Source organism: Populus alba, chromosome 18 (genome assembly GCF_005239225.2).
Source record: "Populus alba chromosome 18, ASM523922v2, whole genome shotgun sequence".
In the NCBI taxonomy this organism is placed as follows: Eukaryota; Viridiplantae; Streptophyta; class Magnoliopsida; order Malpighiales; family Salicaceae; genus Populus; species Populus alba.
This window is the reverse complement of record NC_133301.1, coordinates 678,518-821,913: the sequence shown is the minus strand read 5'-3', so window position 1 is coordinate 821,913 and position 143,396 is coordinate 678,518. Positions and strand designations below refer to the sequence as shown.

The following is a 143,396-nucleotide window of genomic DNA, read 5'->3' as shown; positions in this document are numbered from 1 at the left end:
ACAACTAGCAACTATGCTGCCGATGTTAGCAAGGTGCAAGACTCCAATGTTCAAGCTCATCATTCGGTGGACCTTGGTCATGTTACTTCAGGCCACCCCCTTATGGTAGAAGCCCAGCTTAGTTTGGGTACTTACTGTTCTGACTCCCTTGATAGTACCTCCTCATTTTCTTGCTCCAATTATGACTTGGCCCATGAGCCAATTCAAGATACATGGCCCCAAACGGATGAACAAAGCCAACCCCTAAAGTTGGGTTATACTATGTATACCAACTCTAGAGATCTTACTCAACAGGACAGCAGTCAAGTGAAATTTCGCTCAAGACGAAGAAAGACAAAACTTTTAACAATTCATGGGACTTTACAGAGACACGCGGATGACATAGAAGAATCTACAGATGACTCAGATGTTCACATGGGGAATAGACGCCATTTTCAAAATGTTGGGGATTCTCATAAACATCTTTGTATAACAGGATCTATGCAATCAGGAGATGAAGAAGTTATTGTGAGTTCAGAAGATCGAGAAGTTCAGGGTATGGTCCAGATTGGGGAAGCTTTGCTTATTGGGGACAATTCCAACCTTTATGCTTTTGAAGGAGATATTCGGAAACAGCTTCAACAAGAGGAGGCTGACTGGAGGGCTGTCCAGTAAGTCCTTTGTTTCCTCTGCTTTGGTTAGGATTTTTTCTATTTTCTTTATGAAGGTTCTCTCTTGGAACTTATGTGGTCTGGGTAGGGCTGGAAAATTGCGGGCTGTGGGTAGGCTTATTGATATTCATAATATTGAAGTGTGCTTCCTTCTAGAAACTAAAATTAAGACTTGCACAGACTCTCTCATTTTTCGTGTTTGGAATAATAGCAATGTTAATTGGGCTTGTAACGAGGCTGAAGGTAGTAGAGGGGGTATGATTGCTCTTTGGGATGATACTAAATTTCAGGTTTCATCTGTTGAATATGGTTACGGGTGGATTGGTCTATACGGTCAGCATATGCAAAGTGGTTTTATCTGTGCTATTGTTGGTGTTTATGCCCCTTGTTCTATGTCAGAAAAAATGGATCTTTGGAAGAACTTGTGTACCCTTAGACATGCCTTCCCTATTCCGTGGTTGATGGTGGGAGATTTTAATGAGACTTTGAATCAGATTGATAGAAGCAGTGGCTATCTTCATATCAAGGGCTCTTCAGCTTTTAGGAATTTTCTGGATTCTTGTCACCTTATTGAGTATCAACTGGCTGGAGGTTACTTCACTTGGTTCAGGAATTGCTTGATGAGCAAACTAGACCGTGCTTTCTCAGATGAATCCTTTCTTCTACAATTCTCAAATGTAATGCTCCATCGATTACCTAGAGAAATGTCAGACCATTGCCCCTTGCTTGTTTCTGATTCCCTCCTAGAGAGCAGTTATCGGCCTTTTAAATTTTTGGACTGTTGGCTTCAATTTCCTAACTTCAAAAATATTATTAGAGGCTTTTGGTTTGACGGGTGTACATCATTCCCAGGTCGTTTCAGATTTATTAAGAAGCTTAGCTTTGTAGCAGCTCAACTTCGGCGATGGAACAAAGATGATTTTGGTGATCAGGAGTACAAGCTTCAGGTTGTGATTTCCCAAATTGATGAACTAGAGAGAAAACAGGAGGTTGATCCTCTATGTCCCTCAGATCACCTCAAGCTTGAATCTCTTATAAAGGATAAATGGACCTACAGTAATAGAGTTGAATGCAAGTGGAGGCAGAGATCTAGACAGTTGTGGTGCAAGCTAGGGGATCGTAATACCAGGTTTTTCCATTTGATAGCTAACTTCAGAAGAGCTAAATCTCATATTATGATGATCAATCATAAGGGGGCTGAACTCCGGTCATTACCAGAAATCAAATCTGCTGCTGTTGATTATTTTTCTAATCTGTATAGAGCTCCAATTGGGAAGAAAGCAGAGATGGGTCCTGTAGGTTTTAAAAGGTTAAATTCAAAGTTGTCTCTTTGGCTAGAGCGAGATGTGACATTGGATGAAATTAAAAGATGTGTGTGGGATTGTGATGGTTCTAAGAGTCCTGGTCCAGACGGTTTTCAATTTTAAATTCTATAAGCTCGCTTGGGATTTTATTGCAGAAGACTTATTGGACCTGATCACTGAATTTTTTAGAACAGGGTCTATGCCGAAAGGGGTTAACCTCTCCTATATCACTTTGGTGCCGAAAAGAAAGGTTACTATGGAATTCAAAGAGTATCGCCCCATTAGTTTGATCCATGGTATTTACAAGATTATTGCGAAGATTTTGTCCAGCAGATTAAAGGAAGTAATAGGCAGCTTGATTAGTGACAATCAGACTGCTTTTATAGCAGACAGACAAATTGTTGATGGTTTTATGGTAGCTAATGAAGTGGTTTATGATCTAAAAAGAAGTCGAAGATCGGGTCTCATCTTCAAGGTTGATTTCCAAAAAGCTTTTGATTCAGTTCTATGGGATTACATTGATGAGGTGATGACTTACATGGGTTTTGGTGCTAAATGGAGAGGGTGGATTTCCTCCTGCTTGTCTACTAGTCAGGTTTCAGTCTTAGTCAATGGCTCTCCTTCCCCAGAGTTCAAAGTGGGGCGAGGTATTAGGCAAGGTGATCCCCTATCTCCCTTTCTTTTTAATATTGCTGCTGAAGGTCTATCTGTTCTCTTCCAACGTGCGGCATCCTCAGACATCTTTCAGGGTATTGATTTTGGCTCCAATAACTTCTTAAGTCACCTTCAATATGCAGATGACACTCTTGTCTTTATGCCAGCTAGTTTGCATGCCCTCCAGTCAGTTAAAAGAGTCTTAAGGTGGTTTGCTCTATGCTCAGGCTTGCACATTAATTTTTTTAAGAGTTCTCTTATAGGAATCAATGTTGATGACTCCTGCTTGGATGAGTTTGCAAAATCAGTTTACTGCAGGCATGATTCTCTTCCATGTAATTACCTGGGAATGCCTTTGGGGTCTAACCCTAGAAGGATTTCAACATGGAAACCCGTCATTGATAAGTTTCGAAAGAAACTCACTTCGTGGAAAGGGAGAATGTTAAGCATGGCCGGTCGCATTTGCCTTATCAAAAGTGTGTTGAACTCCCTTCCTTTGTACTTCATGTCCATCTTCCTTATGCCAAAAGGTGTGTGTCGCTTACTTACTTCCATCCAACGCAAATTCTTATGGTCGGAACTGTCAAAATGAGAAAAATTTGCAAAGTCCAATGGAGCGTGGTTGTTAGAGATAAGGATAGGGGTGGCCTTGGATTGGGTCATTGATAGCCAAGAATAAAGCAATGCTTTTCAAGTGGATTTGGAGGCTCTCTCTTCCTGGTAATGAGCTATGGAAGAAGATGATATTCAACAAATTCAAGCCGGTGTTTGAAAATGGTTTCCCTATTTTTAGTAGAAGATTGTCTTGTATCTGGAGGATATAACATCCCTTATGACCACAACAGACTCTGTCTCTTCAGCTTTAGCCAATAATTGCAGATTTGTAGTGGGAAATGGCTCTCTGACTCGATTCTGGTCTGATGTTTGGTTTGATAGCTCTCCATTGAAAGTCATCTACCCTCGACTCTACATTCTTACCACTAAACCGAATGCCACAATTGCTGACATGGAATTTGGGAGCAAGGAGAATGGAAGTGGGAGTTAGCTTGGAGGAGACAATTGTTCCTCTTTGAAACTGAGCAGGTCGTCTACCTTCTCTCATCTCTAGAAAGCTTTCGAATAAAGGCAACAACTTTAGATAAAAAAGTCTGGTCCTCTTCAACAGATGGAGGGTATACAGTTAAAACTTGTTCTCTACTTATTGACAGGATTGTGAATCCAGGGCTTAGAACTTTCAAGGCTTCGATATGGCAAAAAGGGGTCCCTCCTAAGGTTCAATCTTTTCTTTGGCTAGCTGTTCAGAATAGACTGTGCACTAAGGATTTCTTACTTTGCCGTAATATAATCCCAATTGATCAAGCGTTTTGTATCTTTTGTGAAAATGAGATTGAGACTTCAAATCATCTTCTCCTCCATTGTAGACCAGTGTGGAAATTATGGATGAAATTCTTGGATTGGTGGGTATTAGTGGTTGCCTTCCCTGCTGTGTGGATGATCTTTTACATCAATGGCCCAACCTAGTGTTCGGAAAATTCCAGCGTAAGGCTTGGTCTATGCTTTCTTGTTGTGTTAGCTGGAGTATATGGCTTATGAGGAACAAGGTAATCTTCAATGATGGAACTGCGACCTTCGAAGATATTTTCTCCTTAATTCTTTATCGCCTCTCAAATTGGCTCAAGTCTGCAGATAAGTTCTTCATGGCTACTGACACTACTTTAATTATGGGTCCTGAAGGTATTATAGATTGGTCTAACACCAAATAAAGGCTTTTAGCATGGCGTATCAACTTCTTCATTCCTAATGTCCTTTTTCGGTTATGTATCTGTTGACTTTCTTTTCCTTTCTTTTTGTGTTTGTTTTTTGTTATTGTGATTCTTTTCTTTTCATGTATCTTGTTTTTGGCTACCTTCTGGTTAGCCCTTTCAATATATCGACTTATTCCAAAAAAAAAAGTCCTTCTCTTACTTCCATTAGGAGTACCTATTTTTTTCGAGCTACACTTAATGACTCAACTCAAGTGAATGCCATAAGTGCTTTAGTTCAAGCCTTCGGATGGAGAGAAGCAGTACCCATCTACATCGACGACGAATATGGAGAGGGAATCATACCTTATTTAACTGATGCTTTGCAAGCAGTAGATGCTCGTGTCTCCTACCGGAGTGTCATTTCTCCATCAGCCACTGATGAACAAATTGTGGAAGAGCTTTATAAGTTGATGGGAATGCAAACTAGAGTTTTCATTGTGCACATGTATGGCTCTCTTGGCACTCGCCTTTTTTCCAAGGCAAAAGAGATTGGTATGATGAGTGAAGGCTATGTTTGGATCATGAGTGATGGTCTGACAGCTGATTTGTTGAGTTCACCAAATCCTTCTGTTACTGAGACAATACAAGGAGTACTGGGTGTTAAGCCTTATGTTCCAAGTACAAAGGAGATCCAAGATTTTCGAGTTCGGTGGAAAAGGAAATTCCAACAAGATAATCCATATATTATTGATGCTGAGTTGAACATTTACGGACTACGGGGCTATGAGGCTGCGACGGCTTTGGCCTTGGCAGTTGAGAAGGCTGGAACTACAAATTTTGGCTTCCGCAAGGCAAATGTTTCTAGCAGTTCATCAACGGACCTTGCAACTCTTGGTGTCTCTTTCAATGGTCCAAGCCTTCTCCAAGCTTTATCAAACACTAGTTTCAAAGGCCTCACAGGAGATTACCATTTTGCTGATGGGCAGTTGCAACCTCCAGCTTTCCAAATAGTTATGTGAATGGAAATGGAGGGGGAGAGATTGGATTCTGGACACCAAAAGGACTTTTGAAACAATTGGTTCCTAGTATTATGTCCCCTTCTGTGTCCGGTATTTCAACCGTAATTTTCCCAGGGGACACAACTGCTGTTCCCAAGGGACGGGGGATTTTCACAAAAGAAAATAAGTTGAGAATAGGAGTGCCGGTGAAGTCCAGCTTCAGAAAGTTTGTGGACTTCAAAAAATATCCTGGTTCTAACACCACAGAAATCACCGGATTCTGCATAGACGTTTTTGATACTGTTGTCAAAACATTGCCTTATGATTTGGCTTATGAATATGTCCCCTTTTTTGGAACTTACAATGATCTGGTCTATCAAGTGTACTTAAAGGTAGAACTTAATTTTATCTTCTGCTGCACTTATGCTATGCTTTTGATATTGCATTGAATTTTATACACATTGACGCAAGTCTATTTCTCGGAGATATTCTTTCTTATGCATTTTCGTTTACAACCAACAGAATTTTGATGCTGTGGTTGGAGATATTACCATTGTCTACAGCAGATCCTTGTACGTCGACTATACTTTGCCTTTCATAGAAAGCGATGTCTCCGTTTTTGTTCCTATAGAATGTCACTCTGCCGAAAATGCTTGGTTCTTCTTGAAACCTTTGACATGGGACCTTTGGGTGAGCAGTCTTGTATTCTTTGTTTTCATTGGATTTGTTGTTTGGGTTCTTGAGCACAGAATAAATGGAGATTTTCGAGGACCTGCTTCTCATCAAGCTGGCACTATCTTCTGGTTTTCCTTCTCAACAATGGTGTTCGCACAACGTAATTTCTCTTCTCCTGTTGAAACACTTAAATATATATAAACACCGGATTGACTTTATTTTTTTCAATTTACAGGGGAGAGAGTGGTTAGCAACTTGTCTAGAGTAGTGGTAATCATATGGTGTTTTGTTGTGCTGATCCTCACACAGAATTATACCGCCAGTTTATCTAGCCTACTTACAGTCCAGCAGCTAAAAGTTACTGATGATGAGCTCGTTAACAAGGGGGAGTACGTGGGCTACCAGAAGGGTTCTTTGGTTCTAGGAATCTTGTTAGGCTTGGGGTTCGACAAGTCCAAGATCTTGGCGTATAATTCTTTAGAAGAATGCCACGAACTCTTCTCCAAAGGAAGTGGAAATGGTGGTATTGCTGCTGCATTCGATGAAACTCCATATATTAGGCTCTTAATGCTGGAATTTCGCTCCCAATATAAAGTGATTGATCTTTCATTTAAAACAGGAGGTTTTGGCTTTGTAAGTTCACTTTCCAATCTTTTTATTTCCATTTGTCTCTATAGCTTATTAGTCTACAGTTTAATAGAACCATTTTTTGTTTTGTGAATTTCAGGTCTTCCCTAAAGGTTCTCCTCTTGTACCTGACATATCAAGGGAGATTTTGAATATGACTGAGGGAGATAAAATGAAGGGCATCCAGGATAAATGGTTTGGCGATCAAACTAGTTATCCAGATTCCGGCACCTCAGTTCCGTCTAATACCCTTAGTATCAAGACTTTCTGGGGATTATTTTTAATTGCTGGAATAGCTGCACTTTCAGCTCTCATTATCTTCATAGTGATGTTTGTTCATCAGGAGGGGAGAGTAGCCTTGGGACCCTCTGACTCCACAACTTCAATATGGAGTAAAATTCGACATTTGTTTAGCATTTTCAATCAAAGGGACTTCTCATCCCATATCGAAGTGAATGGGATTCACCTTCCAAGTATGGGCACGGCAAGTCAATCGGGCAATTCAGCTCACACTGAAATTCATGGATATCCGTCCTCTGCAGGGTGTGATACCAGTCGAAATAGCCAAGCCCCTCAAGTAACAAGTGCTGATCAGCTCACCAACCCAAATCAAGAGAGGCCTGTTAAGGACAATCAGAAGTCTAATGTTAATCATGAGACCCCTCCTCGTACTGATCAAAGGTCTAATGCTATTATTCATCAGAGGACTAATTGCTACTAGTACTCCTGCTCCTTGAGATAACAGCGGTCCGGCACAGCTACACTCTCGGTTTTTCTCGTTCTTATATGACTTGCTGTCCTATATAACTTCAAATCCAATGAACAAGCCTAGAAGAGACCAGAAGGGGCTGCTCACTTGTACGAATTTGGAGAATTCCTTATATATGTACGTATGTTGTTTCCCCCTCCAAGATTTTGATGAATTCCAATGTAAATGTGTTATGGTGGCTGCCATGAATAATTGACATTTGTGATGCACCTTCAAGAAAAGAAAATATTTATATTATGAAAAGTTGCCCGGTGATCAAAGCACTTAAATGCTGTTTTTTTTTAGAAGTATATGGTTTCATTAAACGCCATAGCCTGGCGGGACGAAAAATTACAAAGCCTGCCGCATATCAATTTTGCAGGAACTGCCAATCAAAGCAAAGTCCATACAAAGAGGACAAAACATCAGAAATAGACTAAGAAAGCAACAATATAATCTACACAAGAAAACCATTACTGCAAAAACCAGGAGAAGCTTCCAAGAGTCTCCAATTTAATTTTCACGAGAATGAAAACCTCTGAAGAGATGCACATAAAGCCTGTTAGATATAATCTGAGAGATGGGATCCATCCACAACAAAAATCTGGCTTTGCTCTTTAAATGGATATGGAATCTAGACAATGGAGTGGTAGGAGGCTGGCAAGAACACATTCTTCTAAAATACCGACCTCACTTTATAAATGGTATCCCTGAGTTTGCAGGTTCTTTATCTCCAACTTGGCATGGCATTGTTTCGGCAATCTTCTCAACACAAAACATAGCCAATCTTTTACATGCAAATGTCGGGTTCAAGGTGGGTGACGGGAGGAACATCCGGTTTTGGACTGACTCTTGGCTCGGCTCTGCAACCAATCTCCAGCTCTTATTCCCCAGACTTTATAACCTCTCCTTGCAGCAAAACACCAACCTTGCAGATATATACAATTTGACAGATGCATCTTTAAACCTTTCCTGGAGAAGAACCCTTCGCCTCGTGAGATCTGCCAAAGGGAGAGCTTGATCGCAGAGGTGCAGCGTGGTCTCCTTTTCTCAGATGGTGCAGACTGCAAGTTATGGAAATTCCACAGCTCTGGCATGTACTCAGCTCAATCAGGTCACCTCTTCTTTGATAGTCTATCGGTCACTGAAAATAATCACTCCCTTACTCTGCTATGGAATGGTTATGCCCCCCCAAAAGTGGATGTGTTCATTTGGCTTCTTCTTCATGGAGGTTTGAGTACAAGAAGTTTTTTAGCTGAGAGGAGAATCATAAATTATGAGGAATCTCACTGCCCATTCTGCTGCAAGGAAACCGAGACAATTAATCATCTTTTCCATTGGTGTCCTATAACATGGTCTCTTTGGGGTCGTTTCTTGAAATGGTTCGGGTGCTCAGGTTGTCTGCACAAAGACCCAAATCAAAATCTGCAGGAATGGTCCGGATTGATTAATGGAAAATTTCAGCGTCGTGCTATTACACTCCTCTGTAAAGGTCTGTATTGGTCAATTTGGATAGCGCGCAACCGCCTAATCTTCGAATCCAAGGCTCCTGATTGGGATATGATTTTTTATCTCACTTTTCACCGTTTGGCTTTCTGGTTGAAGTCCTCAGTTACAAATTTCAGCTATACAGGCTCAGATCTTTTTAGAAATCCTGAATGTATTATGAACTGGACTAACTAATTAAGTCCCTCATCACTTTGGTCTTTTCTTTCTTCATATTCCCATTGTATTCTATCTTTCGTTCAGCCCCACTTACTTGATGGGGCTGCTTATTTAATATATAATTATCTCGTTTACTATCAAAAAAAAAAAAAATCTGAGAGATGAATCAAAAACCAAGCAATGAAATCACTGGATCTGCGCACTCCTTGCTTAGCCATACAATCTGCCAGACTATTGCTCTCACGGTACACATGAGAAAAAGTAATTGAACCAAACAGTCTAGTCAATTTCTGAACTGTGGAGAAAAGGTCTCTATGCATCCATGGCCTGTTGTGAGGATTATGCATCCAGCTGATTACATTGGCAGAATCAGATTCAATAATAATATGCTTATGATGAAGGAAACACTTTGAGGCTGAGAGCTCGATAGCTTTGACAACAGCTCTCAGCTCAGCTATGTTCGAGTCTAGAATTCCTACTTGAAGAGAAAAAATACCAAGGAGATGACCTTGGTGATTGCGCAGGGCACCACCTATACCTGAGAGTCCAGGCTTTCCAAGAGAGGAGCCATCCACGTTCCACTTGAATCTACCAATGGGAGGAGGAGACCATATAACACCAGTTCTATAAATCTGAACATTAGACCAACGGATCAGACCTGCTGACGATCTTAACAGATCTAGAGGGGAGTAAAGAAAGTCAGGATGAAGTGCTTTCAACCATAAGCATAGCCGAGTGATGATAAGGAAGAAGACTGAATCATAGTTCGGCGACTTTTGTTGAAATATCAGGTCATTTCGAAGAAGCCAAAGGGACCACACCACTGAGAAAAACAACATCAGCCATGCTTTTTTCTGAAATTTACCCTGAACCATGACAGTCCATTGAGAGAATAAGCATGACAAATTCTTAGGGCAGCACCATGATAATCCCCACCACTTGATGATTTTGGACCAGATGATCCAATGTTTATGGCAATGTAGAAGTAAGTGATCCACCGACTCTTCCTCAACTTGACAAATAGGGCAGTTGGAGTTTGAGCTATCCAAAACACCTCTTCTAACCAGCACACCTCGGGTGTTGAGTCTGTTAATAATAGCCATCCAACAGAAGATCTCCACTTTAGGAGGGACTACACCTTTCCAGATTCCAGCAAAAGAGAAGCCATTGGTAGAATAGTGAGTGGGGCTTAGCAGCCCACATGGAGATTTAACTGAAAATCTTCCTGATTTGTTGTCCTTCCATATCAGTTTATCCTCTGATTCGTTGTCTAAGTGCACCTTTGAGAGAACGACATATAATTGGTCTAACAAACCAATGTTTCGACCCCTCAAAGGCCTTGACCAGGAAAAGAGCCATATCCATTCAAAACCATCCCACATTCCCATCTTGTTAATGCTGGCATCTTTATCATTGGATAAACGGTAAAGAGTAGGGAAACGATTTGCAAGACAGTGATTGGCAACCCAAATATCATGCCAAAACGTTGTTCTCTTGTCATTGCCAATAAGAACCATAGATTGATGGGACACAATCTCTTGCAATCTGTTATCTTTAATACAATGGTTAATCATACGCGTCCATGTGCTGCCAGTTCCTGAAATAGGGGTTTGTGGTAGGAAACTGGAGCTGTTTGTGTTGTGTATGAATTTGATCACTTCCTTCCATAAGCTTGTTTCCTCCGAACCCAACCTCCATTGCCATTTATACAGCATAGCTGTATTTTTATCCCTTAAAGACCCAATCCCAAGACCCCCTATCCTTTTCGGGAGAGAAACTGTTGACCAGCTGACATTGCATAATTTCCTGCTTTCCTCTTTTCCAGACCATAGAAAAGATCTGAACTTTCTCTCAATTGTTGTTGCAACTGTTGCTGGCATGGGAAATAAAGATAGATAGTAGATGGGCAGGTTACTTAGAACAGATTTAAGTAGACACAATCTACCTCTAATAGATAGAAATCTGCCTTTCCATGCAGCCAACTTGCTGCTGATTTTGCTGATAATAGGCTTCCACATTGAAATTCTGTTCATATTTGCACCGATGGGAAGACCAAGATATGTGATTGGGAGTAGTTCCTGCTTGCACCTAAGAATCTGCGCTGAGTGGCGGCATACATGATCTTCAATACCCACGCCAATAATACTGCTTTTGTAGAAGTTAACTTTCAGCCCTGATATAAGTTCAAAGCATAAAAGGATACGCTTTATGTTCTGTAAACTGGATAGGGAAGCTGAACTGAATATAAGGGTATCATCCGCAAACTACAAGTGAGATAGTGCAGGACCAGATCTGCTGAAATTCAGTCCTTCAATCAATTCCATATCACAACCACGCTGCAGCATACAACTCAACCCCTGGACTGCAAGATTAAAGAGAAAAGGAGAGAGTGGATCTCCTTGGCGTAATCCTTTTTCCAAGTTGAATTCCTCTGTGGGAGAGCCATTAACAAGAACAGACATCTTAACTGTAGAAATACATTGCATAATCCACCCTCTCCATCTGGATCCAAAGCCCATACTAGCCATTACTTCGTTAATGTATTCCCATATGACAGAATCAAAAGCTTTATGAAAGTCAAGTTTGAAAAGATAAGCTTTACCATGGTTTTCCTTGATGTAAGCAATAGCCTCATTTGCAATCAATACACTGTCAAGTATTTGCCTACCTTTGATGGAAGCAGTTTGATTGTCTGCAATGACTTCTGGCATAACATGTTTCAATCTGATTGCCAGCAACTTTGATATAATCTTATATAAGCTTCCCACCAAACTGATAGGTCTAAAGTCCGTCAACTTTGCAGCACAATTTATCTTAGGGATGAGTGTAACAAAGGAGTTGTTGATGCCTGAAGGGAGAAGGTTGGATTGATAAAACTCTTCAACCATTCGGGTGATGTCCCCGCCTATAGTACTCCAAGCTTTCTTAATAAAGGTAAAATTAATACCATCAGGACCTGGTGCCTTATTTCCTTCACAATCCCAAACCGCAGCTTTGATTTCCTCTGCAGTGAACGGGCATTCTAGAGCAATCGAGGATGAGGGCTTCAACTTTTGAAATTCCAGATGATAACATGGAGGTCGTGGTCTGTCATGATGGGAATATAAATTACGGAAGAAGTTGAAGACAGCTATCTTCATCTCGGCAGGCTTAGACAACATCTTTCCATCAACTTCCAGTGATGAAATCAGGTTTCGTTTATGTCTTATTGTTGCAGCTAAATGAAAAAAACGTGTGTTCTTGTCCCCAAGCTTGCACCACTGCACCCTTGACTTCTGTTTCCAGATAGACTCTTGCATTATATACAGAGTTCGAAGTTTGGAGACAATGACATTGCTTCTAATTAATTCATCAGCTGACAGGTCTCTGCATTCTTTGAGATTGTCAAGGGAGTCAGCTTCTAACTCCAACTCCTTGATTTGGTTAGACATGTTGCCCACAACTTCTTTGTTCCAGTGCTTACATCTCTCCTTTAACATCTTGAAAGTTGAGACCATGTTCCCTCTACCAGTTGATGAGACTGAAATTGAGTTCCAGAAACTTTGTATCATCTTCCTGAAGTCAGCCACCAGCCACCAACAGTTCATAAACCGGAATGGTTTTGGTCCCCAATTCTTGTAGTCTAATAACAGCTGTAGGGGTCTATGGTCAAACCTTGGGAGACCGAATAAAGTAGAGGCTGGAAGAAGCTGCAGCCAATCACCCGATATGAAAATTCTGTCAATTCGACTTGCTGCGTTACCTCTAGACCAGGTAAATCTTTTTCCATTTAAGGGGAGATCAAGAAGTTCGCAACTATCAATACACTGCTTGAATCTTGACATAGAAGCAGATACTTTTGAACCACCTTTACGATCCGAGGGTGACAAAGTTTCATTGAAGTCACCAGCAAGACACCATGGAGTGCTAACACTATCTTTGAAAGTAATCAAGTAGTCCCATAATTCTTTCTTTAGGGTACCATCAATCGGAGCATAAATAAAGGATGCCAAGCAATCCAAATTATAACGAGTAAAAGTGCCTTCAACATGTAAAATACGTCCATTCATAGCAATTGAACATCTAGATACACAAAAAGAAGCTGGATTCCATATACATAAAATCCCCCCAGAAAGGCCTATAGAGGGGACTGCATACCAGTCCCTAGCATGCCGACCCCTGATAGAGCTAATAATATTGTCATGAATATTTTCTAATTTTGTTTCTAAAATACCCAGAACATCAATTGAAAATTTCCTACCCAAATTCCTCACACATCTTTTTTTAACTCTGCTCCCTAAACCACAAACATTCCAAACAACAATACTACCCATAAAAATGGATGTAAGAACCATACCATCAGACTGGATAAAATTGACTTACTCCTTTTTCCTTCGTAGCCACTCCTCCTGCTCATTATCTATGAGTCCCTGTATTGTTTGTGTCATCAGGTGATTATCATCATGCACCTGAAGGATAGCTTTTCCAACTTCCCAGCAAGCATTAGCTTCCTCCCAAGAGCCGGATCGTAAAGAGTCAGCAACTTGGTTACCATGAGCTGCAGGGGATTGATAGCGTGAGCTACTGGCCTCATCATCACCCACTTGTTCCTTCCCACAACAGATAATTGCGTTTTTATTCTTAATGCCATTGTCCGACACTGAATACTCTATGATTACTGTCTCAGGTTGCTTTTGTCTGTGGTGTGCCAGTTTGTGTGATTTCCTTCTCGAAAGAGAACTTGTTTTGCATTTAATCCTCTTTGCTCTGTGTTTCTGTGATTTTTTATTCTTTGATTCAAGAATGCAAAGATCAGATGGGTCAGCAATTGGCTGTATGAAGTTTGTAAAAGATGGCCCAGTGTCTGTTGAAGTAGTTGTTGTTGTTGGGCCTATAAAGTGTTGTTTCTATCTTTGCTTTCGGCCCGTTTTCTCATGCTCAGAAAAGCCTCCCACCTGATCCAATTCTTTTACTTCAGAGAGACAGACAACAGGCTGCCCAACTACAATCCTATAATCAGCTGCATCCATGTCATATAGTATCAGGGCTAAACAATTGTCAACTTCGTACACACTCTCATTGGCTAAGGCTGCGTGTTTGCATGGCTCCGTGAGTTCTGGATATAAGTACATAGGTGGCATGACCTGTTCGGTGAGTGCTCTGTCAAACGAATTGTTGATGCCCAACACAGCAATGTGATCAAATTCAAATTCTGCACTTTGTCCTGTAGTTCTGTGGGACAATGTTGCTCTCATCGAAGCATCACCGTGATCGTCCTCATCATCATCAGAGAGCCCCGATGCTGTGTAATGTGAGACATCCATGGAATGCTTGACTGTTGTAAGAGATGGGATATATGTGCCTTTGATTTCTATCAAGGACACCTCCACCTGGATGCCATCAAGGTTCAGCAACACTTGGTCCTGTAGAGGTTCCAGCTTACTGGTTCTGATAAGAACTCTTATACCTGATATGGATCCTTGGCTAACACAAGACGTGTCATAACCAACAATATTTCCCCAACTTTGTAGAAGAGCATCAATACAATTCCTATTCCAACCTTCCATCGGTAGCCCAAATATGGATATCCAAGCGAACCTGTCATAGGCGCATATCCTTGCTTCCCACTGCCTAAGGTTACTGAGTAGAGAGTACAGAAAAGATCTTGCTTTATTTTGTTCCTTACGCGCAGTTAACTGGTCCTCAAAAGTCACAATCACCTGGCTAGCTCCTAGGAATCTGAAGCTCACAGCGTTCTCTACTGATTTTAATACCATTTCCTCCATGGATGCTACATCAGCATTTGGCAGGATTGTCCCCACCAAGCTCCTACTAAGCCATTCCTTATCCTCAACTGTAGAGTTGTAGTTTATTATTCTCCTCTCATCACTGACCACTGCAGGTTTTGTGGACGTTAATACCTCAATAAAAGATTTGTTATCTCTAAACAAAAGCTTAGGTGGATATAGTGGAGCAGGTTTGGGAAGGGTTTTTGTTGGTGTCAAGGTAGGAGTAGAGGGGCTATGTTTAGCTGGGTTTACTCTTAATTTGTAAGTGTCAAACCAAAGGCTACTGGCGTGATCACAAAGGTCATTAACAGACATGGAAGATAGAATGTCCACGAATCCAAAGCGTCGTCCTAGAGTAGTTTTTCGCTTGGAGATGAACAACTTAGTAACCCTTCCAAACTTAAGGAAAGCTTTTTTTAGATCATGGTAATCAACCCAGGAAGGGAATCTTTCAAAAAACAGTTTGAGAGGTTGCAAGATAGGATGGGCAGTGTCAAGTGGTGACAGGCCAAGGCTTTTGGTGTTAGGTGCAGAGGGTATGACAGGGGTAGAAGAAGGTTTACGAGCAAAGGTAGCAGGGTGATTTGGATTTTGAGAAAACAGAAAAGTTGCAGTAGATGATTGCGGCATGGTGTGAACATGTTGGTCTGGTTTTTCTGTGGTGGTAAGGGGAGAGTGGTGGATGGAGGTAAGTTTGGTGGGTAGTGGAGGGTAGTGGCTTGGGAGCATTTTGTTTTTACTTCTCTCCTCACTTTTCTTCAAATCTGCCGAAGGTTAGACATGTGGATGGCATGATCGGCAACTTCCATCTTCCTCCTTCATTTCTACACTGGCTGAGTCGTCCACCGCTGCCATGGATGGGAGATCGGCGTGCGCCTTTCAAGTCTCCCTCTTCTTCCCTTCGACCACCCTCCTTAGTTCAGATGGGGATCGTGGCCAAAAGTCAGAGGAAGGGGGGGGGGTCGACTGCCTGGATCTCCTGGTTTTCACAACTGCAAAATTTTCTTGAACAAATACCCTTCTTCTTCTCCTTTACAAGTGGCTGGCGGCTCTGTTGGTTCGAAGATGGAGGTGACGGTGGCTGAGAGGCTGATTTGGTGGAGCCTGCAGATGAGATCGGGGGAAGAGAGGTGGAGCTTAGATCTGTAGGGAGAAGAAAACAGAGCAGATCGGGGGAAGAAACAGAGCAGATCGGTGGAGCCCGATCTAATTCCACGGTGATGCTCCGTGGTTTCTTGAGGTTACTGTGATTGGTTCCAGAGGAAGTTGTGGACAAGAGATCTCCGACATGGAATAAGGGTAGCATACAGTGCAGTGGAACGCATGAACCCAATGGAATATGGCCGCTTTCTAGTCCTGTCCCTGGGCACTGGTACAGCAAAATCAGAAGAAAAGTATGATGCAGAAGAAGCAGCTAAATGGGGTCTCTTGGGATGGTTGACTAGTGATGATTCTACTCCATTAGTGGATGTTTTCACGCAAGCTAGTGCTGACATGGTTGATTCACTTAAATGCTGTTTGATTAATAGGAATGAAAGGTAGGAATTGAGATCGAAATGAAAAAATTAATTAGGATATCATTTTAATTCCAATACCTTGTTTGAAATATTAATAAGAAATCAAAATAAAATTTAAAATTTTTAATATCTCATTTTTCAAATAAAAATGAATAGTGATTAAAAACATAAGTTTCATAAATTAGAAGGGTACAAAAAAAAGAGTCTTGGTAAATTGTGGGTAACTTGCTCGCAAATATCATCTCTTGGAGCTGTACTCTTCGGTTTGTGTTTCCTATTGTAGACAGTGGGCCTTAGAATTGCCCCCTCTGTATTTCATATAGAAATCGTTGGACTTCAGAAAGAGCAGGAAAAACTTCTGTTGAAAAATTAGCTTCAGAAAGTAGTAAAAATAAATTATTTATAGATTAAACAGGATGGATGCAAAAAAGTTGTCAAAAACCTTTTTTTTTCCACGACACAGAAAATACAATGTAAACTAGAATTGTAAAATCATAATTTAAATTTTTTAGCTAATTATATATTGATAATTTCAGCCAAGTAGTAAATCAATAATAGTATAACACAATTAAAAAAAAAGTGAAATAGATAATAGTAAAGTTCAAACAATTTAAAATACATAAAAAGCTAAAAATAGCAGAGTAAATGGTCGATGAGTTTCTGGAAAACCCAGAATTGGTCGACCGATTATTTATACAAAACCAAGCAAACCAATCATCTTATACTTCCAATAAACTCGTAAACTCGGTCTGATTTTACCAATTGTGCACGAGTCAAGTCTGATTTTATTGGTTTATGAGTTTTTGGTTCGATTTTACATGTTAGATATAGTAAAATTTTATGATTTTACAAGTTAATTCATGATTTTGACAACAATGAATACAAATCTATAGGTTAGTGGATGAAACGTTCACAATCAGCTAAAGCTTTCTTCATTCGTGATCACTTGTTTAGGACTCTTACAGCCAACATCTCTGCTTCATGCTCGAATCATGGTAAGTTTGGCATTTCCTTGTCATGTCTTGTGTTGATTTGTGATGGGGCAGAGGAAAGAGAAAAGATCTGAAATCCAAAGACATGACATGACTGTAGAATTACAGGACTCAGACCCTGCTTAATTGAAAATTCATTTTGAAGATTATCCTATAAGAAAGTGTAATCCATTAATTGCATGTTCTTTCTCTACTGTCATTTGTTTTCCCATTAATCTTCATTGATTATGCCAATGAATGGAAGTCCTTAATTTTTCTTATGTTCTCTCAAAACACAGCCCTGGACTTGATAAAAAAAAATGTGGAGGTGCAACCAATCTTATAACCAACAACATAAACGCTAGCCAATTTTGTTACTGACCTTGGAGAAAAGGTTCAGGTGCCCATCATATCATTTTCTGCTTCAAGTCCTCTTACTTCAATCAGGAGTTCATATTTTTTTCGCGCAAAACAAAATGACTCAAGTCAAGTGAATGTCATATTTGTTTGTTATTTCAAGCCTTTGGATGGAGAGAAGCAGTACCCATCTACATTGACAACGGATATGGAGAGGGAATCATACCTTATTTGACTGATGCTTTGCAGGCAGTAGGGGCTAGCTCGTATCACCTACCGGAGTGTCATTTCTCCATCAGCCACAAATGATCAAATTGTTGAGGAGCTATACAAGCTAATGACTATGCCAACTAGTTCATTGTCCACATGTATCCTTCTCTTGGCACTCGGCTGTTTGCCAACGCGAAAGAGATTGGAATGGTGAGTGAAGGCTATGTTTGAATCATGGCTGATGGTATGACTGCTGATTGATGGACTTCACCCACACTAATACAACGCAAGGGGTATTGGGTGTTAATAAACCTAATGTACCAAGAACAAAAGAGCTCGAAAATTTTCGAGCTCGAGGAAATGGAAATTCCAACAAGATAATCCAGATAATGTTGATGCTGACATGAACATTTATGGACTACGGGCCTATGATGCTGCCACGGCTTTTTCCTTGGCAATTGAGGAAGCTGGAACTACAAATTTTGGCTTCCAGAAAGCAAATGTTTCTAGCAATATATTCATCAACCGATCTTGAAACTCTTGAGGTCTCTTTAAATGGTCCAAACCTTCATATAGCGTTATCAAACACTAGTTTCAAAGGTCTTGCAGGATATTTTTTTTGGAATAAGTCGATATATTGAAAGAGCTAACCAGAAGGTAGCCAAAAACAAAATACATGAAAAAAAAAAAAAAGAATCACAATAACAAAAAGCAAACACAAAAAGAAAGGAAAAGAAAGTCAACAAATACATAACTGGAAAAGGACATTAGGAATGAAGAAGATGATACGCCATGCTAAAAGCCTTTATTTGGTGTTAGACCAATCTATAATACCTTCAGGTCCCATAATTAAAGTAGTGCCAGTAGCCATGAAGAACTTATCTGCAGACTTGAGCCAATTTGAGAGGCGATAAAGAATTAAGGAGAAAATATCTTCGAAGGTCGCAGTTCCATCATTGAAGATTACCTTGTTCCTCATAAGCCATATACTCCAGCTAACACAACAAGAAAGCATAGACCAAGCCTTACGCTGGAATTTTCCGAACACTAGGTTGGGCCATTGATGTAAAAGATCATCCACACAGCAGGGAAGGCAACCACTAATACCCCACCAATCCAAGAATTTCATCCATAATTTCCACACTGGTCTACAATGAAGGAGAAGATGATTTGAAGTCTCAATCTCATTTTCACAAAAGATACTAAAGGCTTGATCAACTAGGATTATATTACGGCAAAGTAAGAAATCCTTAGTGCACAGTCTATTCTGAACAGCTAGCCAAAGAAAAGATTGAACCTTAGGAGGGACCCCTTTTTGCCATATCGAAGCCTTGAAAGTTCTAAGCCCTGGATTCACAATCCTGTCAATAAGTAAAGAACAAGTTTTAACTGTATACCCTCCATCTGTTGAAGAGGACCAGACTTTTTTATCTAAAGTTGTTGCCTTTATTCGAAAGCTTTCTAGAGATGAGAGAAGGTAGACGACCTGCTCAGTTTCAAAGAGGAACAATTGTCTCCTCCAAGCTAACTCCCACTTCCATTCTCCTTGCTCCCAAATTCCCATGTCAGCAATTGTGGCATTCGGTTTAGTGGTAAGAATGTAGAGTCGTGGGTAGATGACTTTCAATGGAGAGCTATCAAACCAAACATCAGACCAGAATCGAGTCAGAGAGCCATTTCCCACTACAAATCTGCAATTATTGGCTAGAGATGAAGAGACAGAGTCTGTTGAGGTCATAAGGGATGTTATATCCCTCTAGATACAAGACAATCTTCTACTAAAAATAAGGAAACCATTTTCAAACACCGGCTTGAATTTGTTGAATATCATCTTCTTCCACAGCTCATTACCAGGAAGAGAGAGCCTCCAAATCCACTTGAAAAGCATTGCTTTATTCTTGGCTATCAATGACCCAATCCCAAGTCCACCCCTATCCTTATCTCTAACAACCACGCTCCATTGGACTTTGCAAATTTTTCTCATTTTGACAGTTCCCGACCATAAGAATTTGCGTTGGATGGAAGTAAGTAAGCGACACACACCTTTTGGCATAAGAAAGATGGACATGAAGTACAAAGGAAGGGAGTTCAACACACTTTTGATAAGGCAAATGCGACCGGCCATGCTTAACATTCTCCCTTTCCACGAAGTGAGTTTCTTTCGAAACTTATCAATGACGGGTTTCCATGTTCAAATCCTTCTAGGGTTAGACCCCAAAGGCATTCCCAGGTAATTACATGGAAGAGAATTATGCCTGCAGTAAACTGATTTTGCAAACTCATCCAAGCAAGAGTCATCAACATTGATTCCTACAAGAGAACTCTTAAAAAAATTAATGTGCAAGCCTGAGCATAGAGCAAACCACCTTAAGACTCTTTTAACTGACTGGAGGGCATGCAAACTAGCTGGCATAAAGACAAGAGTGTCATCTGCATATTGAAGGTGACTTAAGAAGTTATTGGAGCCAAAATCAATACCCTGAAAGATGTCTGAGGATGCCGCACGTTGGAAGAGAACAGATAGACCTTCAGCAGCAATATTAAAAAGAAAGGGAGATAGGGGATCACCTTGCCTAATACCTCACCCCACTTTGAACTCTGGGGAAGGAGAGCCATTGACTAAGACTGAAACCTGACTAGTAGACAAGCAGGAGGAAATCCACCCTCTCCATTTAGCACCAAAACCCATGTAAGTCATCACCTCATCAATGTAATCCCATAGAACTGAATCAAAAGCTTTTTGGAAATCAACCTTGAAGATGAGACCCGATCTTCGACTTCTTTTTAGATCATAAACCACTTCATTAGCTACCATAAAACCATCAACAATTTGTCTGTCTGCTATAAAAGCAGTCTGATTGTCACTAATCAAGCTGCCTATTACTTCCTTTAATATGCTGGACAAAATCTTCGCAATAATCTTGTAAATACCATGGATAAAACTAATGGGGCGATACTCTTTGAATTCCATAGTAACCTTTCTTTTCGGCACCAAAGTGATATAGGAGAGGTTAACCCCTTTCGGCATAGACCCTGTTCTAAAAAATTCAGTGATCAGATCCAATAAGTCTTCTGCAATAAAATCCCAAGCGAGCTTATAGAATTTAAAATTGAAACCGTCTGGACCAGGACTCTTAGAACCATCACAATCCCACACACATCTTTTAATTTCATCCAATGTCACATCTCGCTCTAGCCAAAGAGACAACTTTGAATTTAACCTTTTAAAACCTACAGGATCCATCTCTGCTTTCTTCCCAATTGGAGCTCTATACATATTATAAAAATAATCAACAGCAGCAGATTTGATTTCTGGTAATGACCGGAGTTCAGCCCCCTTATGATTGATCATCATAATATGAGATTTAGCTCTTCTGAAGTTAGCTATCAAATGGAAAAACCTGGTATTACGATCCCCTAGCTTGCACCACAACTGTCTAGATCTCTGCCTCCACTTGCATTCAACTCTATTACTGTAGGTCCATTTATCCTTTATAAGAGATTCAAGCTTGAGGTGATCTGAGGGACATAGAGGATCAGCCTCCTGTTTTCTCTCTAGATCATCAATTTAGGAAATCACAACCTGAAGCTTGGACTCCTGATCACCAAAATCATCTTTGTTCCATCGCCGAAGTTGAGCTGCTACAAAGTTAAGCTTCTTAATAAATCTGAAACGTCCTGGGAATGCTGTACACCCGTCAAACCAAAAGCCTCTAATAATATTTTTGAAGTTAGGAAATTGAAGCCAACAGTCCAAAAATTTAAAAGGCCGATAACCACTCTCTAGGAGGGAATCAGACACAAGCAAGGGGCAATGGTCTGACATTTCTCTGGGTAATCGATGGAGCATTACATTTGAGAATTGCAGAAGAAAGGATTTATCTGAGAAAGCACGGTCTAGTTTGCTCATCAAGAAATTCCTGAACCAAGTGAAGTAACCTCCAGCCAGTTAATACTCAATAAGGTGACAAGAATCCAGAAAATTCCTAAAAGCTGAAGAGCCCTTGATATGAAGATAGCCACTGCTTCTATCAATCTGATTCAAAGTCTCATTAAAATCTCCCACCATCAACCACGGAATAGGGAAGGCATGTCTAAGGATACACAAGTTCTTCCAAAGATCCCTTTTTTTCTAACATAGAACAAGGGGCATAAACACCAACAATAGCACAGATAAAACCACTTTACATATGCTGACCGTATAGACCAATCCACCCGTAACCATATTCAACAGATGAAACCTGAAATTTAGTATCATCCCAAAGAGCAATCATACCCCCTCTACTACCTTCAGCCTCGTTACAAGCCCAATTAACATTGCTATTATTCCAAACACGAAAAATGAGAGAGTCTGTGCAAGTCTTAATTTTAGTTTCTAGAAGGAAGCACACTTCAATATTATGAATATCAATAAGCCTACCCACAGCCCGCAATTTTCCAGCCCTACCCAGACCACATAAGTTCCAAGAGAGAACCTTCATAAAGAAAATAGAAAAAATCCTAACCAAAGCAGAGGAAACAAAGGACTTACTGGACAGCCCTCCAGTCAGCCTCCTCTTGTTGAAGCTGTTTTCGAATATCTCCTTCAAAAGCATAAAGGTTGGAATTGTCCCTAATAAGCAAAGCTTCCCCAATCTGGACCATACCCTGAACTTCTCGATCTTCTGAACTCACAATAGCTTCTTCATCTCTTGATTGCATAGATCCTGTTATACAAAGATATTTATGAGAATCCCCAACATTTTGAAAATGGCGTCTATTCCCCATGTGAACATCTGAGTCATCTGTAGATTCTTCTATGTCATCTGCGTGTCTCTGTAAAGTCCCATGAATTGTTAAAAGTTTTGTCTTTCTTCGTCTTGAGCGAAATTTCACTTGATTGTTGTCCTGTTGAGTAAGATCTCTAGAGTTGGTATACATAGTAGAACCCAACTTTAGGGGTTGGCTTGGTTCATCCGTTTGGGGCCATGTATCTTGAATTGGCTCATGGGCCAAGTCATAATTGGAGCAAGAAAATGAGGAGGTATTATCAAGGGAGTCAGAATAGTAAGTACCCAAACTAAGCTGGGCTTCTACCATAAGGGGGTGGCCCGAAGTAACATGACCAAGGTCCACCGAATGATGAGCTTGAACATTAGAGTCTTGCACCTTGCTAACATCAGCAGCATAGTTGCTAGTGGTGCTGACGTGATGATTTAAGTTTTGAGTATATCCCAAAATTTCAGGGAAAAGATCTGTAGACATTGTTGGGAAGTGGACTTGCCCCCTAGTTGTTGCAGTGCATTTATGATGACAAGAGAGTTGTGGTCTTGGAGCCTAGTTGGAGCCGAATAGGAAGCCTCCCTATAAGCTGTATCATCAGCTAGATGTGGTTTATCAGTTGCCGCCTCTTCACAATTTGAAAAAGATTTCATTTTGTCCCCCGTATCAAGCCCCACATCATGAGTAGTTTCAACTGAAAAATTTGCTATAGTTCCATCCGAACTAGATTCATAGCCACCAGTTGTGGACCCATCTTCCAAAACTAAGTTACTATGGAAGGTGTCCATGGAGTAGCAAATTGACTCAGCCATGGGATAGTGAAGACTGTCGATTTCGTCAATACGAATGGTATGTTCTTCCCCATCAATGTGCAAGATGATTGTCTTCCTTATATATGGCCTGGAGATAAAATTTATATTCCTATGTGTGTGGATAGGGGTGCCAGTAAAGGGTGGATTCAACCAGCTTCTGACAGTGACAAGAGATCCCAAATATAACACAACAAAATTTTCGGAAATTGCATAGTTGTTTTAATTTGAAGCTGTAGTGGAAACTTACCTTATAAGTACATTCCCTTTGCCAATCCTAATGGTTAATGTCAAAGAAACAATTCAGCCTAATAGCTTTAGCTGATAGGTAAGATTCAAAGATATTATTTATATTATTTTCTAACATATCTCATTAAATAAAAAACTTTTAAGCTTAAAACTTATATAAACTCACACTACTTTGTACTATTAATTATATTTTAATTAGAAAAAGAATTACTATTAATTATATTTTAATTAGAAGAGAGAATGAGGGTGGTGACTCACATAACAGCAACAACAACATAAATTTTAACAGTGGTAATAGTTCATATCATGGGAAATGTAAAGATATCAACGGCTCTACATCTACCAAGTGTCAGAAGATTAGATATTGATATTGTTAGAATGCTATTAGTATTGTTTGTTAGTTAAATGAGTTTGTTAGCATTATTTCAGTGCAAAAGAAAGAACAAATACCGTGTATTATCTTTCTAATACAACATATATAAACTGAGGATTAGTGATGTGAACATTAAGAAAAAGCAAATAATAAAACAGTGCTAGAATTCGTCTTCTGCTTCTCTGTGTAACAGATTCATTTTTTGTTCTTCTTCCTTTCTACTCTCTGCTCTTTCTTCATTTCTGTTTCGTTTCTGCATAAATATTATTGTGTATCATGGTATCAAAGCAATAGAATTCTTGATCTTGTGGCCGTTAGCTTCTGAATTCTGGCTTTATTCTCATTCTCTTCATGAAATTCCTGTGTATTTGTTGATGTGCCTATCATCTATTTGATATATTGCCTAACTAATTCTCTTCTTCAATACTTCAATTTTCCATTACTTCACTGATCGTTACAATCTTCAATTCTCTACTTTCAATTCCTGCATTCTAAAATTGTGACTAGTTCTCAAATTCAGATTGTCCAATCTCCTATCACTTCTTTGCTTCCTACAATCTCAATTGCTATAATAGTGAAGCTTAATGATACAAATTATCTCATATGGCAATTTCAAATGAAAATTCTTCTTGAGAGTCATGGAATTTTAGGATTTGTTAATGGTTCCAGAAAATATCCAAGTTGATTTGATGCAAATTTCGATCTTGAGGGTGTTGAATCTGATGATCATCAAATTTGGAAAATGCATGACAGAGCATTGATGCAGCTATTTATTGCCACTCTTTCTTCTACTACCATTTCCTATGTCATTGGATGCATTAGTTCTCATGATATATGGATTCAATTGCAGGATAGATTTTCTACAGTGACCAAGCCAAGAATCTTTCAGATGAAGAGTGAACTTCAAACTATCAAGAAAGGTTCAGAACATATGTCTCAGTATCTACAGAGAATCAAAGTTACACGTGATCATCTCTCTGCTGCAGGTGTTTATTTTGAAGATGATGATATTGTGATCTTGGCTCTCAATGGCCTTTCTTCTGACTATTACATGTTTCGATGTATGGTTCGAGGCAGAGACAATGTGTTATCTCTTAAAGATTTTTGATCTCAATTGCTTCCTGAAGAAGCTACTATTAAGCAAACTCATTCATCATCTCCATTTGTCTCTGCAATGCTGGTTCAGAATCAGGTGTCTCAAGGCAAGGCTCTTGTTCTTGATGAAGGTAATTCTAACCCTCTTTCTTCTAACTCCAAGTCAGCCCCATCTTCTTAATTTTCCTCTAGCTTCCATAAAGGTTTTAATGGCTATCAGAGTGGTTTCAATGGTCATAACATTGGTGGTTATTTTAGCCATCGTGGCTCTTAGTTTAAAGGTCGTGGCAGAGGTCGCAGTAATTTCCAATCTGGCCTACGACCTTATCATGTTCAGCCAAGCTCTAGTCCTGGTATTCTTGGTCCTGGAATTGATATTCCTACTTGTCAAATCTGTGGTAAGAGAGGTTATGTAGCTGCTGATTGTTATCAACGCCACAATTAATCTTCAGCCCCTACCTCTTCTATTCAATGTCAAATTTGCTGGAAATATGGGCATTCTACTATTCAATGTTATCATAGAGGCAACTTATCCTATCAAGGCAGACCTCCTTCCATCAATCTTAGTGCTATGGTTGCCACCTTTCCTCCACCTCATAAACAAGTTTGGGTGGCTGATACCGGAGCCGCAGCTCATATGACCTCTGATTTGTCTTAACTTTGCTTGGCTACTCCTTACTCTGGTTTTAATGCTATTACACTGTAGGAGGTTCAGGTTTGAGCATTTCTAGTATTGGCTCTTCTCTTTTGAATATTCCACAGTGCTCCTTACAATTACACCAAGTGTTGCATGTGCCTAAGTTATCTCAACATTTGCTGTCAATTTATAGGCTTTGTAAAGATAACCATTGCCAATTTATTTGTGATGACTTTTGGTTTTTGGATTCAGGACAAGATCACGAGGAATGTCCTTCTCAAGGGACTGTGTAGTGATGGTTTATATCCTATCCTTTTCTTTGTTTCTTCTAGTTCCCAAACACCTTTTCAAATTGCATATGCTTCCCACCATAATCAGTATTGCTATCTTGGTCAACATGTTAAAACCAATCTCTGGCACAAGCGGTTTGGTCATCCCTCTAATACAATCATGTCCACTCTTCTCACTCAGTCTCAGATTCCTTTTACTTCAGATCCTACCAAGTCTATTTGTACCACTTGTTTAGAGGGTAAAATTACTAAACTTCCTTTTCCATATCCAGCAGTTAAATCTATCCACCCTTTAGAGATCATACATAGTGATGTTTGGGGTCCTACTCCCACAATGTTTGTTGAGGGCTTTCAATATTATGTTAGTTTTGTTGATGAATGTACACGGTACACTTGGATTTTTCCAATGATCAATAAAAAAGAGGTTTATTCTATTTTTGTCCATTTCCATACATTTTTAGTTACTCAATTTCCTAATACACTTAGGGTCTTTCAAAGTGATGGAGGTGGTGAGTACCAACTTCAAAAATTATCTTCTTACCGAGAGAATTGTTCATCAAATGTCATGTCCCTATACCCCTGAACAAAATGGTCTTACTGAGAGAAAGCATAGACATATTGTGGAAACAACCATCACTTTATTACAAACTGCCAATATCCCTCATAAATTCTGGTTTTATGCTTGTTCTCCTTCCATCTATTTGATTAATAGATTTCCTTGTCAAATTCTCTAGCTAAAATCTCTTTTTTTATTGTTGTATGGTTCTTCCCCTGTCATCCATCACTTACGCATGTTTGGTTGTGCTTGTTTCCTTTTACTTCAACCTTACAATGCTCACAAACTTCAGCCCAAAACTTCCACTTGCATTTTTTTAGGGTATGCCGGCCAGTATAAGGGGTATATTTGTTTTTCTCTTCACACTAATCGCTTCCTTATATCTCGACATGTTCTCTTTGATGAATCGATGTTTCCTTACACTTCTATGCATATGCTTGCAATCTCTACTTCTCTGCATGTGTCTACTCTCTCTACTTCTTCCCCATATATCTCTCTTCATAACATTGTTTTACCCCTTGTTTCTTCCTCTCCTTTATTTCCTTCTCATGATTCTGCATTGTTGCCTTCCCTGTCGCCTGGTCTATCTTCTCAGCCTTCATCTGTTTTGCACTCCCCTACACATTCTCCTCTCCCCGTGGATCTTGATTTCCATCCTAAGCACCTGTGTGTGGTTTTGCCTCTCTCCACTATAAATCTTCATCCTATGACTACCAAGTCTAAGAGTGGAATTTCCAAGAAACAGACATATTCTACCTCTATTCAGTCTCTTGATCTCTCTTAGGTTGAACTCGTTCCTTCAAGATTGCTTCTACAATTGTTGAATGGCATTTAGCCATGCAGGAGGAAATTATGGCCCTTCATGCCCAGGGCATTTGGGACCTCGTTTCTTTACCACCTGCCAGGAATCTTGTTGGTTGTAAGTGGGTCTATCGGTTGAAGAAGCATGATGATGGTTCTATAGCTCGCCATAAGGCTCGATTGATGGCTAAGGGGTTTAGTCAAGAGGAGGGTATTAACTATGGTGAAACCTTCAGTCCTGTGGTGAAACCTACCATTGTTCGTTTAGTTCTTGCCCTTGCAACTCACTTTAATTGGTCAATGCGGCAACTTGATGTTAAGAATGCATTTTTGCATGGCATTCTTCATGAGGAGGTTTATATGACTCAACCTCAAGGCTTTATTAGCAAGGCTCATCCCTCTAATTTTGTCTACCAACTAAGGAAGTCTTTGTATGGTCTTAAACAGGCTCCTCGTGCCTGGAATGAGTGGTTCACCAGTTTTTTGCCCAACTTAGGGTTTCAAGCCTCTCTTGTTGATTCCTCTTTGTTTGTTCAGCACTCTACTCATGGCACTATGATCTTGCTCCTCTATGTTGATGATATCATTCTTATTGGCAGCCATTCTTCTCTTTTTCCATCGGTTATTGCTGCTCTGTCTCAGGAATTTGATCTCAAGGATTTTGGTCAATTGCATCATTTTTTGGGGCTGCAGATTTCCTATCTGCCTTTTGGTTTACTTATGTCTCAAACTAGCTATATCACTGAATTACTTGACAGGGTTGATTTGCAGAATTCAAAATCTTTTGCTACTCCTTGTCTTCCTCATCATCACCTGCTCAAGGATGATGGCCAGCCCTATTCTAATCCGCAGCAATACAGGAGCATTGTGGGAGCCTTGCAATATCTCACTTTCACAAGGCCTGATATTGCCTTTTTAGTGAATCAAGCTTGTCAGTTCATGCATAATCCCATGGTCTCTCATATTGTAGCAGTCAAACGAATTTTGCGATATCTCAAAGGTACCCTACATCTTGGCCTTCATTTTCAACCCAATCTTTTCATTTGCAGGCCTACAATGATGCCGACTAGGCTGGAGACCCTAATGACTGTCGGTCTGTCTCTGGTTCTCTTGTTTATTTTGGTTCTAGTCCTATTTCTTGGGCTTCTAAGAAACAACATGTTGTTTCTCGTTCTTCTATGGAGGCTGAATATCGCGCTCTCACTATCACTACTGCAGAGCTTGCCTGGATTCGTCAACTGCTTTGTATATTCATATTCCTTTACTTGTTCCCTTTAATTCATTGTGATAATATCTCTGTTATCTCCCTTGCTTCCAATCCAGTGTTCCATTCTAGGATGAAACATCTCCAAATCGATTATCATTTTGTTAGGGAACAGGTTATCATGAGTGATTTACTGGTCCAGCATGTCTCCTCTATTGATCAGTATGCTAATATCCTCTCCAAAGGTCTTTCCATTTCTTTGTTTCAACATCATTGTTCCAGTCTCATGCTTGGCTCCTCCAAGCCTGTGATTGAGGGGGCATGTAAAGATATCAACAGCTCTACGTCTGCCAAGTGTTAGAAGATTAGAGATTGATATTGTTAGAATACTATTAGTATTGTTTGTTAGTTAAGAGAGTTTATCAGCATTATTTCAGTGCAAAAGAAAGAACAAATACCGTATATTATCTTTCTAATACAACATTTATAAACTGAGGATTAGTGATGTGAACATTAAGAAAAAGCAAATAATAAAACAGTGCTAGAATTCGTCTTCTGCTTCTCTGTGTAACAGATTCATTCTCTGTTCTTTTTCCTTTCTACTCTTTGCTCTTTCTTCATTTTTGTTTCATTTCTGTATAAATATTACTGTCTATCAGGAACAGTGGTCTTAACAACAATTGGCAACAAGGCAATCGTTCCTCTTCCTCAAATCAGTGGTCTAATACACGATCTGTTAGGTTCCTACTTTGTTATAAACCTTATCACTCAATTCAACGGTGTTCCCAACTTCATAGTCATTGGTTACAAGCTAAGCCCGTCAAAGAACCATCTCAACCTAATAGCTTAAGTTGTTAGGTGAGGTTCTAGGATATGATTTATATTATTCTCTAACACACCCCCTCAAGTAAAAGCCCTTTGGGCTTGAAACTTGCACAGGCTCATATTATCTTGTGCTTAATTTTATCAAATAAATGGGGATGGTGATATTCGAACTCGAGACCACCTAGTCATCAAGGCTCTGATACTATGTCAAAGAACCATATCAACCCAATAGCTTAAGCTGTTAGGTAAGGTTCCAGGATATGATTTATATTATTTTCTAACAAAGCCAACCTAGCTCTTAGCTATTAATTAGATTGTACAGATAATTTTGAGGGCGAAAGTGTTATCACTATATGCAGTGCACGGATTATAAATGGTGTAGCCTAGCTTGATCTTGATTTTTCAGGACTGAAAGTCAAGCAATTAGTGAGGGATTCTGATAGTTTATTGCAAGCTTCTTCTTTTTTTCTTTTCAAGGATCAGGGCTTACAGATGGACAAGTATAAATATAGTTGTTTGGGCGCTTGTATTTGCAGTAGACTTGGATGAATAGAAATGAAGTATTTTAGAAGTTTCCCCATAGTTATAGTCATTGAAGGTTTTAACTTACAACAAACCTGGAGAAAGTCAACTTGTCATGCATTACTTCCAAGCAATCAAAAGGATATAAAACAGAAGTCGAAGATATTCTTATAAAAGAGTACTCCTGTTAGGTCAGTTTTCAGATTTCATCATTCCTGCAACCATCAGCATATGTATTAAAGTTGATACGACCTACCTCAATTCTTAACTAGGCTAGATAAGTTAGAATATTCATGTTGAACTTGAGAAAACGATGCGTCTTTAAAAAAGACTTTGTGACGTGACAAAGGATGCTTCCTATAATGGAAGCGATGGTTTTTTCTGATTAAAAAAATGCTGTTTCTGTTTTGGCTGCATTAGAAAGCTAGAGGCCATTGTAACTACAAGCTTGAATATTCTATAATCATTGCAGATATGTATTTGATTTTGAAAAGGTAAACGGTGATGAAGTCAGACCAAGGGATACCTTAGAGTATAGGGACAACTCTTCAATATGTAATAAGTTATTATAGCTAGACGCCCAATTAAGTGCCTGTATTTTACATATTAATACTTGAAATGTGATTCAGTGACTAACAAGAGAATTGTAATACCAGTGCAAATCTTCTCAAAATCTTTACAATTTCCTAGAAGTTACATCATTAGGAAGCAAAAAATAAAAAATAAATCCTCCAATAGGATATTCTTTCGTTCTTTCTTTTGACCTTAATTATAGACTCATATTCTTTGCACAACTTGATTGATGTTAATTTTGCTATATAGTTTTGGAAATTAATTGTTTAATATATATATATATATATTAAGAGATGCTGCCATTCAAGCTTCAACCAAACAAACTAGAATCGTACAACACAACAAGATGAAGAAACTCCCTTCGAAGCCTGCTCTCTCTTTGGTCTTTTTCTTTCTTTCTTTAAAGATTTGGTTCATAGAAGTGCTGGTAGCCCAGAATACAGCAACAATTCCAGTGAATGTAGGTGTGGTTCTTGACTTGGAATTTTCGGGTGGTAATATTGGTTTGACATGCATCAACATGGCCCTTTCAGACTTCTATGCCACTCATAGTGACTACAAAACTAGATTGGTCCTCACCACCAGGAACTCCGGGAACGATGTTGTTGGTGCAGCTGCAGCAGGTTCTCTCTGATCCCAGCTTTCTCTCATACTGTTGATTTGATCTAAAATTGAACATTTACTCTCTTGTTTTAAACTGATGATTAACATACTTATGCATACAATTCAATAGTAAAAATTTATACACTCCGTGATGTGATCAGGAGCCCTGCAACTTCCTTTAGCTTTGATCTAATTAGCATTACTACTGAATTATAGCAGTGGGGAAAAATTAATAAAATTAAGGATTTCTCATGAATACTTACCACATTATAGTATTATAAGGAGAGTCAAAAGTCATCCAAAAATTGTGGACTTGTGGCTAGCTTCCTTCTAAAAGTCATATATGTGAGCTGTACTCTACGGGACATGGTTTGTTAATTTTTTTTCACCTAGTGGGATGGTTACATGTGCAAAAACGGTCAGATGTTAATTCTAAATTTATATTTTTATTCTCTGAAAAATAATTATATTCTCATGACCCAAATTCCAAGTCTATAGCCGTCAATGTACGTAGGAGCAGTGCCATAGAGCTAGACACATCACATGAGCTTAGCTTTTGAACATATATATCATAAAACAAATATATATAAAATTCACACAATATTTCGTAATCTTTCAAATATTCTTCAAAACTAATACAACAGTTTATAATTTAAAATACTTATTACATTAAATAAAATCCAATCTTTGAAGAAAAATCTAAACTTGAATGAAAACAATATAATAGTTGAGCATCTAAGACATCAAAACTTAAAAAATAAAACAAGCCTCGCAGAAGCAAGCAAGGCACACCAACAAACAAAGTAGCAAGAACTCTCAATTAAAAGTAACCTAAGAATCTAAAATAATATTAAAATGAAAGGGAGAATTTAACCAATTCATTGAGAGATTTTATATATATATATATATATATATAGACAAGGTTTTGCAGCCCTAATCACTGTGGGAGAATCATTCGCCACATATTGGTGCCTCTCTCACTAGCTAGGTATACAAAATATTATATACAAATAGACTAACTACACTCTATTAGCATAAAGTTATTGACAAGTATACTGATATCAAGAAATAATAAATACTCAGATAATTATCAAAGTAAATAAATATCATATCGAATATAATTTAATTTTACATAATACGAGTGATAATTCAAGAATAGATGAGTACTCAAATAATAAAGTAATATATAAATATTCAAGAATTAATCAATTGCACTCATTGTATAATCAACATACATATATTATTTATATTACATGTATATTAGATATTATCTCACTCACTTGGAAAACAAAAGCAAAAGACCAATGGATGTAGCCAAAAACTATGTACTAATGATTGTTACGAGGAATGTCAACAGAACCTATAATAGATATAAAAAATGCTCAGAAATAACTCAGAGAAAAATAACATAAAAGATTAAAACTCTAATCTTAGACACTAAAATGTAACTCTAGAGCCATACTGATTCACACAATTGATCTTGAACAAAACCCAAACTTATTGAACCTAATAGACTTGATTAACCCCTATTAATTGGTCAATCGGTTGACCAAAAAGACCAACCGATCGGTTGCCACCACAAGCAACTGATTGCCAGGTTCATACCAATCAAACAATTAGTTGATTGGGATTTCTAGAATCCCGATCTAATAGTCATCAATTCTACATATCCCCATAAACAATTAAGACCTATAATTCCAGTCATCTAATCAGTTTGTTTTAAGCCAACTAACACCCTAAAATTTTAATTAAATCCTTTAAATTGTTCAATCATCAAATTATAATAAAAACTCTAAACTTTTCTTTAATCCTTATACCAATAATTTCCTAATAAAAAACAATAAGGAGATACTTACTTATTTCTTCCACCCTTCTTGAAACCAAAACTTAAGTTCGTAACTTATTTCCTTGGTGTTTTCTAAGAGAAAATTCACTATAAAGGAGAAGATGAAAAACAAATTATATGGTAACTTTCTCTTTAGATACCTATGTTAGTTTGAGTTTTGTTTGGGTTGAACTTTAGACTTAGGTCTAATAGGCTAAGAATATGGGTCTTGAATATATGGTGAGCCTCCTTAAGATATTTTCAAAACCTTTAAATAGGCAACCTATAACTACTATAAAATAACTTAAATTTCGAAGGCATAAAAAGAAAATTAAAACAATATAAAAAATCCAAAAAAATCATATGAAAAGTAATAAAATTGGTCCAAATAGCAATTTAGAGGGCTAATTTTGGGATATCCAATGATTTTATAAGTGAAAAAATAGTTTCACATAGAAAAACTACTTATAGAATCTCTTAAAAAATTTAAACTCGATCCCACGGTCAAGTTTTGTATTATCATAATTTTAAGTAACTACTCTAGTTTGACATAATTATATCTTCTTTTAAACCTAAATCTAATTTACTAGTCTGTATACAAAAGCATCTGTTAAACCATAAACATAGGTTTGATCCCTACATGAATGCTCGTAACCTCCACTTTTTACAAGCTTGACTTCATCAAATATACCACGACACATCAATGAAAGAAGATGAGGTGTACTGATTTTTAGGTTGCTGTTTCTTCTCGTTGTTTAGGAGGGTCAGGAGAACCCCAAATGCCAAGTACAACCTTTTACAATTATATTCATGATTTATCAGAAGTCTAATTTAATATAAAGTACAATATAATCATAATTAAGTCTCTATGATTAATCTTTACTGATTATTGAAAATAATTGATCTATACGGTAATTGTTTTCTTAATCCTTTTACAAGTACAGCCCTGGACCTGATAAAAAATTTTGAAGTGCAAGCAATCATAGGCCCAACAACATCAACGCAAGCAAATTTTGTCATTGAACTTGGAGAAAAAGCTCAGGTGCCTGTTATATCATTTTCTGCATCAAGTCCTTCTCTCACTTCCATCAGGAGTCCCTTCTTCTTCCGAGCTACCCAAAATGACTCAACTCAGGTGAATGCCATAAGTGCATTAGTTCAAGCCTTTGGATGGAGAGAAGCTGTACCCATCTACATTGACAATGAGTATGGAGAGGGCGTGATACCTTATTTAACTGATGCTCTGCAAGCAGTTGATGCTCGTGTACCGTACCGGAGTGTCATTTCTCCATCAGCCACTGATGATCAAATTGTTTCAGAGCTTTACAAGTTGATGACAATGCAAACTAGAGTTTTCATTGTGCACATGTTTCCATCTCTTGGTGCTCGGGTTTTTGCCAAAGCAAAAGAGATTGGCATGGTGAGTGAAGGCTATGTTTGGATCATGACTGATGGTCTAACAGCTGAATTTTTTAGTTCACCAAATACTTCTGTCACTAATACAATGCAAGGTGCATTGGGTGTGACACCTTATGTGCCAAGAACAAAAGATCTCGAAACTTTTCGAATTCGGTGGAAAAGAAAATTCCAACAAGATAATCCAGATATTATTGATGCTGAGTTGAATATTTTTGGCTTATGGGCATATGATGCTGCAACAGCTTTAGCCTTGGCTGTTGAGAAAGCTGGAACTGCAAATTTAGGCTTCCAAAAGGCAAACGTTTCTAGCAATTCATCCACAGATCTTGCAACTCTTGGGGTGTCTTTAAATGGTCCAACCTCGTTCAAGCTTTATCAAACATTACTTTCAAAGGTCTTACAGGAGATTACCTTTTCGATAATGGGCAGTTACAGTCATCAGCTTTCCAGATAATAAATGTGAACGGCAATGGGGGAAGAGAGATAGGATTCTGGACATCAACCAAAAGGATTGTCAAAACATTGAACTCAACAAATAATATGACTGCGTACTCAGGTTCTAACTCCGATCTTTCAAATGTCATATGGCCGGGTGATACAACTTCTGTTCCCAAGGGCTGGGAGATTCCAACGAATGGGAAGAAGTTGAGAATAGGAGTGCCTTTGAAGGATGGTTTCAGTGAGTTTGTGAAAGTAACAAGAGATCCTAGTTCTAACACCACAACCGTCACTGGATACAGCATAGATGTTTTTGATTCTGTTGTCAAAGCATTGCCTTATGCTTTGCCTTACGAGTACATCCCCTTTGCGAAGCCTAACGGCGAGACAGCTGGAACTTACAATGATCTGATATATCAAGTGTACTTGAAGGTAAAACTTTCACCAACCTTTTCCTGTCCTAGATCACATTCAGTTTTATATCTGAAACAAGATTTGAGACAGATTCATGCATGCAAATCTATTTTTTATTGATATCTTGTTTCTTTTGCTTGCTATCAACAGAATTTTGATGCTGTAGTTGGAGATACAACTATTGTTTTCAACAGATCCCAGTATGTTGATTTTACTTTGCCTTACACTGAAAGTGGTGTCTCCATGATCGTCCCTCTTGTGGACAACAACAGCAAAAATGCATGGGTTTTCTTGAGGCCTCTGACATGGGATCTCTGGGTGACAAGTTTTTGTTTCTTTATTTTCATTGGATTTGTGATCTGGGTTCTTGAACACAGAATCAATGAAGATTTTAGAGGGCCTGCTTCGCATCAAGCTGGCACTAGCTTCTGGTTTTCTTTCTCAACCATGGTTTTTGCACAAAGTAATTTCCCTTTCCCTTTCCCTTTTGAATTTTTCTTCTTTCGTTTAACATATTTGTTTTAGTGTCTCAAATAAAGAAAATCTGAAGACGTGAGTAGAACAATTTGTTCTAATGGTTTGTTTACTGAAACGTGAACATACAATCTTAATTAATCCATTACACTGCCATTAGCAGAGTATTTAAAGTTGACTGAAGATGACATATACAAGGATTCAAAGAGCTAGCCAACTAAGGATTATCTTGAGTGTTTATCTTGATAAGCATGAACAAGGACATGAGGCGGCTTCCATGCATTGTCAATTCTAACTTGGAATCACAGAGTCCCTTTTACTTTCGGATGAATCACAGTAGTCTCCTTATCTTGTTAGACTACCATTCTGACTTGAATTTGTTACCCTTGAAAACATCTTTATCTCCTGACTTTTCTCCATTAAACTCGGAAGTTTTGTAGAACAATGTGGGCAGCATCGTAGGGAGCTTTGTGAGAGAATTCTGCCTTATTACTCCACTAGCATAGACACCCTTATCTCTCCACTGAACTCTCACAAAGCTTGTTGTCAGATTGTGTTGTGCTAACACCCTCCTGCAAACTTGGCTGGGGCTGGAGGCAAAGTTTGGTTTGGAAGTAAATGAGGGCAGCTTTTGACACTGGTTTGGTAAATATGTCAGCAATCTGATTACTGGAGTTTATATGTCGGGTGGTAAGATGTCCAAGTGCAACTCGTTCTCGTACAAAATGATAGTCCAACTCAATATGTTTACTGCGGGCATGGAATACTGGATTAATTGTCAAGTGAAGTGCACTAAGATTGTCACAGTAGAGTACTGGAGTAGATTTGAGTGGGATGTTCAGATCTTTGAGAAGAAAGGTCAGCCAAGTAATTTCGGCTGCAGTGTTAGCCATGGACCGATACTCAGCTTCAGTGCTGGAGCGGGAGATTGTATGTTGTTTCTTCGAACACCAAGAGATTATATTTTTTCCGAGAAAGATGCAGTAGCCAGTAGTAGAGCGTCTTGTGATAGGACATCCTGCCCATTCTGCATCTGAAAAAGCAGAGAGATCAAGTGTAGTTTGTGAAGTGAAAAATAACCTGGTATGGAGAGTTCCTTTCACAAAACATAGGATACGATTGACCATTTTTAAATGTGTAGTATTTGGGGCATACATGAATTGGGACACAAAATTAACACTATACGAAAGGTCAGGACGTGTGAGAGTAAGGTATTGTAAAGAGCCAACAAGACCCCGAAAATAACTCGGGTCATCCAAAGGGGTGTCAGCGGAGGAGGTCTTTGTCTTTGCTTCAAGTGGTGTACTCATGGGTTTGCAATCTATCATGTTCGCACGTTCAAGGATGGTGAGGGCATAATGAGATTGAGAGAGGTGTAGACCATCTGATGTGTGAGATATTTCAATCCCAAGAAAGTGATGAACATGGCCGAGGTCTTTCATTGCAAATTCACCACTGAGGAGTTGTATAAATTCTGTAACAAGGGTTGCATTTGAACCTGTGAGTAGTATGTCATCAACATAGAGAAGAAGAATTAATGTGCCATGATCTGCATGAGAGATAAATAATGAAGGATCTGCTAAACTACAAAAGAAACCATATTTAAGTAAAAAGGTGCTGAACCGATCAAACCAGGCACGGGGCGCTTGTTTAAGGCCATATAGAGCTCGTTGGAGCTTGCAGACATGCATTGGATACTGGGAATCTGACATTCCAGGCGGTTGTTCCATAAATATATCTTCGGAGAGGAAGCCATATAGGAATGCATTTTTGACATCAAGTTGTCGAATGGACCACTGTTGAACAAGTGCAACTGTTATAACCATGCGAATGGTGCTTGGTTTTACCACAGGGGAGAAGGTTTCGGTGAAGTCAATGCCATCAATTTGATGAAATCCTTTGGCAACAACCCTGGCTTTTAAACGATCTAGGGAACCATCAGGTTTAAGCTTTGTCTTAAGTACCCATTTGGACCCAATAACATGCATATCAGAGGTGCGGGGAACCAGTATCCAGGTTTGGTTTTGATGCAGGGCAGTTAATTCTTCATTCATTGCTGCTCGCCAACCTGGATGAGCTAGTGCTGCCTGAACACTCCTTGGCTCTCGTGGGACAGAAGAGGAGTATGTTGTTGATAAAGCATACTTAGGATTTGGCTTAACAATCCCATGGTGTGACCGTGTAGCCATAGAATGAGGGAGAATTACCTGGGGAGACTAATTCGAACTAGGTGGATCAGCTGGTAGAGCTGCTTGGGGAGAAAGTAAACTATCAACGTCATTTGGTTGAACCATATGCAAAGTTGGTGTTGATTCATCTGATTCAGGCATAATAAGTTGGTTTTCCTCATGAAACACAGCAGCAGGGGCTAAAGGAGCAGAGGATGTGGGGCCAGTTCTAGGAGAAGAACTATCATCTTCCCGCACACAGTGATGGGTGATACTATCAGTAGGAAGCATCATCGAAGCAAGTGACTCAGAGTCCTTAAACATTTGGGGGAGTGGGGCAGGAGACAAGGATACTTCACCAAGCGGGGTTGATGAAGGAGTGTCGGTTGTAGGCAATGATGAGGTTGCTGCTATCTTAGAGGACTCTGCAAGAATATTAGTACAAGGTAACCAAGCATCATAAATGCTAAGGGCAAGTTGTGGAGAAGGAGTAAAAGCAAGATCGTTGACAGGTTTATATGGAAAGAGCAATTCATCAAAGACCACATGCCGTGAAATGAAAATTTTTTTGCTTTTTGGATGGAAACATTTATATCCTTTATGAGTACTGCTATATCCTACAAAGATGCAGGGAACAGTTTTGGGATCAAATTTGTTAATTTGTGTGTCCCAAGTGTAAGGAAAGCATTTTGAGCCAAAAGTACGCAGTGAAGAGTAATCCGGATGAGTATGATGTAGCTTAAAGTATGGAGTTTCAAAATTAATGGATGATGAGGGCAAGCGATTGATGAGATAGACAGCAGTAGTGAATGCTTCTGCCCATAGAAATAATGGTGCACAACTATGAAATAACATGGTCATACCTAGCTCTCGTATGACACGATGGCGTCGTTCAACCATACCTGTTTGTTCTGGAGTATATGGACATGATATCTGATGAATAATTCCTGTGGAAAGAAAATGACTGGAGAGTTTTGAGTTGATGAACTCACCACCTCCATCAGAATGGAAAATTTTGATATGTTTGTTGAATTGTCTTTTGGCATATTGTTCAAAGGCAAAATATGTATTCGTAAAATCAGATTTATATTTGAGTGGGATTATCCAAGTATATTTAGATAAGTCATCAACAAAACAAGCATAGTATCTGAATTTTCCAATAGATAAAGTTGGGGCAGGTCCCCACAAATCACAATGAATTTTTTCAAAAATATCAGTACTTGAGTGTTCAGAGCTAGAGAAAGGAAGTCTACTGAGTTTTCCTAACTGACAGCTATCACATAGATGTTCAGTTTTTATTGCTCCTATGACATCAATCAATCCTTTATTTTTTAATAATTGCAAAGCTGAAACTTGAGGGTGTCCTAAACGTTGATGCCAAATATCTGCTGATCCGGATTTAAAACGATGAGAAAAATAAAGTTCTGGTGAGTTGTGAAGAACATAAAGATCACCCTTGCGTCGTCCTGTGATCACTGGTTGTCCAGTTGCTCGTTCCTTAACACAGAAATCAACATCAGAAAATTCACAATTAACTGGAAATTGAGTAGTTAGTTGACTTACTGAGAGTAGATTCTTTTTCAATTCAGGGACAAACAGAACATTCTTGAGAGGTAAAGCAGTATTCTTTTGTTTAACAAGAGTATCACCAATACCAAGAATTGGTAGGGAAGATCCGTTGCCTATAATAACACAATCTGTACCATAATATTCACGAATATTAGACAACATACCTGGCTGGCCTGTCATGTGGTTTGATGCTCCTGTATCTGATGTCCATTCAGTTTCTGCTACTGTGTTATCAAGAGTAAGTGCAGCAAGAGCTTGCGGGATATCATCATGTTTTGTAGTCTTCTTGGGTACCCACCAACAGATTTTGGCAACATGTCCTATGGTGCCACAATACTGACATTTTTCATTTCGGTAGAGATTTCTTTCCACTAGAGTCATACGACGCTCTCCTAATGGAGGAGGACGTCGTTGTTGTGGAGCATCAGCATGCCGGTTTTGACCTTCATCTCTGGTTTGTTGTGCCTGAAAGCCTCTTCCATTAGATGAAAATTTTTGGGAGTTATTACGATACCTGTAAGGGAGGTGGGGCTGTTGTTGTTGTTGTCCATAGAATGCTAACTGAGGGATGAATGGTGACACTGCTGCATCTGACTGACTGGAAAACCAGCTACGTCTTTGATCAAGATTTTGGAGTTGTGAGACCAACTCTGTATATGATGGTCTTGGAGGCTTTAGCATGATAGTTGTAAAATTTTCGTATTGAGGTCCAAGACTCGTGAGAAGACAGAAGACTTTTTCTTTATCAGGGACAGGTTTTCCAATGGCAGCAAGGCTATCACACAATCCTTTGAATTTTTGAATATGCTCACCTATGGTTTTGTCATCCTCTTTACGAAAATATGTTACCTGTTGATGCAGTGTGAATTCACGTTCTTGTGAATCTTGTGCATATGCGTTTTTGAATGCTTCCCACACAGCATAGGCTGTGTCAAGTCCTACAACAAGACTTAATGTTTCCTCAGAAAGTGTTCCAATGATCCACCCTCGCAGAAGGCGGTCTGCTTTTCTCCAAGCAATAAAGGCTTCTGTTAGTTTGGGTTCAAGTTTTTCTCCGGGTGTGATGTTACTGCCATCTAGTGTGATGTATTGGATGGGTGCAGGGTCTTCATTGGTGAGGTGGCCAACTAATTCTTGGCTTTCTGCAAGAGCCAAAGCTTGCTCTCGCCATAGGGGATAATTATTTGGGCTGAGTTTGAGAGTAATGAAATTTCCAACATTTAGAGACAGTGAAGACATTATTTTTTACTTGTATGCTCACACAAGCTCTGATACCATAAAGAAAATCTGAAGACGTGAGTAGAACAATTTGTTCTAATGGTTTGTTTACTGAAACGTGAACATACAATCTTAATTAATCCATTACACTGCCATTAGCAGAGTATTTAAAGTTGACTGAAGATGACATATACAAGGATTCAAAGAGCTAGCCAACTAAGGATTATCTTGAGTGTTTATCTTGATAAGCATGAACAAGGACATGAGGCGGCTTCCATGCATTGTCAATTCTAACTTGGAATCACAGAGTCCCTTTTACTTTCGGATGAATCACAGTAGTCTCCTTATCTTGTTAGACTACCATTCTGACTTGAATTTGTTACCCTTGAAAACATCTTTATCTCCTGACTTTTCTCCATTAAACTCGGAAGTTTTGTAGAACAATGTGGGCAGCATCGTAGGGAGCTTTGTGAGAGAATTCTGCCTTATTACTCCACTAGCATAGACACCCTTATCTCTCCACTGAACTCTCACAAAGCTTGTTGTCAGATTGTGTTGTGCTAACATCAAACACCAAATTGACTTCATCTTTATTTTTTTCAACAATGATTGCAGGGGAGACAGTTGTTAGCAACTTGTCTAGAGCAGTGGTAATCATATGGTGTTTTGTTGTGCTGATTCTCACACAAAGCTACACTGCCAGTCTAACTAGTTTACTTACAGTCCAGCAGCTGCGGCCTAAAGTTACTGATGTACACGAGCTCATTAAGAAGGGGAAGTATGTAGGCTACCAGCAGGGTTCCTTTGTTCAGGGAATCCTATTAGACTTGGGTTTCGACGAGTCCAAGCTCATTGTGTATAATTCCACAGAACAGTGGGATGACCTTTTATCAAAAGGAAGTGGAAATGGTGGTATTGCTGCTGCTTTTGATGAAGTACCATATACGAGGCTCTTTCTGTCGAAGTATTGCTCTAAATATGCCATGATTGATCCTACATTTAAAACAGACGGTTTCGCATTTGTAAGTATATTCACCCCTCTCCATTTCTCTCTATGTAATGTAAGTGCAAAGTTTGTCAACCCTGATAAAGATTGGCTTGCTGCTTTGTGTTGTGATTTTCAGGCCTTCCCTAAAGGTTCTCCTCTGGTACCAGATGTATCAAGGGCAGTTCTAAACATGACAGAAGGAGATAAAATGAAGAAAATTGAGAATGCTTGGTTTGGAAAACAAAGCAATTGCCCAGATTCCAGTACCTCGGTTACATCTAACAGCCTTAGTCTCAAGAGTTTCTGGGGCTTATTTTTAATTGCTGGAGTAGCATCCCTCTTAGCTCTCATTATATTCATGGTCATGTTTTTCTACAAGGAAAGGAAAATGTTGAGGCCTTTAAATTCCAGAATTTCCATAAGGAGTACAGTCCGCAATTTCTTCAGGATCTTTATTCAGAGGGACTTAAAATCCCATACTTTCAGAAAAAGTGGGCTGAATGACAGCAAGGGCACTGGTCTGCCTAGTATGGGTGCGCCGAGCCCATCGGCCTCTTCAGTTCAAACTAGTTATTTCCCTGGAGATGGAGATCAGTCTTCTACAGAGTTTGTTGATTCCAGACCGGATAGTCAAACATCTCAAGAGGTAGTAATAAATATTGATCAACTTACAAACCCAAATCAAGAAAGACTAGCAGCTTTTGAAGTAGAACATGATCACAATTGACTTCCAGATGATACCATTGACAGTTTGACAGTGGGAAACTTATAGACCTCTAGATGCAGTTGTAGCATTGTAATATAATTGTAGGCCATCAGAGGCACATGCAGGAGGCGATGCTATAGAATACATATTACTCTGTTTGATTTCCTCGTTTGTGACACTCGAACTTCAACTTGTAAATATTGAATTACTATATATAACATATTTATAGCTAGGTAGGATTAAACTGAGTTTCAGAATTAGTAAATTTTATCACAAATTATAGATTTCTTCAGCAATCTCCCAAGATATTGTGGGAATGCAAGCGGTGGCATACCTTGTTTGCGGCCGTATTATAAATTCTACAGACTTTCCAGAGAAATTATGTTGTGAAAACGAAAACAAAAGCATTATCCAAAATTAAGTTACCATGTTTTAAAGAAACCCCCCTCATATTTCCAACAATCTTCAAGTTTTTGTCAGGATTTTTATCAAATTGTTTGGAAACAAATTAGAGGATGAAGAAAAGGTACCCTTCAAAGCATGTTCTGATCTTGTTGTTCCTTTCTTTAAGGATATTGTTGTTAGAAATGGCGTTGGCCCAAAACTCAACAGCATATGTTGGACTTGGAATGTTTTGATGTCAATATTGCTTTGAGTTGCATTATAATGTCCCTCTCAGACTTCTATATGCCACTCACGGTGACTACAAAACCAAGCTGATCCCCACCACTAGGGACTCCAAGAGAGATCTTGTTGGAGCTGCTGCCGCAGGTCCTTCTCTACCTCTCCAATTTTATTTTATTTTTGTCCCTTTTCTTATACCAATAGCTTTTTCTCATTGCCTTGATGGCATGTTCTGTAAAACATCTCTTTTTCAGTAAAATCCATTGGTTTTCAGAAACAAAAAATAAAAATATTGCTAACTATTTTTTACTGATTATAATGATAATTAATTTACCTGCTTCATTATGCAGCATTTAATGGTAGAAATTCTTTATATTTACTAGCAAAGCAAAATGTAATCAATGCATATATATATTAAGATATATATATATATAAAGAATGCACTATTGTCGTATACATGTTATCAAAGTAGTATTTTTGACAGAGACATTTCATTTTTTACATCATAATCATGAATAAATTCTTAATATGAGAAGTTTAATTTCAAAAGGTTGCTTTACTTTTTAGGTTTGTCTAGCTTAGGACCTGAATTATAAAATTTAAAAAATTAATTCAAGCTGATTTTAGTTTCTTTTTTAAAAAAATTACATATAATTAATTTTTTTTTAATTTCATTTTCCTATAAAGTTATTCTATCTTACCGGTGTCGTGAAAACTTGTTTGGAGATTTAGGATAATTTTTTAATTCCAAATATTAAGATTTTATTTTTTCTAATAGATAATTAATTTGTACCATATATGGTTGTATGATTTTTTATACGAGGTACAAAAAAAAAGCCAAAAATATGCGAAAGAAAAAGAGTTTTCATATTGGAATGATGTGGTCGTTATGAAACAGGTTGTCGTACGTCTCAAAGGTTGTATGGGTGGAATACATTCAGCACGTGACATCTATGTGTTTCACTCAACAATCACAGTCCGCTAAGGATAAGTAGAATTAGTATGTTCACTGTTTCGTTACCATACACACCGGCTGCTCCATTCCGTTCTTTTCGCATGTGAAGCGAATGGTAGGATTTTTTTATTACATCTATTTTTTTATTGTTAGGTGTTTTTTATAAATATATTTAACTAACAATATTTTTATTGTAGGCAACGGTTCATGGATGCGAGCCAAGCTTGATGGAGCTTTTTGTTGAAATACATGTATAGAGTGATGACCACCAAAAAAGGGTGCAATGGTTCATTAATAGCCAACCTCAGCACTTTGTGATATGTTGGTTTTCAATCATTTATTTCTTAAATTATTATTTCTTTGAATTTGATGAATTCTTTTTTTCTTTCTAGGATAAATATAACAATTAGTTGAAGGAGAGATACAAAGACGATCCTTCGACCCATTCGGATATCGATTCGAATTGGTGGTTGAAGGCAGGATTGTCTGGTGGACCCGATAAAAATCGAGTGTACGAACTCTCTAACACTACGGCTAAGAACTTGCGATCGACTTGTAGTGCTTCGACAATTGGATGCTTGTAATCGACTCCGAGCGTTCAAACTCTGGAGTTCACGGTGATGTTAGGGTCCCATTTGTTTGCTGGAAAGTAGTTTTCTTTTAGAAAGTGAATTCCGGGAAAGTGAATTATTTTCCGATGTTTGGTAGTGTAATGGAAAATAAGTTGGAAAACACTTTCTAGTGTTTAGTTATGTCATGGAAAATGAGATGGAAAATAACTTATTCATGTTTTATTTTTTTTCAAGTTTATTAAAATAATAAGGAACAAATCTTACAAATTAAAAATTTGAATGAGAATGAAATTGAAAAAAAAATATAATTTCATAAATTATCTCAAATAAAATAAATAATAATCAAAATAATACAGATCAAATCTAAAAAATAAAAAATTTGAAAGAAAGAAATTAAAATAATAATAATAATTAACATTTCATAAATTATTTTAAATAAAATAAGTAACAATCAAAAGAATGATGACCGATTTGATAGATAAAAAATTTCAATTAAAAAATGATAAGGGAAAAGCAAAACAACAATTATAAAAATAAGGACCAAAATTAATATAAAAATTAAATTATAAGGGATGAAATTGAAAAAAAAAATTCAAAAATATATATATATAGTAATCAAAAGTTTGAGGATCAAATTTGATATAATCAGCAAATAATATGATATTTTTAAATTTTTAACAACTTTCAGAAAGTGTTTTCCGCCCAAAATAAAAAGGAAAACACTTTCTTGAAAACCAAACCAAATTTTTCTTTGACTGAAAAGTGTTTTTTGTTGACCAACTTTTCTAATAGCAAACAAATACAAGAAAGTTTGGAAAGTGGTTTCCCAGAAATCATTTTCTAGGAAACAAACGCATCCTAGACCAACATGTACAAGATCAGACAGCCCATCTTAATGATAAATATGAACGCCTCACTACTAGTTATAAAGAACTCCGTCGATTGGTAATTAATGGAGATGATGTCACAAATGAGTGGTTTATATGCACCCCCTAATTGGCCCCCCAATCCTGGTGACTACCAGCCTCCTTCTCCAGCATCACATCTATTTTAGATTTATTGTATTTGAACGTACAAGTGTTTAAATTCGTAATAAATATTTGATTTTTATACTAATTTATTTTAAAATTATAAAATAAATTGATTTTAATTATTTTTCTACTTATGTTCAATATATATATATATTATTGACAGGCTTACTGATGGAACTACAGTTGATATATTTTAGAGAGTTGGAAAAAAATAACTGCAAATGCCACGATTACTGATGGGGTTATCGATAGAACTATTTTGTTGGTATATTTCAAAGAGTTTGAAAAAAATTATTGCAAATATCATTGTTTATTGTTAACACACCAATGAAATTACAGATGGTGTTCTTTTAGTGATATGTTATATTTATCAATAGATTCACCGACGGTCCGTAAATTACCGACAAGAGTTTTTCTAACAAACTATTTTTATCCTTAATTCCATAAGTAACATACACCCAATAGACTACTAGTGTAAATACCGACAAAACTTTTTGTCAGCAAAATTGTTAAATCTAGTATATATCGTGTCTAACTTAGGCATGATTCACGCCCATTTTTTGAAGTGCGGAACCAAACCCGACTTCTAAATAATATGCTAATAGTGTGAAAAACAACTTTTTATTTTATTGGAAAAAAAAATAAAACTAACATCAATTTCTGGATGAATGGATGGGTGGCAATCTCTAATAATGATTACGTATAGGAGAAAGTTGATAAAACCAAAAGGCTTGAGAATTGATAGTGAAGGTTCATATTGGGAGAGCTAAATTGAGGTTTTCTTTTTTTTATTATTATTAATATAGTATCCGGATCAGTTTGTACGCACCTCAACTAATCTTAAAAGCCCTAAAGTTAATGACCATGTAAGCCTCTAATGACCCTTAAATTTGTGACGGTTAAACTGGTGACCTTTGAAAAACAAACTCAGAACCTAATCACTTAAACTACACCCCTCATATTTAAACTCTTAAAAATACCTTTTTTATCAATATGTCAATAATATTGTCTCGCCTGATTAGGTCCAAGTCTTATGTAGCGAACCAATTTATTAATATGGTTTACTTGACTCTTCCAAATCATGAATTTCCTAGCAATAACATGGAGTAAATTGCTCTTTTCTTTGTTAAAACCAGTACAGTTTGGCCCTCCCCGCGTATTGCTCTAAAACTCTTCTTGGCTGCACATATCTACCCTTTTCAAGATCCACAGCTTTATACATGAGGGATCTTTCCTTCCAAGCTTAAACAAAAAATATTAACTAAGCTAGAGTCGGCACGACCATAGGTGGACAATAAGATGAAGAAAAAACATTCAAAGCCTGTTCTCTCCTTCTTCTTCTTTTGTGTAAAGATTTTGTTCACAGAATTGGGAATGGCTGAAAACACATCTATACCAGTGAATGTTGGTGTGGTTCTTGACCTGGACAGTGATTTGGATGGCAGAATTGCGTTGAGTTGCATCGAAATGGCCCTCTCAGACTTTTATGCCGCTCATGGTGACTACAAAACCAGACTAGTCCTCAACGCCAGGGACTCCATGAAAGATGTTGTTGGTGCAGCTGCAGCAGGTTCCCTCTCTCACTCTTACGCTTTAAAACCATAATTAATTTTTATTGTTGAAAAATATAAAAAGAGTCTGATAAACATATCATATTTGATTACGTAGCAAATAATCAAGATCTTTTCTATTTGAATTATAAAATTTGAATATTGTTCATATGAACCAATACCTTGCTATCAAAGTCACCCACAAAAGCATCTTCTAAATTTCTAGGGTATTTTTTATGGTGTGTCCGGAAGAGAACAAATAGAGGTATTGGGAAAGAGGGTTTTTTTTGTTTTAATTTTAATTTTTTTAACAGGCACGAAAATTATTAGTGACGTCCATGATCTCAAATGTCTTGGCATTGTGGTTAAAATTTGAGAAAACAAAGGGAATAAATGAAATTACTGAAACTCTCAATACACGAACCTCATGGCTAGGAAGCTCATCATCAAAATGAAAACAAAACTCCTACAAAAAAAAAAAAAACTACACCACCGACAACGCACCCAAAATATTCTTCTTCAACGGTTTTTGGAGGCCTTGAGAAAATTACTTCCGGGTATATGTATAATGTATGACAACCATGAGGGCGGTCGCTTCTTTCTTTGACTAAAATGGAAATTCTACTTCTCCTAGCACAACCACCCTAGGGTTACAAATATAAGACTTAAATCCCATTTGATAAAATAAAAAGAAGACTCCGTACGCTTGTTTAACGAAATCACACCACTTAGAGTTTGATTGACCACAATCTTTACTGTGTCTGTTGAAATTAAATACATCAAACTATTTACTGATGACTTACAGTGTTGTGTTATCAGTAAGATTATTTATATTAAATTATCATTAAGGATATAAATTAAATTAAACTATGTGGGACTTGCCAGTATATATATTTAAAAAGCTTTTTTTTCATATAAAATTTTCTAAACATCTAAGATTGGGAAGGCTTTCAAATATGGCTAGAAGTTAGTATGCATGAATTTGTTATATTTTCCTAGTTAAATTGTGAATTTTTAATTTAATTTAGAACTCTTTTAGTAGTTTTTCAGTTTTGTTTAAGAGGTTTTCACTAGTATATAAGTAGCATACGAGATTAATTTGTAATATTTAGTTTTGATTGGATAAAAAAATTTTAATAATAAAAATTTGAATTGAGGTTCTTGTGGTAAAGACTATTCAATAGAATTTTGAGCTGTCTGTGCTTGTTATCTTTTTTTTTATTATTCAAAATTAAAATAGCTTGTGTAGATGATTATAAGGATGGTACACAAGAAAAGGTAGAAAAGTAATTGAAATTGACCTTTTCTGAAAGTTTGATAATTTGTCGTTGTTTTCCCCATTGATCTCATTGATTGTGAAAGAATATTGCATGTTCTTAATTTTTCTTATGCTCTATCAAAACACAGCCCTGGACTTGATAAAAAATGTGGAAGTCCAAGCAATCTTAGGGCCAACAACATCAATGCAAGCCAACTTTGTTATTGACCTTGGAGAAAAAGCTCGGGTGCCCATACTGTCATTTTCGGCAACAAGTCCTTCTCTTACTTCCATTAGGAGTACCTATTTTTTTCGAGCTACACTTAATGACTCAACTCAAGTGAATGCCATAAGTGCATTGGTTCAAGTCTTCAAATGGAAAGAAGCAGTACCCATCTACGTGGACAACGTATATGGAGAGGGAATCATACCTTATTTAATTGATGCTTTGCAAGCAGTGGATGCTCGTGTTCCCTACCGGAGTGTCATTTCTCCATCAGCCACTGATGAACAAATTGTGGAGGAGCTTTATAAGTTGATGGGAATGCAAACTAGAGTTTTCATTGTGCACATGTATGGCTCTCTTGGCACTCGCCTTTTTTCCAAGGCAAAAGAGATTGGTATGATGAGTGAAGGCAGTGTTTGGATCATGAGTGATGGTCTGACAGCTGATTTGTTGAGTTCACCAAATCCTTCTGTTACTGAGACAATACAAGGAGTACTGGGTGTTAAGCCTTATGTTCCAAGTACAAAGGAGATCCAAGATTTTCGAGTTCGGTGGAAAAGGAAATTCCAACAAGATAATCCATATATTATTGATGCTGAGTTGAACATTTACGGACTACGGGGCTATGATGCCGCCACGGCTTTGGCCTTGGCAGTTGAGAAAGCTGGAACTACAAATCTTGGCTTCCGAAAGGCAAATGTTTCTAGCAGTTCATCAACGGATCTTTCATCTCTTGGTGTCTCTTTAAATGGTCCAAGCCTTCTTCAAGCTTTATCAAACACTAGTTTCAAAGGCCTAACAGGAGATTACCATTTTGTTGATGGGCAGTTGCAACCTCCAGCTTTCCAGATAGTTAATGTGAATGGAAATGGAGGAAGAGAGATTGGATTTTGGACACCAACAAAAGGACTTGTGAAACAATTGATTCCTAGTAATGGTACGAATTGGAATTCTGTGTCCGGTATTTCAACTTTAATTTTCCCAGGGGACACCACTGTTGTTCCCAAGGGATGGGGGATTCCCACAAAAGAAAATAAGTTGAGAATAGGAGTGCCGGTGAAGTCCAGCTACAGATAGTTTGTGAACGTCATAAAATATCCTGGTTCTAACACCACAAAAATCACCGGATTCTGCATAGATGTTTTTGATACTGTTGTCAAAACATTGCCTTATGATTTGCCTTATGAGTATGTCCCCTTCGCCAAGCCTGACGGCGAGCCTGCTGGAACTTACAATGATCTGGTCTATCAAGTGTACTTAAAGGTAGAACTTGATTTTATCTTCTGCTGCACTTATGCTATGCTTTTGATATTGCATTGAACATCATACACATTGACGCAAGTCTTATTTTTCGGAGATATTCTTTCTTATGCATTTTTGTTTACAACCAACAGTATTTTGATGCTGTGGTTGGAGATGTTACCATTATCTACAGCAGATCCTTGTACGTCGACTATACTTGGCCTTTCATGGAAAGCGGTGTCTCCGTTATTGTTCCTATAGAAGGTCACACTACCGAAAATGCTTGGTTCTTCTTGAAACCTTTGACATGGGACCTTTGGGTGAGCAGTCTTTTATTCTTTGTTTTCATTGGATTTGTTGTCTGGGTTCTAGAGCACAGAATAAATGGAGATTTTCGAGGACCTGCTTCTCATCAAGCTGGCACTATCTTCTGGTTTTCCTTCTCAACAATGGTGTTCGCACAACGTAATTTCTCTTCTCCTGTTGAAACACTTAAATATATATATATATAAACATCGAATTGACTTTAATTTTATCAATTTACAGGGGAGAGAGTGGTTAGCAACTTGTCTAGAGTAGTGGTAATCATATGGTGTTTTGTTGTGCTGATCCTCACACAGAGTTATACCGCCAGTTTATCTAGCCTACTTACAGTCCAGCAGCTAAAAGTTACTGATGTAAATGAGCTCGTCAACAAGGGGGAGTACGTGGGCTACCAGAAGGGTTCTTTTGTTCTAGGAATCGTGTTAGGCTTGGGGTTCGACAAGTCCAAGATCTTGACGTATAATTCTTCAGAAGAATGCCACGAACTCTTCTCCAAAGGAAGTGGAAATGGAGGTATTGCTGCTGCATTCGATGAAACTCCATATATTAGGCTCTTAATGCCGGAATATCGCTCCCAATATAAAGTGATTGATCTTTCATTTAAAACGGGAGGTTTTGGCTTTGTAAGTTCACTTTCCAATCTTTTTATTTCCATTTGTCTCTATAGCTCATTAATGTATAGTTTTAGACTACATTTTTTGTTTTGTGAATTTCAGGTCTTCCCTAAAGGTTCTCCTCTTGTACCTGACATATCAAGGGCGATTTTGAATATGGTCGAGGGAGATAAAATGAAGGACATCCAGGATAAATGGTTTGGCGATCAAACTAGTTATCCAGATTCCGGCACCTCGGTTTCGTCTAATACCCTTGGTATCAAGACTTTCTGGGGATTATTTTTAATTGCTGGAATAGCTGCACTTTCAGCTCTCATTATCTTCATAGTGATGTTTGTTCATCAGGAGGGGAGAGTAGCCTTGAGACCCTCTGACTCCACAACTTCAGTATGGAGTAAAATTCGACATTTGTTTAGCATTTTCAATCAAAGGGACTTCACATCCCATATCGAAGTGAACGACAGGAATGGGATTCATTTTCCAAGTGTGGGCACGGCAAGTCCGTCGGGCTTTTCAGCTCACACTGAATTTCATGGATATCCATCCTCTGCAGGTTGTGATTCCAGTCCAAATAGCCAAGCATCTCATGAAGTAGTGATAATAAGTGCTGATAAGCTCTCCAACCCAAATCAAGAGAGGCCCGTTGAGGGAAATCAGAAGTCTAATGTTAATCATCAGACGCGGACCCGTACTGATCAGAGGTCTAACGCTATTATTCATCGGAGGTATAAATCCTATTAGTACTCCTACTCCTTGAGACCACAAAAAAGGGTCCAGCACAGCTACACTCTCGGTTCTTCTCATTCTTATATGACTTTCTGTCCTATAATATTGATGAAAACTCAAGAAAAGAAGAGAAACATTGATAGGCAAAACTCAGAAAGAGAAGAGAAAGATTGATAGGTTTAGAAATTCCTGAAAGGTTTTTGATGATTTCTTATTGCTTGAATAAATATTCATTATATCCTAGTCTAATAATGACTCTACTTGTTGGGAAATAGGCATTAATAATCATAATAGTTATTTAAGATAGCTGTAACAAATTGGAAATCAGAACTTAAGTCAGAACTACTCAACTCGGAGAACTAAGAATGACTGCCTGAGTGGCTGACTTTAGGGGTGTTTCTTCAGCATAAAATGCCTCTTATTCCTGTATTTCTCTTACCCTATTTCTTTTAGAATTGTTCCTCTTTCTTTCAGTCGAATTTCCGCTGGAGTTTCTCCCCTGGTTGCTGACTTATAGGAGCTGGAAAGCCCAATCCCGCCGGGACTCCACCAACTTTACCTGCACTTTCTGCCCTGTTTCCGGCAGCCCCTTCTGCCCTGTTTCTGGTGCTTTTTCCTTCGCCTTCCAGAGGCATTTTTTAGAAGCTACCTTATCCTCGTCAAATACATTGTACTCTTACTACTAATATATGTTGTTCGTTTCTAACCTTCTATTTTGATCACATTTAAAAAAATTACAAAAATTCTAAAAAAAAATGCAATTCAGCTACTTTTCTACCATTTTTCTTATTATTTTCATGTTAAGGGATTTAAAAAAAAATATTAAAAAAATCAAAAGAAAGGAAACAAAAAAAATTAGTAAGTGAAATGAAAATCAAAAAAGGAAAGAGGGATAAAAATAAACACAAAGTCCCCCCTCCCTCTCCGAGCAACAAATAAACAAAAGGAACCCCGAGGAGTGTAGCTTAACTAATTAGATTCTATATATTTTTTTTAAATATCATCAATTCGAGTATCATAAACTTTAAGACCACTAGAGACTTATATAGTCGTTAATTTTAAAATTTTAAAAAATTAATTGAAATGTGTATAAACTAGTTAGTTACCATAATTAACCACAAAATTAAACAAGGAGATAATATTTAAAAATAAATAGAGAGGGGGGTTTTATAGAAGGTGAGTGGAGAAAAGGTGATAAGAAGACTAAAAAAAAAAGGGCAACGTTGGATGAACAGTATGAAAGGGGAGTAAAATTTTGAGGAAAAAAAGGAAAAAGGTGTGCAGAGAAATTCAAAAGTCCACAGTCGTTAATAACAACCACCTCAAGAAAAAACAGCAGGGGAGGAAGATGGGAGAGAAAAAGAAGACCATATCTTCAAGTGACTGATATCCCTCGACAAGTGGTTGTGAGACTCACCGCCGACATAGGAAGAAACAAAGGAGGAACAGGACATTCACCCTTTGTCGGCACTTGTAACCACGTGCCATAGTCCCATCAATGTTTGCAGGACGTGAACCCTACACTCCTACACTGCCATCCTTGATTCAATTTGCTTCTGGTCAACTGCAGCCACTTCAAAGGTCCATTTAAAACCTATTTAATATTATGATAGAATATCTGTTGTTTTTTAATGCATAATTAATTTGTCATGAATGATTGTTATAAATATTAAAACAATGAATATCATATTAAATAAAATTTAATTCAACATGAGTAGAATTTCAAGAATTTAAAAAATAAAGTAACATATATATTTATGTATATTACATGCATATTAAATGTTATCTCACTCATCCAAAAAATAAAAGCTAAAGGCAAATAAATACAAAACCAAAGACTATTAAGGATTCTTAGGAGAAACGTCAGTAAAACCTATAACAAATACAAAAAATACTCAAAAAAAAGTATCATAAAAGATTGAAAACTCTAAATTTAAAGACCAAAATGTAAATATAAAGTTTAATTATTTCACCCAATCGATCCCAAACATAACTCAAACTAATCAAACCTAATAGGTTCAATAAAACTCTACTGTCAAGTTAACCGGTCAACTGAAATAACCAACCAATCACCATAAACCACACAGTCAGTTAATTTAGAATAATCAGTCAATTAACAGCAATTAGTCAATTGATCAGCTGGTTCAGCTAACCAATCAATCAGGATTTTTAAAATTTTAATATGCCAGTCTTAAAAAATGTAACTTGTTATTCTAAAACCCATAATTAGGTTGATATTTGGATCGCTATGACGATAAAAGGGTTCGACGAGTTTGTTTTCAAATAGATTTTCATAAAGCTTCTGAATCCATTTCTTATGAATATTTGGATCGCATAATAGAAATGGATCTATGAATGCATATTGACTTCTCGTTTGTCAGTGTTGATTAATGGCTTTCCATCTTCTAGTTTGACTCCTCGTGGAAAGTTTACGATCTTACCTTGAGACTAGACAGTATGTAGCAATATTGAATATATACTTCCACAAATATTTCCACATGTTGTATAGTGACTGTTCTTTCTTTTCTTTTCTTTTTTATTCATATGGATATCCGGGTCAGCTTGCAAGCATCTCGGCTAATCCCATGAGTCTAAAAAGTAATGATCATGTAAATCTTTATTGACCTTGAGGCTTATAAAACTTGAATTAATGACCTCTGAAAAGAAAATCTAAAATCTAATCAATTAAGTTATAACTTTCGGGATAATATAATGATTGTTTTTATTTATTTATTTACGTGGATGTCCGGGCCAGCTTACACGCACCACGACTAATCCCACGGCTTACTGAACATCTTGCAAACCCAGTGAGCATGTAAGGCACCGCGGAGGTGACAGGCGTGCACGGTGAGATTTGAACCCATGATGCAGAAGAAGGAAATAAGTCCCTTCAACCACTAGGCCAAGACCTCAAGTGCAATATAATGATTGTTCTTGTTTGGATACGTGGTTGTTTTCATCTTTCAAGAGATTTGAAGGCTGGTAGTACAGATGACTGCCTTTCCACATATCCTAAACCATGGCAAGTTTTCCTGTAATTTACAAGCCATGGTAATTAACATCAAGGATTTTATCGGTCTGAATTCATGGATAACCTATTCTATATAGTATGTGTCTGCAAATAAAAATACTTCTTGGCTCGGATCTGATTACAGTGACAAACCCCCCAACTAGATTTGCCTGTTGCTATCCTTGCAGCATGATGAGTAGTGGTACAAATAAGCTCGAAAGCTAAATGTGGAAATCTAAGAATTTTGAGTAATTAATTTTTAAGAGCTTAAGACAAACGCAAGAACACTTGAATTCCATGGTTTCAACGCTTTCATGTTCATAAGGGCTTTGAGAAAGACAACTGTTTGCATGTTCTATTCAATGCTTGGCACAGGCTGTGGCAGGCTGTGTATTTTTTAAAAAATTAAATTTTTTAATTTAAAATTATTCTTTATATGTTTTAAAAATTGTTTTAATGTAATAATGTTAAAAGTATTTTTTTTTATTTTTTAAAAATATTATTTTAATATATTTCTAAAATAATTAAAAAAAATAACCTTCAAGCATTAAAAATAAAAGTGTTATATATATATATATATATATAAATCTTAAAAGGATTCGAACTGATGATCATTAAAGAATAAATTCAAAATTTGACTTGAATTATTTCCCAGGGTTTATATTATTTAGAACTCTTGCTTGCTAGCTACTTATCTTTTTGGGGCTTCAATTTTATTTTATATTTTATGATTGTTTGTTTGTTGATATATACTATACTTTCTGATTGAGTCATCGACAAACTATAACCAAACTATCGCATCGTAATTTCTAGTGCTATTAAACCTAGTCAGATGGATAAACTACATGATTGTGAATTCAAGACATGAACCAGTCGAGTTTTATGTTGAATCAAGTTGAAAGTTGATTTAATAAATTCACTTGTAATCTAGTCAAAACTCAGATAAAACTTGATTTTACTTTTTAAATAAAAACTCTAAAAGAAATATCATTTTAACTCCTAATCTGAACCCTGAACTAACACCGGTAATTTCTAGCCTTCAAGTAGTTGCCACCGTTTGGTTAAGGCTTTTTCCCAAAAGTTTGTAACATTAATTTCTATGGTGGATGCAGGTGATAAGAGATAGAGACGTCTAGAACTCATATTTTGTGTTTTGTTATTAATTTGGAAAGGGACGGATATTAAAAGGTAGCCAACAAGAAGTAGCTATAGGCAATTAATTACAAATAATGGCTTGTCTTAATTTAACAACATGCTGTTAATTTATTAATTTCCTTTGGAACAGTCAACGGGTGGGATTATAAGTTAAATCAATGAACAATAAAACTGAATTGATAGGCTTATCATAAATATTTAATTATTTTAATATACTAGTTAAATTAACTTAATAACAAGGATCATGCCCAAGACCAAGACCAAGACCATAGAGTATATATGATTCATTATTACTTTCAACCCCCCCCCCCCCCCATACAAACAAGCAATTCCAAACTGATATTTTTATACTTTTTTTTTTCAACTACATTATTGACTCCTTTATTTTCCCACGAACTACAAAAAAAAAAATTAATAATAATAATAATGGTCTTCTGGTGATAGGCATTCATTATGAAAGCAAAATCTAACCCTTAATTAAAAATGAAAGAATCAATTAAAAAACAGGTGATGCTTTTCATGATATTTCACAATCATCACAATCATTTGGCTGTTTTTACTTGGAATTCACCAATCATCCACTAGGTTAGAAACACCCTAGAATAATAATATATAAATCTACTATTATTCTCAAATTCAAGTTTTTTAGACTTTAAATTTAAAATAAAATATTAAAATTCAAGTCGTGATCATTTAATCAACAAAATTTTAATATTATATTGAATAATCATTTCAACTAAAAATTTAAACAATTAATAATACTCTAAAATATAATTTATATTAATCTCATATATGAATTACCTCATGTCTTGAGATATTATAGAATGTGTGGTTATTACAAAAAAAAAAAAAAAACCCTTAAACAAATCAATGTTTTACTGTGGATTATACAGAATGCAATCTACAATAAAAACTACTATTTTATCCTTGGTGGGTAAGCCTGGGTTCAGAGGTATATGAATCTTTTCTACGATCGAGGCTTATTAGTAATTACATTAAAAAAAAGTGTTAATCATTAATTTCATATTTTTTTTCTATAGTATAATTATCAAGTGACCCATAAAAAAAAATTCGATTTAGGGACTTTTCTGAGTTTTTTATATTTTTTGGTGCATGTCAATTGATTGAATGTCTATAAAAATTAAACTCTCTTTACTATGAATGCAAGGTGATTCCACTTTATAACAAGTGATACAACGAGTCAAATGAGAAATGTCAAAGTAAATGCAAATCTTCTTGCATCGTATTCCTCCAATTTTGGACAACTTGATTAAATATCTCCTGGCAAGAAGAGTCAATGAACCTCTCCTCTCTTCAAACTAACACATTCGGGTCCTCCCCGCGTGCAGTTTCAAACTCTCTTGTGCTAAACCCGTGAGTGGCACCACCTTATAAACAGGACATTTTTCCTATCATAGCTTAAACCAGGAAATCTAGCTAGAATCAGCAAGATGAGGAAAACCCCCTTAAAGCCTGTTATCTCCTTCTTACTCTTTCTTTGTTTGAAGATTTTGTTCATGGAAATGGGGGTGGCACAAAACACAACTGGTTCTATCCCTGTGAACGTAGGTGTGACTCTTGACTTGGATTCTTTGGAGGCCAATATTTCTTTGAGCTGCATCAACATGGCCCTTTCAGACTTCTACGCCACTCGTGGTGACTACAGAACCAGACTGGTCCTCGCCATCAGAGACTCCAAGAAAGATGTTGTTGGTGCAGCTGCTGCAGGTTCGCTCTCTGCCTCCCCTCTTCATTTCTTGATATTATCTCCTCTTTTCTCCAATTATGAATCGTTTTTTTATCAAAAAGTTTTAAGAAAGCCAGCATTTTAACGGTAGATACTTGCACATTCTGTGTTCATTATCCGAGGTTCTCAATCTGGAACTTCTTTTAGTTTGATCATAGAAATCCCTGTGTATAATTGTGGCTGTACAGGGATGTGATGATAATGAAAATACTTCTTTATTTTACTAGATCAATGATAAGGTGGGTCAGAACATATAAAAGTCATCATAAATTGTGGCTATCTTGCTTCAAAGGTCATCCTTTGTGAGCTGTATTTCTTGTTCGTATCTGATATTGTGGGCTAGACATTTTGCACTCCACGCAATAGAATTGTCTCCTTTGTACTTCCAACGTTGCTATCTGCATATGGAGATCATCTGACTTTAGAACTGTATCAAAATACAAGGAAAAAACCTTCTAGAGAAGCCTCTGTTCTAATGTTAATTCAGAACAGATGTTTGACAAAGGCAATATTCTTTTCATGGAGGGGAATATATTGCGATCTGCACATTTGTAGGCCAGTTTTTACTCTAGTTGGAACAGAACTTTTAATTGACATTAAAAACTTTTGCCTCCTCGAGTTACGAAAGATAAAAAGCTAGGTTCATATTCTGCCCAAAAATCTGGATTGATAGTGAGAGATACACATGGCTAGAGCAGCAAGAATGGCAAGGCCAGAGAAGTAGAGGTTAGTTTTTTTTGCTTTGGGGGCAGAGGAGAGGAGCTCACAAATCATAAAACATGTATTCAGAATGGTAATCCTATAAGAAAGTGGAATTTGATTTTTTTAGAATATCATCCTATAAGAAAGGGTGGTCCTTTGCTTGCTCTCTCTGCTGCACAATTTGGTTCGTGTAATGTCTTTGATTTTTCTTCTCTCCTTTGCGAAACGCAGCCCTCGACTTGATAAAAAACGTGGAAGTGCAAGCAATCTTAGGGCCATCAACATCAACGCAAGCCAACTTTGTTATTGACCTTGGAGAAAAAGCTCAGGTGCCCATAATATCATTTTATGCTTCAAGTCCTTCTCTTACTCCCAGTAGGGGTTCCTATTTTTTTCGAGCAACACATAGCGACTCAGCTCAAGTGAACGCCATAAGTGCATTATTTCAAGCCTTTGGATGGATAGAAGCAGTACCCATCTACATGGAAAATGAATATGGAGAGGGAATTATACCTTATTTAGTTGATTCTCTGCAAGCAGTTGATGTTCGTGTCCCCTACCGGAGTGTCATTTCTCCATCAGCCACTGATGATCAAATTATCGAGGAGCTCTATAAGTTGATGACAATGCAAACTAGAGTTTTCATTGTGCACATGTATGGATATCTAGGCACTCGGCTTTTTGCCAAAGCTAAAGAGATTGGAATGATGAGTGAAGGCTATGTTTGGATCATGACTGATGGTCTGACTACTTATTTCTTGAGTTCACCAAGTCCTTCCGTCACTGATACAATACAAGGGGTGCTGGGTATTAAACCTTACGTTCCAAGAACAAAAGAGCTTGAAAATTTTCGAGTTCGGTGGAAAAGGAAATTCCTGCGAGATAATCCAAATAACTTTGACGCTGAGTCGAGCATTTATGGACTATGGGCCTATGATGCTACGAAAGCATTGGCCAGGGCAGTAGAGAAAGCTGGAGCTACAAATTTTGGCTTCCAGAAGGCAAATGTTTCTAGCAGTTCATCAACGGATCTCGCAACTCTTGGCGTCTCCTTAAATGGTCCAAACCTTCTTCGAGTTTTATCAAACACTAGTTTCAAAGGCCTTACAGGAGATTACCATTTTGTTGATGGGCAGTTGCAATCTCCAGCTTTCCAGATAGTTAATGTGAATGGAAAAGGAGGAAGAGAGATTGGGCTTTGGACACCAACACAAGGACTCGTAAAACGATTGGAACCTACAAATTCAACTTCTATGTCCGGCATTTCAGCTGCAATTTTTCCTGGGGATACAACTGTCGCTCCCAAGGGTTGGGAGATTCCCACAAATGAGAAGAAGTTGAAAATCGGAGTGCCAGTGAAGGGTGGCTTCGGTGAGTTTGTGGCTGTGACAAAGGATCCTAGTTCCAACACCACAAAAATCACCGGATACTGCATAGATGTTTTTGATGCTGTAGTGAAAGCATTGCCTTATGCTTTGCCTTATGAGTACATTCCCCATGCCATGCCTGCTGGAATTACTTACGATGATCTGACCTATCAAGTGTATTTAAAGGTAAAATATAATTATATATTTTTTCTGTACTTATTCTATGTTTGTGATATTGCATTGATATCATCCACGTTGATGCAAGTAAGTTTCTTTCTTTTGCATTTTTGTTTACTGCGAACAGAAATATGATGCTGTGGTTGGAGACGTGTCCATTGTCTTCAACAGGTCCTTGTACATCGATTACACCTTGCCTTTCACAGAAAGTGGTGTCTCCATGATTGTTCCTATAGCAGACAACAATAGTAAAAATGCATGGGTCTTCATGAAACCTTTGACATGGGACCTTTGGGTGAGCAGTTTATTTTTCTTTCTTTTCATTGGATTTGTTGTCTGGGTTCTTGAGCACAGAATAAATGAAGATTTTCGAGGGTCTGCTTCAGATCAAGCAGGAACTAGCTTCTGGTTTTCCTTCTCAACGATGGTTTTTGCACCGCGTAATCTCCCTTCCCCTTATGAATTTCCCTTCTTCTGTAGTACTAGCACTCACCAATATATATATAAACACCAAATTGACTTCATGTTTATATTTGCAGGGGAGAAATTGGTTAGCAACTTGTCTCGGGCAGTGGTAATTATATGGTTTTTTGTTGTGTTGGTCCTCACACAGAGCTACACCGCCAGTTTAACGAGCTTACTTACAGTCCAGCAGCTGCAGCCTACAGTTACTGATGTACATGATCTCATTACGAAGGGGGGGTATGTAGGCTACCTGAAGGGTTCTTTTGTTCGAGGAATCCTGTTAGGCTTGGGTTTCGACAACTCCAAGCTCATCATGTATAATTCTCTAGAAGAATGCCACGAACTCTTTTCCAGAGGAAGTGGAAATGGTGGTATTGCTGCTGCTTTCGACGAAGTGCCATATATGAAACTCTTTCTGTCAAAATACTGCTCGAAATATACCATGATTGATCCTACATTCAAAACCGGCGGTTTTGGCTTTGTAAGTTCACTTTTCCATCTTTCTATTTCCATTTCCTATATGGCTAATAAGTGCATTGTTTCTCATCTATGCTTTTTTTTCGTGACTTCAGGTCTTCCCTAAAGGTTCTCCTCTAGTGCCTGATATATCAAGGGCAATTTTAAATGTGACAGAGGGGGATAAAATGAAGCAAATAGAGGATGCGTGGTTTGGCAAAAAAGGCAGCTGTCCAGATTCCAGCACCTCAGTTTCATCTAATACCCTGAGTCTCAAGAGTTTCTGGGGATTATTTTTAATTGCCGGACTAGCTGCATTTTTAGCTCTCGTCATCTTCATTGCCATGTTTGTCTACCGAGAAAGAAGAGACTTGAGGCCCTCTGATCCCACAGCTTCAACATGGGATAGAACTAAAAATTTCTTCAGAATCTTCATTCAAAGGGACTCGACGTCCCAAATATCCAGACAAACGGAGCTGACTGATAGAAACGGAATCAGTCTGCCTTCTATGGGCGTGCCAAGTCCGGCAGCCTTCTCAGTTCACAGACAATTTCCTGAAGATCCTTCTTCTACAGATTATGATTATAGTCCAAATTGGCAAGCACCTCGAGAGGTAGTCATAAATATTGATCAGCTTCCCCACCAAAATCAAGAGAGACCAACAGCTTTGGAAATTGACCCCGAAAATAATTGACTTGTACATTATCATTTGACAATTAGAACCCCAGTAGCCATTCGTAAAGATATTGAATTACTGTATTGGCTGTTTGTTTCTGCGTTTGTTTGAAAAGTGCTTTTTAAAAATTTAAATTTTTTTAATTTTTTTATTAACTTTAAATTAATATATTTTTAGTATTTTTAAATTATTTTGATGTTCTAATGTTACAAATAATTTTTAAAAAAATAAAAAAAAATCATTGACATGTATTTTGACATAAAAAATTATTTAAAAAGCAATCGCAATCACACTGCCCTTTATTTTTTTCAGTGAAAATTCTGTTTTACAAGGATGTAAGTAGAAATAAACTGAGTTTCAGGATTTTAGTAAATTATCACAAGTATATCTCTTGCCCTTTGTCTCTTCCATTGAAAATTCTGTTTTGTGTTAGCGTTGCTGAAGGGAATCCTGCATTAACTTCTGTGCCTTCATGTCTGTTGTAGGCTTCTCTGCCTTTTCTTTCAAGTCCTAACTTGACTAGAAACCGGAGATTTCCAAATCTTTGAAGGAACAATGTTAAAATAATCTTGAAGAAGGGAAAGAATATTGACATGGATCTATACAACTTCTATTGAGATACTAATGGCTGCAAAGAGCATGTTACATTGGTCACAAAACTTTCCTAGCATTTTTTGTACACAAATTTACATCAGACATCATGGTAAATATTGCTCTAGGCACTCTTTCAGTTTTTGAAAAGTCACAGGCTTTGAAACAAATGAGTCCATACCATTTGCATAACATTCCTCTGCACTCTCTGATAATGCATTCGCTGTCATCTGCATTCACCAACTGAATCTGTTAGTATATGCAGACGGATTTATGGCTTTGAGGGTGATGAAATAAGGACATGTTTCAGTGCTTCAGTGTAGCTCGGCTACTATAGAAAGCAAGACACAATGCTTTGTGTTGTTTGGTAATAACAAGCAAATAACTAAAAACACTCAGGGTGGTAAGATCTCTAGTGAGTCAGGAGATAGAATGGGGTCTCAGAGTTGGCTATTAAAAGTGAAGTGCTCACCGCAATTATAGGCATCCTCTTGTCATAATGAATAGAACTCTGACCATCTTGTAATGAAGCTGAAGGCTCTATTCCAACCTTAGCAGCAGCATCCCAATTGCCAGTTTCTTCAAAAGAACGAATCATTTGTGTAGCTTGGAGGCCATTCATTACCGGCATGCAGACGTCCTGCAAATTTAATGTGATACATGGTTACTGAAACTTAAGAATCCAAGTGTTCAGCTTAATCAAAATCCCATCAGAAGAACCATGAACAAAGAAAAGGTGGTGGTAGAAATGATTTTAATCCAGAAATTACCATCAAAACTAGATCATAACAACAGGACTGAACTGCACGCACAGCTTCAACTCCATTATTCACAACATCAATGGTATGGCCTAACTGCTTCATCATTGATTTCGCCACCATTACATTGATCTTGTTATCTTCTACTAGAAGAATCTTCGGCTTTGGTTTTGATTCTGTTTTTTGTGGGATGCTGGTAGAAGTGCACTGAGAATCAATGACAGATTTTTCTTCTTCCTGACACGATCCTGGTGGTTCGGCTGTATTTGCCCTTAAGCCCACTTCTCTGCTTGATTCTGTGTGATTATTGCAATTTGTAGTGCCATTCGGGGTTTTACATTTTGTGTCGTCTTGACTTTGTTGACTTCTACAAACTACATTCTCGTAGTCACGTTCAGGGCTGTGACTAAATGAGCTTTCAGGTTCAGATAAGGTCTCAGCGACTTCAACCATAGAACAGGCATCCTCAGCACAAGTCGTCTCTTTCAGTCTAACATTACCAGAAGGAAATGAGCAAGAATCATCTGAGATTCCATTAAGTTTAGGGGATTTAGCAAAACCGATACTATGTGGCAATAATTTTTGGGTCCTGGTGGATCCATTAGAAGAGAATAGAGAGCCCAAAGTACGTGGTTGGAACTGAAAGAAGCCGGCAGTTTCATCCTCTAGTGGAGCCTCATGATCAACCATATTTGATAGATCATCAGGATCATCAGAAGAATCACAGGTTGATCATCAGAAGACCCTCTCAATTTCTCTTTATGTATTGTAAGTGCAAAGTTTGTCAACCCTGATAAAGACTGGCTTGCTGCTTTGTGTTGTGATTTTCAGGCCTTCCCTAAAGGTTCTCCTCTGGTACCAGATGTATCAAGGGCAGTTCTAAACATGACAGAGGGAGATAAAATGAAGGAAATCGAGAATGCTTGGTTTGGAAAACAAAGCAATTGCCCAGATTCCAGCACCTCGGTTACATCTAACCATAACAGCCTTAGTCTCAAGAGTTTCTGGGGCTTATTTTTAATTGCTGGAGTAGCATCCCTCTTAGCTCTCATTATATTCATCGTCATGTTTGTCTACAAGGAAAGGAAAATGTTGAGGCCTTTAAATTCCAGAATTTCCATAAGGAGTAAAGTCCACAATTTCTTCAGGATCTTTATTCAGAGGGACTTAAAATCCCATACTTTCAGAAAAAGTGGGCTGAATGACCGCAATGGCACTAGTCTGCCTAGTATGGGTGCGTCGAGCCCATCGGTCTCTTCATTTCAAACTAGTTATTTCCCTGGAGATGGAGATCAGTCTTGTACAGAGTCTGTTGATTCCAGTCCAGATTGTCAAACATCTCAAGAGGTAGTAATAAATATTGATCAACTTACAAACCCAAATCAAGATAGACGGGTTTCTTTTGAAGTAGAACATGATCAATATTGACTTTCAGATGATACCATTGACAGTTTGACACTGGGAAACTTATAGAACTGTAGATGCAGTTGTAGCATTGTAATATAATTGTAGGACATCAGAGGCCTGGCTATTCATGGGAAAGTCCAAAGGAACGTGGAGGAGGCAATACTATAGAATACATATTACTCTGTTTGATTTCCTCGTTTGTGACACTCGAACTTCAAATTCTAAATATTGAATTACTCTATATAACATATTTATAGCTAGGTAGGATCAACCTGAGTTTCAGAATTATTACATTATTATCACAAATTATAGATTTTCTTCAGCAATTTCCCAAGATACTTTGGAAATGCAAGCAGTTGCATACCTTGTTTGCGGCCAAATAAATTCTACAGACTAAAGCATTATCCAAAATTAAGTTACCATGTTTTAAAGAAATTATCCAAAATTATATTGTGAAAACGAAAACTAAAGCATTATCCAAAATTAAGTCACCATGTTTTAAAGAAACCCCCCTCATATTTCCAACCATCTTCATGTTTTTGTCAGGATTTTTATTAAATTGTTTGGAAACAAGTTAGAGGATGAAGAAAAGGTACCCTTCAAAGCATGTTCTGATATTCTTGTTCCTTTCTTTAAGGATATTGTTCATAGAAATGGGGTTGGCCCAAAACTCAACAGCATATGTTGGACTTGGAATGTTTTGAGTTGCATTATAATGTCCCTCTCAGACTTCTATATGCCACTCATGGTGACTACAAAACCAGGCTGATCCTCACCACTAGGGACTCCAAGAGAGAAGTTGTCGGAGCAGCTGCCGCAGGTCCTTCTCTACCTCTCCATTTTTTCTGGTGTCCCTTTTCTTATACCTTTAGCTGTTAGTCATTGTCTTGATGGCATTTACCTTATTTTCATTTAAAACAAAAAAAAAAACAAAAACAAAATTAAAAAAAAAAAAAAGGATACCAAATAGCCCCTTACATTATTATAGAATCCAGAGAATTGGGATGAGGAGGCTGGGATTTGGTGCTTTTAATTTTTCAAATCTTCAAATATTCCACTTATCAATCAACTTATTTTGTATTAAAATGCATTTACTCGAAATGTCCATGAATAGAGAGGTCAAGAAAAAGATGAACCATTATAAAAACTCAACAAAGGTCAAAACTTATGGAAAAAGGAGTTTGCAATTAGATGTTAGACCTAGCTCTTTTAAGCCCCGCAGTGTACCAGGTTCAAATGCATGTGGATCTAGCAAAATATCAAATTAATTTTTCTAGGCTCAGCCATGATTCAGGTTCAAGTGCTTGTAGATCTGGCAAGATGTCAGACCTAACTTCCATGTGTTTGGTTATATACCAAGCCCAAATGCTTGTGGGTTTTATAAGATGTCATACCTAGCTTTCTTGGATTTAGTTACGCGCTAGACTTGGGTGCTGAACCTAGAAGGATGTTAGACTCGATATCCTCAGGTGTTGGATTGTCCCAGACCTAAACGTACAGTAAGGGAACCCAAGTTTATCATCTTCCTATGCTCTAACTTTGTAAAATTCCTCTAAGAGTTGGCTATGTGTCAATCAACATTACTACTAATTATAAGGATTGAACCCATCAGCATTAATGTTGTGTATGAAATGACATTAGATTACCTTCTATAGACACATGGTACTCCCCTCAACATTAATTCTATATAAGAAGACACTTACATTAACATAATGTTGATATAAAAAAACTTTCACCCTACTTGGATGTGAAAAAGAAAGACTTTCAAACCGTAAAATTAAAAAAAAAAAAATCAAGGTACAACAGTTATAAATATTTTTTGACAATCTAGTTTACAATCTTCATTCTCTTACAACATATTCTCAACATTTATCATACATGAGCTAATAACAAACATTTTTATTTTTAAAATTTAATACTCATTTACTATTCTTTCTCACTGTAAAGTTCTTGACTTAATTATTGAAGAATTTAAAAAAACCACTAACGTGAACTATTTTGCTGGAATCAAGGCCTCTCTTACCAATCTTATGGGCCATCAGTTATGAAGAATAAAAAACTAACATTAATATATGATCCTTCATTGTCCAAACGTTCAAAAACTCAGGTTACTTACTAGATTCTAGAGCATCATCACCAACCATTCAATTTTCGCATTATAAGAATTTTTTTTTTTACAGCTTCCTAAATTCACATTTCAAAGTGATAACATGCGAGCACAATGTTCTACGAAATTTCAGATATTAAATAAGTCATCCGCAATTATATGTACTAATGTATTTACAATTTGATAATGTCTTAATAAATTCAAACTTAAAAATTAGAATCTGATGCTAATGCACTTTGATTTAGTCAATGTAAACGCAATGAAATAAGGCAACGAATATCTTTGATTAGTATGAATCCCACTCCAGCAAACCCGAGGCAACTACTCCATAGAATCAATCATACGCGATATATCCATACATCCAAGTGCATCTGTTTTACATATCTTCTTGACATTAGATGTCAATATGAGAAATTTCCTAGTAAATGCAAATGGGTCGGAATCCTCCTCTTCCAATTTTTTATTTTAACAAATAAATTAAATATATTTAATGATGCTGGTTTGAATCAGCTAGATGGTTGACCCTCATGAGGAGGTATTGTACGTTCCACCTTCGGGTTTGTTAAACTAATTGAGATCAAACACAAAAAGGATGCTAGAATTCTGAATAAACTGTATATTATGAATGCATAGTCTTAGCCTAATTACAAATAAAGTATATATAGGTTAAACTGAAAGTACTATTCTACCCTTAATAAATAAGACAACATAAATATTATTTAACATCTCCCCTCAAACTCACGATGCGGCAGCTACAAGCATCGAGAGTTTGTCAACTAGAAAACAAAAACGAGATATGGAATGCGCCTTGGTAAAGAAATCTGCAATCTGCAATGAAGAAGGAACAAAGGGCAAAGTAATGGTTTCATGCTTGAGATGATGACGAGTAAGATGACAATCGATTTCAATGTGCTTAGTCCGCTCATGAAAAACCGAGTTGTGAGCAATCTGAATAGAACTCTGGTTGTCACAATACATAGGAGTAGGATGGGAAAAGGAAACTCTCATATCAGCAAGTAACCAACGTAACCAAATAATCTCTTTGGTAGTAGATGTCATGGCACGATATTCTGCTTCGGTGGATGATTGAGAAACAATAGATTGTTTCTTACTCTTCCAAGAAATAAGAGAATCACCTAAAAAGATACAAAACCCGGTAACAGACTTGCGATCTGTGGGATCACTACCATGATCAGCATCAGAGTATGCACGTAACTCCAAGGAAGAGGTGGATGAAAGTAAAAGACTTTGAAAAACTGTACCCCGAAGATATCGCAAAATACGAAGAACAGCTGCCCAATGAACAGTAGTAGGAGAAGCAACAAACTGACTAACAACATGAACAGCATATGCAATATCTGGACGAGTAATGGTGAGATATACCAAACTCCCAACAATAGTGCGGTATAAAGTAGGATCTATCAAAGGTAAACCATCAGAAGAAGAGTACCTTGCGTTAACCTCAATAGGAGTATCCACAGTCTTGTTATCAGTAAGTCTAGCCCGCTCAAGAATATCTGCAACATATTTCGACTGAGAAAGAAGGTAACCTCTAGGTGAGTATGCTACCTCAATACCCAGGAAATATCGAAGATAACCCAAATCCTTCATCTCAAATCGTCTAGCCAACTCTGTCTTCAAAACTGAAATATCATCAATGTCATCACCAGTAATAATTATGTCATCAACATATAAAGACAGAATGATACGACCTGCATCAGTGCACTTAATAAAAAGAGCAGAATCATGACTGCTAGAAACAAAGCCAAGTGACGAGATCACAATAGAGAATTTCTCAAACCAAGCACGGGGTGCTTGTTTGAGACCATATAATGCTTTCTTAAGCTTACAAACATATCCAGAGTCATGTGAAATACCAGGAGGGGTGCCATATAAACTTCTTCTTGAAGATCTCCATTCAAGAAGGCATTTTTAACATCAAGTTGAGAAATATGCCATTGACGAATCGAAGCTACGGCAATAAGAGTACGAATAGTAGTCATTTTTGCAACCGGAGCAAAATGTCTCCTCATAGTCCATACCATAACTGTTGAGAGTATCCTTTGGCAACCAACCTAGCTTTATATCGCTCAATAGACCCATCAGAATTAGTCTTGATCTTATACACCCAACGACAACCAACAACACTCTTACCAGGAGGTAGAGGAACCAGATCCCAGGTATCTGTCTTATGCAATGCAGAAAGTTCCTCATCCATAGCTTGCTGCCAAAGCGGATCAAGAATTGCCTCTTTATAGGAAGAGGGCTCAACAAGACAATGAATAGAGGCTAAAAAGGAAGTAAATGATGAAGAATAACAAGAATAAGCAAAATCTGGTAGTTTTGTGGACTTACGAATACGGATGGACTGACGTGGAGGTGGATCCACAATCTCAGATGAAGCTTGAGGGGCTGTAGATGAGAATGGAGCTTCAGGTGTGCCAGAGAGTAAAGTACCAGTACCTGCAGAGTTATGAGTACAAATTGATCGAACATGGGGAGAGCTATCATTACCAGAATCCTCAGAAAATGGATCTATACTAATAAGATCAGATTTAGTCAGGTTATGAGTAGTGGATGGAATAGAAAAGAAAGGTATATGCTCAAGGAAGACAACATGACGAGACACATAAAGTTTCTGAGTGATTGGATCAAAACAACGATAACCCTTTTTACCTTCACCATAGCCCAAAAAGACACAAATAGCGGATCGAGAGGATAGCTTACTTCGTTCTACATGAGGACGAAGAACGAAACAAGTACAACCAAAGACTCTAAATGAGGAATAATCAGAGACATACCCATATAACTTTTCAAATGGAGATAGACCCGAACTATGAGAAGATGGAATTGTATTAATCAAGCTTACAGCAGTAAGAACAGCTTCTCCCCAAAACTCACTAGGAACAAAAGCAGACAACAAGAGAGAATGAGCAGTTTCGACAATGTGCCTATGTTTTCTTTCAGCAACACCATTTTTCTCAGGAGTATCTGTACATGAAGTTTGGTGGATGGTTCCATCTAGGGCAAGCAATTGGCAAAATTTATTAGAAGTGTATTCCCCACCTAAATCACACCTAAAGCATTTGATCACAGTAGAATATTGAGTTTTGATAAGAGCTCGAAAAGCTGCATATATCTCAAAGAATTCAGAACGATGTTTCATTAAATAAACCCAACAATAACGAGTATGATCATCAATAAAAGAGACATAATATCGAGACCCTCCTTTTTGTGGCAACAGGAGAAGGTCCCCATACATCAGAATGAATCAAATCAAATGGTGAAGAAGAAACAGAAATACTTTCGATTAAAAGGTAAGGCGGAAAATTTTGCCAATTTACATCCACTACAATCAGAAATGTCACAAGTTTTTCAAATTTTCCTAAAGCTCCTGTGGATGCCAAAAATCTCAAACGAGAAGACGAAACATGACCTAGACGGGAATGCCATAAATAAAAACTAGAAGATGAAATACTCAAACGAAAGGAAGACAAATCAACTGTAGTAGTAGCAGCGGCAGCAGCAGCAACTGGCACTTTTAACTCATCCAAAATATATAGTCCATTCTCCCTACGGCCTGTCCCAAATCAGCTTCTGAGACTGCAGATTCTGTATACAAACAAAAGGAACCAGAAAACATGACTAAATAATCACCAGAATCACATATTTGACCAACAGACGCAAGATTCAATTTGAGTTGTGGAATAAGATAAACATTAGGAGAGACATGTGAGGTGTGACAACAGAACCAACACCTGCTAAGGGCATTTGAGTGCCATCAGCAGTCATAACAGGAATGGAGGATAAAGGGGATATAGAGGTAAAAGATGAGGAATCTGGAGACATATGATGAGAAGCACCAGAATCCAAGACCCATTCAGAATGTGACATACCTGAGGAACTATGAGGCAACTGACCTATGGAAGAAGAAGCGGACATTGCTTGTGGCTGCAAGGAGAGAAACTTCTGAAATTGCTCAGCCAAAATATTAGGATCGGTAATAGAACTCGAGGAAGCTACTGCTGCAGTATTGTGGTGTTGTGGTTTATAACCCTGAGGTGGTCTATGAGCATTAGATTGTGACTGATTTCCAGGCTTCCAAGCTTGATTCTGATGTCTCAACTTAGGACACTGAGCCTTCCAATGACCTTTCTGCTTACAGAAGCTGCACTCATCGAAGCCAACCCTTGTGTGAGACTTATTCTGATGATTAAAGAATGACCTAGAAGGTACTGCTAGTACTGAAGGATTTGAAGCAGAAAGAATTCCTTTTTCAGAAATAAGACTGAAAACGTATTTCTTCAGCCAATAACTCACTGACAACAGAGTCAACAGAAGGCAGTGGAGAACGATGCAGAATTGAACCTCTAAGTCCTTCGAAAATCACTGCGAAGTGCTGTTAAAAAACTGTACCAATCTTTGCTGCTCTCTACGCTCAATATAGGCACCACATGCCTTTTAATTCTGTCGATTCAGTAAGAGCCAATTGATCCCAAAGATCTATCATAGCAGAATAAAACTCTTGAATACTCATATTCTTCTGAATAAAGAGCTCGTATGTCATTCTCTAATTGATACTGTTTTGTAAAATTTGATTGTGTGAATAACCTTTGCAGATGATCCCAAACCTCTTTTGCTGTCTCATATTTCGCCAAACTGCGTACCTATTGAATGCTCAACAGAAATTGTTGATCCAAGTAATGATCTTTGCATTATTTGCTTCCCATGTATCTATCAAAACCAGCATCCCCCTCCTCAATATTCTTAGGTATCATATAAGTTCCACTAACATACCCCCACATCTTCTTACCCTTAAGGAAAATTTCTCATTACATAACTCCAATATGAATAGTTCTTCCCATCCAACTCACACTCACAGAACTGAAGCGAATCATCTCTTTCAGTAGCCATAATCAAACAATCACAAATAACCAGAATGCAAAAGCAGCGGAAGACAAAATACTCAATTGCAGAAACTAAACAAATATCTTCTCGAAATTATACGATTACTCCTAAAACACAAAACAAATTTGCAAAAACTGAACGTAGATACCAAATTGCAGAAGCTGAAGGGAAGATGAAATACCAAAATAATTGCAGAAACTGTCGAAATACCAAAATAATTACAGAGACTGTCGAAATACCTAAGTTGGATCCGCGAAGCTGTATTTGGGATTAAGCTTCGTTCCATAAAACCAGCTCTGATACCATGTTAAACTAATTGAGATCAAACACAAAAAGGAGGCTAGAATTCTGAATAAACTGTATATTATGAATGCATAGTCTTAACCTAATTACAAATAAAGTATATATAGGTTAAACTGAAAGTACTATTCTACCCTTAATAAATAAGACAACATAAATATTATTTAACAGGGTTCACATTATATTGACAAGTTTTGTCTTGAAAAAGCGTTTCATGAGAAGAAAATGGTACCTAAAATTTTATAGGACTCTTAGTCTATATGAAATAGTAGTTGATAATTCCTAAATCTAAAATGTTTAAAAATAAAATTGATTAGGTAGATAATTGAATTATCTTTTAGTTTAAGCAGTCTCATTAATTTTCTCCAGCTAATATGTTTGATAACTTGATATAAAAAACCCAAATGGTTTGCAGCTGGTAACAAGTGGTGTCTGGTAGTTAGTACCTGGAATTTTATTTTATTTTTGATGAATGTGTGGACTCTTTGTTGCTTAAGTTAATAACTTTGTAAAGAGAAAAAATTTAATAATATTTTAAAGATAAACTCTCAAAATATATATGCTAAAAAAGCTAAGAATGAAGAGATTGTGAACCTAAAACTTAAAGAATTCATAAGGTATTTATAACTCATAAATCTTATCCTTTTATAAAGATGAGGGATTTAAAGTGTAACTTCATCTTTGTGATATTTTGAATTATATTCTCCTATAAATAAAATGTATTGAATTAAAATAAAATACTAAAAATATACTAGAATTATTTTTTTAAAATATTGAGCTCGAGACATATCTTCGGGTTCATAAAGATGCTAGGATGCTTGTTCAGAACCCCTAAAATATTAGGTGCCGGCGTGCCCAGCACTCTAATTAAATGGGTCTACCTGTTATGCCGAGACCATCTAGACTTGCGTCGTGTGGATTAGTTGGGTTGAGGCGCTACGTGTGGACTGGAGGTGAGTGCACGTTTCTATAAACGCCACCAGTAATAATGTTGACCCAGATTTACAACATGACTGGTCTGTTAAAAGAAAGTCTCACGTTTGGCCTCCCGGTGGAGAAAATAATTATGTCTAATTTGCACTTACTTGTTAAGTGTTTCCCTTCAAAGCATCAAAATAAATACCAATATCTTCTCAAAGACAATCTTGCTTTCTTAACATTTTTCCCTTCAAAGCATCAAAATATAACATATTTATAGCTAGGTAGGATCAAACTGAGTTTCAGAATTAGTAAATTATTATCACAAATTATAGATTTTCTTCAGCAATTTCCCAAGATACTGTGGAAATGCAAGCAGTTGCATACCTTGTTTGCGGCCAAATAAATTCTACAGACTAAAGCATTATCCAAAATTAAGTTACCATGTTTTAAAGAAATTATCCAAAATTATATTGTGAAAACGAAAACTAAAGCATTATCCAAAATTAAGTCACCATGTTTTAAAGAAACCCCCCTCATATTTCCAACCATCTTCATGTTTTTGTCAGGATTTTTATTAAATTGTTTGGAAACAAGTTAGAGGATGAAGAAAAGGTACCCTTCAAAGCATGTTCTGATATTCTTGTTCCTTTCTTTAAGGATATTGTCTGAGGTAACCGTTAGTATGCCATTGGGGTTTCGATGATGGGTCTGTGGGTAAGCCAAAAAGAGATGCATAACAGTGGTCATATAATTCGGAGGCGACTTTCCTCACTCAGCTGCAATTTTTGGTAGGTCTGGTTCTCTTCTGGTGGAGGGAGAAGTGGGAAGGGGTAGATATGTAATTTTAATTTATGAGGTTGTCTTTATGGGTTAGGTGAAGAGTCTGTTTTCATTTATTTTTTTTGATGGGCAGTGGTTGATAGCTATTAATATTTATTAAAACATTTTGTAATTTTAGATAATATTTGGAATTACATTAACTATTGTTTATTAAAATATTTTTTTATTTAAGAATAAGATATAGTTGTGAAAACAAACATTTCTATTCATTGAAAAAAAGATGTAGTCTTTTATCACTGGCTCAATTTAATGCTGAAATGATAAATTTGTTAAAATTTGTTTATTAAAATATAGTTTTTTTTTCCGTAATGTCATTGTAATTTTATAGTGCCGAGGATAGTGGCACGACTGTGTTTTCACGGTTCTGCTGCTAGTAATGGTGCGGAGATATCTGGTGTTTGGATTTTGGGAAGAGATCGGATGGTTTGTGGGCTGTCCGTCGGTTTGAAAGGAGGAAGAAGGGGGCAGGGCATCTATGGGTTATCAGCTGGAGTTTGGTTTCCTATAAAAAGGTATGGAATATCATCAGCTCAGAGGTTTTTATGCTGGTTAAAAGTTTTTTTAGAACTGGTAAACTTCCAAAGGGTATCAACTCTTCTTTTGTAACTCTGATTCCGAAATCAAAGGAGCCGAGCAGATTCTCCCATTTTCGTCCGATAAGCCTGATTCACGGGCTATACAAAATATTGGCAAAGCTACTGTCCACTAGGCTTCGTCATGTCATGACAGATGTGATCAGTGTTAACCAGTCTGCATTTATTGCTGGGCGTCAGATTCTAGACGGGTTCATGATAGCAAATGAGGTTGTCCATGGTGTGCGCAGCAAGAAGAAGCATGGCCTCTTATTGAAGGTAGATTTCCATAAAGCCTTTGACTCAATTTTATGGGAACATATTGACACAAGTATGGGATACATGGGTTTTGGCTCACACTGGAGGAAGCTGATATTCGAATGCTTATCCACTTCAAAATTAGCCATCTTGATAAACGGTTCTCCTAGTAGAGAATTTAGTTTGGAGAGGGTCTCAGGCAAGGGGACCACTCTCTCCATTCCTATTTGACATTGCAGTTGAGGGATTGACAGTTTTATTCAATAGGGCATCAGCTTCAGGTTACTTCAAAGGCTTACAGACTACCCCAGGTCATTACTTAACTCATTTGCAATATGCCGACGACTCTCTGATTTTCTTGCCAAATGATTTTCCCTCTCTTCTACATGCCAAGAGGATTCTACGTTGGTTTGAGATCATTTCCGGACTGAAAGTTAACTTCTATAAAAGCTCACTAATAGGTATCAACTTGGACAACGACTACACCTCTAGCCTGGCGAACTCAGTCTTCTGTCGTAGTGATACTTTCCCGGTTAGGTACCTTGGACTACCTCTTGGAGCCAATCCCAGCAGACTCTCTACTTGGAAACCAGTGTTGTCCACTATCAGAGCAAAGCTACTCACATGGAAAGGGAATTTTTTTGAGCATGGCGGGAAGGTTATGTCTAATTAAATCAGTCTTGAGCTCCCTTCCTCTGTTTTACATGTCAGTTTTTGCTATGCCAAAGGGTGTTACTAAAGCCATCTCTTCTCTAACCCGGTCTTTCCTTTGGAAAGGAAGCTCAACTTCTCATGGCCTTTTTAAGGTGGCTTGGCACAAGGTAATAAAGGATAAATCTTCTGGTGGTCTCGGGCTGGGATCCATCCACAACAAAAATCTGGCTTTGCTCTTTAAATGGCTATGGAATCTAGACAATGGAGTGGCAGGAGGCTGGCAAGAACACATTCTTCTAAAATACCGACCTCACTTTATAAATGGTATCCCTGAGTTTGCAGGTTCTTTATCTCCAACTTGGCATGGCATTGTTTCGGCAATCTTCTCAACACAAAACATAGCCAATCTTTTACATGCAAATGTCGGGTTCAAGGTGGGTGACGGGAGGAACATCCGGTTTTGGACTGACTCTTGGCTCGGCTCTACAACCAATCTCCAGCTCTTATTCCCCAGACTTTATAACCTCTCCTTGCAGCAAAACACCAACCTTGCAGATATATACAATTTGACAGATGCATCTTTAAACCTTTCCTGGAGAAGAACCCTTCGGCCTCGTGAGATCTGCCAAAGGGAGAGCTTGATCGCAGAGGTGCAGCGTGGTCTCCTTTTCTCAGATGGTGCAGACTGCAAGTTATGGAAATTCCACAGCTCTGGCATGTACTCAGCTCAATCAGGTCGCCTCTTCTTTGATAGTCTATCGGCCACTGAAAATAATCACTCCCTTACTCTGCTATGGAATGGTTATGCCCCCCCAAAAGTGGATGTGTTCATTTGGCTTCTTCTTCATGGAGGTTTGAGTACAAGAAGTTTTTTAGCTGAGAGGAGAATCATAAATTATGAGGAATCTCACTGCCCATTCTGCTGCAAGGAAACCGAGACAATTAATCATCTTTTCCATTGGTGTCCTATAACATGGTCTCTTTGGGGTCGTTTCTTGAAATGGTTCGGGTGCTCAGGTTGTCTGCACAAAGACCCAAATCAAAATCTACAGGAATGGTCCGGATTGATTAATGGAAAATTTCAGCGACGTGCTATTACCCTCCTCTGTAAAGGTCTGTATTGGTCAATTTGGATAGCACGCAACCGCCTAATCTTCGAATCCAAGGCTCCTGATTGGGATATGATTTTTGATCTCACTTTTCACCGTTTGGCTTTCTGGTTGAAGTCCTCAGTTACAAATTTCAGCTATACAGGCTCAGATCTTTTTAGAAATCCTGAATGTATTATGAACTGGACTAACTAATTAAGTCCCTCATCACTTTGGTCTTTTCTTTCTTCATATTCCCATTGTATTCTATCTTTCGTTCAGCCCCACTTACTTGATGGGGCTGCTTTATTAATATATAATTATCTCGTTTACTATCAAAAAAAAAAAAAAGTTTGGCGTTGGCTTGATGGTGTGGAGGAAGAGTGTGGCACGGCTGGTGGGTCTGGTTCTCTTCTGGTGGAGGGAGAAGTGGGAAGGGGTTGATATGTAATTTTAATTTTTGAGGTTGTCTTATCGGTTAGGTGAAGAGTCTGTTTTCATTTAGTTTTTTGACGGGACAGTGGTTGATAGCTATTACTATATATTAAAACATTTTGTAATTTTAGATAATGTTTGGAATTACAATAACTATGGTTTATTGAAATGGTTTTTATTTAAGAATATATTAAATAATATTTTTTTTATTTTTAAAATTTATTTTTTATATTAATACATTAAAATAATTTAAAAATAAAGTTAAAAAAATGAGTTGCATTCCCATTCATTGAAAAAAAAGATATGGTCTAGAAATAGTCTTTTATCGCTTGCTCTAGTTTGGGAGTGCTGAAATGATAGATTTGTTAAAATATTTTTTTATCATTTTAATATTAAAATATAATTTTTAAAAAATAAAAAATATATATTTTTAATACATTTTTTAAAAAAATATTTTTTTAAAAAATAACTTAATACTTTTTTAATCATAAATAAATAACACAAATTCTATTATTATTTAAAAAATAAAAATAAAATAAAAATAAAAACAAGTCTTCTAAACTCTGGGAGATTCCTTTTTATCAATATATGATATTGTCTCGCCTCAGGTCCAAGTCTTGAACCAATTTATTAAAATGGTTGGCTTTGACTCTTCCAAATCATGAATATCCTAGCAATAACGGTGAGGAAACCACAGCTTTAAAATACAGAGCATTTTATAAACTTTCAAAATATCTCTTCATCATATAAAAACAAGACAAGGGTTTGCGTGTTACATTATATAACACCCAAACTTTAGATAAAATAGTGCAATAGTGTAGCACTCTAAGACAAATTAAAAGTAAACACCGCGGAAATAAGCAAGACATGCCAAACAAAAGTGAAGAAGGAGGAATAAACAACAAGATCAACTTGCTAACATAAACTAAGAACATGAAAATAATATAAAATAAAGGGTGAGTTCAACCAACTCAGTGAGGGAATAACATTTAATATACATCTTAAATATTAATAATTTATAAGTCATACATATCTTAATATAAATATACATACTAAGCACATTAACATATGATAGTGGAATACATGTCAAAGATCAGATGACACCCAAAGATAATTCAATGACACCAAAGATGACCATTTTGGGATAATTGGGCGCGCATATGTTGTTGTCTCTCTCACTAGCTAGGAATACAGATACGATGAGCATAAAGACAAACTACACTCCGTTAGTATGGAGTTACTGACAAATTCAGTATCCAGACATAACATATATTCATATAATTATCAAAGTAACTCAATGTTATATCAAATATAATTAAAGCAAATACATATTCAAGAAACTAACGAGTACTTGGAAAAAAATCAACATATCTATAGATATGCAAGAATATCATCCATACTCATCATATAATCAACACATATAATTTATTTATATTACATGTATATTAAAGATTATCCTACTCACTCAAAAAAATATAGAAGTAAAAAGAATTTAGATGAAAAACCTGAAAATTCTATAGAGATTGTTAGAAAAACCTACAATAAAAATACATAATAAACTAACAAACAACACAAATAGATTATTCTAATGCATATAAGAAATTCAGGTTTAGTTTACTAAGTTTAGGGATTAAAATGACAAATTTCCAAAAAAAGGAACCAAAACATGATTTTACCAATATTGGAGGACCAAACTATAAATACATAATCATACTAAAATTTCATCCATAATCCATCCTCAACTCGGTCTAGAATCTCAATTTACGTTCTAGGGACCAGATTGTAAAATTTTCAAACTTTAGGGACTAAACTGTAAATTTCCAAAATTGATGGATTAAACAGTTAAAATTCTAGTATCTTTCCCTTAATTACGAAGACCATTACAAGTGGTATTGGAGCCACGATTCTCATATGACTGAAGGAACAAGAAATATGTCTGCTAGGATGGATTAGATGACTAAGGCCCAAGGAAAAAGGCCCATGGGCTCCCACCTAATTCTCCCACTATGTCAGTCAATGGAAATACAAGGCATGAAGTAATACTATATCAAGGAATTCAACAGGTTTAGCTCAAGTCAATCTGATTGGAGTTTCCCCGGTTTAATGGAGATGATCCTATTGGTTGGGTATACAAGGCCAATCAATTATTTAACTTTCACAACACTCCAACTCAACACAGGTTGTTTATAGCCAGTTTTCACATGGAAGGAAAGGCGATAACATGGTATCAAGAACTAGAAGAAACCAGAATTCTCATCAGTTAGGAGGCCTTCGTTAAGGCCCTCTAAATTCATTTTGGAACTTCATCTTATGATGACCCCATGGAGGCCCTCATAAGTATCAAGCAAACATCAAAAGTAGAGCTTTACAAAACCTAATTCGAGATGTTTTTGAATCGGGTCATAGGGTTATCTGACTCTCACAGGCTCAGCTGTTTTCTAGGTGGATTGAAGGAGGAGATAAGACTGGGAGTAGGGATGTTAAACCCCTAGAATTTAGTGGTTGCTTATGGGTTAGCAAGGATGCAAGAGGAAAATCTGACAATCATGAGGAAATCATGAAGACCTAGTGCTATGGGGTTTCAAGGCTGAAACCCAACACCAACTCAGCCTAGGGCTGAAAATAAACCAATTCTAGTACAGAGACTCACTCCAGCACAGATGAAGGAAAAAAAAAAGACAAGGGGCTTTGCTTTAAATGTGACAGTAAGTGGGGACCTGGCATTGGTGTGGAGGACCCAAGATATTCTTGATATAGGAATTAGAGGAGGAGAAAAATTTTGTTCCTGAAGATCTGATTGATTTAGGGGACCCTCAGGAAGAAGGCAAGGAGGGAATCAACATATCCCTTCATGCAATCATTGGAAGTCCCAATCCTAAAACTATGAGGGTGGTAGTTAAGTTGAGTGGCCATAATTTTGTGGCCTTAATTGACATAGGAAGTATATATAGTTTCATACATCCAAGGGTAGTAAGAAGAGTAGGGATGAAGGTTTTAAAACACAAGCCTATTGGGGTGAACATTGTAGATGGTTCCAAGCTATGGAGTGAGGGAAGCTGCTCAGATATCAAATTGATGATTCAAGGAGATCAGTTTGTCACTCGAGCTTATGTCATTCAACTAAGAGGATGCGATATGATGTTAGGAATCAAGTGGCTCAAAAGTTTAGGGCCCATTCTTTAGGATTTCTCAGCCTTAAAAATGAAATTCGAAAAGGAGAGGAAGAGGGTCTTGATTTATGGAATGGGAGTGGAGAAATCAGAAGTAGATTGCAGCCCAACCTTTTTACAAGAATTAAGAATAGTCAAAGAAGGACTGATTTTGCAAATTTAGGAGCTGGGATCAGTCCAAAATGAAATTCCAGAACATATTGAGAATATGTTGCTAGAATTCATGGAAGTTTTTTAGGAGCCAAAAAGAATTCCACCTAGCAGATCACATGATCACTCTATAGTGCTGAAGGAAGGTACCTCCCCAATAAGTGTACGTCCCTATACGTACCCATATTACCAAAAATCAGAGATAGAAAAACTAATTAAGGAGTTGTTGGTACTGGGTACCATAATACCCAGCCAAAGTCCCTTTTCATCGCCAGTCCTACTAGTTAGGAAGGTTGATGGGTCATGGAGAATATGTGTTGATTATCGTACCCTCAACAAGGAAACTGTGAAAGACAAGTTTTCCATACCAGTTGTGGAAGAATTACTAGATGAAGTACATGGTTCTCAAAATTTTTCCAAGTTAGACCTTCGATCAGGCTTCCACCAGATCAAAATGAAGGAAGAAGATGTTCCCAAAATAGCCTTTAAAACTCATGAAGGGCACTATGAATTTCTGGTGATGCATTTCGGCCTCACAAATGCCCCTTCCACTTTTCAAGGTTTGATGAATGATATTTTTCGACCCTATCTCAAAAAATTTGTGCTGGTTTTCTTCGACAACATTCTAGTCTACAGCCATAATGTGGAAGAGCATGAGAGACACCTAAGGATGGTATTTGAGACTCTAGTACAACATAAATTATTTGCCAAATAGTACAAATGTAAATTTGCAAGCAGTGAAATCGAATATTTGAGGCATATCGTATCAGGTCAAGGAGTGCATGCTAAGCCCAGCAAAGTAGAGTCAATGATCAAGTGGCCTAAACCAAACACAATCAAATCACTAAGGGGATTTTTAAGGTTAACAGGCTACTACCGCAGATTCATCAAAGGTTATGGGATGATTGCAGGTCCATTGACTAGACTACTAAAAAGGGGGGCTTTTAAATGGGATTCAGAAGCAGACCAAGCCTTTGAACAATTAAAAAAAGCCGTATCAACCTCTCCGTCTTAGCACTACTAGATTTTAACCAAAGTTTTATAGTAGAGTGTGATGCCTCAGGTATAGGACTCGGTGTTGTGCTAATGCAAGGGGGTCGATCCATTTCTTATTTCAGCAAGAGTCTAAAAGGGAGGGAACTATCACTATCCACTTATGAGAAGGAATTCTTGGCACTAGTCACTATTGTTCAAAAGTGGAGGCCTTACTTATTAAGCCAAGCCTTTAAGGTTAAGACAGATCAACAGAGCTTCAAGTATTTATTGGAGCAGTAGGTTGAAACACCCACACAGCAGAAATGGTTATCCAAATTGATTGGATATGACTTTGTGGTCGAGTTTCGAGTAGGAAAGGAAAACCTAGCAACTGATGCACTCTCTAGGCAGGAGGATACTATAGAAAAAGGTACACTATGGGCTATCTCTATCCTAATTGTTAACTGGGCTGATCAATTAAAAGATAGTTATAAAACTAATTCAGAAATTCAAACTATCATGCAACAACTAAACCAAGAAACCATAGGTTCCTTGAAATATCAGCTTAGAGGAGGGATACTATACTACAAACACAGAGTCTACATAGGTCAATCCAGCCCTCTAAAAAATGACACACTGAATTATATTCATGACAATCCATCCTCAGGGCACACAAGTTTTGAGAGAACACTAAAAAAGGGCAAGGAGAGATTTCTTTTGGGTAAGGATGAAATCAGATATACAAACCTATATAAAACACTATGAAGTCTGTTAGAGAGCAAAGGGAGAAAACACAAACCCTCCGAGCTTTTATAGCCCTTACTTATACCCATCAGACCATGGTCATGGTCATCCATATCTATGGATTTTATAAAGGGGCTACCAAAATCTAATCAATACTCAATAATTATGGTAGTTGTGGATAGGTTTACCAAATATGCCTATTATATTCCCGTATACCATCCCTACAGCGTGATAAAAATCACCAACCTGTTCTCACAAAATGTAATGAAGTTGCATGGACTCCCAAACAACATAGTTTCAGACTGGGATCCTACCTTCACTAGCAAGTTTTGGGGAGAATTATTCCAAATTCAAAGGGTCAAGCTGCTGATGTCAACATCATGCCACCCCCAAAATGATAGGCAAACAAAGGCAACTAACAAAACATTGGAAGGTTATTTGAGATGCTATGTAGGTGATAACCCGAAGGGTTGGTCTAATTGGCTAACAATGGCCGAATATTGCTACAATACCAGCTACCACACATCCCTCAAATCTACCCCATTTGAAGCAACCTACGGCTACCCACCCCCAAGCCTCACAGATTACATTCCCGATTCAATAAAAAAAATCATGCAGCAGAGGAACATTTACAACACAGGACAAAACAAATTGTAGAAATCAAACACAACTTAGCTCAAGCTCAAGAGGGATAAAAGAAACAAGCAGATAAAGGCAGAAAAGAAACCCAGTTCAAAAAAGGGGAATGGGTTTACCTCCGGCTCCAGCCATACCGACAATCCAGCATGTCAAGAAATAAAAATAGGAAGTTAGCATATAAATACTTCGGGTCGTTCAAAATCTTAAAAAAGGTGGGAGAAATGGCTTACCAGCTAGATCTTCCCAAGGAAGCTCAAATCCATAGCATATTCCACGTCTCACTGTTGAAGAAATGGGTTGGAAAAGGAACCTTTTGCTGAAATGAAGCTACCCATTCCCGAAACCAAGCTGAAATCATAGCCAGAACCAACACAGATACTTGACCGAAGAAGTCAAGTCTCAAGGAGGAAGACGAGGAAAGAAGTGTTGTTAAGATGGGAAGGACAACCCAAGGAAGACGCCGTTTGGGTCAAAGAAGATGTCATTTGGGTCAAAGAAGAATGGTTAAAAGGTTCTTACCCTCACCTTGAGGGCAAGGTTTTTTAAGGGGGAGAAAGTTGTAACAGACCGTCAGTGCATAAAGGAGCAAGCTCTCAATTGAAGCTGGGGAAGAAATGAGGGAGGCGTGTTGGAGAAGACTTGCCTACATCAATGAGATAAGGTGAGCACGTGTATGGTCAAGATTGGACAAGAATCACTTACATGGAGGGCTGAGATCATGAAGCTCCTGCGATTAACAGCTGGCAAGGGAGTAAGTTCAAAGGCAAAACGGCACCGTTGAGAGAGGAAAAAGAGTCCAAATACAAAACAGATGAATAAAAACAGCTGGCAAGCCTATCTGTTAGTCTTAATTCTCAACTAACCGAGAATTACAATAGAAGAGGGAGGAGGGGCTTCAAAGAGGCATAAAATTGCTTTGAAGCAAATCTCATTCACCAAGAGGCTCGGGCTACCTCGAAGCAGCCCAGAAACTTAGTTAGGGTTTATCAACATTGCATTGTTCTTTCAATTCAAGTTCTTTAAAATATTTTGTTTTAGTTGTTGTTTCAATTTCCCTAATTTTTACTTGTATGCTCAGGTTCAAGAAAAGTTATAATAAAAATTCTAGTATCTTTCCCTTAATTACCAAGACCAGTACAAATGACATTCCTAGTTGAATCCCACCACTTGAATTTTTTAACCCAGATGTAAGTGTGCAATTAATTAGGAACCTTGAGTTGGCGGGCTCTTCTTAGTAGTTTGGCTCTTAAAAATAGCCATCACGGATAACAAGTCGTGAGTTGTGTCCAGAAATATATATATATATATATATATATATATATATATATATATATATAATACAAGCTCGTTAGCATACTTAATGTGAGCTTATATGAAGTATTTCAATATCTTAGCTAGTGTAGAAGATGGATGATTGAGATTTAGATAGCAAACAAGAAGTAGGTGGCAATATAAACTCTATTTATTTTGTGTTTCAAAAATGTTTTAAAATTGAATTTTATTTTATTTTTTTTATTTTAAATTAATTTTTTTTAATGTTTTCAGATCGTTTTGATGTATTGATGTTAAAAATATTTTTTTAAAATAAAAAAATATTATTTTAATACATTTTTATAAAAAAAATATTTTAAAAAACATACTAAAACAATTCAGACTTGATATAAGATGGCGTTGTGTGTCGAAAATAAATTTGTGACATGACAAAGGATGCTTCGTCGAAAGGATGCTATTCATTATCTTAGTAAGTGAAATAGACGACTTAAATATACAAATCTTGATTTAATTAGCCAAAACTTCAAAAAGTCTAACCATACGTAAATTGATTTATTACTCAAGGTAACCGATAGTGAAATCAGAGACAAGGAAGATATTTGATCAGTAACATCAGACAAGCCAGGGGGGAAAATCATACAATTAACAAGAAAAATAAGAAAAAAAACTATGCAAACGAATAAAAAAAATCAAAGCATGAAATTTCCTTGCAACAAAACTCAGTAAACCACTGTTCTGAGATCTTCATCTAGGCTTTAAGGATCCACATATTTGAAGTACCCTACAGGCCACAGCCTTAGATAAATAAGAGAGCGTTCTTTCAAGCTTAAACCAACAAACTGGAATCAGCTCAACCACAAGTAGACAACAATATGATCAGGAAAAAGTACCCTTCAATGCCTGCTCTCTCTTTCTTTTCCCTTCTTTTTTTGAAGATTATCTTCTTTGAAATGGGAATGGCCAAGAACTCAACATCTATAATCCCAGTGAAAGTAGGTGTGGTTCTTGACTTTGACAATGACTTGGATGGCAAGATTGGGTTGAGTTGCATCAACATGTCTCTCTCAGACTTCTATGACACTCATGGTGATTACAAAACCAGGCTGGTCCCCATCACCAGGGACTCCAAGAACGATGTTGCTGGTGCAGCTGCTGCAGGTTCCCTCTCTCTCTCTCCTCTTTCTTGATTCTGCAGTCAGCTTGCTTCGGTTATAAATCATTGCTCAAACTATGTTTTATGTATGCACTAAGGTTAAAACCCTCCTCCCGTTAAATTTTATACGGATGATTCATGAGAAACTTCTATATCACAATCTCTCATTAAATCTAAAATGATATCGTGAACCTTAATCGAGCTGTTTTAATAATACATCTCGATTATTATATATATATATATATATATATATATATATAAAATAATGATATCGTGGAGATCAAATCTATCACCTCCTCAGCCAACACCTAAAGATTTAATGCTTGTTATCTAATTAAACCTATGAGTTAACTATATATGATTATGGACCAAGCTAGTAAAATCATTATATCATTATATTTGTCCACATCATTTTATTAATTGATGTATTGTTAATTATGTCATTTCATAATTATTATTATACTATTAAATGTGAAAAACATTAAAAAAAAAAAAAACACTAAAAGAGAAAGATTTTACTGTATTCTTTCTCACAAAATATTATTTACTATAATAGTGTTTTTTTTTTAATCTAATCTTTTTTTTTTTCAATTTCAATTTCATCCTTCAACATTAAGTTTATTGGGGATTGAACTTTATAATTTCTTTTAATTTACTTTTTATAAGGTTATCCTAATCTCATAATTTGAACTTTGGATTTCACAAGTTATTTTAGTTAACTCAAGTTTTTTCTTTTCTTTTCGTAATTGGTTTTTTTTTCTCTCTCTTTAAATTTTATCATTTAATATTGTATTTATTGAAAATCAAGTTTTTATGGTTTACTTTCTATAAGGTTATTCCTGTCTCATGACTCGAGTCATAGGTTTGGTGGGTTAACCCAGTTTGATTCAAGTTGTTTTTTGTTTATTTTTAATCAATTTTTTTGTTTCAATTCCATCATTTAATATTAGGGTTATTGAAGATTGAACTTCATAATTTTTTTAATTTTTTTTTTATAAGATTATCCTAGTTTCATGACCCGGGTTACGAGTTTAACAAGTTAACATGTTTAGAAGGATAGAGACGGACACACAAATAAATATGTTTCTATAATAATTTTATAGAGTTTTCAAAACATGAAGGACATGAAAACATATTTTGTGTCCCCTACGTCTTTGTTTTTTCTTTCTTAAAACCATAATTTTGAAACCCGGCCCGGCCCGGCGGGTCAACCTGGGACCCAGCCGCTCGGGGTCGGAACCGGACCGAGTTGAAGAAAAAATGAAGGAAGGAAAACTGTGAAAGAAAGTATAAGGAAGAAATTCTTAAATTTTTAATATTTATCTCAAATATATTGATGTATGTGGAAGCTAACAATACAATAATAACACAAAAAATATAAAAGTTTTAATGAGTAAAAATAGTTGAAGATGTGAACCTTTTGTATTCCTGAAAAATAAATATAAGGTGACCCTGTTTTAAATAGGTCAGAAAATTAACTTATCTTTATTAGAAAACAACTTAAAGTCTAAAGGCATAAAAAGAATTAAAACAAAATAAATAAATAATCCAAAAACTCATAGGAAAAATAACAAAACTAGTCTAAATAGCAATTTCTAAGCCTAATTATGGGAGATCAAATGGTTTGAAAAAAAAATAGTTTCATGTAGAAAAACTGCTTATTATCTGGAGAAATTTGAGCTTGATCTAACTGTCAGATCTCTCATTATCATAGTTGTAAGCCACTAACCTGGTCTGACATTACTAAATTGTTTTTTGAATCTAGATCTATTCCAGTAGTCTATAAAAACATCTATTAGACCATCTATATTGGTCTGTTTGGGTTAGAACTTTATTTGTATGCTTGGAACCTTCAATTTTAAATTTCTATACAAGCTCGGCTGCATCAGATATCCCAGATCACATAGTATAATCCATTCCTTGATCTAACTGATTTTTAGAACCTCAAATGCATAGTATAATCCATTCCTTGCTTTCTCTGCATAACCACTATATTAATGATATATCAGAAGTCTAATTTAATATAAAGTGCAAAAAAGTCATAATTAAGTCTCTCTGATTGATCTTTACTGATTATTGAAAACAATTGATCTATACGAGTAATTGTTTTCTTAATCCTTTTACAAGTACAGCCCTGGACCTGATAAAAAATGTTGAAGTGCAAGCAATCATAGGCCCAACAACATCAATGCAAGCCAATTTTGTTATTGAACTTGGAGAAAAAGCTCAGGTGCCCATTATATCATTTTCTGCATCAAGTCCTTCTCTCACTTCCATCAGGAGTACCTTCTTCTTCCGAGCTACCCAAAATGACTCAACTCAGGTGAATGCTATAAGTGCATTAGTTCAAGCCTTTGGATGGAGAGAAGCAGTACCCATCTACATTGACAATGAGTATGGACAGGGAGTGATACCTTATTTAACTGATGCTCTGCAAGCAGTTGATGCTCGTGTACCGTACCGGAGTGTCATTTCTCCATCAGCCACTGATGATCAAATTGTTTCAGAGCTTTACAAGTTGATGACAATGCAAACTAGAGTTTTCATTGTGCACATGTTTCCATCTCTTGGCGCTCGGGTTTTTGCCAAAGCAAAAGAGATTGGCATGGTGAGTGAAGGCTATGTTTGGATCATGACTGATGGTCTAACAGCTGAATTTTTTAGTTCACCAAATGCTTATATCACTAATACAATGCAAGGTGCATTGGGTGTGAAACCTTATGTGCCAATAACAAAAGATCTCGAAACTTTTCGAATTCGGTGGAAAAGAAAATTCCAACAAGATAATCCAGATATTGTTGATGCTGAGTTGAATATTTTTGGCTTATGGGCATATGATGCAGCAACAGCTTTCGCCTTGGCAGTTGAGAAAGCTGGAACTGCAAATTTAGGCTTCCAAAAGGCAAACGTTTCTAGCAATTCATCCACAGATCTTGCAACTCTTGGGGTGTCTTTAAATGGTCCAAACCTCGTTCAAGCTTTATCAAACATTACTTTCAAAGGTCTTACAGGAGAATATCTTTTCGATAATGGACAGTTACAGTCATCAGCTTTCCAGATAATAAATGTGGATGGCAATGGGAGAAGAGAGATAGGATTCTGGACATCAACCGAAGGGATTGTCAAAACATTGAACTCAACAAATACTATGACTGCGTACTCAGGTTCTAACTCCGATCTTTCAACTGTCATATGGCCGGGTGATACAACTTCTGTTCCCAAGGGCTGGGAGATTCCAACGAATGGGAAGAAGTTGAGAATAGGAGTGCCTGTGAAGGATGGTTTCAATGAGTTTGTGAGAGTGACAAGAGATCCTAGTTCTAACACCACAACCTTTACTGGATACAGCATAGATGTTTTTGAGGCTGTTGTCAAAGCATTGCCTTATGCTTTGCCTCACGAGTACATCCCCTTTGCCAAGTCTGACGGCGAGCCAGCTGGAACTTACAATGATCTGATAAATCAAGTGTACTTGAAGGTAAAACTTTCACCAACCTTTTCCTGTACTTGATCACATTAAGTTTTATATCTGAAACAAGATTTGGGTCAGATTCATGCATGCAAATCTAATTTTTATTGATATCTTGTTTCTTTTGCTTGCTATCAACAGAAATTTGATGCTGTAGTTGGAGATACAACTATTATTTTCAACAGATCCCGGTATGTTGATTTTACTTTGCCTTACACTGAAAGTGGTGTCTCCATGATCGTCCCTATTGTGGACACCAACAGCAAAAATGCATGGGTTTTCTTGAAGCCTCTGACATGGGATCTCTGGGTGACAAGTTTTTGTTTCTTTATTTTCATTGGATTTGTGATCTGGGTTCTTGAACACAGAATCAATGAAGATTTTAGAGGGCCTGCGTCGCATCAAGCTGGCACTAGCTTCTGGTTTTCTTTCTCAACCATGGTTTTTGCACAAAGTAATTTTCCTTTCCCTTTCCCTTTCCCTTTTGAATTTTTCTTCTTTCGTTTAACATATTTGTTTTAGTGTCTCAAACACCAAATTGACTTCATCTTCATTATTTTCAACTATGATTGCAGGGGAGACAGTTGTTAGCAACTTGTCTAGAGCAGTGGTAATCATATGGTGTTTTGTTGTGCTGATTCTTACACAAAGCTACGCAGCCAGTCTAGCTAGTTTACTTACAGTCCAGCAGCTGCGGCCTACAGTTACTGATGTACACGAGCTCATTAAGAAGGGGGAGTATGTAGGCTACCGGGAGGGTTCCTTTGTTAAGGGAATCCTATTAGATCAGTTGGGTTTCGACGAGTCCAAGCTCATTGTGTATATTACCACAGAACAATGGGATGACCTTTTATCAAAAGGAAGTGGAAATGGTGGTATTGCTGCTGCTTTTGATGAAGTACCATATACGAGGCTCTTTCTGTCGAAGAATTGCTATAAATATGCCATGATTGATCCTACATTTAAAACAGACGGTTTCGGATTTGTAAGTTCACTTTTCCATCTTTCTATTTCCATTTCCTATATGGCTAGTAAGTGCATTGTTTCTCATCTATGCTTTGTTTTCGTGACTTCAGGTCTTCCCTAAAGGTTCTCCTCTAGTGCCTGATATATCAAGGGCAATTTTAAATGTGACAGAGGGGGATAAAATGAAGCAAATAGAGGATGCGTGGTTTGGCAAAAAAGGCAGCTGTCCAGATTCCAGCACCTCAGTTTCATCTAATATCCTTAGTCTCAAGAGTTTCTGGGGATTATTTTTAATTGCCGGACTAGCTGCATTTTTAGCTCTCGTCATCTTCATTGCCATGTTTGTCTACCGAGAAAGAAGAGACTTGAGGCCCTCTGATCCCACAGCTTCAACGTGGGATAGAACTAAAAATTTCTTCAGAATCTTCATTCAAAGGGACTCGACGTCCCAAACATCCAGACAAATGGAACTGACTGATAGAAATGGAATCAGTCTGCCTTCTATGGGCGTGCCAAGTCCGGCAGCCTTCTCAGTTCACAGACAATTTCCTGAAGATCCTTCTTCTACAGATTATGATTATAGTCCAAATAGGCAAGCACCTCAAGAGGTAGTAATACATATTGATCAGCCTACCAACCAAAATCAAGAGAGACCAACAGCTTTGGAAATGAATCCTGAAAATAATTGACTTGTACATTATCATTTGACAATTAGAACCCAGTAGCCATCAGTAAAGACATTGAATTACTGTATTGCCCTGGCCTGTTTATTTCTACATATCAAAAACGCTTTTGAAATAATTTGAAATTTTTTTATTTTTTTATTAACTTTAAATTAATATGTTTATAGTGTTTTCAAATTATTTTGATATACTGATATCAAAAATAATTTTTAAAAAATAAAAAAACATCAGTAGCATGTATTTTGATAAAAAAATTATTTGAAAAACAATCGCAACTATACTATAACAAGCTCAAGACGAGTAATACGATTTTAAAATGAGTTTTAGGATTTTAGTAAATTATCACAAGTATATCTCTTGCCCTTTGTCTCTTTCAGTGAAAATTCTGTTTTGTGTTAGTGTTGCTGAAGGGAATCCTGCATTAACTTCTGTGCCTTCATGTCTGTTGTAGGCTTCTCTGCCTTTTCTTTCAAGTCCTAACTTGACTAGAAACCAGAGATTTCCTAATCTTTGAAGGAACAATGTTAAAATAATCTTGAAGAAGGGAAAGAATATTGACATGGATCTATACAACTTCTATTGAGATACTAATGGCTGCAAAGAGCATGTTGTTACATTGGTCACAAAACTTTCCTAGCATTTTTTGTACACAAATTTACATCAGACATCATGGTAAATATTGTTCTAGGCACTCTTTTAGTTTTTGAAAAGTCACAGGCTTTGAAACAAATGAGTCCATACCATTTGCATAACATTCCTCTGCACTCTCTGATAATGCATTCGCTGTCATCTGCATTCACCAACTGAATATGTTAGTATATGCAGACGGATTTATGGCTTAGAGGGTGATGAAATAAGGACATGTTTCAGTGCTTCAGTGTAGCTCGGCTAATATAGAAAGCAAGACACAATGCTTTGTGTTGTTTGGTAATAACAAGCAAATAACTAAAAACACTCAGGGTGGTAAGATCTCTAGTGAGTCAGGAGATAGAATGGGGTCTCAGAGTTGGCTATTAAAAGTGAAGTGCTCACCGCAATTATAGGCATCCTCTTGTCATAATGAATAGAACTCTGACCATCTTGTAATGAAGCTGAAGGCTCTATTCCAGCCTTAGCAGCAGCATCCCAATTGCCAGTTTCTTCAAAAGAACGAATCATTTGTGTAGCTTGGAGGCCATTCATTACCGGCATGCAGACGTCCTGCAAATTTAATGTGATACATGGTTACTGAAACTTAAGAATCCAAGTGTTCAGCTTAATCAAAATCCCATCAGAAGAACCATGAACAAAGAAAAGGGGGTGGTAGAAATGATTTGAATCTAGAAATTACCATCAAAACTAGATCATAACAACAGGACTGAACTGCACGCACAGCTTCAACTCCATTATTCACAACATCAATGGTATGGCCTAACTGCTTCATCATTGATTTCGCCACCATTACATTGATCTTGTTATCTTCTACTAGAAGAATCTTCGGCTTTGGTTTTGATTCTGGTTTTTGTGGGATGCTGGTAGAAGTGCACTGAGAATTAATGACAGATTTTTCTTCTTCCTGACACGATCCTGGTGGTTCGGCTGTATTTGCCCTTGAGCCCACTTCTCTGCTTGATTCTGTGTGATTATTGCAATTTGTAGTGCCATTCGGGATTTTACAGTTTGTGTCGTCTTGACTTTGTTGACTTCTACAAACTACATTCTCGTAGTCACGTTCAGGGCAGTGACTAAATGAGCTTTCAGGTTCAGATAAGGTCTCAGCGACTTCAACCATAGAACAGGCATCCTCAGCACAAGTCGTCTCTTTCAGTCTAACGTTACCAGAAGGAAATGAGCAAGAATCATCTGAGATTCCATTAAGTTTAGGGGATTTAGCAAAACCGATACTGTGTGGCAATAATTTTTGGGTCCTGGTGGATCCATTAGAAGAGAATAGAGAGCCCAAAGTACGTGGTTGGAACTGAAAGAAGCCGGCAGTTTCATCCTCTAGTGGAGCATCATGATCAACCATCTCTGATAGATCATCAGGATCATCAGAAGAATCACAGGTTGATGATACCTTGTACGGTAGCACAAAGGTAAACGTAGATCCACATTTCACTTTGCTAGAGACAGTGAGACGACCTCCCATCAGTTCAACCTATTCCAAACGAATAGAATTGTAAGAAGGCAGTGTGAAAATCCGTAAGCACATAATGTTCTGTTTTAGTTTTTTAAGTTATGAACGCATGTTTATTATACCAAAATGTTTCTGAGCACTTTGTTACAGTCAAATTGCAAATCAAAAATAGCTTTGGTGGAAAGAAAATTTACCAGCTGTTTGCATATAGCAAGGCCAAGCCCTGTCCCACCGTATTTTCGAGCATGATCTGCGCTAACTTGCATGTATTTTCTGAATAGAGTAGGCAAAGCATTTTCTGTTGCATGAATGAGAAATGTACTTAATAGTGCTTTCACAATAGAAACTAACTTGAGATGTAATAGACAGCCGCAGTATTAATAGCCAAAGAAAAGAAGCTGAAGGTATTCTCAATTCTTCTTCAACTTGGTGTATAGTTTTCGAATAGAGTCAAGGTATCGATACTGTACCTGGGATTCCAATTCCAGTATCATAAACATCACAGCAAAGCCACACTGTTGTTCCAGGTACTTGAGGTTCCTCCCCTTCATCCCCATCCGTTGTGTTTCCATTCTTGACTGGGTTTTGAGGTGCATCACTAGGCAAATGATTTGGATATGGACCTTCACTGTATTTTTTACTGTGGAAACCTTTTCTGTCACTGCAATTTTGAGATGACAGCTTAGGCTTGTCTTCTTTTATCTCAGTTGTGGCTGACTGATCTCCAGATGACTTCTGATGGTTTCCTTCGGCTTTTCCATAACATGGATCCGATACGACATAAAGGTTTATCCCTACTTTCCCTTCATGAGTAAACTTGATTGCATTGGTGATCAGGTTGGTGAGGATTTGCCGGATCCTGAGAACATCTCCAATGACCTGAAATCGAAGCAGGTTGTCTTTAATAAGAAACTTGAAAAGCTAAATAATTACTGCACAAGTATCATTGAGTTTAAAATGATGAGTTTGGCACATTGTTGCAACCCCTTACTAACACAAACAGATTTTGCCTTCAGACAGAGCTAAACGGTACAGAAGGATTTATGTTGCAGATTCAGTTAGTAGAAACGCAGTACTCAAGGAAAATGCTGCCTCAAAAAAGACAGCTAAACATTGTGTTGAGAAACTTTGACCTCAATGGGAACATCATCGGCTACACGTCCTTCCAAGGTCAAAATCTTTTGCAATGACGCTGCAGAAGTCTGCAATACATGTTTTACTACCTCTCTTGGTCGGAACTTTGTTGCTTCCAACTTCATAACACCTGACTCAACCTTGGAAAGGTCGAGTATATCATTTATAAGTTGAAGAACCAAGTCTCCTGAAGATATCATCACATTCAATAATTGTCTTTGCTCGCGATCAAGGTCTGTAGTGGAAAGAATCTCAGCCATGCTGACAACTCCAGAAAGTGGAGATCTTATTTCATGAGACATGGTCGCTAGCATTTGTTTCGCACGCATTGTTTCCTCTGAAAAGGTGCAGAGAGACAAGGTCAGATTGAGATTCTCTTCCACAGAAGTCACAATTTTCCGCCGGAAAACTAACCTGTTATATGGATTGTTTTGTTAAGTTCTGTTTCCTTGGCTTTCTGGACTGCTATCTGCTCTCGAAGCTGTGCCATTTTCTCTCTTTTCCTCACCTGTTGTGCAATCAGGAGCATAAATGTCCATACTTCTCCAAGATAATGAAGATTCTAAATAACCATGAAAAAGAATTATTTACCTGATCAGTTACATCCATTCCCATATAGTTTATACCGATCGTCTCCCCGGACTTGCTAAACACTGGCTCTACATAAATCAAAAATGTCTTTGAACCAAATAATTCTGTCTCAAATGTGATTTCCCTCTTTGCGGGCAATCCTTTATCCAAAACTTCTTTCTTAAAATCTTGAGATTCCTTCACTCCTGCGCCTGAAAAAATTTCGACATCTGTTTTTCCTAAAATTTCCTGAAAAAATGTGAAATGCACAATATAGATAGGTAACTCAGAGCGACTCCAGCTAGCTAAGAAAATTCTTTGAAGAAGAATAACGAAAACCCTGCCTCGATTACAATTTCTTACCTCCTCTTGCAAACGCGGAAACTGATTATAGATAAAGCGATATCTTAAATCCTTATCCTGAAAGAAGAAATTGCCAGAAAATCAGACCTTTTAGCTAGAAATTGGCCATATGGCATAAAGAATAGGTAGGTTTTCATCATTTTTACTCCTAATACCTGATGGCCCATAACAACAGGAGCATTTTGAAGCACAAAATGTAAGAAATTATCAGCCCTTTTCAGAATCTGTGTCAACTCCTCAACTGGTGAGGATTCCTTTTCCAAGTTCTGTACGCTTTCCTGTAACTTCTCCATCAGTAACTGCTCTCTGTGGACGCTGGCCTCCAACAATTTCTCTAAATCCTTTGCTCGTTGTTTCCAGTATGCAACAGTGTCGAATTCTGCATCTATGTTTACTGTCTTGCTTTTAACAATGATTTCACGTTTTCTCCGAGGAATATCTTGATATAAATCAATTATTTCATCCAATATAGAAATCGGTCGTTTATCGCCACTGTATCTTGCTTCCTCAAACCGAAAATCCTCCAATATCTCCAATTTCTTGAGCTCCACTTCCTCCCTTTGTTTGCTTAAGATGTCAATCTCTTCTCTGAGAAGGCGGACTGCATTTGCATGCTTGTACTCCCAATGTTGAACAAGATGTGTCAACTGAGAAGAGCCTCTATCAGTGTAATTGGTCAGCTCGACGAGATGGTGGAAATCAACTATAGTTGGCTCCTCCACTATTGTAACCTCCTCTAACATATCTTGATCCCCTGCCGGCTTCTCTACATATGGTTTTGAACTGTCAATATCTTCAGGCCACATTGAAGGGAGGGCTTCAATGTCCATATCCTCCATTTGTTCGTTCTCCATTTCGCTGACCATTAAATTACTTGCATCAAATCCTTGCTTCTGTCCAGAAAAGGCTACTGAATCAAGCTACTTACGCCACTCTAGTCCCCAGAACCAGTCAAAAACTTCAACCTTTTTAAATCCTTTGCTCGCATTAGAAAAGCTTCCAAAACCATGAAATGGAAGCACTTTATTTTGACTAGAAAATTATGAATTCCTATTGGAACCTACAGAACAAAATGAATTACCAGAGGAAATCACATCCTACATTTCAGAAATAGGAAATCAAATAAGCATCTGCAAACACATCATGCAGCAAGATCATGAATTTAAAGGAGGAGCAGCAGAAGCAGAAGCAGCAAAATTGGATGGCTATACAAATTACAGCGAAGTTGATTGGCTATAGTAATTTAACCAAATATCAAAAAACAATCAAACTTGTTATAGAGAAAGGAGGATTCATTGATTTAAAACAGCCAACCAAACAAAAGAATTCGCTCTCCATTAATTCTGTCAACCAAACAAAGGAATCCTTGCATTACGTCATTAATCTATCCAACCTTGAGTAACTTTAGAAGACAGCAGGTGCAAACACATGTCATTGTCAAAAACATTTCACGTACAAAGAAAAAGATCCATCAAAGAAAACAACTCAAGAAACAAAGGAGCCAACTAACCTTGGTGAATCAATGGTGATGGAATCAAAGTTCATGCAACCAAGAAGCAAAGAAGATCAGGACATTAGAACACCTGGGCAGACAAGAAAATGAAAGTTTAAGGGGCAAAAACTTTTTCACTGTAGATCTGATGAAGAGTCTGGATACTGGTCTTAACTACTGAGTCGTTAGTTGTCAATGAATAATTCGCCACTAACACAGAGAGAGAGAGAGAGAGAGAGAGAGGAGAGCATGTGAGGGGAAAAAAAAGATAACCAAAAAAAATGTGGAGAGAAGAGAAGGTATAATACTAATACTATAGTTTAGCTAGTACAAGCATCAAGAAGCCATGTGCATTTGGAGGTCAAAAATATTAGAGAATTCTTTAAATTTGGACCTTTTTATTCAATCTTTAATTTGTGTAATAATCTATAAAATAAAGTTTCTGTTCTCTTTCTTCGTTTTTAAGGTCACATTCATGGCTAGAAATAAATAAAAAATAAATAAAAAATCACCAGCTTGCTCTCTCTGTTTTCTTGCTTCTGTTTCTCTGAGAGAAATATTTTATTTTTCATTATTTTTTTGGAAAGCTTTTGATCAAGTAATTTTTAAAATGGGAAGGAAGTTCTCCTTGTTCCCCGCCTTTTACTATTCCTAGGATACGTGTTGGGGTGGCGCGTGGGTACTGCGCCTGGAAATGGGAGCTTCTATGCTGAGGATACACTGCATTTATAGGGAAGCAGCTGGCAAGTTGATGTTAAAGTTGCAACCTGCTCTAAATGCATCCACCATTGTTAGAAGGTTAATAATTAATTTAGTCCACTAATTAAAACTCAAACGAGAGATCTAGTTTGATTTTAAAAAAAAAAATAAACAATTATTATTTTAAATTAACCCATTTAATTTTTTAACCAAAATTTAGGCCTGTCCATTTTTTGCTTTAAACATGGATTAGTCTACCTAATCCATTGAAATTTGGGTTTTGCTTGAGGTTGTAATTCTTTTAGCATTGTAATTCGGGGTCTTTTTGACGTGAAGATATGATCTAATAAAATGATTTTTTTTATATTTTTAAAATTAATTTTGATACTAGTGTATCAAAAAAATAATTTTTAAAATAAAAAAGAACTAATTTTTTTAAAAATATTTTTAAAATATAAAAACAAAAGGTTACTCAATAAAAAAAAAGAAGGGATTAGGTGTCCACGTGTTTAGGAAAATCGATAGTCACAATCATTCCATGCAATATCTATTTATATATTTGTATTAAAATAATTTTTTATTTTTTATATAAATGTATCAAAATCATTAAAAAATATGAATTTAATATTTTTTAAAATTAAATATTCTATTGAAATACAGTTGGACAAAGTTCTAAACGCAAAAGCAAAACGGTGCCTTTTACACAGCTGATTTATATATAAGCAATGGAGTAATTAAGTTGGGCATTTAAGTAACCTTTGTGAGAGGAACACTAAAATATACATAAATTAAATAGCTTAAATAATTTATATTAGTTCGAAGGCCATGGTGTGATCAGTTGGTTTAATCTATAATTAAACAAAATAAAAAATAAAAAAGGCAATGCCTATAGTTTATGCTGCCATAATAACTAAGCCATTTCCTTCTCACCTTTTCTCTGGCATTTGGGCTTTGCCTGTATAGCAATTCCCTATTTATTAATACTCATTATCAATAAAGGCCAAAATATTTAAAAGAAAAAATACATACAGCCAAAAAAAAAGCATCATACTATTAATTAATTATAACTAAAAGAAATCAGTCACCTTTCACTGTAGATTTTATTGTTCAAATACATAGTAAAAGATGGATGCCATTTACTTATTAGGTTTTTTTTTTCAATTAATCTTATTTTGTTTAATTTAATTTTTTAATATTATAATTTTTTTTATTTAGTTATCATACTCTCATAATATGAATCTCAAGTTTGACGGGCTAATCCAACAATTAACTCAGATTTTTTTTTTTTTTTTTTTCTTTCAATTTCATCTTTTAATATCAATATGATTGAGAAATAAACTTCATGATTTATATTGTTTATTTTTCATTAGATGATCCTGATCTCATGAAGGGGTTTTGTTGTACCCCTCCTCCCAAAGCACTATTCATAGTGCTTTGATTTTTTTTTTCTTTTCAATTAATCTTTTTTTTTAATTTTATTTTTTAATATTGAACTTTTTTTATTTAGTTATCACACTTTTATGACACGGTCTTGCAACCAGATCACATATAAAGCTTTTAGGTTTGGCGTTGCAGCTAGCCCTACTTAAATTTGAATCATGCAAGTTTAATATTAGTATTAGTATTAAAAATATTATTATTTGTATTATAAATATTATTATTGGTATTATAATTAATATAATAATTATTACTTTTAGGTCAGGCGTTGCAGCTAAACTCAAGGCTCTTGGATCTAACTTTGCAAATAGATTCAACGCTCTTGGGTTTTAGCTTTTTTTGGTATTTTTCATGCTAAAAAATGACCTGCAACATAACACGGGCTACCTAATTAGTATAAACTACATGAAATGCATTTAATGAAACATGTGACTTAAGGTAATCTTAAGGGATTGGCATGATTGATTCTTGATAGTATTGGGTTTATGTTAAATTATAGGTTCAAGTAAAAAAAAAATATCAATATACTTACGTTATTGAACCATGTAAATTTTATGTATATTTTTATATGATTGATTGTGCTTTTTTTTTTCTACTTGTTGATTAATTTGAGATTTCATAATTGTTTTCACTACAAATATTATATGTTTTTTTTATTAAATCAATACTAATATTTAAAATTGTGTTATAAAAACTAAAAGTCTCATAATTTTTTTTTTGTAATGTAGAAGTTCTATTAATAATATGGTGGAGAAAAACGTTTAGTCATAATAATAAGAGCTAAAACGAGAATATCTCAACTCTATCTTACCTTATCGCTAAGAAAAAAGTTTAGTCATAATATGTAAGAGTGTCTAATAAGAAAAATGGAGACTCTTTTTTTCTGAATAAATAAAAAGATTGATAAAAACACACAGAGGAAAATTTGAAGTGGTCGTAGAGGAAAATTAATCCTCTCGTGTGTGCAGGGCTCCATATCATTGACTACATATTATGATAATAATTGCTGTTTTAAAATATTTTTTATTTAAAAAAAATATTTTTAATATTAATATATTAAAATAATTTGAAAAATATAAAAATAATTATTTTAAACAAAAAAAATTTAAATATTTTAAAAACACAATTTTAACTACATTCCCAAAACGTTTTCCAAATTGTATGGCACTCTAAATCATAGTCCAAATATGGAAATAAATAAATAAAAGATGGAATGATGATTGGAAGAACACAGCAAGGAATCAGCTTTTTGGTCTTCAAAAGACAATATTTTAATTTATAGCCATCTGTGTTCTATTATTTGAACTCTAAAATACGCAATTGACACAGAACAATCTGTTGCCATCCACAGCATGGAATCATGCGTACGTTAAGTATTCATTTGAAATTAGAATTTCCGTAAGAGAAAATTATAGTAACATGATGTTGATTTTTACTCCGGAAGAATATGTATTTATTTATGAATATAAAATCTTAATTCACCATTTGAATTGGTTATTTATTCATGAAAAATTGCTTTCTTGTGATAAAATTTAAATCCAAGATAATTAATAATGTTTGATAAAAAATAATATAAATTATATTTTGAGACTTACCTAACAGTTTAAATTTTTAAGTTAAAATAGTTTTTTAACATGGTATTAGAGTCTTTATAACCAAATGATCATGAGTTCGAATCTCATCATCTCTACTTATTTGATAAAAATTAAGCACAAAATAATATATATCTGTGCAAGTTTCAAATCTAAAAAGTTTTCATTTAAGGAGGTGTGTTAGGGAATAATATAAATTATATCTTAAAATATTATTTAGCAGATTTTTAGGTTAAGATGATTTTTTGATAATATTATTAAAAAAAAAAAAAAGACTCACATTCCTATGGCATCGCAGGAGCTATAGCTCAAGAGTAATTTTATATTAAAAAATAGCATATTCTAATTTGAACACAAAAGGAATTTTCAATCGAGTTAAATTACCAATGAATGTCAACTACTTTCGTATACCCTATGGTTAATTTAAAATCTCAAATAAAATAGAATTAATTCAGAGAAACCACTTTGCTTAAGAATATTATAATCGAGTTGCCACCTAAATATTAAATAATTGAATCCCCTTTTTATGGAATAAATAATTAATTAAACCCCTTGAATGATCATAAAGAAAGGATGGTGAAAGTGAGATTAGTGACACTGATACGTTAATTAATCAGCCTTAAAAGAGAAACTAAGATGATTGGTTAAGACAGCATCCTCAATACATGGATTAGTTAACTATAAATAAATTTTGGTAAACGTGATACAGTCCCCTTCCCTGTGTTTATCAAATATGCTAATAATTATTTTATTTTTAGAGCTGCTGCGCGCTAATTAAATCATAATATATAATTAACTACAGAAATTAACACCAATGTGATTAATTGGCTCTCATACCTGCCGACCTTGAAGAATTACATGCATGTGTCCCTCTCATGCAATTGAGGATCTGTTTGTGAAGTTTTTCCACAAGTTCACATTGGCATTTCATAAATTCTTAACTGATGTTGATGTGATGTGGAGACTTTGTGGGGAAAAAAATAGTGATTAAATCATATGACCTAGTACATTCAAGTTTAAATTATAGTTATTAAATTTAGTTTGGGGATTGAATCTAAAAAAACAAATCTAAATCACTAAGTTATTAAATCAACTATTATTAATTATTTTTATTAAAATAAAATTATTTTATTTAAAAAAAAATAAAAGTTAACTTTTTAGATTTAATTTAATCAGGTCAACCAAATTATTAAAATATAAAAACAGGTCAATTGACTTTTATCAAATCAATATCGTTTTTTAATTTAACTTAAAACTTGACTGAGTTAAGTTCTAAGTTGTATATTTTTATATTAATTTATTATATTAGATATAGTTTAATAAATATATTTTGAATTATAAATTTAAATAATGAGTATAACTTTAATTTAATGAGCAAATACTTTTATTTAATAATTTTGTATACAAACCCCACACACACGTATGAAATGAGGTTAATCTTGCATAATTAATCAAGAGTTGTATTCTTTGTCTTCATATTTCCATAATTCTTTTTAATGTTGGAGGAATAAGTCACATGTCCTCTTGTTTTTTCTCTTTATTTTTCTTTCCATGGTTAGTGTCTTATTACCCCTTAATTATCTGTTTAAGATATTATTTTGTAAATTAAATGTGAGTATAATGTTTTTACTTGAAAATATATCAAAATAATATTTATATATATTTTTAAAAAAATTATTTATGTTATTAGCATATCAAAACAATTCAAAAACATAAAAATATAATTTTAAAAAAATTGCATCTTTAAAAAACATCATTCCAAACTCCTTTCCAAATAGCTTGGAAGATCCCAGCACACAACATTAAACTATAGGATATATAGTTCCCTATTCCACTCTCAGAAACCCTAGTTTCATTTGGGAAACAAATTTTGTATACCAAATCTTCATGAACAATTATTATATATATATGAATTGGGTTCGAAAGTATATTGATGCTACCATCCACTTGAGAAATTAACAGTCTATGCATGCAGCTAGCTACTAGCTAAATGCATTGCTCAACAAAAGATGCGAGGAGCAAGGAGTGCAAAGTGGATTAAAAATCACTAATCATTAATTATAAAAAAGAAATCTGAGAAAACTCAAGGAGTAATTGCATGGATCATCATGGGTTTTGTGAGTCCTGACAAGATTCATGCTGGGTCTCATGATTTTGTGTGCCTTGTTTGGCAAATGTCAGTTGGGTGTCCTAAAATTAACCACAGCAGACGCATCTGCATTGGCTAGTGTGCAAGTCCAAACAAATACTATACTTTTGCTCGCGTTCATCATTTGGGATTGGAGCCTTTAATCAATTTGCTGGTGCAGTGAATAAAAAGATAAAAATATTAATTAAGACTAAAATTAAAGAAATATTCATCACGAGGAGGCAGTACAGATGTGTTTGAGTTGGGATGCTGACACACATGTTTCCTTTTAGTAAGTATTTATTTATTTTTTATTATTATTATTGCTATTATGGACAGCCGACCCACTACCATTATCTCTCAATCATGATATACAAATTGCTTGCTGATGCAAGAATTCCATACATTTGTTTCCTTTTCTTTTATCTTTTTTTGTTTATCAATACTTAAATGCGAGAATTCATTGGATTTGAAAAGCTATAGTTTATCTCCTAGAGACTCGGCAGTATTCTGCTTTGGTCCTTGTAGTTTAGCTTTTTTAATATTGATATTGTAGTCTCAATGGGTTCTCATTATACCTACTACCTACTGTTTATAAATGTGATTACGATTGTTTTTTAAAGTATTTTTTGTAACGAAATGCATCAAAATAATATTTTTTTTATTTTTAAAAAAATTATTTTTGAAATTAGCAAATCAAAATGATCCAAAATATGTAAAAAAAATTAATTTTTAGCAAAAATAATTTAAATTTTAGTGGAACGCAACACAAGGCTAAGGAAATCAAGTTACAAGATCACTTTTTTATTATTATGTTTTTTGAGGAGGGGGGCTTAAGAATTGTTGCGACATAATATGATGTATATAGAAGCTTGGAAAAAATAAAATAAAAAAGAAAGCATGAAAAAAAACCAAAGAAAGAAAGAAAACAAAGGAAATGATTCTCCATTAGGTTTTTGTTAGCTATTTAACAATAGTTATAATATACTAGTAGAGATTATATTTTAAAATAATTTTTACTTAAAAATATATTAAAATATTTTTTATTTTTTAATATAATATTGTAGATATTGCATCAAAATAATTCAAAATCATAAAAAAAAAATTAATATATATTTTTTTAAAATAGTTTGACCGCACTTCCACACAAAAGAGAAAGCCTTGGAAACGAGATTTGAAGCTTTTTTCTAAACATGAAATCATAATTGAAAAACCTAAACTATATAGGGATTGAAGTGTAGGATCTAAAAGGTGTTTTACCCCTAAAAGGTTTAGGTGGGCCCCCTGTATAGAAAGGCGTGGGCCTTCTTTAAAGAAAGAATAGAGTGGGTTTAGATTCAATGGAGGGTCAACGTCCGAAGGATCCACGTAAGAGAGGAAAAGTAAGACTGCTGTGTTCATGTTACCATGAGGGCAGCTCCACCTTTATAATCGAATACATTCATCACACACCATGTGATGCATCATTATTATGCAAATGAAACCAAACTTTACAACATTGCAAAAAGAGGATGCCCTTTATTCAAGTTAATAGTAATATGATCTTAATTTCATGTTGATGATTGATCTCAATTTTAACTATAGGAGATTTTATTTTACCATTTTTGTTATGTTAAATATAATTCGAATCACCAAATTAATCTAAAATAACATTATTTGAAATTCTTTTTAAAAAAAATTAAAATAACATGATTTTAAAAAAAAATTAAATAAAGTCTTGATTGGGTCATGAATTAACCCACCAAGTTAATTTTCATCCAATTAAAAGGGTGTTTGGTAGCGGTTGATTTTCAAACTAGTGTTTTTCACTTGAAAATATATTAAAAAATATTTTTTTATTTTTAAAAGTTATTTCTGACTTCAACATATCAAAACGATTTAGAAACATAAAAAAATTAATTTTTTTTAAATCTTTTTGAAATACAAAAACAAATAAGGTTTTAATTTATTATTTAAATTGTTTATAATGCTAATTTAGTTAGAGGACAGCCAAATCATAGAGTGAAAAAAATATGTAAATCCAAAGAGTATGGGAATAAAAGAAGTAGAATAAAGTACATTTATCAATCATGCATGGATGTTCCTGCGTCATTTACCACTTACATACATTGTTTTGCAAATTGTTTGCATTGTTGCCAAAACATAATTCAATATAATTTAGTGTTTAAAAATCCCTCGAACCCCGGAAGCGCCATACAATGAAAGATTGTGATCTTGTCATCTTGACAACTCCATGACAAAAGAAATGCCCGCCCCATGAACCCTACATTTCCATTCCTTGTAGGACATATATGTTGATTTGATATGACATATATGTATACTTTGAGTCAATTTATGATCTCCCAAGCCCACCAAGTGTAAATAAATGGTTTTTTATTAGATAATATATAGAAAAGATTATTAAATCAATAGCCAAAGAAAAATATAGGGATAAAAATAAACAAACTTAAAAAAAAAAACACTAATATGCTATAATAAAAATATATGAAAAAAAAAACTATTTAAGATTTCTTATTAAACCACAATTTGATAATATCAAAAAATCTAAAAAGATTATTTTCTGTATAAGTATCGATGTTCAGTAAACTATGGAAAATACTAGTCTTGATGGCTAAGGGCTTACGAGTTCGAATCTCACCATCTCTATTTATTTAATAAAAATTAAACATAAAATAATACAAGTTTTTGCATGTTTCAAGTTCAAAAAAACTTTCACTTGAGAGGATGTATTAAAGAATAATATAAATTATATCTCGGGACTTCACTTAACAATTTAAGCTATTAAATTAAGATGATTTTTTATATTTTTTTATATAATTACCTATGAATGGTTAGTAAGTCATGGAAAATACTAGATAATTTTCTGCTAGAAAGAACATTACGTCTATGTCGAAGAGTTTTCGTAGCCATCCGAAGATATGATTGAGGACCCATTAAAACACTAGGGGGCTAGAAGGGTTCTTGATCGAGGAAGATGTTCAGCGTTTTAGGGCACATAATATGTATGGGTAGTGGACAACACCACTCCGGGATTTCTTGCCTAGCTTTCAGATAGCTAGGGTTTCTTTAATTTCTAGCTAGCATGATAATTAAGTAATTGCATGTCACTTTCGTTTGTAGATAGTATAATATTGTACTTGATTTGGTTCTTACTAGGTAAAACCAGGAGCTTAGAACAAAAATATTGCTTGCTGATAACAGCAGTTTCATATCTCTGTGCATCTCACAATCCTAAAATCTATGTAGCTAATAGCCTTTTCTGTTCCTTTTTCTCCTTCTTTCTGCACCTACTCACGATCGGACAAAATTAATATTGCTGGATCAGAAAAGCACCACATGCGTTTTTTTGTTTAATACTCCGGGTTGTTCAAATCGGTTTACGTGTATTATAACTATTTCTAGAGCCACTGAATACCGTGCAAATCTAATAAAAAAAAGAACATCATGAGGGTGACAAATATACACAAAAAAAAAAAATCAAACCCGAATACAGAATAAAAAAACAAGTCCCTTTTCTCGCTAGATCACAACCTTAAGTGCTAATTTAAGCCTTTTTCTCCTGCTCAAACTGACCAACAGTCCAATTCTTCGCAGTAAAAACCATGAACTTATCGAAGTGTTGAATAAATTCCCCGTCCTAAAATGAACCAATAAAACACCAAACGATTTCGACAAGATTTGTTTAAATTTCTCCTCTTGATTCACAAACAAGTCTGCGCTAGGCTGTTTACATGATTCATTAACAGAGTATTCAAAACCATCTAACTTTTTCACTCGGTTACGATAGCCATTTGCATGTTTTGAGTTGGGATGTAATTACGAAAGCATGCATGTTCTTCTTTCATTATTGGATATAGCTAAACTAGTCACGGCTCCCATGGCTAAGCCCATGTTGTGTCTCTTCCAAAATCTTCTTGGTCTGATACCTTTCTAAGCCTATCAACTAATGCTTTCAAAAAAAATAAAGCCCAATATGATATTATTTGTCTTTTCTCAATTTCTTTCCTCAAAATTAACTCTCCGATTTCTTCTCTTTTTTCGTGGCCTTGGATATCTATTACTGTATATTGACAAAACAAAAAAAAAAAACATTTTCCTATAATGACATATTGACAATAATTTGAATAGGTTAATGGGTTTGTCCTAGATTTAATCACTTCAACAGATTATTACCTAACCAAGCAAAGATTATTTCCATGCAAGCCCCTCACCTCAAGACGTAAGCAGTCACCTCAAGACGTCAGAAGTCTTTCTCCATAGTCACTTCTCTCATGTAGCGTCAGACCTCGCACTCCCTAGCTGAAGACAATCGACTTGAGCAAAGCCCAGAAGGGAAGAAAGGGAAAGGAAAATATTCAGTATTTTCTTCCTTTTCTTTTCAGCTAAGAAACCCATATTTGTCAGGTTCAAAAACAAAAATGAAATGAAGATTAAAAAAAAAAAAGTCAACACGTTTATTTTAGAAAAGAAAATCTATTTAAGTCATTAAAAAAAAACAAGAACAACTACTAATTTATCGGCTAATATATTTTAAGGAAAAAAAACGAATACTAAATGGTAAAAATCTTGACTACTAATTTATTAATGCAAGCAAAAAACAACAAGATTAAAAAGGAAAGTGTAGATGCATGTCGGTGGAATAACAATGGATCTGAATTGGTTACTGCAATTTATTTTCACTGTCTTTGTAATAGGTTTTGGTTTGCTACACCTCGTCAAGAACACGGCGTCGAAGTATTTCGAAGCGGCTGAGAGTAACCACACTGTTATTGATCCATGTACTGTTAATCAGGCAATGGAAGCTGAAGAGGGTTGTTGTCGTTGTGTTAATTGTGGCAGTTTTGGGACTCAAAGGTGTTCTCGTTGCAAATCTGTGATATATTGGCAAGTATTTCCATTTTGGGTGGTTCTTGATTGTTGGGTTTTCTGTTTTGGATTCTTTTGATGTTGGAAAATAATGGATTTTTGTTGTTTTTTGGTAATCTTGTATGGTTTTGTAGCAAAATTAGTAATTTGTAGGGTAATTAATTGTGTGGTACAATCTGTTTCTTTATGTTTTCATGGCTACTTTTTTAGGGTGTTTGAGGTTTCTTGTTTCCCGGGTTTTGGTCAAATTGCAATCTGGTTTTGGTTCTTATGATTTTGGGAATTAATGGGTTCGTGTTGTTTTTTGGGTTGCGTAGCTAAAATAGTGATTTGAAGGGCAAGTAATTGCATGGTATGATTTGTTTCTTTATGATTTCTTGTTGCTGAATTAGCTTGCAATCTTAAAGTTAATTTAATATGTGGGTTTTAGGTGCAGATTTTCTTTCTTTTCTTTTCTTTTTTCCAGCAGCATAAAGTATACTGTATATGGTTGTTCTTGTCTTCTTTTCCCCAGCTCACTGGGATGCCAAATAAAACACTGGAGGGCAGGCCATAGGTTAAAATGCAAGGATTTCGGAGCAAGCTCGTCACGAACAGCAAAATCAAACTCTAAGCCTATTATAGAGAAGCCTGGAGTAACCAATCCAAACTTCTGGGAAGATCCTGTGCGTGGTACTGATAGCCACAACGGATGGGGCGCAGCTGTTGCATCCACGCATTCAGCAGCAGGCGGCGGTGGATGGATGGATGAGGCACCAAGAGAAGACTACAACGGATGGGGCGCAGCTGTTGCATCCACGCATTCAGCAGCAGGCGGCGGTGGATGGATGGATGAGGCACCAAGAGAAGACTACAACGGATGGGGTGTGCCTAATATGGGGCCAAGTGGCAGTCAAGGTCATGTTTTTGAAACAAGTAGTGGAAATACTTCATCAGCTCCATCAGCTCCGCCAATTCCAGATGGGGCATTCGATGAAGAGCCTATCCATCATCCATCAATCGATTTTAGTCCACCGGAGTTGTCTGTTCCAGCTATAGAGCGTGGAGCTTCTGTAACAAGTGATCATGTGAACGAAGGAGGTGCTTCTTCATGTATAATATGCTGGGAGGCTCCTGTTGAAGGTGCATGCAATCCTTGTGGTCACATGGCTGGTTGTATGGCTTGTTTGAGTGAGATCAAAGCTAAGAAAGGTGTTTGCCCAGTTTGCCGATCCAATATAAACCAAGTTTTAAGGCTTTATGCTGTCTGAAAAGCGGACATGACCCACCTGAGTAAAACGGATCTGGCATTGATTTGTAAGAATATTTGGTTAATTTGATCTTTACATCTTTGATCTGTGAGCTTTTTCCAAGTATAAATTCCGTTAAGACTAAAGGTGCACCAATGCTAGCTATCTGTGGCATCAAGGAATGAATCCCTACTTAATTCACAGGTTGGTTTTCTTGCGTACTTTTATTTACTTGTTTGATAACTGTACATTCCTTGTAAGAAAGAAACGTGTAGTAAATGTTCAACGAAAAGTATAGCAAATGACGGATCCATATTTTGCTTCTTCCAGTTTTCCAGCACCATGTTTGGGTGGGAGGACGTAATATAGGTAGGGTGACTTTTGAAGAATTGAAAGATATTGTATCTAAATTTAACGGTACAAAAATCTTATGAAAAGTTAAAAAAAAAAAAAAAAAAAAAACCCTTAAAAATCTAAAAAAGCATCTCTTTTGTACTTTAACTACTAAGCCCGAGCCTAATTGCTATCAAGATGCATGAACTCGGGCATAATGAAACCGAGCTTATGTTGTCATGCCAGTAAAAATTAAGGGTGCTTGGCATGCCAGTACCACCAACTATGTTTAAGCATAACGTCTATATCCAGTCACTTAAGATGTTAGGCGCACCAACACCTTTTACTGAGTCCAGGTATTACACCCGAACCCAATTAATTTTTCTGTATAAGCACGCATCCCAATACCAATTTGCACGAGTCAAACTATCCTTTACAATTTTTTTCAAGACTCCATGTAGATTCCTTAGTATTTTATATTGATATGATATATATTATTTTGAGTATAATAAAACTAAAAATATCACAAATGTGAAATTACACTTCAATCCTTTCTCTCCACAAAAAGACAAGACTATTGAGTTATAAATACACTTTGAATCATTCAAACCAAATGTTCACAATCTCTTCATTCTTAGCACTTTCAGTATACATATTTTAATAATTTATCTTTTTAAAATATCATTGCACTCTCTCTCTTTATAAAATTATTAACTGAAGTATTGAAGAGTCCTCACATCCAGCAAATGAGATCTTTTGCAGGTACTAATTACTAGTCACCTTGACTTACTAAACACTACTAGCTACCAGCTACTTGGGTTTTTCATATCAAGCCACCATACACCTTAGTTAGGGAAAATGGATCAAATTGAACTAAAAGATTATCCAATTGTCTAATATAGTAGTCCTATTCCTAAGCATCTTGAATTTTAGGACTCGTCAATCGTCGTTGTCTATGGAAAACTAATAAAATAACCATTGGTTTCTAGAACTTGTTTTTAACATTTACAAGTCATTAATTTCATGACACATAACCAAGATACACTTGGGTTAGAATGCAGGACAAATCTATATGTTATCACGAACACTTTTACTCAATTAAACCTTTAACAACTTACCAATCGGGTGGAACTCCTCATTTAGACCGTTTTGGAAATCCAATGGCAAATTTAGACCTTGCCACCCTCAATAAGTCTTGACTTTCTCAGTAACACATAACGCCCCAAACTAGTCATGACTCGCATGACTAAGCCAATGTTATGTCTATTTAGCTTGCTAAGATTTTCTTGATCTCACACCTACTTAAACCTATCAACTAGTTTTTAGTTTTGCCTAATATGATAGTATTTGTCATTTCTCAATTTCTTTCCTCAAAACTCCTTATTGTCTTATATTTTTTGTGACAATTGACATCTATTATTGTATATTGACAATTTTATTTTTTATAATGACATATTGATAATAATTTGAAAAGGATAATAGGATCATTTAAACAATCATCCTTTTAGAAGACAAAGAAGTCTTTAATATTGCCCTACTTAACATGGTTTAATAAAGAAAAATGAAATTGACTTTGATTATTTTTATGAGTTTTAAAGAAAACACTAATGAAATATGCACATGCATACATGAAAATTCCTATACCAATAAATCAATCAATTAATTGTGTTGCCCCATCTTAGCTAAAATCAATAGTGGAAGAAAATTATCATAATCTATCTTTTCAATTACATTACTATAAATCAAACCTGGTTATACCATCTAAATTCGGTCTAATCAACATAAAAAAAAACTTTTTGATTTTAATAAAAATGATTGATTTGAGATGACCTAATAGATCAAATCATTTTTTGGGTAAGTTTCTGAATGAAATGTGACAATTATAATTGAAACACATGCTCTTGCATAAGAACATGATTTTACAAGTCATTCCTTTTAATACATATCATAGTTAGCACAATTAAAATTAAAAAAAACTCATTGAATCCCCTCTAATTCAATTATAATTGACCCATTTGATTTTTACGAGCCTAATAGTCCAAAACACTTGAATCTATTTTTTGGGTCAGTTCCTGAATGGAATGTGACAACTATAATTGAAACATATGTTCTTGCATAAGAACATAATTTTACGAGTCATTTCTTTTAATATATATCATAGTTAGCACAATTACAAAAACTCATAACATCATATCTAATTGAATTGTAATTAACCCATCAAATTTAATTATAATTGATTTATGTTTTAGTAGTTTTTAAGATGATGATTTTTAACATAGAAAGGGAGAAGTATGCTCATACTATTGTCTTTAAGGTTTGTATTTTCATAGAAATATTTACAATTTGGTAGGTTTTAGTCCTAAAGCACCTTAAATTACCACATTAAAAAATAACCAAGTTGTGTGGTGATTTTACGGTTAAAGTTGCATTGTGCACTTTCTTACAAATCACTATGAATTGGAATAGTAAACTTTTTCTAAGTTTTCAATTTGATCCGTGTACATTTTTTTTCACAATTAGACCATTTTAAGCTCAAATTAATAGCTAATCACATCTTTTTTTTTAGAGAGGGCGGAATTGAAACACAGAGGACAAAGTGAAAAACAAGGAGAAAATACATGACAACTTTGAATTTTGTACAAAAAATTTAGTCTCCCCCCCCATCTTTTTTAGTTAATAAATGGTTGATCTTTTTAGTTGTCAAAAATTCTATTTTGGTACTAAATATCATTTTCAAGTCTCTTTTAGTGAGAGAAGAGAGAGACAGTCACTAAAATCCATAATAGAGAGAGAAAAGAGAAATTTTATTTAGGTTGATTTTTTATTTGAACATTTTTTTTGCTTATTAGGTTGATATGTTGGTTTGTTGATATTTTAAGAGTGATTTTAGGTTAAAATGAGGTTTTTATTTTTTGTAAAAAACACAAAGAGCTAATTTTATAGTCACCATAATGATGGTTGAATTTTAAGCTTGAACATAAAATGTCATCTGCCACAGCGATTACAAGTCATTTGTCTTTTTTTATATAAAAAAATAGGGACGAATAACATATTGTCCACCCTTTTAAATAAAAAAAATAAAAAATAAAGGCCCATATAGGCCTAGAGACTTGAGTGCCTAAATGTCCAGGATCTTCCTTTTCACAAGCTCAGGGTGCAAGCCCATTGACCCACATTACTGGCCTATGTTTTGGTCCTTAAAGTTTTTTTAAAAAAGTATATTTAGGTTAACTATAGAATTATATATATAAAAAAGTATTGAATTTGGTTGAATCTGTAACTCGGATTACAAAGTTTTGAAAGGTTAAGTCACAACATTCGATTTATTATTATTTTTTTGTTTAATTCATTTTGTGTTCCTCAATTCAAAACCTCTTAGTTTATAATATATATATATATATATATATATATAATATATATATATATATATATATTATTTAACTTACAACGAAAAAAATGCAATTTGACCCAATGTTATTAATAATCTACTTTTGTTATCTTAATCCGAAACACCTGTCATGAATTTTTTCAAAAAAAAATAATAATATTACATACAATTTTTTTTCATATGCTTTATCGATTGTCATATAAATCCATTAAGTGAAAAATAATCTATGAGATAAAAAAGAGTAATCGAATCTAATGAGATGCATGACTTGTGTTTCGAGATTGGTTGATTGACTGAAGTTAACATATATATTTTTTAATTTAGTTTTTTTTAAATAATTTTGTCCTTTAACATTGAGTTACTTGAAGATTTAACTTTCCAGTTTGTTTTTCTCAAAATTATATCTACAAGTTTTTGCTTATCAATCCGAATTGATCTAAGTAGATCTAATATGTTCTTATCTTAATATTAGATAAAAATATCGTTTAATATGTAATTGATTTTAAATTTATGGTTAAAATTAATTTTTTTAGAAGACACGTTAGCAATATGTAGATTTTTTTTGGTATTTGAAAATTTTTTACCCTAATCCGTAGTGTAACCTCTCTCTCTCTCTCTCTCTCTCTCTCTCTCTCTCTCTCTCTCTCTCTCTCTCACACACACACACACACACACACACACACACACACACCTACAAATTATTGATATTTTTTCATGGAGTGGTAAACTATAACATCAAAAACTACCTAACCATCATTTCTTCTCGTACACAATTAGCAATTTTCAGATAATCATCATTTCTGCCGTACACAATTAGCAATTTCAGGCAAACATGGAAGAGAAATAAAGAAGCATCACTTGTTAAAAGGGCTAGCGTGGATTGATTCCCAAACCTAACCAAGCGGAAGAGTTGATTTATCCATATTTATCAAATCTAATCTGGAATTTATCAATTAGATTGATTAATCTAAACCCTTTTAGATTAATTCATTTAAAAAATATTAAAATAATATAAAATAATTTTTTTAAAAAACAAAATAAGAGGTTTTAACTTGATCACGCACCATTATCAAAAAAAATAAAAAATAAAATGATAACACTGGGTCAACTCCCATTGTTTTATGTGAAATCCTCCTCTCAATATGCAGTCATATATATATATATATATATATATATATATATACATACATACAGTACAGTCTTCTCACTTGTCACTTCTTTCATGTAGCACTCCCAAGTTGAAGGCATTCGACTAAAAGGCATAGCTTAGAAGGGAAGAAAGGGGGGAAAAACCAGTACTTTCTTTCTTTTTCTTTTCAGCTAAGCAACCCCATCTTTGTCAAGTTCCAAAAAATAAAAAAATAAAATTCTCAAGTATTTCATCGTTTTGAATTTAGATTTATTTATTATTATGCTATTTTTTTAATTGTAATTATAAAGATTATCACAATATTAATTATACGCTAATAACCCATTTGACACCGCAACGATAAGCCGCGATAACGCTAATTATTAACAAATAAGGCGATAACAGACGGACCCTGAGGCTAATTACTAGCAAATAATTAACTACCCTGCTAATCAACCCACCTTATTTCCATGCAAAAGAAAAAAAATCCCCAAATCCCTCACACCAAAAGGGAATTAAAAAAACCCTAATAAAACAACGAAACTCCAAATACAAAAGGAAACACACCCTTTCTCTACTCTCAAAATACCCATTTCCCGTGTAAACAATAAAAAATAAAGAAAAAAAAATCATCGATTAATGCATGCAAAAAAGAATAAGAATAAAAAGGAAAGTGTAGATGCATGTCGGTGGAATAACAGTGGATCTGAATTGGTTACTACAATTTATTTTCACTGTCTTTGTAATAGGTTTAGGTTTGTTACACCTCGTTAAGAATACGGCGTCGAAGTATTTCGAGGTCGACGCCAATTTCGAAGCGGCTGAGAGTAACCACACTGTTATTGATCCAAGTATTGGTAACCAGACAATGGAAGCTGAAGAGGATTCTTCTCGTTGTGTTAATTGTGGCAATTCGGGGTCTAAAACGTGTTCTCGTTGCAAATCTGTGAGATATTGGTAAGTATTTGCTATTTTTTTGGGCTCTTGATTGTTGGGTTTTCTGTTTTGTATTCTTTTGATATTGGAAAATAATGGGTTTTTGTTGTTATTTTGGTGATTTTATATGGTCTTACTGGCTTTGTAGCTAAATTACTGATTTGTAGGGTAATTAATTGTGTGGTACACAATTAGTTTCTTTATGTTTTCTTGTTTAATTGAAGTTATGGTTCCTTTTTTAAGTTTTTTAGGGTTTTTGAGGTTTCTTGTTTTCTGGGTCTTGGTCAAATAGCAATCTTGTTTTGTTTCTTATGATTTTGGGAATTAATGGGTTTATGTTGTTTTTTGGGTTTTGAAGCTAAAACTGTGATTTGAATTGTAAATAACTGCATGGCTCGATTTGTTTCTTGATGTTTTGTTGTTGCTTAATTGTAGTTATGGTTCTTTTTTGGTGGTTTTTGAGGGTTCTTGTTTTCGGGGTAAAAATGCTATCGTTTTTTGTTTTTGTTGGTTAATTGTATATGTTTTATTGTTTTGGTGGCCAAATTAGTGATACGAGGGAGGGGCATTTGGAATTGATTAAGTTTTTATAGTGGTGAAGGTGCTCTTTTACATCTGGAAATTACCAGGGTTTTTCTTGTTCTGCTGGTTTTTGTAGGTTATTTATGTATGGTTTGAATGGATGTGTGCTTAAATTAGTAATTGTAGGGTAATTTAATTGTATTAGAATGAATTGAGTCTTTGTTAATATTGGTTACTAAAGTTTATAGGTGATTTCTTTTGGGGTTCATTTGATTTTTGTGTGCTGAATGAATAGGTTTAGCTTAATTAGTGATCAGTAGGGCAAGTAGTGAACTTGATTGTGCTAGACGGTTTGGCTTAATTATGCATGTTTTAGCTTAATCAGTTATTAGAGAGTAATGATCTAGCTTGTGCTAGATGGTTTGTTGGTAGAAATGCAATCCTTTTTGTTTTGAAGATGGTTTTTGAATTTGGGAATTTTGCATTTGTGTAGTTCTTTTGGTTTTGTGAGCTTAATCATTTATGGTTTTTGGTTTAACCGCTTAATTGGTGATTTGTAAGTAATTAATTGTATGAGTGTTGTTGTTGGTGTTTTTTTTTTTTTAATCTGAGGGGAGAGGGTGGGGGGGTTGTTTTTTATGGTTTGGTTAAAAATGTGTTATTTTGTGTTTAAGATGGTTTCTTATGCTTAGAAACTGCTGGGTTCATCCTGTTCTTTGGTTTTGTGCCTTAAGCATTTGTGATGTAATTGGTTTGCAACTTAATTAGCGATTTTAGGGTAATTGATGGACTGCTATCTATTCATAGATGATTTATTTCAAGAAGATAATATTTGTAGCGATTGGAGACAACATTGGAAGTATAAATAGTAGGTTATGATATAATATGCTATTACTTTTTAATGATTTGATGATGAAGGTTTAATTACCTGTTTTGTGTTTTTATCTTTCCTCATAATTGGTCGTGTGTTTTTGTACTGCCTTCTACATCTAGGATTTTTAGGTCTATTTTTAAGTTTATATTTTTGATGCATTGATTTTTTTCTTTTGGTTTGCCTATCCTTTTCAGTGAGATTTAAGTTTAATATGTGGGTTTTAGGTGCATATTTCTTTCTTTTTTCAGCATCATAAATTATACAACTGTTCCTTTTGCCTTTGCCCAGCTCACACGGATGCCAAGAAGCACACTGGAAAGCAGGCCATAAGTTAAAATGCAAGGATTTCAAAGCAAACTCATCACAAACAGCAAAATCAAACTTTGGTTTTAAACCTTCAGGTGGTGGGAGCAAAAGTTTTTCTAGCATTGCACTTGTTCCTGCCAGCGGAGGTTCTAACTCTAAGCCTATAAAGAAGCCAGGAAAGGTATATGTTTTAACTTTTTTTCATTTAGTTGTTTATTTAGATTATTTAGTGAATTCTTGTTCTGCAATGTGAAAACATTAACATGCACTTCTATTCAAGGTTCTTTTCCCGTATGATGAATTCATTAAACTTTACAACTCAGACAAACCCAGATTCCCTCCCTGCGGGCTCATAAATTGTGGAAACAGGTATGTGTTTGTGATCCTCACACCCCTTTTTTGTTCATTTGAGCAAAAACTATGCATGGGCACAGACATAAACATTTGTTAGTTGTGTTATATTTTTCACCTGGGCACGTATTCTTTTTTTATTCAATTTTCCTTTTCTTTTGCTGCACAGTTGCTTTGCCAATGTGGTTCTGCAATGTCTCACTTACACTAGGCCACTTGTTGCCTACTTGTTGGAGAAAAGTCATCAAAGAGAATGTAAGTTTAGAAATTGTAATTATATATGGCCCCTCTGTCCTCCTTTCTGGGGCTGCTTTGGACAATTCTTCCCTCTCACAATTTTTCATCTTTGCTTTGCAGGTAGACATAATGATTGGTGTTTTCTTTGTGAATTTCAATCCCATGTTGAAAGTGCAAGCCAAAGTGCACTTCCTTTTTCACCGATGAATATCCTGTCTCGATTACGCAATATTGGTGGTAATCTTGGCTATGGAAGACAGGAGGATGCTCATGAGTTCATGAGGTTCTTGTTACTGGCCTGCCAACTCTCTTACATATTTTCTACCCATGTTTCATCTGGTTTACATAATTTCTACCCATGTTCTTTTCTTAGATAAACACCCCCCACCCCAAAACACAGTCACACTCCAAATATAATAACAGGGAAGGATAAGTTGAAGAAAGTGATTGACTGGAGAATAAGTTGTGGTTGTGTTTGATGCTATGCCCAGCTCAATATTGTAAGCTTTTTTCTGTCTTTTCTGCAGGTTTGCTATTGATACAATGCAATCAGTTTGCCTTGATGAATTTGGTGGAGAAAAAGCTGTTGAACCTGCCTCCCAAGAGACTACAATAATTCAACACATATTTGGGGGTCGCCTCCAATCTCAGGTCATGCATCCTGTTATACTGAAGCTGTTTGATTTTGTTCTTGTTTGTGAAAACTCCTTTTCCTCAGCTTGTATATACTGTATTGAATTCCACTGTCATGACATTATCCAGAGCTTGTCATCCTTTTCTGTTATTAGTCATTACAGATAGTAAACAAAAAAAAAAAAAGAAGTTGATGGACTCTTGAACTGAGCTGTTCTCTAGAAGTCTGATATCTGGTGCTGGTTGACATGAAACAAAAATTGGCATTCGCTTTTCTGCCCCTGTTTTATACAGGAATCACATGCAAGAAGAAAAGCTAAATGCCAATTTAGAAGTGGCTTAGAAATGTTTGCCTATCTTGATCACACCTTCTTCTACTTATTTAAAATGAAGAAAATAAAAGAAGTTTTGCATCTGAAAGACTTAACAGAGCAGCAATACCAATGCCCTCGACGAGGTTTCCCATGTACAGTAGATAGAAATAAATCCAGAGGATGTGGGAAAACTATCAGGCACTTTGATCCTTTTGTTTGTTCGAAATGTCTTTTAGAAAACTTTTGGCACTATTCTAGTAAATGCATATACTGTTGTTCTTCTTGTTAGCAGGCTTCTCACTTAGAATTGTCTAGCATGAGAAAGATTGTTTAGCAATGTGATGAATCTTTCCTTGTTGTTTTGGCATATATGCAAATATGGCTTTCTTTTATTGAAACTTTCTAAAATGATTGGACTAGTCCTATCTTTAGATTGGGATGCTGTCCTAACATGCTTCGTCTTCTTTAGGTGATATGTACAAAATGCAATAAGATTTCAAATCAGTTTGAGAACATGATGGATTTAACTGTTGAGATTCATGGTGATGCTGAATCCTTGGAGGAATGCCTCAATCAATTCACAGACAAAGAATGGCTCCATGGAGAAAATATGTACAAATGTGATGGGTATGGCTGCTTAATCCTGTGATTTCTGAATCCCAAAAGCTTAAATCATTTACTTTATTGTTTGCATTTCTTCACCATATTTGTTTCATTCTGCACACAATCTTTATTTATTTATTTTCTATTTTTTATTTGCCATCTTTCTCTTAAGTGACTGACTAGGAGTTTTGTCATCTTGGATTCTTCCACTCTTGTTATAACTCAACTATTAATTTTAAATTGTGATGAAATTTGATGGAGGTGGCTGCAATTGAAATATGAATTTTGGTATGGCTTAGACTGCATGGAAGAAGCATGTGCATCTATCTTGATCCAGCCAGTTTGGGATGTGAGTCTTGAGGAGTTGTTTTTCCATGGATGGTGATGGGGTTTGTTGGTTTCAGCAAATGTTTCTTCCCTTGCATTTTGAGAAAAGATAGGCAGCTAGATGGTAGATGCTGAATTCAGTCAAGTAGTGTGTTATTTTTCTTCCTAGTCATTCTTTGGTTTGGTATTATAAAAAAAGGGAAAAAATGTGCTTATTGGTTAATTGATCTTCATTTCTGCTCTGGCACAATTAACACGGACATTACAATTGCCTCACTAAATGTTCAATGTAATCCACTCACCGTGGCCAAATATGGCTTCTGTAGACGTGTAGAATGAAAATGACTTCTTAGTTGTAAGGATGTGGTCTCTAAATATGCTCAAATATGGCCCTAGATCAGACAGAATGAAAGGATGATTTGTTAAGGTTTAATAATCCAACTCCAGATAGTTTGGCATGAAGTCTTGATGGTTTAATAATTGAAAGTGAAATATGTCTTGTCATGGAATCTTTCCTTTTTTCATGCAAATTTTCCAATATAGTTGGAGTCCAGCAGAATTTAATAGAACAAGGATAGCAGTGAAATGGATCACAAGTCTGCACTTAATATCTTTTGACGTGTGCATCTGCTTTGATTAAGGTACAATTTTATACTGTTTATAGGTGTAATGACTATGTCAAGGCATGGAAGCGTCTTACCATTCAACGAGCTCCGAATGTTCTTACAATCGCGTTAAAGAGATTCCAGGTCAGATTTGTATACATTCTATGGTTACAGACATCTCCACCTCGTTATTACCTTTCTGAATCTTAACTACCTTTTCTATGAAAATTCATCAAGTTTGTGATATTCTAGTTCTAGAGTTTTTTTATATCTTCTGAAATTGTATGTGGACATACCTTTGCAGAGTGGGAGGTTTGGTAAACTTAACAAAAGGGTAACTTTTCCTGAGACTTTAGATCTGAGCCCCTACATGAGTGAAAAAGGAGATGGCACAGATGTGTACAAGCTTTATGCAGTTGTTGTCCATGTTGACATGCTAAATGCATCATTTTTTGGTCATTACATCTGCTACACCAAGGATTTCCGTGGAAACTGGCACAGAATTGATGACTCTAAGGTATAAACTCACTCGCTCTGTGTGTGTGAGTGTGCATGCACATGCTTTATGTACTTCTAATTTGATCTATTAACTGTAACTTGTGAGGATTGGTAGCCTAATTTTTTTAAAATCATAATGTGAAACTTTCTTGCTTATTTATTTAAGTTTAGTGTAAGAAATGATTTCCTGCTTTATAATATTGCGATGCCATCATTATTACAGCAAAGCAAGATAGCTAAGATGTTGCAATCTACTTGGCCTTGTTTTCCTCTGACTGTGGATTTGGCTTTCTCAGGTTTCTAGTGTTGAATTGGATGAGGTGCTTTCTCAGGGAGCCTATATGCTTTTATACAGCAGGTATACAGTTTAATGCCTGATGGTTATTTATGACTGCTGCAACATTTGCTTTGCTTATATATAGTATTTAGCTTGCTATAACCCAGTTGTTGGCGAAGTAGATAATTCGGAGTTCATAGCCATGCGTACATTTTAAAACCATGGCATCAAAACTTGATGGTATTAGAACTTCAGGAAAAAACAAGCATAAAAGGCGGATTCTAATTCTTAATTTATGTTAAAAGAATGTTGAAATTTTTGGTTTCCTTGTTGGAAACATTTATTTAAGCTTCATGACATTTGTGACAGAAGAATTGTACAGCAGAATGATACTGCGATTTGTTGATCTGAATTGGGGCATACAAGCATCTCATGTTCAAATGCAGCACTGTTTTTTTCTGTAAATGCTTTCTGGGTGTGCTCTAAAGACTATATTTGCTTGATGTTGGGCAGGGTTTCTGTTCGACCATCATGTCTCAGAACCATTGAGCCCTCAAAGGAGCAGCAATCAATCGTGAAAGTAGAATTAGACTCCTGCACAGAGAAACCAGCTGGACACCTTTCACCAATGGAGTCAACGGATGCCACAAGTTCTGGGTTCCTAGCACCTGCACCTGAAAGTAGAAATTCTGAATTTGGAAGTGCATGTCATGAGGATGCTGTGGTAAATTTTGATTCAAGCACAGCGGTTTCAAAGGGTGTTTCATCCTGTGAAAATGAGTCGCCATCTAAAGCTGACATGAAAGACGCGGAAGATTCAGGGGTTAATCATAATTCTGAGTTATCTTCATCTGCTATGGAGGAGGATCCTAGGGACATACCAGATGCTTTGAGTTCTGGGATTATTCATGAAGTTCCAGAGGATATGAATGGAATTGATTCCAGCTCCAGTTCCTTGATTCCAGTGGGGGTTTCTGACTTAAAGAAGGATTCCTCAGCTGCACTTGATTCAGAAGCTGTTGTGATAGAGCACTCCTTGGACCATTCAGATACAGTTATGGACGAATCAGATTCTGCTGTTGCAAAGGATATCAAAGTAAATGGCAGTATTCATTCATTCTCGAGCGAAGAGATTTCAACAAAACCTAATAGTTTGAAACGTCAGCCACCTCTCCATGATTCGGATGGCGAGGACACAAATGGAGCTAAAAGAGCAGAAACAGTAGATAGTTGTTGATGACAATGAAGCATCATCAAAATCCCTAATCAATTGTTTATATTTTTTAAACGATCCCAATCATACAAGGAAAATTTGTGTTGGGCATTTTTCATCCGGGGTTTCATTATTTGCAGAAATCTCGGATTCCATTTGTAACAGTTGTTCTAGATGCCTTCATCCCAGGACAGAATAGGAGGATGCCATTACATCATGAGCAGGAACTTGGTTATAGTCTACCATGTAAGTTGCTAAGAAAGTCTGGTCCAAGGTAAGCAAATGACACGTTGATTAATGAAGAATTTACTGTTTGACTTTCTGCTCCAGGAATCCTCCTTTTTTTTTTTTTTTTTTTGGTGTCAAGAACAAGTTTAAAAGGGCCTCCTGATTGAATGATTACTGATATGCATAATTGAACTGGAACTGCCTAGGATGATAGGGCTGGTTTGAGTTACGTGTGGCTATAGTAACCGTTGGCCAAAATGAGGGCCTGAGCTCAGGCCAACATTCAACCGTTTTACCGCCAAAAATTGTGGGGGCCTAAGCTCAGGCCAACATTTAACCGTTTTACCGCCAAAAATTGTAATTTCGAGATTTTTAACATTTCAAGCCTCTGATTTAATTTGATTTAGAGATTTTATTAAAATTTTATATTAGAAATTATTTTAAATGTTAAGAATTAAATTTTATTACATAAATAAAAAAATTAATGTTAAAAACTACTATTTTTTAAAATATTTATTTGCATATTTTCTGTATCACTCTTTTCTCCCTTTTTTCTTTCTTTTGTCACTGGACATATAGAAAATAAAATTAAATTTAATAATATTAATACAATATTTTTTTTTTTAAATTCATGAATTTAATTAATTAATTTATTTATTAAATTCAAAATAAAAAAAACTATAATTAATATTTTAATCATATTTTTAAACATGGAGACTAAACTAATTTTTCCATCCATTTTAAACACGTCATCTATATTCAAAGTTGTCAATGTTTTTATAAGAAATCATTTTAGTTAGTAATTTTGCTAGCATCTCCCGCTTCGTTGGATTAGACAGAACTTCCAACTGTAACTTCTGAACTGTATTGTTTGGGTACGGTACAATTAAAGTTTTATAAAATTTAATTTTTTTTTATTTTAAATTAAATTTTAAGTATTTTTAAATTATTTTTAATCTTTTAATATTAAAAATATATTTTTTAAAAATTTTATTATTTTAATATATTTTAAAGTAAAAAAAATATACCAATTACTATTCCAAAACATACCCCTTAAATTAAGTATGAGAAGTAGTTAATACGCTAAGTATGATCGGTTGAAGGTGTAGTTATTTTATTTTATCACTTAAACTGGCTTTTCATTTTAAATTATAGTGGGTTTGAAAAAATGAATTTTTTTTTTTGTACCAAACCTTATGTTTTTTATCCATCCACAAAGAAAAAAAAAAATCATTTGCTTACCAATTAGTTTTTGTGTTTTATACTGGGATGTTATATATAATTCGTGTTTCAAATATTGATTTTGTAAAAAAATTCATGAAAAAAGCTACTTTTCATATAGTAATTTAGCCAAATATTTTTTTTTAACCAATAAATAAATAAAATTAATTTTTTTTTAAATCATAATCACAAAAACTATGATATATTATTTATTTTATGGTGACAAAATATTTTTTAAAAATATTTTTTACTTAAAAATTTTATTAAAATTATTTATTTTATTTTTTTATTTTTAACATTATACATTAAATCATAAAAAAAAAATAGCATACTTTAAACACATTACATAATAATTATAGTAATGGTGGGCTATTTATTAGGGTGGATCCAATAATGATGTGATTAGGTAGTGGTTGACATTTTAGACCGTTTATCTTGAAAATGATAAGAATCATAAGAGTGGAAGAAAGGTTGGAACCAGCAACAAAGCAAAACCATGCCTCATCTGATGGCGATATCTCTCGTGGCCAGCTGTTTGTCTATCCCTTTCCTTGGCATATTATTTTATCGACAAATCCCACACTTCACATCTCTCTCTTTCCAAACCCTTCATTATTTTTTTTACGGCTTTTCCACCCCAGCAAACCACTCACTAAAACCTCTTTCACTTGATCCAAGAAAAAAAGATTCTTTTTTTTTTGGTTACTATTTTGTAAAAAAAAATTGTTTTTACCAAGGTGATTGCTTTTTAATGATGTCCCAGATTCCTTTTATGTTTTCTTTTTATATGTGCTTCTATAATTCGATGCTTTTTGTTTGATTATTTTGCAGGGTTTTGTTTTCTTTGTTATTTTTTTATAAAATTTTGGGATTTGTTTGGTTCAATTGACAGCAATGGAGAATCGCAGTGAAGCAGAAGCAAGTCCTTATAAGAGGTTTTTTTTTATTATTGTATTATTGAGTTCTTAATTCGAAGCCCATTAATTAATGCATGTAATCCTTAATCACATTTTGTTCTCTGATTGATTTGTTTGACTGCATGTTAGTGATGATTGTGTGTGAATGAATGGATGTAGTTTGGTTGCGGCTGTATCTTATGGGATTGCTTCAATGGCTATGGTTTTTATCAATAAGGCCATTTTGATGCAATATGGTCACTCAATGACCCTTCTCACTCTGCAGGTATTGAACTTTTCAAAAATGTAATAAACCCTTTTGTTTATTGTATTGTTATTTGAGAAAAAAAAAATCAGTTCTAATGTTGTATCGTGGATTTGTGGATCCACATGATGATGAGTACTGAAGATTTTTAGGCTTTTTGTTGTTGTTGTTGTTGTTGTTGTAATGTCTGTTTTCGGTGATTATGATTACTGATAATGGATGCTGCAATTGGTTGGTTGGTTGGATTAGCAATTGGCGACAGCATTGCTTATACATTTTGGTAGGCAAATGGGGTATACGAGAGCAAGGGGAGTAGATATGGAAACAGCTAAAAAACTTCTCCCGGTTTCACTATTCTACAATGCTAATGTGGCATTTGCTTTGGCTAGCTTGAAAGGAGTTAATATTCCTATGTATATTGCAATAAAGAGACTCACACCACTTGCGGTACTTATAGCTGGATTTTCTTCAGGAAAGGGAAAGCCTACAACACAGGTTTGTGCTGCCGCTTATTAAACCACTTTGCACTTATATAGTTTCTGTGTTCTTTTGTAATGTATTTAGATATACATGGGACTCTGTTTTGCCAATTGTTTTATTTATATGCTGTTGTTTTAATTTGGTCTTAGTCAAATGATTATATTTAATGATATTGACGGAATGATCCATAATTCACATTTCTGGCTCCAATTCAGACAGTATCGCCTGTGTTGATTTTTTAATTTTACAAATGAAAAAGAAGCTTGCTGTTCAACTAGCAGATATCTGTTGCTGAAAGACCAATTGTTATGTTATATACACTCAATTTAGTTATCAACCCACTGAATCCTTGACAAGGCATCTTTGTGACTAGTGATCTTGAATATGGGAAGTTGTTTCAAATTGTTGACACATTTACATGTTTCAGGTTACTCTTTCTGTGCTATCAATTGCTGCTGGAGTTATTATAGCAGCACTTGGAGATTTTTCTTTTGACCTTTGGGGTTACGGCATGGCCCTTACTTCTGTTTTCTTTCAGGTTTGCTATTAATTCCTTAATTGCTCAGGGATGTGAATAATGAAGCACGATGGTTCCTTCTCATTGTTAACTAACAGCAGTTGTGCTTTGGAACTGCAGACAATGTACCTTGTGTTAGTTGAAAGATCTGGTGCAGAAGATGGCCTCTCTTCTATTGAGATAATGTTCTATAACAGTTTTCTTTCTCTTCCATTCTTGATATTTCTCATCATAACAACAGGAGAATTTCCAAACTCACTAGCATTATTGTTTGCAAAGGTTAGAATCTTAACCCCTCTTTTTTAGACTCGGTTGTTGATTGTGCTAGGAAAATATGGCATGCTGATGTTCTGAAGCCTATTCTCAGCATGATAGCATGCTATTCTTGTGTAATTGCATATGCTCTTCTCCTGATTGTTTACAATTGGAACTTTGATCTAATAATTGATGCTCAAAACCTTTAATATTTCGAAGTTTTATGTGAGAGTTTGGGTTTTTCTGTCAGGGAGTTAACATCATCGAATTCCAGTCTAATATATTTTGCATAGGGGATTATACATTACCTGGAAAATTCTGTGTACCACTTAACACATCAGTTTTTCATGTCAATTGTACAACATCATTGGTCAAACATGTTTCAGAGAGCAGTCAGTTATGTAAGTTTCAATTATTGTCCTTCCAGTTGGTATCCCCACTGAAAAGGATTAAATAGTTTTAAGTCACATTCAATTAGAGTCCTGTATTTCATATTTTTCAATTTGGGATTGTTGATTGATGCCTTCAGGGTTAGCCTGGTTACTGAAATCAGGACAGCATAAAACTTGGTCATTTCAGAATGATCTGGATAACATTTTTAATATCTAAGAACTCATTTTCTTACGAGGGCAGTGCAAGGGTAAGGGTATTCATCATGTCTTGTGAATACCAAGTCTGACATGTGCTAAATTTAAGTGCCAAAGTTATTATTCATCATATTCCATTTATATTCCCATATCAGTTTAAGCCCTTTGAAAGTTATAGCATTATTATCTGGTGCATCATGCCCTATTCAATCATTAGATTTTTATCGTGCTTCAAGGTTCCATCATCTAGTGTTTCCATGAAACTCTAGGCTTCCCCATGCATTGCCTTTTCTTAAGTCTGAAATATTGTTTTGCCTCTTGATATGGTATGTGTCTTGGTAAATCTTTCTTACCTGATCATCTAATTTGCTGTGAAACAAATTGAATGGCAATCAAAACATCTATAAAGTGCAGTGACAGTTCAAATTTCCTTTTTCCTCTATGATGTGCAGCATTTTGTGCTCATGTGCAGTTTATTTAGAATTGGTTTCTAACTTGAAATCTGTTTTTTATTGCAGAGTAATTCTTTATCATTTTTGGTGATCCTTGTTATTTCTTTAGTAATGGGCATAGTTCTCAACTTCACCATGTTCCTATGTACCATAGTCAACTCAGCTCTAACAACAACCATCGTGGGAGTTCTCAAAGGTGTTGGGTCCACGGTATGTGCATATAAACCTTGTTGCTTTTGTCTTTTGTAGAGAACCTACAAGAAGAAATGAAAAAAACTTTACATTTTAACAATTAAACCAATTTGTTTTGGTTTTTTCCATTACCCTTTTCTTTTCCTAGCTTCTCAATAATTGAACTGAACCTGCATCATTAGTTACATTTTAATAAAATGTAAAAGTGCATAAAGTTTCCTTTTCCTTTGCTGCTCAGACCCTTGGTTTTGTCATACTGGGTGGCGTGGAAGTCCATGCTTTGAATGTGACTGGATTGGTTATCAACACAGCTGGTGGGGTGTGGTACTCATATGCCAAATACCAGCAGAAGATGAGCAAACCTCCAAAGCAAGTATCAGATGTAGAGGCACATCGGTGATGAATTGCTGCTTCAGGCAGTTCCTTGTCTGATTTTTGTCAATTCCCTACACTGTAATCATTCACAATGACCTCATTGTAACAACCAAAACGGGTGAAAAATGAAGTATAGCAATTTTTATATGTTAAAGAATATTCAATTTTATAGCATTTCCTTGCTACAGGCTCTTGATTTCAGTCAGAAAATGTCATGATCAAAATGGTTGAAGCTGTCGGCTGATTTAGATTGGATTTTTGTGCTTGAAATTGATATTCTAGCCACTGCATGTTGTTCAAAGCATTTTAATTCTGTGAAATGAAAAGCTTCTCTTAGGTCATTTACTTTCTACTCTGTGATGGCATTATGTCTGTGATTCTCAGTTGCCATGGATGGTTCTTGTCAGGAGCTGGCGAAAATGATTTGACCTAATCTACTTCAGTGATCGTCTGGAGACAATTCGTTATGATAATGCAAATCCTGGAGTTAAACTGAGACTCCTGAGTTCCTCAACACCCATCCCATACTAAGATCTGTCCACTCAGCTGGAATGGTCTCCACTCAAACCCCCTTAGAATGGCACACAATAAATGGTAAATTCAGGTGAATAATCACGACAGAAAGTGAGAGACTTTATTTGCTGCCAGAGGCAAAAGGAATCCACCCAGGTTTAAGAAAACATCTTCTCATCAGTCCAATCAAGTGTAAATCATTGTTCATACCAATTTTCTCCGACTTGATCCATTGCTCCTTGTCTCAACTCTCTCAATTGTCTCTTTCATGGATTATTAATTTTGAAGTCCCAGCGTGTTTTCATTTCTTTCCCTAGCATCTGGACGGCACTCAACTAGTTGAGCTAGTGTATCCTCGTGATTGGGTGCACTAAAAGCATCTTGTAAGAACATCAAAATAATACTTCCAAAAATATACAATATCGTAATACCACACAGACTCTCGATTTATATCCTTAATCTAATCAAAATAATGCCATTCACATCTGCATTGGAGATTCATGAAGAACCGTTGCATTATAACATGACCCTGGGAGTCTTGTAGAGCTTGAGCAATCATTTCAAAGTTCGAAAAAGTAGTTCGTTCTTTTCCTTTTTTCTGTAGATTAGATATCCATCGCCGTTTCGTGATGCGTAGAAAAATATAGCAATGGAATGTGGGTGGGACATACAATGCCTATAGACGGCCCAGGGACAAATATGGTTTTTCCTTAACTCTTCCGCCTAATGAAAGCTGGCCATAGCTTGGTGATAACTGGTGGTATCCATGGATGGTTCAGCAAGAAGTGGACCTTGTGTTGTTGGAGGTTACTCAACATTGAATAGCAACCGAACATGATTTCAAGAATCATACTTGAAAATGTTCTGCTATTACTACACATTTTCCATCGTTTCTTTATGAGTCCCTCTTCCACTTCTTTTTCAACTTCAAAAACGAATTCCTCTGACAACATTTTAGGGATTTAGGGTTCATTAGCTCAAGCTTAAAATCCACCATCCCCAAACTATTGAAAGAAAGAAGAAGAAGAGAGGATTCCATCCTTTATCTCCATACTTTCCCTCTACCTTTAGCTTCCATCCTAACCCAAGTTTTAACCCTAACAGACAATCATGGAGCACATCATATGAGGACAGCCCCCCAATACCCCTCCAACGTCATGTTCATAATAAAATCCAAGCACATGGTATTGTTTTTTTTCTTTTTTGTCTTTGATCAAACCAATATGACCTCGTCCATGTTCATAATAAAATCTAATCTGCTTTTTTATACCAATTTAGGCCGACGGGGAAGAAAACAATTGGCCTCGGGGGGGCAAATTATGGCGGGCAAGTGGGGCATTTCCTGTGGGTTGTTGTCCCTTCGCTTGTAGGATTTTTAAATCTCCATCTTCCCATTATTTATGGCTTCCAAAATTGTGCTTTAGGGATGGCTTCTGGTAGTGCCAAATGCCAAAACCAAATCTCTGTAATCAGATTTATTTGATATTATTATTAAATTTAGCGTAATAAATAAATTTTAAAACTTATTAATTTAATTTTTTGATTTAGTTTAGATTAAAATTAAACTGTGTATTTTAACATATAAAAAAAAAACCCAGCTAAGTCCACTTTCTCCTTTAGCTTTGTCACAACAATGGAGGCTGCATTTTACAGGTGTAATTAATGTGATATAATGCCATATTATCCACTATAAAAAGTTCATAAGGTAATTACCTCAACCATAGACTGGTAGGGATTTAAGTAACATGTCATCGGTATCATAGTTAAAAATTTATTATACAAAACTTTAAACGGTGTGCTCTTAAGATATTGATGTTCATCCCTTATATTTTATTATGAATTTATGTTTAGAATTTTTTTTTTTTTCAATTTAATCTTTAATTATTTTTTTACATAGTTATATTTGTTTTAATCAAATTTAAAGACAATTGAATCCAATTTATTAACTAAAAAAAATTTGAAAGACAAAAGACCAAGGTAAAAAAGACATCATAAAATATGTAACAATTTCAAAGTTCACACATATAGTTTACTTTAGTCCTTAAACTTTACAAATTATACCTATTCAATCCTTTAATATTTTTTCAATTCAAATCTGATACAAATTTTTTTTTTAGTCACTGGTTTGAGAGATGAGAGAAAGATCATTAGATTTAGATGATAGAAAGAAGAAAATCGGTGTTGAAACCAATTTTCATTAGCCAAAATAATTGATTTGATGTTAAAGGGTTTCATTTGGTAAAGGAAGTTCAATTTAGGTGTTTTGCCTTAAAATTGACTAAAAAACTAAATCTAAGCTCAAGAGATTTTTGGTTTCGAATTGAGCTTTTTTTTTTTTTTTTTTTTTTTTTTGTTTGAGGTCAAAAATGAATTCTTATAAGAAAAAAAAAAACATATATCCTTCTTTTCAGATCACTATAGTGGTCAAAATCTAGGGAATACCAAATAACATGTCGCCTAATTTTTATTTTTTAAAAAAAAAATTATTGGAATTGATGACATATCATCCACCTTAAATATATTTTTTTAAAAAAAATAAGACCTGCGCACATACCCTTACTAAATAAGCTAAGTGCTAGCCTGACTTGTTAAGCCTAGTGATGCCTGACTTTTATTTTTAATTTTTATTTTTTTAAAATAAAAATCATGCTTTTATATGTGTTTTTTTAAATAATTTTTTTAATTCATATTTAAATTAATACACCTTCTCTCTAAATTATATTTTTTAATTTTTTTTTAAATTATGGTTGTTTTTTTAATTATTTTATATGTATTTAATTTTTGAAAAGGTTATTCTAATTCATCTATATTTTTTTATATATATTTTATATAATTAAAATTTAATTTTAGAAAAACATTTCTCTATATAGATTTTTTTAAAAATCCAATCTAATTCATGTATTAAAATCATTAAATTCTAAATTGACCTATCGATTCAGTTAAGTTTAATGCATGTTTATTTGGTTAAAAAAATATCCAAATGCCTTGTTAAAATCATGTTACGATGTCGATGCATAAACATTGATCTAAAATACAAGTACATTTACAACAACAACAACAACAATCTATTTTTTAACAATCACAAAGTAAAAAGACGAGAAGTCGTCTTTGAGAGTGATATAACAATGAATAGCAATGGCTTCAAATCTCCATCCTTGTAGTTGTCACATCTCATTGGTTGTACGTATTGTGTCATGTTACCCTCGTGATGTTACCGTCATCGTTACATTTTCTTTTTCATGATTAAGATTTGAGATGTTGGATTCCAGAAATAAAAAATAATTCATCACTCCCTTGTTCTTCTTCATTAATTACACAATAAAATAAAAAAAAAAAGGTTCTTCGTGTATGTATATTTTGGGTGAAGGAGTGAACACTTTGCTTTATTTTCATAACTCAAGAAATTGGGCAGTTTTAGTGAGTATCTGTTTGTGTATTATAACATGTTTTTCAGATTATTTTTTATATGAAGTTTATAATATTTAGATGTTTTTTAATGATTTTGATATACTCGTATTTAAAAATAAAAAAATTAAAAAAATTAAATATATTTTTAATTAAATAATATTTTTAAAAAACACTTAATCCATGTGATTCTACATTTAAATAGGATGTACTCATAAGTCAGATTATGTTATCTCAATTTTGGTTTTAAGATTAATATAGGTATTCAGGCCAGTTTGCGTGTATTTCGACTAATTCCATTAACTTAAAGTTGAAGTTAACGATATGTACCCGGGCAACTTAAAGTAAAACCTGATCCGTTTGAGATAAAAAGCTTGATTTTTTTTTGATCAAAACCGGAACCCGGGCCTTGTCCTTAAAACTATGTTTATAAGGCTCGTAACCTTTAAGGAGCAAATTCAAGTACCTGACCAGTTGAGCTACACCTCTCTCAGGATTATTATAAAAAAAGAAGTAGATAATAATGAAAAAAATAAGTAATTTTTTAAATATATTTATATATTATAATATTCAATTATTAAAAACTTAAATATTATTTAAATATATTCTTAATTAAAAAAAAACACAGTAATTGAGTTATCAAACACACAAACAGATAGTTTTCTATGCATTTTCAATCCAATATCTTAATTCTGTGATCCAAATCCAACGCTGACCTTGCCTTGACTACATTAATTTCCCTAATAATAATTAATGAAAACCAATGCATGGGGATGAGCCCAGATGCAATCAGATATTGCTTGGTTTAAGATATTTATTGTACTGTATATTCTTTCTTTTTCTTTTTATTTTTCCCTTCTGAATTCCTAATATTTTTCTACTTCTGCATTTATTATCCCATTGGTGTGTGTGTGGAATTTGGAAGGCTTACAGCAGAGTGTGTCTGTGAGAGGATCCTCCTTGCTTCTCCAGCTCACCGTGCTGAGTTTCTCCAGCTCACTGCGCTGAGTTTCTCGAGCTCACATGCATGCTGCTGCATAGACAGATCCACAAATAATTGATAAGTTCCAACCAAGCAAACAGAAAATAAACCAAAATGGGATGCTTTTATTTTTTCCTTATTATACTCTCAAATGACTTGTCATTTGAGCATTTATATTATGAAAAATGAGGAGATGGGTTGAGTTCTATTTCATTTGGAATTCGAATTTTTAAATAATTTGTCAAGAAATATTTTTTATATATAAATAACATGTTTAAAATCCAATCAAATTCATGGAAAGTTACAATTTTCATTGCGAAATAGTGACCAACATGTCGTTACCAATGTTTTTTTTTGACTGAAAGACCAAGAGCTAATTATCGAGACTTTGGAATATTCGGACACATATTTCATGCAAAGGTTGAATTCTCTCTAGATAACATTTTCATCTTCTTAGTATAAGGTTTTTATTTTTAACCATAGGTATTCTTTCAAGAGTAATCTGGGCTAATGAAGCATGAAGATCATATTGAAATTGGGACTCAAAAGAAACTTGAGCATTTATTACTTGAATTATATTTTTGATAATTTATTCACCATATTACACACACAATCAAGGAGAAAAAAAAAATCAATTTTACTAAATTTCAACAAGAACAACGTTAGATATATCCGTGTTTGGTTACTATTCTATGATAAAAAGATATAAACAATAATGATAGAAATATATTCGGTTAGAAAAATAAATATGAAATAATTTAGTTATCTATGCTATCTACATTTTTTTATCCCAAGATAATAATTAAAGGTTAATTTGTGATTGCTTAACAATGTGCCAAAAAAATATTGCATAATGTTGATGGCATTTTGGATCAAGCACTAACGCTAAAGACCAAGAAATCTACTAAGAGAGTTTATTTATCGGTATAGAAGCCAAAAAAGAAAAGGAGCAGTATAAGATGGTGGCATTATTGAATCTTCCAAAGGCCAAGGTTCTTCAAAAGAAAAAATAAACAAGAAGAAGAAGAATTGTGAAGAGAAGAGAAAAGAAGTGTTAAATTATAATAAGACAAACAACAACAAAAAATAAATTAATAGCTAAAATAGGATACAACACAAGAATTCTAATTCATAGTTTTATTGTTCAAGAAAAAACTCTATCATAAAATGTCTTTTTAAAAGGTTTATAACAACTTAACTAAGTTCAAAAATCAACCTACACAAACTAGAAAACTCACAAAATAAAAGAAAACTAATAAAAACTCTAAACAAACTAGAAAACAAAAAATTACCAATTTCAATACTTGATTTCCTAAACTAAATAAGAATAAGTAAAATTACCATAAAATAAAATATTTTTTCTAAACTAAACATGAAGTAATAATAACTAAGAAAAATTTTTTTCCTTAAAAATCCTCTTGCATTAGTCTTCCCAGGTTAAGGAGAACTTGTTCTCGAGTTCTGGTCATCACACTACCGTTGTTGTCAACCATTTAAAACAATATTAGTGCCCTTGGGCTTCCTTGGCTTTTTCCACATCGACTTAGATTAGGTAGGCCAAGAATCAATCTCCAAAACAACCTTAATCTTGACAGAACCATTACTAATCATCAATGATGTGTTCCATATTGTACCCTTACTCATATTATTCAAACTCTCCACCACCTCTTTTTTTTTCCTTTCATTTTTCTTATTTTCCTTCTCTATAATTTTGGATTAAAACAACTTAATTTTGCCTTTGCTTTCAACAATCGCCTTCTCTATTATGGGTGTCAATGTTATATGCTTTCTTTTTTATACCGAGGGTATGTGTATCATATCGTCCATCATGTACGAAATCTCTATCATATTGTCATGGCATACCCAATTGTATATAACACGCATTCATAAATACCGCATCACACTAAACACTATCTAAATATCTCTTGCATATAGAAAATAAAATAAAACAACATTTATCTACAATTACCTCTGTGTTTTTATTAAGCTAAGTCAACTTATAAGGCTTAGGGTGTATCTCGGTTTTTAGTTAGAGCTTTTTATTGCCTATGTGGACACTATATTATAATAACTACCATTGTCTATTATTAAATTACAAACCTTATCTTTTATAGTGTACATCGAGTAGAAGATGCTAGTACGACGCCAATCTTTATTTAAATCACTTTTAGGAGTTAGCAGATTCCTTCGAATGACTAAATTAGCACCATCGTCTTAACACAAAATCTCCCCACTTTTATCCAAGTTATCATAAATAGGATCAACTGTAAGAACCCACATCGGCGGGTGAGGAGTATGTTGTTGGCCTTATAAGTGGTGTTGGTTGTCAACTTGTTATACGTGTTTTGGGGCATCAGGCTCAGAAGTGTGCTCGCGTCACCAGAAACAAAACCATGAGGGTTGTAAGGCCCAAAGCGGATAATATATGGCAAGTTGGGCCGGGCCGTTATATTTGGTATCAGAGCCGACCTCACTGGTTGTCTGGTTGTACCGACGGGGTTGTCGGGCTCCTTAAGGGGGGTGGATTGTAAGAACCCACATCGGCGGGTGAGGGGTGTGTTGCTAGCCTTATAAGTGGTGCTAGTTGCCAACTTGTTATACGCGTTTTGGGGCGTCAGGCTCAGAGGTGGGCTTGCGTCACTAGGAACAAAATTGTGAGGGCCGTAAGAGCCAAAGCGGACAATATATGGCAAGTTGGGCCGGGCCGTTATATCAACCATATTATCTACATGCTCCTTTATCAACATATTATTACTCGGGCAACTTTCTGGTTTGTTGCACACATTATCCTAATGCCTCAATTCCCATATTTGTAACAACAAATTCAGAATGTCAAACCAAAACCCTAACCTGTTATTTGCTGAGTTTTCTAAATAGGTCTAACTTGGGGGTGGGTGGCCTTTGATTATTGTTGGGTTCTCATTTACTGTATGGATAAGCCCAAAAACTTCTATTAACTAACCTAACAACATGTTATTTCTCAAATGTCAAAGCCCTCTGCTATGCCTTCAAAACTATTCACAAAGATGATAAGCATTACACGTCCTAGATCTACTGCAATAAACTGCTCTAATATCTTGCCATTAAATGCTATTCAATTTATGCAAAGTCATTAGTATGATTGTTGACAAATTTACCTCATTGTCTCAATACGTGGAGCTATTGGTATATGGTTTGCATATAGATAAAAGGGGGGGGGAAAAAGAATGCTCCTTCATCTTATCCTAGTCATTGATTCTCAACTTCCCTTACCTCTTTCACGACCTCTTTAACTACTCCCACCATGCAGAAGATAGAGCCTTGAATATGATTGTAATCAATTTAAACCTCATTTGTTCTAGAACTTTTTTATAGTGAAAAACTTGTTTAACCAATTGATGAAATCTCCTTCTTGTATAGTTCCTACAAATTCAGGGATTTTGATATTAAATTCAAAATCTCAAGCTGTGTTTTTCTCTCGATAAAGAAGTTTTCTACTCTATTTTTTTTCTCTGGAATGTACTCATGATACTGCCCAGGGATCCATGGTCACTTTCCTCCTGACTCTATTCCTATAGATCTCTATATTTCAACAGATGAGTCAACTTTGTCATCTGCCTCTGTACGTTCTCTATCACAGGCTCCTATATATTTCTCTACTAGGGGACAACCCCCGTCCTTTTATTAACCATGCCTTACTCTATAACCTCTTTCTACCATAAACAATAAGAACACATAGCAAACAATAACCCTAGATTATTAGACTCTAATACCAGCTAACACATATAGAAACATAAACAATAGGACAATAGCAAGAGAAAACAGATTAATTGATGAAATAAGGTAGAACACAAGAATCTCAATTCATAGTTTTATTGCTTAAGAGAAAACTCTATTATGGTCTACATTTTAAGAGGTTTACAACACCTTGAATAAATCTAAAAAACCAACCTGAACAAACTAAAAAACCTAAAAATAAAGGAAAAGTAATAAAAATCCTAAACAAATTTAGAAAACTAAAATTATCAATCTTAACACTTGATTTCCTAAACTAAATAGAAAAAAAATAAAAGCACTTTAAAAAATATGTTCCTACTAAATAATAAATAATAATAACTAAGAAAAATAATTTTCTTCTATAAATCCTTGTGCATCACCTTGTAAGTTGTAAGTGTGTATTTAATAAAGCAACAAAACATTATAAAAAAATACTTCAAAAAACCCTTCATTAAATGTTTTACATATAAAATCACTTAAAATATATTTTTAAAGACAGTCAAATCATAGTTTTAAAATTTAATTTGGAAATCAATTTGGAACAGGGCTCAAGTTATATGTATCAGGAAAGATCAATCCAAGTTCACTTAATTTTATTTTTAAATAAGAATAAAATGATGTTATTTTGACCTAATTATTTTTTTTTAAAAAATCAATGAATATTTTTACCAAGTTCCACCTGAATCAATCATATTATATATCAATATTTGTTTTTTACTGAGTTAAGCCATGCCAATTCCTTTATTTTTTTTTTCAACCTAAACACATTCAAGCTCTAGATTACTCAAGTTTTAAATGAACTTGTCAAGTCTGATCGAGTTTTATAACACCTATTAAAACCACAAACATTATGTACATTATTCAAAAAAACATTTTTAAAAAACTCTCAAATCGTAGTAATTAATAATAAACGTAACCTAAATCGTAGCAAAGATATAATGGCAACTTCTCCAAGCTTCAAAGATGACACCTGCCAGACACCTAGAAAGGAATTGGCTACTTAAGAAAGGACTTCATGACAGTAAAAAGAACCATGATTATTATTATTATTATTAATTAAATAAATAAATGCCAATCGTGGCTCTGCAGAGAGAGAGAGAGAGAGAAATAAAAAATTAATCTTCCAAGATTCCTCCATTTGATTGTTTTCTTTTCTATTATTCCTACAACTCTATTATTCCTACGGCTTTATCGCATTATTTAATCTCAACTAAGACCCCACAAACCATAATAATACAAAAATAATCCATAAAACCTACCCTTTAATTGGCATCCTGCTAGTTTACATCTCCACGCCGCTGCTTCTGACATTAAAAAAATGTTTAAGCAACATATATTTTTTTTAAAAAAAAATTATTATTGCATTTAGTTTAATAATTAATTTTTAAAATTTTTAATTTATTTTTTTTACCTAATCTAAATTTAAAATTAATCATATAAAAATTAATATAAAGATAATTTAAATAACTAATAAAGCATAATTTGACTTAAAAAAATTAAGATGATATATATATATATTTATATTAAAAAAATAATATATTAAAGGATAGAAAAAAAAAACAAATGAAAAAAGAAAGAAAAGGAGGATGAAAAACATAAAAAAAAAAAAAAAAAAAAACCCACTTCCTTCACTATTACAAGGAGGTGCGTTGCACCCAAGATTTTTAATATATAAATTATAACAAGCTTTCTGTACTTTAATATCGTCTAAAATAAAAAGAATTCTAAAACATAAATATGGACAAAAGGGGATGATGAGCTCATTTCTTGGATTCCTTTCCTCGGAAAGTGGATATTGTAAGGAAAAGACATTCCTACCCTTAAGGATGCAACTTGTGGCGATGTTTTCAGACTTAATTCGATCCACAATCTTAATTTTGACCAACTGAGTCATTGGAGTTTTATTAGTTACCGAGTTGTTCGGGTCAATTTTTTTTTAAATCAAAATGATATAATTTTAGTAAAAAATCAAAAATCAACGAGTTGCAATCATGTTTTTAACCGGATCTTGTTAGGTCAATCGGGTCACACTAATTTATTTATTTATTTTTTTTTTTTTAACTCGACTTAATTTCAACTCCGAATCTGCCGGTCCCAAAACTATGACTTGGAGGCTATTAATGAAGGGTGAGATGGGCAATTTGCTGGTATCCCAAGCCACTTGTGTTTCTCTTTTGATTTTATTCACTTGAATTACTTGTGTTCTTTTATACAAAATAGTGAGGGACCAAACACAATGTTAGAACAGAAGAAGAATATTCTCCTCTCTCATTTTTTTCTTCTTCTCATAACCGACATGTTCTTACCATCATTTTTCTTTTATTATGATTAATTTAAGTTAGTTTGTTGAGAATTTGGGGTAATTTAATTTCCCTTTTCTGTCATTTTTCCCATACCAATTTCTACTCATCAAAATTAATTTGTTTTCCAATTATATCTTTTAATCATCGTTGAATTAAAAAAAAATGTATTAGTTAGTTATTTAAATGTTTGGAAATACCTTTTGTTACTCAAGAAATTTAAGTTTCCTTGTTTGGTTAATTTATTTGAGACTAAATATCTTTTTTTCTAAATTATATTTTAAAAATCTAATTCTTGAGTTAGAAAAGCAAACACATTTTCTATATTACATTTAATTAATCCAATTTTATTTACTTTCATTACAGATTTTATAACATGTATTAAAGTGGTAGTAATTAAGATTTATGTATGCATTGACATAGAATAAAATAAAATAAAATAAAATAGAAAGAATCTTCATGTCTAAACAAATTTCTATATAAGTGAACATGCTTAATTAGGCATGGAAATTTCCATGTTCTTACCTAATAATTTAGTCAACACAGGGTCACACCCTGAAACCTTTCATCTAGATTTTCACAAGTTTACTTCCTAGTCAACCGATGTTTACTTTATAGTCCAAGCTGCTGTGTCTTTATTCTTTAATGTACTAATGATTTATGCAGATCCCATAAAAAAAGATTGGAGAAATAAATGGTGGTGGTAAAAAATTTTGAACAGTTAAAGGCTAAGGTTGTATGGTTTATCATGGGCTTTGGTTTTAGAATATTCGACAAATTCACATGGTGTAAGGGTTCTTACAGCTGCAACAGCAGATACCTTTCCTCGTAATATTTATTTGCCATGCTGGATCTCTTGGTAGTATGCGTCTTTAAGTGAAGCGGATACAAGGAACATCTCTTTCACTCCTTTCCTTTTGCCTTTTCTTGCCACATTGTACTTAGCATGACTGGCTAGCTTTAAAGTTGAGTTCTTTTTGTGTTCTTTGATCGGGGAAGGGTAGGGATCTAGTTTTCTAGGTTTAACATGGCTGGTTCTGAAAGGGGGGTCTCTTGTTTCTTGGTTTTGGGATCTGAGTGTTGAATTTTTGTTAAAAAGACTTGAGCTTTTGAGGATTTTGGTTTCTTGGGAATTTTTTTTTTTTTTGGTTTTTTGTTGTCTGTGAATTTGTGTTGTAGATAGAGAAGAAAAATGGCTCCAAGATTGGATTTTTCAGATTGGTGGGGAAAAGACAGAAAGAAGGGAACACCTGTGGTAGTGAAAATGGAGAATCCTAACTATTCTGTTGTGGAAATCAATGGTCCAGATTCTGCATTTAGGCCAGTTGAGAAGAGCAGAGGCAAGAATGCAAAGCAAGTCACATGGGTTTTGCTCCTCAAGGCTCATAGAGCTGTTGGTTGTGTTGCTTGGTTAGCTACTGTCTTTTGGGCCTTGCTAGGGACTATCAAGAAGAGGTTGATCTTTAGACAGGGTGTTGCAGTGGCTACTGAGAAGTTAGGCAAAGGGAAATTAGTACTTAAAATCATTAGAGTGTTTTTAGTGACCTCTTTGGCAATTTTGGCTTTTGAAGTGCTTGCTTATTCGAAAGGTTGGCGTTATTTTGAGAGTGCTAATTTGCATATCCCAAGTACCTTGGATTTGCAAGGCTTGCTTCACATGGTTTATGTTGCTTGGTTAACATTCAGGGCTGATTACATTGCGCCAGTAATTCAAGTTCTCTCTCAATTCTGTGTTGTTTTATTCCTTATTCAATCTGTAGATCGTTTGGTACTTTGTTTGGGTTGCTTTTGGATTAAATACAAGAAGATTAAGCCAAGGATTGATGGGGATCCATTCAAGTCAGATGATGTTGAGGCACCAGGCTATGAGTATCCCATGGTTCTTGTACAAATCCCAATGTGTAACGAAAGAGAGGTAATGCACTAAACTTTGTCTCCTCTTTGTTTTGCTTTCTTGTGCTTGCCTTCCATCTGTGACTGGGACTTATTTTCTGCATTCAAAGATTTAGGGGACATGTTAATTAATTTAAGCAGTTGAAATGACAAAAATATAGCAAAATTTTCAGAGATTCGAAAAATGATAATTTTGAAGAAGAAGAATTTATCTTTGAATGATTAGATGTTCCAGTAGCTGATATTTTTTTTTTTTTAATTTCTAGTCGTCAAATAGTTTCGTGATTTATTTGTAATTTGAAGAATTCTATGACTAAGTTAGGTGTCATTTAAATAATAATTTTGGATTGTATCTAGCAATCGAAAAAATAATAGAAAATTTATGTCATGATGATTGGATCTGTTATTTTAGATCAATATCAAACTAGGAAGTATCAAACTTTAGATGATTATTAATAGGGACATCTAGGATTCGCATACGATAGAAATGGTGGCAAATGTCAAAATCCCTACAGAGTCCTTGATGTTGATATGCTTTCTGTATGCAGGTATATGAGCAGTCTATCTCTGCAGTTTGCCAAATGGATTGGCCAAAGGATCGCATACTGATTCAAGTTCTTGATGATTCTAATGATGAGAGCATCCAATGGTTAATTAAGGCAGAGGTTACTAAGTGGAACCAAAAGGGTGTCAATATAATCTATAGGCATCGCTTGATTAGAACAGGTTACAAAGCTGGAAATCTCAAGTCTGCAATGAGCTGTGATTATGTAAAGGATTATGAGTTTGTTGCGATTTTTGATGCTGATTTCCAGCCCAATCCAGACTTCCTTAAGCTGACGGTGCCGCATTTCAAGGTAGATAAAGACAAAAGAATCTCATTTCAATGAACTGTTTGCTGTCCAAAATGTTTTTGTGATTTAATCCGCTTGTCTGTCTTACCTTTTGTTGCAGAACAATCCTGAACTAGGGTTGGTTCAAGCCAGATGGGCATTTGTGAACAAGGATGAGAATTTATTGACTCGTCTCCAAAACATCAATTTGTGTTTTCACTTTGAGGTTGAACAGCAAGTTAATGGAGCATTCCTAAATTTCTTTGGTTTCAATGGAACTGCTGGTGTTTGGAGAATCAAAGCCCTTGAAGAGTCCGGTGGATGGCTTGAAAGGACAACTGTAGAGGACATGGACATAGCTGTCCGTGCACATCTTAATGGTTGGAAATTCATCTTCCTTAATGACGTGAAGGTACTCTTGTGCTCCTATCAACCTATATCCATCGCTTCCATTGCATCAGTAAATATAGTTTGGCAGGATCAAGATGAACACAGAGCTTCTTTCAGGATCATTCCATTTCATTTTAAAGCAATCTAAAATTTTAGTATGTAAGATTGATGACAAGAAAACAGGTTCATACTTTCCTTCCTCATAAATTTTGGACAAGTCCTCACAACATGAATTATATGTGTAACCTTTCAGGTCCTCTGTGAAGTTCCTGAGTCCTATGAAGCTTACAGGAAGCAGCAACATCGTTGGCATTCTGGTCCTATGCAACTTTTCCGCTTGTGTCTTCCAGCAATTATAACCTCTAAGGTGCCTTTGATCCCATTTGTGCTTCCTGTAATATAAATTCCACACTGATTTAACTTTACTAGGGGTTTTCCATGTTTTCAATCTTGCAGATAGCATTATGGAAGAAAGCAAACTTAATATTCCTATTTTTTCTATTGAGAAAACTCATCCTTCCTTTCTATTCCTTCACACTGTTCTGCATAATTCTTCCTTTAACAATGTTTGTCCCCGAGGCTGAGCTTCCTATGTGGGTTATTTGCTATGTGCCTGTCTTGATGTCATTCCTGAACATTCTTCCCGCCCCAAAATCCTTCCCTTTCATTGTTCCTTACCTGCTCTTTGAAAACACCATGTCAGTTACCAAATTCAATGCCATGGTTTCTGGTTTATTCCAGTTGGGTAGCTCTTATGAGTGGGTTGTCACCAAGAAGGCTGGTAGGTCATCAGAATCTGACTTGCTGGCTGCTGCTGAGAGGGACTCAAAGACAATGAACCAACCACAGATATGCAGAGGAGCTTCGGAGACCGAGCTTGAACTGTTAAACCAATTGAAGGAACAAAAAGAAGCAGCTCCTAAATCCGTAAAGAAAGTGAACAAGATTTACAGGAAAGAGCTTTCTCTAGCTTTCCTCCTGCTCACAGCTTCTGTCAGGAGCTTGTTATCAGCCCAGGGAGTCCACTTTTACTTCCTTCTCTTCCAAGGTGTGACCTTCCTTGTTGTTGGTCTTGATCTGATTGGAGAGCAAATAAGCTAAGCGTGAATGAAAGCAAGATAGAGTGTAATACATATCCGCTCGGGTTCAGATAATCTATCAATAGCCTACTGGGATCGACCATGCAAATGATGGTGAAGGGTAACCTTCAATTCAATAAAATGGAAGTCATTTTCTCCGTGATTTGAAAGCCTATAGGATTCTCTATTCAGAAATCACTCTCCATACTGTGGTCATATTTCCTTTTATTATTATTTTTTTTCACATAGGATATTGGTCATTGTTAGTTTTCCTCAGGCATCGAATTGTTGTTGGTTGTTATAGGTAGGATATTAGGTTTCATTTTTTCTTTTACAGTTGACTTGTATTCTTGCTTTGGTGTGATTTAGCAGCATTTAAGGTTCAAGCCATATTTGCTCTTGTAAAGTCTAAAAGTTTGAGTGAGATCAAAGCATTACCTTGCCTGATGCTTCTGGTTTTCAGATTTTATCTTTATAGTGTGTGACATGTAAAAGAATTACTATATGTACATTTTCACATATCCCTCTCCTCATATTCCTTTTGTTCCCTGTTTGCAATCTGTTCCTCTGAATGTGCATGCATGTGCACATGTATGCCTGGATTTCTTATTTTAACAGGAGGTCAAAAGAAAGTGTCGGCAGCGAAAATGACTAAACAAGTTGAGCCTTTGTAGCCAATATCAGATGGCCAAGGTGATGAGGTTATGGTTCACATACACATCACTCTTCAAATTATGGTGTCCAAAAGGTTTTGGGGGGCCAAGTGATCTTTCCTGGGCATATAGTGATTATGGATTCTGTATATCGTGCTGTTGTTGGGAAGTATAGTTAGGACAAACTCACTACTTCCTCTGGTCCACGCCATTAAAATATTTGTCTCGAGAAGACAATCAGAAAAATCTTTTGATTTGACCACCCACCCGTTTCATGGCCTTTCACTTTCATTTTTTGGCATCACATCTGTAGCTGGCACTGTGCTGGGTTACTAGTGGGATTAGCTTGGTAATACGTAGGCAAGTCCAAGTTTTTCTTCCTGTCCTAACATGTTTTGGATATGACCAAGTCCATTTTACCAGGTCTTGCATGGAGGATTATGTAAGTGTGGATGATATGTCATTGTTTTCCTCTTCAATTACAAGAGTCAAGTCTGTCAGCAATTGAAAGAGGCCAGGACTTCAAAACTGAACTCACTGTTTAATGGGCCTTTTTTGAGTTTGAAAATGCTTCTGCTTATGCACAAATGTTGAAGATTCTACGCAGCCCTGCAGTAAGAATCTTGATAGTCTCAACTCCAGCAAAGGCCATTCATCCTCTTGAAATAAGATTATCCTGATAAATGTTTATGGTGGAGCTCAAAACCATTTCAGCAAGAAAATCCAAGGCAATAATGTGTTAATCTTTACCTAAGTGGCAATAACAAAACTCTGCGTTAATCAAGACCGGCTACATGTATACCTATAGACTAATGGATACCATAGAAATGACATGCAACCTGCACCTTTTACATCCACTTGGCTTCCAGCTACCTAAAAATCAATGCAGTAATCCCTGAGTGCTTAAGAACTTATGATGTGCATCATTTAAATTAATATCTCTTCTTAATCTTTTGGCTTCCGTAAGAGCTTTTACCCATGGATAGTTTTGGCCGTTGGATGAGAACTGGGGTCGAACTAGTCATCGTCTGGTTCTGTTGAAAAATCTGGCTCTTCGGGTTTTTGCAACTTGGGCATTTCAACTTTCTTGACTTTCTGAGCCCCTCTTCTTGTGTTTGCAGCAAATCTTGAAGCCAGTATTGTGACACCAAGGTGCTGTTTTGCTTGAGAAGAAGTTGAAGATGCAAAACGAGGTTCAGCCTCCTCTGGTGTTGTTTCGTCATCAGCTGTTTGCCCATCAGCAGAAAGTGAGAAGGATTCTGACATGCTCAAGCTCTTTGCCATCATTCTCTTCTTGTGCCGACGCCAAGCAGCCTGAATGAAGCAGGTAGCCCATGTTCTCCAATGGTAAGAGTAGAAACGGAAGGTATGTTGTAGCTTCTTGCTATGGAGACGTCTAAACTGGTTTGCAACGAACTTGAGGTCTCCTGCTTGCAATGCAAATGCTTCCACTTCTTCTAGAGCTCTCACTGTCCTTGTGGAAGATGGCAAGTTGAGAGTAGATTTTGGGAGCAATGCCCAGGCAAGCAGCTCCTCACCGCAAAAGTCGCCAGGTCTCAAAATAATTGAGTTGAAGAAACCAGTTCGTCCTCCATTTGTAGTTGAGCTCTCTAGCTTTCCCCTGATAATAAAAAGCATCTCTGTGACTGGATCACCTTCTCGAACTATATTGGTTCCTTGAGTACTCAAGGAGGACACTAAGCGCTCACATATTGCATCAAGTAGCTGACCATCCATCTGTGAGAAAAAAGGAACCTGCAAATAGGAAAAACATTAGCTAGAGCACGAAAGGAGCAGATAGATTTTAAAATGCTTGATGGCAACACTAGGGAGCTACTTACTCGTCTAACAAGGTCCAGGCATAGGTGGCGCTGGATGTCTCGACGAAGATCTGTAGGTAATGCACGCAAGATTGATTCTCCATCAACCCCTCTAGTTGCAAGCCACTTGTATTGAACAAACCGTCTGACACGTTCTCGTAGACTTTGAGGGAGTTGACGGTGTCTCATCCACTCCTCTGTGTCTCGTCGCTTGAGCCTCCACTCCTCAAGCCTCACAGTGATAGATTGCAAGTATGTCTGTGCAAGACAGAGCATGTCATAAGAGCAATGCAAAGATTATTCTGGCCATCATTAAACATTATCTTGCTTTTATACTTCAGAGGAAATTCATCATAAAATTTCCAAGGAAAATAGTTTCTTGAGAATGAGGACATGTCCAAGTCTTCTTCAACTAAACAGATCTCTAATGGTTTTTTTTTTTTTTTGTATCTGAGAAACATTTCTATTATAAACACACAGTCCAACAGAGGCCAAAAGATAGGCAACGGGGTGCCTCAAGTGTCTACATTTACCTGCATATTTCCGATCAAATGGGCAAACAAAACCAGGCCCAAGATGGCAATGAGTATGGCAAATGCAGTTTCCCCAATAAATGTGCTTGTTGACAAAGTCTGGCCATAGGAACTGAAAAATGGAACAAACAGAAAAGACATGTAAGAAAGTCCCTACAAAAATGTACTGAAGTTATGAAAACAATAGATGGAATCTATGTATCTGCAGATGTTAATTTCTAGCAATAGTATACCGAAGAAAGAAAATTTTCGCTT

The 143,396-nt window shown here is 35.7% G+C and overlaps 12 protein-coding genes, 1 long non-coding RNA gene and 1 pseudogene across 14 annotated transcripts in view; 10 read left to right on the top strand and 4 right to left on the bottom strand.

Moving 5' to 3' along the window:
- The window catches only part of LOC118059449 (glutamate receptor 2.8-like), a 9,899-nt gene extending 2,525 nt beyond the window's left edge, over positions 1-7,374 (top strand). Inside the window, exons 3-7 of the mRNA XM_073406365.1 lie at positions 4,559-5,368; positions 5,440-5,743; positions 5,874-6,186; positions 6,262-6,659; positions 6,754-7,374. Of these exons, the coding sequence (XP_073262466.1) occupies positions 4,559-5,368; positions 5,440-5,743; positions 5,874-6,186; positions 6,262-6,659; positions 6,754-7,374 (2,446 nt within the window). The remainder of the gene's footprint in view (positions 1-4,558; positions 5,369-5,439; positions 5,744-5,873; positions 6,187-6,261; positions 6,660-6,753) is intronic.
- Positions 7,375-30,925: 23,551 nt separating this feature from the next.
- LOC118059504 (glutamate receptor 2.8-like) lies at positions 30,926-42,507 on the top strand (annotated as a pseudogene).
- Positions 39,052-39,931, bottom strand: LOC140954946 (uncharacterized). The gene is made up of 2 exons (XR_012168632.1): positions 39,659-39,931; positions 39,052-39,422 (listed from the first exon to the last, which is right to left on the bottom strand). It is a non-coding gene; the product is annotated as an uncharacterized lncRNA (long non-coding RNA).
- A 4,455-nt stretch (positions 42,508-46,962) lies between the features above and the next one.
- LOC118059450 (glutamate receptor 2.2-like) lies at positions 46,963-50,915 on the top strand. The gene is made up of 6 exons (XM_073406364.1): positions 46,963-47,158; positions 48,546-49,678; positions 49,811-49,885; positions 50,017-50,184; positions 50,485-50,800; positions 50,905-50,915. The coding sequence occupies exons 1-6, from the start codon at positions 46,963-46,965 to the stop codon at positions 50,913-50,915; spliced, it is 1,899 nt and encodes a 632-aa protein (XP_073262465.1).
- A 6,044-nt stretch (positions 50,916-56,959) lies between these two features.
- Positions 56,960-61,382, top strand: LOC118059444 (glutamate receptor 2.8). The gene is made up of 5 exons (XM_035072304.2): positions 56,960-57,421; positions 58,374-59,695; positions 59,814-60,126; positions 60,226-60,632; positions 60,724-61,382. Exons 1-5 carry the CDS (start codon positions 57,145-57,147, stop codon positions 61,300-61,302), a joined length of 2,898 nt encoding a protein of 965 aa, XP_034928195.1. The 5' UTR covers positions 56,960-57,144; the 3' UTR covers positions 61,303-61,382.
- Positions 61,383-61,732: 350 nt separating this feature from the next.
- LOC140954986 (histidine kinase 5-like) lies at positions 61,733-63,323 on the bottom strand. Its single transcript, XM_073406363.1, has 3 exons — positions 62,646-63,323; positions 62,348-62,515; positions 61,733-62,105 (listed from the first exon to the last, which is right to left on the bottom strand). The coding sequence occupies exons 1-3, from the start codon at positions 63,321-63,323 to the stop codon at positions 61,983-61,985; spliced, it is 969 nt and encodes a 322-aa protein (XP_073262464.1). The 3' UTR covers positions 61,733-61,982.
- Positions 63,324-72,226: 8,903 nt separating this feature from the next.
- Positions 72,227-75,904, top strand: LOC140954985 (uncharacterized). The gene is made up of 5 exons (XM_073406362.1): positions 72,227-72,308; positions 73,445-73,539; positions 73,629-74,019; positions 74,186-74,604; positions 74,675-75,904. The coding sequence occupies exons 1-5, from the start codon at positions 72,227-72,229 to the stop codon at positions 75,902-75,904; spliced, it is 2,217 nt and encodes a 738-aa protein (XP_073262463.1).
- A 7,759-nt stretch (positions 75,905-83,663) lies between these two features.
- On the top strand, positions 83,664-89,416 carry LOC118059446 (glutamate receptor 2.8-like). Its single transcript, XM_073406369.1, has 5 exons — positions 83,664-84,231; positions 86,359-87,704; positions 87,837-88,149; positions 88,271-88,680; positions 88,772-89,416. The coding sequence occupies exons 1-5, from the start codon at positions 83,946-83,948 to the stop codon at positions 89,348-89,350; spliced, it is 2,934 nt and encodes a 977-aa protein (XP_073262470.1). The 5' UTR covers positions 83,664-83,945; the 3' UTR covers positions 89,351-89,416.
- A 527-nt stretch (positions 89,417-89,943) lies between these two features.
- LOC118059443 (histidine kinase 5) lies at positions 89,944-95,369 on the bottom strand. The gene is made up of 11 exons (XM_035072303.2): positions 95,038-95,369; positions 93,683-94,587; positions 93,528-93,584; positions 93,186-93,413; positions 93,009-93,102; positions 92,594-92,931; positions 91,931-92,339; positions 91,655-91,758; positions 90,675-91,481; positions 90,377-90,544; positions 89,944-90,134 (listed from the first exon to the last, which is right to left on the bottom strand). The coding sequence occupies exons 2-11, from the start codon at positions 94,391-94,393 to the stop codon at positions 90,012-90,014; spliced, it is 3,039 nt and encodes a 1,012-aa protein (XP_034928194.1). The 5' UTR covers positions 94,394-94,587; positions 95,038-95,369; the 3' UTR covers positions 89,944-90,011.
- Positions 95,370-105,101: 9,732 nt separating this feature from the next.
- LOC118059442 (uncharacterized) lies at positions 105,102-107,076 on the top strand. Its single transcript, XM_035072302.2, has 2 exons — positions 105,102-105,759; positions 106,256-107,076. Exons 1-2 carry the CDS (start codon positions 105,500-105,502, stop codon positions 106,989-106,991), a joined length of 996 nt encoding a protein of 331 aa, XP_034928193.1. The 5' UTR covers positions 105,102-105,499; the 3' UTR covers positions 106,992-107,076.
- Positions 107,077-112,206: 5,130 nt separating this feature from the next.
- Positions 112,207-119,634, top strand: LOC118059441 (ubiquitin carboxyl-terminal hydrolase 18). The gene is made up of 11 exons (XM_035072301.2): positions 112,207-112,777; positions 114,441-114,639; positions 114,739-114,827; positions 114,979-115,064; positions 115,167-115,329; positions 115,574-115,697; positions 116,463-116,620; positions 117,588-117,672; positions 117,833-118,045; positions 118,323-118,384; positions 118,817-119,634. Exons 1-11 carry the CDS (start codon positions 112,500-112,502, stop codon positions 119,538-119,540), a joined length of 2,181 nt encoding a protein of 726 aa, XP_034928192.1. The 5' UTR covers positions 112,207-112,499; the 3' UTR covers positions 119,541-119,634.
- Positions 119,635-121,371: 1,737 nt separating this feature from the next.
- On the top strand, positions 121,372-125,171 carry LOC118059440 (UDP-galactose/UDP-glucose transporter 7). The gene is made up of 8 exons (XM_035072300.2): positions 121,372-121,702; positions 121,797-121,900; positions 122,042-122,147; positions 122,376-122,621; positions 123,034-123,144; positions 123,244-123,402; positions 124,484-124,627; positions 124,848-125,171. The coding sequence occupies exons 2-8, from the start codon at positions 121,860-121,862 to the stop codon at positions 125,007-125,009; spliced, it is 969 nt and encodes a 322-aa protein (XP_034928191.1). The 5' UTR covers positions 121,372-121,702; positions 121,797-121,859; the 3' UTR covers positions 125,010-125,171.
- An 11,492-nt stretch (positions 125,172-136,663) lies between these two features.
- On the top strand, positions 136,664-140,668 carry LOC118059439 (probable xyloglucan glycosyltransferase 5). The gene is made up of 5 exons (XM_035072299.2): positions 136,664-137,855; positions 138,382-138,690; positions 138,788-139,078; positions 139,310-139,423; positions 139,513-140,668. Exons 1-5 carry the CDS (start codon positions 137,133-137,135, stop codon positions 140,155-140,157), a joined length of 2,082 nt encoding a protein of 693 aa, XP_034928190.1. The 5' UTR covers positions 136,664-137,132; the 3' UTR covers positions 140,158-140,668.
- A 780-nt stretch (positions 140,669-141,448) lies between these two features.
- LOC118059436 (probable cyclic nucleotide-gated ion channel 14) overlaps positions 141,449-143,396 on the bottom strand; it is a 4,916-nt gene continuing 2,968 nt past the window's right edge. For both annotated transcript variants that reach the window (XM_073406289.1, XM_035072297.2), the window contains exons 6-8: positions 143,142-143,253; positions 142,630-142,866; positions 141,449-142,543 (exon numbers count right to left, since the gene is read on the bottom strand). In XM_073406289.1, the coding sequence (XP_073262390.1) occupies positions 141,806-142,543; positions 142,630-142,866; positions 143,142-143,253 (1,087 nt within the window). In that variant the 3' untranslated portion in view covers positions 141,449-141,805. The remainder of the gene's footprint in view (positions 142,544-142,629; positions 142,867-143,141; positions 143,254-143,396) is intronic.

Coding starts and splice junctions, on each gene's coding strand:
- LOC118059446 (XM_073406369.1), top strand. CDS start 83,946: ATGATCAGGAAAAAGTACCCTTCAATGCCTGCTCTCTCTTTCTTTTCC. Junction 84,232..86,358: donor TGCTGGTGCAGCTGCTGCAG/GTTCCCTCTCTC, acceptor TTACAAGTACAG/CCCTGGACCTGATAAAAAAT. Junction 88,681..88,771: donor AAACAGACGGTTTCGGATTT/GTAAGTTCACTT, acceptor TCGTGACTTCAG/GTCTTCCCTAAAGGTTCTCC.
- LOC118059439 (XM_035072299.2), top strand. CDS start 137,133: ATGGCTCCAAGATTGGATTTTTCAGATTGGTGGGGAAAAGACAGAAAG. Junction 137,856..138,381: donor CAATGTGTAACGAAAGAGAG/GTAATGCACTAA, acceptor TTCTGTATGCAG/GTATATGAGCAGTCTATCTC. Junction 139,079..139,309: donor TCTTCCTTAATGACGTGAAG/GTACTCTTGTGC, acceptor GTAACCTTTCAG/GTCCTCTGTGAAGTTCCTGA.
- LOC140954985 (XM_073406362.1), top strand. CDS start 72,227: ATGGGTCTACCTGTTATGCCGAGACCATCTAGACTTGCGTCGTGTGGA. Junction 74,020..74,185: donor ATGGGAACATATTGACACAA/GTATGGGATACA, acceptor TTGACATTGCAG/TTGAGGGATTGACAGTTTTA. Junction 74,605..74,674: donor TTTTTGAGCATGGCGGGAAG/GTTATGTCTAAT, acceptor GCTATGCCAAAG/GGTGTTACTAAAGCCATCTC.
- LOC118059444 (XM_035072304.2), top strand. CDS start 57,145: ATGAGGAAAACCCCCTTAAAGCCTGTTATCTCCTTCTTACTCTTTCTT. Junction 57,422..58,373: donor TGTTGGTGCAGCTGCTGCAG/GTTCGCTCTCTG, acceptor TGCGAAACGCAG/CCCTCGACTTGATAAAAAAC. Junction 60,127..60,225: donor AACGATGGTTTTTGCACCGC/GTAATCTCCCTT, acceptor TTATATTTGCAG/GGGAGAAATTGGTTAGCAAC.
- LOC118059443 (XM_035072303.2), bottom strand. CDS start 94,393: ATGGTCAGCGAAATGGAGAACGAACAAATGGAGGATATGGACATTGAA. Junction 91,482..91,654: donor TTGCTATATGCAAACAGCTG/GTAAATTTTCTT, acceptor CGTTTGGAATAG/GTTGAACTGATGGGAGGTCG. Junction 90,135..90,376: donor AGAGGATGCCTATAATTGCG/GTGAGCACTTCA, acceptor TGGTGAATGCAG/ATGACAGCGAATGCATTATC.
- LOC118059441 (XM_035072301.2), top strand. CDS start 112,500: ATGCATGTCGGTGGAATAACAGTGGATCTGAATTGGTTACTACAATTT. Junction 112,778..114,440: donor TGCAAATCTGTGAGATATTG/GTAAGTATTTGC, acceptor GCCTTTGCCCAG/CTCACACGGATGCCAAGAAG. Junction 118,385..118,816: donor TATATGCTTTTATACAGCAG/GTATACAGTTTA, acceptor GATGTTGGGCAG/GGTTTCTGTTCGACCATCAT.
- LOC118059450 (XM_073406364.1), top strand. CDS start 46,963: ATGGCTGAAAACACATCTATACCAGTGAATGTTGGTGTGGTTCTTGAC. Junction 47,159..48,545: donor TGTTGGTGCAGCTGCAGCAG/GTTCCCTCTCTC, acceptor ATCAAAACACAG/CCCTGGACTTGATAAAAAAT. Junction 49,886..50,016: donor TCTATCAAGTGTACTTAAAG/GTAGAACTTGAT, acceptor TACAACCAACAG/TATTTTGATGCTGTGGTTGG.
- LOC118059442 (XM_035072302.2), top strand. CDS start 105,500: ATGCATGTCGGTGGAATAACAATGGATCTGAATTGGTTACTGCAATTT. Junction 105,760..106,255: donor TGCAAATCTGTGATATATTG/GCAAGTATTTCC, acceptor TCTTTTCCCCAG/CTCACTGGGATGCCAAATAA.
- LOC140954986 (XM_073406363.1), bottom strand. CDS start 63,323: ATGGTTGATCATGAGGCTCCACTAGAGGATGAAACTGCCGGCTTCTTT. Junction 62,516..62,645: donor GTTATGATCTAGTTTTGATG/GTAATTTCTGGA, acceptor TTAAATTTGCAG/GACGTCTGCATGCCGGTAAT. Junction 62,106..62,347: donor AGAGGATGCCTATAATTGCG/GTGAGCACTTCA, acceptor TGGTGAATGCAG/ATGACAGCGAATGCATTATC.
- LOC118059440 (XM_035072300.2), top strand. CDS start 121,860: ATGGAGAATCGCAGTGAAGCAGAAGCAAGTCCTTATAAGAG. Junction 121,901..122,041: donor GAAGCAAGTCCTTATAAGAG/GTTTTTTTTTAT, acceptor GAATGGATGTAG/TTTGGTTGCGGCTGTATCTT. Junction 123,145..123,243: donor TTACTTCTGTTTTCTTTCAG/GTTTGCTATTAA, acceptor TTGGAACTGCAG/ACAATGTACCTTGTGTTAGT.